At 42.9% G+C, this 127,565-nt stretch overlaps 4 protein-coding genes across 20 annotated transcripts; 3 read left to right on the top strand and 1 right to left on the bottom strand.

Annotated features, from left to right (window-relative positions):
• The first annotated feature begins 16,166 nt into the window (after positions 1-16,166).
• On the top strand, positions 16,167-42,655 carry LOC107220389. Of its 7 annotated transcripts, none has more exons than XM_015658961.2 (5): positions 16,167-16,522; positions 30,185-30,285; positions 30,439-30,576; positions 32,171-32,367; positions 37,727-42,655. In XM_015658961.2, the coding sequence occupies exons 3-5, from the start codon at positions 30,486-30,488 to the stop codon at positions 38,279-38,281; spliced, it is 843 nt and encodes a 280-aa protein (XP_015514447.2). In that variant the 5' UTR covers positions 16,167-16,522; positions 30,185-30,285; positions 30,439-30,485; the 3' UTR covers positions 38,282-42,655. The 7 variants fall into 7 exon arrangements, with proteins under 7 accessions (XP_015514447.2, XP_046587272.1, XP_046587269.1 ...); XM_046731316.1 differs by having other exon boundaries at positions 32,177-32,367; XM_046731313.1 differs by having other exon boundaries at positions 16,167-16,518.
• Positions 42,656-48,965: 6,310 nt separating this feature from the next.
• Positions 48,966-66,189, top strand: LOC107220387 (facilitated trehalose transporter Tret1-2 homolog). Of its 6 annotated transcripts, XM_046730896.1 has the most exons (12): positions 49,427-49,462; positions 52,931-53,129; positions 57,330-57,490; positions 57,959-58,124; positions 60,292-60,427; positions 63,634-63,842; positions 64,047-64,316; positions 64,454-64,676; positions 64,828-65,030; positions 65,291-65,470; positions 65,714-65,848; positions 65,983-66,189. In XM_046730896.1, the coding sequence occupies exons 3-12, from the start codon at positions 57,441-57,443 to the stop codon at positions 66,058-66,060; spliced, it is 1,650 nt and encodes a 549-aa protein (XP_046586852.1). In that variant the 5' UTR covers positions 49,427-49,462; positions 52,931-53,129; positions 57,330-57,440; the 3' UTR covers positions 66,061-66,189. The 6 variants fall into 6 exon arrangements, with proteins under 6 accessions (XP_046586854.1, XP_046586851.1, XP_046586852.1 ...); XM_046730895.1 differs by lacking the exon at positions 52,931-53,129 and having other exon boundaries at positions 48,967-49,462; XM_046730897.1 differs by lacking the exons at positions 49,427-49,462; positions 52,931-53,129 and adding an exon at positions 56,716-56,844.
• Positions 51,574-70,486, bottom strand: LOC107220388 (UDP-GlcNAc:betaGal beta-1,3-N-acetylglucosaminyltransferase-like protein 1). Of its 5 annotated transcripts, none has more exons than XR_006902746.1 (10): positions 70,273-70,486; positions 69,828-70,050; positions 68,394-68,458; positions 68,178-68,243; positions 67,926-68,089; positions 67,622-67,774; positions 67,387-67,543; positions 67,037-67,186; positions 66,776-66,947; positions 51,574-51,591 (listed from the first exon to the last, which is right to left on the bottom strand). XR_006902746.1 is itself a non-coding variant. In XM_046730901.1 (9 exons), the coding sequence occupies exons 1-9, from the start codon at positions 70,309-70,311 to the stop codon at positions 66,867-66,869; spliced, it is 1,098 nt and encodes a 365-aa protein (XP_046586857.1). In that variant the 5' UTR covers positions 70,312-70,486; the 3' UTR covers positions 66,302-66,866. The 5 variants fall into 5 exon arrangements, 2 of the variants coding, with proteins under 2 accessions (XP_046586857.1, XP_015514446.1); XR_006902744.1 differs by lacking the exon at positions 51,574-51,591 and adding an exon at positions 66,302-66,711; XR_006902745.1 differs by lacking the exon at positions 51,574-51,591 and adding an exon at positions 66,302-66,722.
• A 213-nt stretch (positions 70,487-70,699) lies between these two features.
• Positions 70,700-117,542, top strand: LOC107220394 (somatostatin receptor type 2). 2 transcript variants are annotated; one of them, XM_046730900.1, is made up of 2 exons: positions 70,700-70,810; positions 114,040-117,542. In XM_046730900.1, exon 2 carries the CDS (start codon positions 114,284-114,286, stop codon positions 115,610-115,612), a length of 1,329 nt encoding a protein of 442 aa, XP_046586856.1. In that variant the 5' UTR covers positions 70,700-70,810; positions 114,040-114,283; the 3' UTR covers positions 115,613-117,542. The 2 variants fall into 2 exon arrangements, with proteins under 2 accessions (XP_046586856.1, XP_015514451.1); XM_015658965.2 differs by lacking the exon at positions 70,700-70,810 and adding an exon at positions 86,857-87,130.
• The last annotated feature ends 10,023 nt before the right edge of the window (positions 117,543-127,565 follow it).

The following is a 127,565-nucleotide window of genomic DNA, read 5'->3' on the forward strand; positions in this document are numbered from 1 at the left end:
GAAACTGTACCATCGAGGAAAATTTCTACACAGCATGCTTGAGCATTCTCGCGTTTTGTTATAATCGAGAAATACGGTTCTGGGTAGAAAATTAAAATTGACGTTTACAGCCGTAACCAAAAAATTAACTGCGACACGTCGCTCTTATCTTTCGATACATCGTCACTAACTGTTAATATTTCTCGATTTCTGAAAACTCTACATCGTGGCCATTCTACTCTCCGACGCCCACACTGTAAACAATTCGTTCGACGATCAGGTAAACGTGAGCGAGTATGAAGGGTAATAAGATATTGATAATTAGTAAAACCCGTTCCTGCAACGGGGCCCCGCCTACTCGCGGCTCCTTCGCGTCTTCCTTTTCTTCGCCTCCTCTCCTCCCTCCTCCTCTTCCACGACTCGATCTCGGCGCAGCGCTGGCCCTCGCGACGACGCTCCTCTTTTGTTTCGGATCGAGAAGAGATTTCGATCGTCGGTTGCAGTCGTATAACGACCGGCTAACGCAGCGTCCCGCCTCCTGCAAACGCCATAGAACCCCGCGATCATCGAGGGGCCCAGGATCCATCAGTTTATCCTGTCCCGCCGGACGCCTGTAAGGATCAAGTCTCGATCCTTCTCCTTCTTCTTCGTCTCCTTCCTTTTCTGGTTAAATTAATTTGTGGCGATTAATTTTTAATTAAATCCCTGCCAAGGGGCCTCGGCCGGTTTTCTCGGTAGGCGAGAAACCGCACGGCGAGCATTCGTATTGTACGACGTACAAGGTATAACCGGCTGCATATTATACGCAGCGTACGAGACGCGCGGTCGCGGCTCTCGCTCGAAAATTGTTTCGGCTCCGAAATAGGTGGGTAGGGTAAATAAATAACGGACGAACGGCCGAACCGGCAGATCGAACGGCGGCCGCTCGCGCCTCGCTCATTCTTCCTTTTAATTACAGAAACGGAACACTCGTAAATCTATCTTCTCGACGCCAGTTCTCGCCTCGGTTCTCGCATATACCGCGAGCTAGGTGGACCCCGGTTATTGGGAGGCGAGATAAATTACTGCAGATAAAGTGCAATCTTGGAAATAGCACCGCCATCCGACGCCTCCGGGCCCGGTTAACCCAAGACAAACAGCTTGACGGCGCGACTTGCTGACCAACGAGACGCGCAAGCTGAAAAGAACCGAGAAACGGGCTTCAGAGATCGATGGAAATTGAATCTCTCCGTGTCGGTAAGTCGTATCCGTTGTACCGGGATGGTCCTTACTTGAGGTGCTGACGAATTTTTGCTGCCCGACCCTCCGAATCAACGTCAAATAATTCAAAAACGATTGCCGAATTTTTTTTTGAATTTTTCCCTTAACTCTAAGATGATTCGCATTGCGATTGAAGTTTCTTATGGAAGTAATATGGGTAAAAAAAAATTTCTCGGTATATATTTTACTGTAAAAGTAATAATGTTTTATATAATGTTAAATAAGGACCACCCTGCCATTGTACGTATGACTTTTTGTCAATTTCTGGTGTCGCAGAAGCTGAAATGAGTTTAGCAGAGCCTGAAACCGGGTTAATATTGTTCTCAATTTTTGACCCAGCAAATTTAAATAAAAAATGACAATGCAGCGATTTATGGAGTAACGATAGTCCAGCGAAATTTGGTTTGTCCTTATTTCTTGGGCCCCCACAAACTGAGAAATAATCGTGCTACCTTTTTTTCCGCGACTCCTTCGCCGTACAATTTTATACACTCGAACCCCGCGCGAAAAGCGCATCGCTGTTCTTCGGCCGTGCGCGTTTAGAGGATCCCCGGAATCGAGTCGAGGGCTCGAGGCACGAAGACTCGAAGTTAGGGCCCGGTCGGCGGCCTTCATAAAATCGTCGTAAACCCTAAACGACTGTAAAGTTGACGCCCTAGAGTGAGACTGCATCGTTGTTTAGCTCTCGCACGCCGAGAATTGCGCGGTTGTGCACCGGCCTGCGCTAAATCAAACCGAAGCCACGCCTTCGGCCTCGCCGTGTGGTTCCTGCCGACTTAAAACTCTAGCTTGCAACTCTCGACGCAAAACGCTTCGCCGCCTTTTATTCGAGGAGAAAATACCTTGCTCAGGAATCATCTGATCAAAAATCGGAAACGATGTTTTTCGGTAAATTTTGGCATCATATTCAGACGAAGACGACTTCAAAATAGCATAAATTGAAAAGGACATTTTGAAAAGTCTCTAAATACTACTTTTTCCTAACGACAAATAATTATTAAAAAACGGAAAATGGTTTCCTTCGTTTCTTTTTTTTTTTTTTTCTCAATTTTAGATGCAGACACTTACAGACTTTTTTAATTATCCTCTTCAATTACCCGCAACTTTTGTAATGTCCACGATCCAACGTTGAAACCAACGATAAGATTTGACTGTACAGAATTATGAATTGTTAACAATATCCGATATCAGTAACAGTCGAAAAATTCTTGAATTTATATTTTCTACGATATTATGAAAATGTTCCAAATTCTTGCAGGGATAGACTCTCAGGCTCGTCGCGTACCATCCCAGCTGGATTTTCACAGATAATCCAAGGAGTTACGGGTGGCTGAATATGGGACACGACTGCGAAGACGCGGGGAGGTCGATCTCGTAAATAATAAATTTGATCGGCGCCCTTTCATCCTGCGGCGGGAAGGATGGGGGGTGGAGGTTGACGGGACCAGATGGAACGGGACGAGCACAATCTTACGTATCAATTAGTCCCGTGTTCCCGAGCTGCAAGGATAGAGAAGTTGCCCCCCGGTAAGCCTCCGCTGGCAGCCCCCCGCAGGCCTTTGACCGAGGGCCGCTCTCGAGGTGTGAGAACTTGTGCCGACCGGACCGTGTAACCGGCGAACGACTGGTGGTCCGGACGTCTTCATCCCCGGGACTTCGTGATCGAAGAGCTCGAGGTGACGCGCGTTTCTATTTCTCGCTCTTTTCGTCGCCGGAAAGTTTTTAATCGGGGGAATGGTCCCCTTAAATTGGGTCAGAGAGTGAGCAGGGATCACTCGTTTTAGCGAAAATATGGTGCACGTATCGGTTGGTTTATGGTTTGACGTATCCCCCCCACCCCAAACATGAAGAAAATCCCCGTTATGACAGTTTTGGAATCACTAATATCTCGACGTTGAATCAAGGTTCGGAACACATTTTACTTTCAGTGTACCAAAAAGTTATGGTCGGTATCAAAACCTGTGTCACCGTTTGGGGTATGTGGTGAAAATCACAAGTGTTTTCAAGAATAATATTTTCTACGCGTCATTCGATACTGCTTCCTCGGAGCGGAAATGAGTTTTTTATCCTTTTTTTGCAGATCGTATGAAACGAAGAACACTTGCAATCGTCAGTCCCAAGAACGAAAGCCAGTCGCGATTGGACAAAATGTTGAGTCAGTCCAGTCCTGCAGCGATTAATCGTTGAAGGTAGACGAATCGCGAGGCGCAGCCCCGGGGGCAAGTTGGAAAGGGTTGGATGGAGTCGAGGCGCGGTAGACAAGTTAATAGCGCGCAAAGTCAAGTCTGACCCTTTATGCCACTTGACAAGTGCCGCACCAGCACCACCAGCAGCAGCAGCAGCAGCAGCAGCGGTACACTTACACATGTAAACTCTGGGACTCGGGGACTTGAGAGAGCTTCGGGCGAGTTGGTGAGATTGTGGCGACGATTACGCTTCTGACGGCTCATTATGCTAATTATGCTAATTACGGTGAACAACGAGCGTTGTGCACACCGCGATCACTCTACTCGCAGTGCACGAGTTTATTGCATGCGACCAATCGACGATGTTCCGTTGGGTTTGCGTGGCGCTGATGGCTAGATTCCGATTGAATGTACCTTATATACAACTGGATCGGAACTTTGAAGAGTTTTTGGCAAGTGAGAAGGGTTTCGGAATCTTAGGAAGATTAATTTAAAGGGTCGCGAACGATGCTGGAAGCCGTCATGCTTCTCTCGTCAACGATGACCACAGATTTCTACTCAAATTGCCATCTTTCGGCACGCAGTCCGTGCAGTGTAAGAATATTTAAGAATATGAACGCGGAATCGGCAATCAAACGCAGACACCCGGTTTCTCCACACTTTACGTAATTCGCCGTAATGCAACTTGGCAAAAGAATATAAAAAGCTCGAACCATTTATTCGAATTCCGAAAAACCCTCTGATGTGAATTCACACGGTAGAATTTTTATCTCGAACAAATTGACAAGTGCGGTATTTTAAAGTCTTAGAGAAGATCCAGCTGCGATCAATCCTCGAATTGACGAATGATACATCATACACCGATCATCGGATTCTCTTCTCTCTTCGCCGAGATTTCTCCACTTCTAAACTCGAAATCGTTACGGTTACGAATGATACCTTATCAGCCCGCATGCCTTACAGTCGGTAACGAACCCTTGGCCGTTCCTCTCTCAGTCCGGCGTGCGTGCGTGCAATTTGATGAAACAACCGGGATAGATTCCAATCAGTTTCTTCGTACGGTATATAATGGTACGTAATAGTAGAGCCAAATAGATTAGAAGCTGGCCGTTCGCTGGGTGTTACAACGAGCGACCCCCTGCCGGCAGCGCCGGGTTTTGGTGGGTGTTAAGTAATATATTATCCCGCAAACACCTGGCCCCCAGACCTCAGCGGGTGCGGGCCTCCCGAGAACATAAAGAGATGTATTCTTTATTCTTTCACCGAAGAATGATGATGACTTGTTAACACCCCACCCTTCGAACCGGAGTGAAAAAAATACCCACACCCACGGAGAGATGGAAATAAAAAACACAGGGCCCAATCTAGCAAAATTGAGATTCCGTCAAAGATGCACGTGCCACGATTTCCAGTATTAAAAAATCTGTAAAAAACAGCACAAAACCGAACAAATTTATACGAATCGATCATTTTTTCATATTTTTGTGGTCGTTTTGTCCTAATATCGACTGCCGTCAAACGTACGCTGAGAGATATTTTCAATTCCGGTTGCCGCTGAGTCCTTAAATATTTTCATTTTTTACCACGATCGAAAAATATACTTCTAGGTACAAAATGAAAATTAGTTTTCTAGCTGTTACCGGAAACTCTGGTATCCGTTACTATTCTTTCTCATTAGTACGACTGTTGCTATATTTTCTTGCAACCGTTGCGAAAATTTAATGCCTGTCTAAGAATAAATTGACGTCAAAGCTTCGTTTAGCTAAAAAAGTAGAGTAAACCTCAGGAACTGATTTTGCGTTGCAGTTACCAAAAAAGGATCGATAATATCGCAAAATGGTCAGGCGTACCTCGTTTTTCGTAATTCCAACAATATTCAAACAGTTCTGTTTTACTGAATTTTTCTAGTTACCGTAACAAATGAAATTTTTCACAGCGTATGTTACATCGATCACGGCGCAGGTTAGAGTTAATTGAAACATCTCTCTCCTTGCCCCCTCACTCCTCGCACTCCGAAGCGTAAAGAGACGAATCGTATCCCCCGCTAGTCGCGGTTGCGGAGCTTTTCGGAGCGGGTAACGAATTCGGATGGGCCCGTTCACACCTTCGCTGATGAGGTTGAACATAATTTCCTCCGGCGAGCCCGGATCGGACCCATCGCTCGGGCCGCGCCTTTGGCGCAGGGCTTTCTGGCAGCTAAACGCCGCCGAGGAAGGCGTCGGTCAATAGTTTACCCGTCGTCCGGGGCTCCGGCAGCGCCGCTTGACGTCTTAATGCACGTCTAGAATAATCTCACCGCCAATTTATTACACTACACCCTTTCTCGTTTTTTCCTCTCTTCCGCGCCGCTCCAACTCGCCCCTGCCGATCAACCCTCTTCCCTTCGTTATGCATGCACCCGTTATTTATTTATCTTTCAAAAGTTATTCGTTCTTTCTCCCATTTTCTCTCTTCCTCTTCGTCTTCATCTTCACTTCTTTCTACTTCAGATGCCGCCACGTGCGTAGCTCCCTCGCTCACACCTAATAGAATACCTACGTAATTTGAATTTTTGAATTATTGAACATACCGAAGCCTCATTTTCACTGCATAGCCAGCCGCAACTGCTCGATAAATTTGTTAAGTTTATGGGATTTTCAAATTGCCGTTTCGGCCCACGATATCTCCTCGATGCACACAATATAACAACCCACGTATACTTGTACTCTGCCTATCCGCATCCGCGGTATGGGACTTTGAACAGTTCGAGATACTCCAGGTAAATTCTTCTTTTACTATTTCTCCTTCGCCTGTATCTATTTATGTCTATCTGTCCTACCTACGGAGGTATATTACACCCTCTGAATCTCCATTGTAAACTCGAAGCCGGCCGCGGACGTCGAGAGAATCCGAAATCGTCTCCCCTTTTCAGGACGAAGAATTACCGGGTCAAGAACGGTCGATTTGAAAACAAACGCTGACGCTTTCAAAATTTATAGCGCAGCATGTAGTAACATTGTAAAACGCGTCTGTTTGCAGGTCGACCGATTCACTTCTCGTTTTATTTCGTCACACTCATTTTTTCAATCCTTCTATCCCGACGAAATTCCCGAGGCGAGAAACCTTCTCGGTTTAATTCCTCCAAACTGCGCAAAGAAAGTTATTTGAAAATCCGAACAAGTTTTATCGTCGATCGACGTCACGTGACCCGAAATGCCGATCAGTTTGTCCACCTCCGCGGGGTTTCGCGCCCCCTTGAAATAAAAAGATGCGCCCCACGTGCCGCCGCGCTATAAGCAATTAGCGAGTCGATCGAGCCGCTAATCTCGAAACAAGTCCAAGGAAATTGAGACGTCAAACCGCGGGCCGCGAACGATTCGCGGCTACCAGTGTCCGCGGTTCGATCGCGGAATTTCGTCGAACGAAGATGGCGAGGCGACTCGCAGGTGTGAAGATAATTAAAAAACGTCCAGCGATGATTCCGTGAGTTTGTGGCGTGCGGCGAACGACGCCCGTTTCCGAGGTGAGGTTACTCGTGTCGGCGTACACGAAAAGTGCCATCATTCAAAGAGTTAACGACACGAAGCCCTCCCGGACCCTAAGTATTTCTTAATCCAGAGATGGTTATTTATTGACTTAAGAAGGCTCCGGTCCCTTGTAGGTACTTTTCTTCTATATGTATACTACCGAGAGGAAGAAGTTCGTTCGGCTGACCGCATACCTGCAGCCCTGGACGCGGGGACCCCTGAAGATCACGGTGTTATTAAATTATTATACCACGGCAAGATTTACCGCTTCTTTCGGCACTCGAGTATCATCTGGCGGATTAATTCGTTTCCCTTCCTATACCTCGGCTCACTTACTTCCCTCATTGTTCCCGACTCTCCCACATGCCAGGCCGGCATAAAGGACGATAATTACCTCTTAATCTTCCTTATTTTTCTCTCAACGTATTTTTTATTTTTATTTTTTTTTTCTTCTGTTTTCTTTCGCTCTCTGCAAGTTGCATGTTTAGAATTCCACAATGCTTTATACGGCTGCGGTCCGGCTCACCGGCGCCATGTGCCTCATAATTGTGACATTTTTCGTCCAACAATTTTTATGCTCGTTTGTCTGTTTCTTAACTGTATGAATTATAGGTGTACCTCTGACTATTCGTTGTCTGATTTAGGATCGAGCTGGATATCGAATGTTGACAACATTCGATATCTGAGCTGATTATATATTATAAACTATGATCGTGAAAATTTTCGCTCTAAATAATTAAACTCGAAACATATTTTTACTTATCTTCTGAATTTCTTATTTTTCGAGTCGCTTTAAAGTCGAGAATTTCATCTTTCGGAACTTTAGATTCGTCCGAACAGTTAACCCTGACGATATCAACAATGTGGAATATCCGTCTTGAAAAAATCGTTAATCTTTCCCTCGAATCAGAATGGAGGACATATTATTCGGAAGAGTGAAAACCAGTGGTAACAGAGAATCGTAAAAATTCGAGATTTTCAGCGTCAGGATCATCGGCGATATTCGCTGTCAAAATAATCTCGTTTCGGGGTTCGGGATTCCGAGTACGGGGGAGAAGCTAGGCCGAGACAAGCTGCTCGTAAATACAGCGATTAACGTTCGTATTTATTAAATCCGAAGGACGGCTGTCTCCGTCGAGGTGCGCGAGGAGTTATACGCCGCGTTCTTATTCTTTTCGTCTTATTTCGGCCCTGCTCCTTTACGATCCTCGGATGCTAATTTCACGCGAGTCTTCGGCGCGTCTCGGTCCGACTTCGGGGCTTCACGAGGACCAAACTCGGCATATTCCCAGTGCGAACGAAGGCTGGCCCGTCCGTTCCTTCGTCGAGTCTCGACCGGCTGCGGTGGGCCTTGGACCATGCAGGCCATAGGGAACGACCGACGCTGATGACGAGATGATCACTTAATTTGGCCAACAGCTGCCGCTTTCTCGGCCCCATCCTTCTCTCACTTATTACACTTCTTCTCCGAGCCCCTCTCCCTCTCCCTTTCCCCCTCCCTCTCGTTATTCTTGTTCACCTTTTTCCCTCGCTGCAAGCGGCAGTTCGTTCTCCTGCATGCTGGCATGCATGGCGGCGCGGCTCCTTCTTCTTCTTCTTCTTCTTCTTCTCCTTCTTCTGATCGTTCTATTTTTTCTCTTTCATCTTCTTCATCATTTCGCAAATTGAAGACCTTTAAATCGGACCTGATCTTTGCATACAATAGCCTTCAATCGTGCGAAGATATAAAGAAAGCTCGAGAGCCGAACGAGACGGAGAGGCAAGGGCCATTCGAAACTGCAATGCTATTCAATTATTGTTCCCTGGGTATAATACTGCTCGAGCACGCAACGCATTCACGCCCAAGTACCCGCGGCATACCTTATACTTCGAGTATAACCTGTGCCCGATGCCCCCCCCCCCCCCCTCCCTTCCCCCGGGGATGCTCATGGCCAAAGGAATTCGGGCTTTCGTCCTTCCTTCGCGTCGCGTTACATATTTATATATATACGTACGTACGCGTAGAGAAAGAAAGAGAGAGAGAGACTCGAACTCCCCTTCGCGTAATTTCACCGTCAAAAGTTACACAGAGGTTGCAAAGTCGCGGTTCGCGGTATCCATGGAAACGCTGCCTGTACGACTAAATCCAGCAGCCATCCCCTTCCTTCGCCTTCTATTTCGACGCCGCCGCGCGGGGGTCGCGAAGGGTGCGTCAAGGGGTGCCGGGCGTTAAGCCCTCAGATTTTCACGGGGCTTCGCGGTTGGTCGGTTCATTGTTTCAACGCCACTTCTCGAACAAACGTGAATGCATTACCATTCGGAACCCCGAGTCACCCCGTGGACGCACCTCGGGTATCGGATTCCATTCGAATGCCAAATCAACACCGTCGCCGAACGGTGCGTCGACGATGCGACCGTACGATGAGAGTTACGTTTCCACTTACGTGCGTTATACGTATACGGTACGTATATTCGAGTGTACAGACTCGGAGAGACATCAATTTCGATTCACCGGGTTGATCGAAGGCGCGGGGAAATCGAGTCGAGGAAAAATCGCCCCCCACTTATGATCTCGAGTTCGCGGATGGCGGAGGGTGGGTTTTTCTGGAAGATCGCGATAGCCGGGGACCGCCTTTGAAAGAGTGAACAAAGTGGACCCTCGCGGCTCGCTTGATCGTCTTATTTTTTGTCCGAATCCATTCGAAGCCCCCGCTTACCTTTATACACGGTTTAGTTTGTCACCCTCGCGGCAGGCACTAACACAGACCGGTCGGTTCGTCCTTGCGTCGGGGGCGATCGGACAGGCGGGACACGGGAACGGGAACGGGAACGAGGAGCGATATCCCTGCACCTTTACTTCCAACCACCGAAGTGTCGCCCGGTGGTAGGGGGCGAATTTGTCAACCAATTCCCAGGGATCAGTGTACAAACCCCGATCGAACGACTTTCAAATCGAATTAGGTCTTTTTGTTACCATTCGCGAACCCGAAATAAACTCACCGCGTGAGATTCGATCCCTCCGAGTTATCGTACCGGCGCTGAGTCAGTTCTTCCGCAAGTTTTGCATCGTGCCGCGATGTCTGGGGAATAAATTAATTACCAGGCTACAATTGCGTGTCTTTATTTTGTATTAAATTATGATATTATTATTGTGACAACTATCGTTACACGGATTATTATTTCACGTAAGGGTAAAGAAAGTAAATTATATAATACAACAAGATATGACTGCAACGATGCAAGAGCTTCGTGATAAGCGGTTTATTGGCGGGGTTAACGAACAAGCTACGGAACGATAAAAAAAATAAAGTGCATAAAAAAATATAACCAGTGGAAGGAAAAAATACGGGGTGAAACGAGAACGTCGGAGATATTTGGTGGAAATTGGTGAAAATGCTTGTCTGTGTGCGCGCGTGTGTGTTTTGCCGGGCGAGATAGAAACATCAGCCCGAATGCCCGAGGGTAGCTCTGGTGGAGGCGCGCAGTCCTGCCAAATGAAATTATCCCTGAAACCCGAAATGATCTCCCCGGTTAATTCGAGGCCCGAGCGGCCGGGCGGCTGCAGGGTTTGCTGTTTGTTACGTTGGTATCACTGGAACGCTCGCCCCGGGCTGACCATAATTTAATACCTACCGCTAATATGTTTTCCCTCTGATAAGAGGAGCTCGAGCCGCGAGCACACTCAAACATAACGGGTTGAACAAGCTTTAATTTACTTCTGGCAGGAACGCCCGATCCTGCTGCCTCCACACTCCCTGACTCGATTCACCGACGCGTCCAAATTATTGCAACATCCTTGTCAGTGTCCTCCGGTGGGAAAAACTATACCCCGAATACGAACATCGTCCCGACGGAATTACACGGAAGTCGAGTCGGGCGGAGCATTCCGTAAATGAGATAAACCGAACGTCGTACGGTATTCTTGATTCCGTTGTCGAAAATTCCAGCTTTTTCAGCTTTACGATGCTCATTAATCGTGGAGTAAAAAACGTTCGAAACTTGCCGCGGAGTTCAGAGAATGAAGCGTGTTTGAATTTTCGATAATTTTTGGATAATAACGAAAAGTCATTTTCATCCCTTCGCGTCTTCTTCCCTACATCCGTCCTTGTTTTGACTTGGCAAACCAGGACGAACTCGTTTCTCTTCCCTCGCGGTTTTTGAGCAGTCGGAGGGCGGGAGGGAGACGAGAAGCGGAGGAGGAGACGACGAGAGGCTGGAGAGGTAGAGGCGGAGGTGGAGGCCTTTCGTCCTCCGCTCCACGAGGACGCTTGATCCCAGCCATCTATCATCATGGAGGCTAGTTAGGCGATTCTATCTCCCGTCTTTTTCACCCGCTCGCCTCGCGCTCTTCTTTTGTTACCTTGTTTAATAACTTGTGATGAATGTACTCCATCCACCGTCCTCCCTCCTAGCACCCTTGCGGCACGACGACGAGCAAGACGAGGACGAGGCTTCCAGCGAACCGGCGGCGCCTCCGGCAGCAGCCGGAATGTCTCCGTGTAAATTATTACGTATTTCTTTTATTTATAAAGAGAAGGAAGGTCGAAGAGAGGGGGGAAATTATCACCGCATCACCCCTCACCTCGTGTCTTACTCGGAGAGTAAAAAACACCTTCGTGTCTTCTCTTGTAATTAGATTTCACCTCACAAATGCGGCAGTTCTTCAAGTTGTATACTGAATGATTGTTCGTACTCACGAAATGACAACTCCGAGCGCATAAGTACTTCGGCCACTTTCTTTGGTCATCTATTATTGCACGATGGCATAAACAGAGATTCACTTTAGACAACCGCTTTTATATACCTGACCAGTTAACTGGATTCAAATCCTAGCTTTGATACTGAAATAATGCAACTTTCTCGACGCACGTATAGTCGATCGGTATTTTCGGTTGAAACAACACGGTCAAAGGCCACAGTCACAAAATTAGACATTCTAATCTCCGAGTGTTGAGCTATCGTGATTCAATATTATCCGAACCCAAAATTTTAATAGTGCAGAAAATCACTAAGCTACTTATTTTTGAGGAACGTTGAATCTTGTCAAACTTATCTGCACTCGTGACTCGGCTGTCTTCGCCAGATACAGACAACAGCCTCCTTTAGCGAGCCGTAAAAAACAAATCAGGATCGAAAATTTGATTAATTCGATTTCCGATGCGGACATGCTTTAAATTGCATTGACCAGCCTGCAGAAATGTCAAATTACAGTTTCTGAGGAATCTTCTACGAGTGAAAATGAAATTGACAATGAAAAGAAATGGCCAAAATATAACTGAATAGCCGGTACGTAATCCGAGATTCGAGGATGTCTGACCGCTGCAGCGAGTCCTGCAATCTGGACGCGGATAAACGCGACAGGGTAATTATAACTCGTTAATTCGAGCTTTTCATCTCGTCACCGCGTGTCGGGTATTTTTACTGAAACTTTTTTAGCGCAATCCCCGTCGGCTTTATAAAGGTAGCGAGGAGGGAGCCATGCTCGCTCGGGACGCTCTGTCTCCCTCTAATCCAATTAAAAACCCGCGAAGAAGATCGCGCGAAACAGCCGCGCATCGACCGCGGCGGGAAACCCGTCACGCCGACAAATTTTAATTGATCCTATACGCGAAGCGCGACAGTCGAACTCCTATCAACGTAAGGTCATGCCTCGGTGCTTCGCCGCCAAAGCCAATTCGACGCGTTACGTGGACGTAACGGTTTGTTTTGCCGGTTAAAAAATCATTTGGCGATTCGGGATTTCAGTACAATGCACCTGAATTGCGATAAGCGTAGGCCGTTCAATTTTCAATTTGTGAAAATTTTTTTTCTTACAACCAATGCCGAAACGTAAACAAGAACCTCTTTGATGCAACGCGAGTTAAGTTTTCATTTAATTTGAGCCGTGAATATAAAAAATGAATTTCAATTATCTACAAATTCAATCTATTTTTTTTCGTTTCAAAGGGAAACTTTGCAGTGCGTCGTAACGAATTGATGAAAAATTCATTCGCCACGCGATCGGTCGAATCGTTTGAATTGTTTTTAAGGGCGTGGCTTGATCGATCCGGTTCCATCTCCATCGGAATAACGTTGAATTTCGATTAGAATTAAAAGACCACGCGATGAACAGGAGGGATCAAAATAGTCGCCGCCCGCGAATGCAAGGTTCAATATTCAAAACACGGGGAATTAATTATGTATTCAATAAATTTTAACCACATTAAAATGAATTCAAATTGCCGATCAATATTAAACGACGTTGACTAATTGGCTCGGCAATTACGTGACGTTGATTAAACATTAGAGACTCAATTAATTCTGCACACCGTAAGCCTCACTCATCGCCATCTACACAACGCGGACGAAAGACGCTTCGCTTCGCTCTGCTTTCTGCTTTCTTGGCGATATGCCCTCATTTTTCTGCAGCCAGTCTCGCTGCCGGCTCTAAAAAAGTTTCACATCTATGGTAGATCACCGATCTGTGTTATTTATTAACGCAAGAAACAATCGGGAAAAAATTTAAAACGTCACGCCCGCGAATACCGATCATCGAGAACCTACGACTAATCGACTTTTGGTTCAGAACTCTGGATATCACAGAGGCTGGTAGACTCAACAGGCTAGCTACGGAAGCGCCCTGCAGTCCTACCGTCCGTCGGTATCGCTTGGATAAGAAATCATGACCGCAGCTTGAGCTTTTGCTGAGGCAGAGGCAGCGATTTTACCGTGCATTGTTACTAGTCGTCACTTCGAAGCGGTCAACTTGCGGAGCGCAACTTTTGTCGACCGGAATAAGTTTCCAACGGAATTTACGTCGTCAAGTTACCAGACTAAGGAATTTAATTTTAAGAAAGTTAATCTGTCAGCTGCAAGCTTTATTCTTCTCCATATTAGGGTAATATATTATTCATGTATTATTTTTTATTGCTAACAGCATATATAAAAATAACTATCGTTGGTGCGAAATACCAACGAATGCAAATAAATCGATTATCAACCGTGTTGGCGATTGCAGAAGATCCATTTGTAGACCAAATTAGACCGACTGCCGCTTTGCAGCTTGCGACGAAGAGCTTGCGGCTAGAATAGTTCGTGCAACGGTCACGCGAATCGAGTGATGGTATGTGCGAGCTTCCGAAAACAGTGGCGCTGTCTTACAGTGCATCCAATTGTGAATTCGGATGAACGGAAGTGCGTTATTTGTACAACTAGTTGCATAGAATACGGCGTAACACAAAGTTGGTTTGTTCTGAACCGAAAATGACTTCTAATTTTAGCAGAAATGGATTTCTGTAAGTCATAAGAACAGAGAAACGGTCATCATCGAATACGGCATCCAAAATTAACGTAAAATTCAATATATTGTGTCGGAAAAACAAAAAAAGGATTTTCCAAGTAAATTCCGACCATGGACCGTTAGATGGCGGTATCAATACGATTCTCATATTTTACGGCAGTGATCTTGTAACGGTAAAAGAAAATTGGAATATTTAAACTATTTTCAGCTGATGAAAAAATCGGGCAAAAATTTTCAGGCAACCGGCTTTTCACAATATATCTACGTGCGGCAGGTTTAAAGTCGCGAAGAAGCCTGTAGTTCTGAGGGAAAAGAAATAAGGTAGGTACGTTATATGATAATTTCACGATGCGGTACGCAGTGGGCAAAGCGTATAATAACTTAATTTTCCTTTATGCAGTACAGACGCATTAGCATGGTAACGATCCGTAGAGAGGATAGTTATTCCGCTCTCGCAACTTTAACGACGGAACCATCACGGGAACACGGTGCGGTATATATAGTAATCACAAAGTAATTAGACGGCGAAATTTCGATCTCGTTAATCCCGAATCGTGTAGGAATTAGATCTATGGATCGCAGTGAAACATTTGCATGGAGCCATTATCTCTCTTTACTGCAAATTAAATGACGCAGCTTGCACGTCGCGCATTGGTTGCACCGCAGTGATAAAGTTTTCGCTATTATGCATAATTCTGCTTGCGCGCTTCATTGTCTATGACTATAGTTATGACGCCATCGTTGATCTATCCAGAACAAGGCGCTGAGGTCTTCCGCAAATTGCGGACCGTCGAATTTGCCGAGACTGAGATCATCTGCCGACAGAGGCGTATTATAGATTTACCGGAAGTGTCGTCGAGGTTTTCCCTTTCAGCTTGATCGCCCTCGATTAACCGACGCGACGGTTTTCTTCGGCTGACTTTACCCACCGCGAACAGATGCTGCGCAAAGAAATCTCGCACAAAAAACAAAACTGCGATCCTTTTGCAAATGATGAGGATCGAGGGAGAAAATCTGTCTCATGATTTTTTGTTCAAATCGCATTAATTTCCCGTCATCTGTCACTGAAGGAAACAAACCAAGGCTCGTAAATAATATCAGAAAATACTGCAGCGATCTTTGAGGACGTTTTTATACGCACATACAGACATGAAAGCAATGCTCGAGTCTGCGATGAATTATAGACGTCAGAACTACGAATCGAACCGATCTATCTTAGAACCAAGAAATCCTCTTTTCCCAGCTGTTTAGGCATGTAAAGAAGAGGGTTCGTACATGGACTACTTTTCTTATTCCAAAAAGCGGTAGAAAACAGGAATAGAAGAGGTAGTCCATCGATATTTAATATTCAAAAGGGACTATTAGATGACGTAGAATTTGAAATTTCCTGATCTTTCCAGCCACCCTGAAAATTTTCCATCGATTCCCAACTCGTGTGAATTATTTAAGAATCGTTCAATGCCGACTTTCCGAGTATCTTTTTCCCGAATCAGCACAATCCCTGAAAACGTCACGACATCTGACAATTCTATGATTCGCAGTTTAAAAGACAAGGAACGTAAGGGAACCACCCGCTCTTCTCGAGTGACTTCGAGAGCTCGGAAAGGATAATAAATGACGGCGGTTCGATCACAGTGTCGACAGAACCAACGGTGGGCGACGGTATCGCACCATGTACCAAAAGGCGATAGATGGACGTCTGGCCGCAGACAGGGTCTATTCATCTGCCTCGCAGTCTCAATCTGGAATTGTTCGCGAGGGTGGAAAGTCCAGAGTCATACATACATACACGCCTCGAAGTGCAAAAGAAAGAACTTTCTTTCCCCCCTTTCGTCTTCGTCCTTGTCCATTACCAAGCCAGCGTTCCGTCTCAGTCTCACCCTCGATGCGACATGCGCGCCGCTGCCATCCGGCTGAATGTAAACCCATCGCCGTTCGGGGCGGGATCCGAACCTTCCCCAGCAGTCACGTGGAGGTCTTCAGTTCGCGCGGACCGCTGACGGAAATTCGAAATCCGAGTAGTAGGCGCGATTTTACGAGCGAAACGCGCGGCCTTGAACCGGTCCCTGAAGCTCTAGGCCAATTTTATCGCGTGCCGATCTGGGGACCGATCGAATTTTACAAGTTTTATTACTCCCAAGTGCAGCGGACTCGGCGCCGATTTTTGCCGTGCGCGCGAATCGTCTGAACGTTGAACGTCTTGCAGCGGTTATTTCTGAACATCGGACTTCTCTCTGTGCAAGGCTGTTAAACTTCGTCCGATGTTCGCCTGCCTTCGTTAGTCAACTTCCAACTCCGATTGGACCGAAGGGCTTCCGGTGACTGGAGAGTCGGTAAATTACATCTTGACAAAAGTCTTTTTACCTTCGCGTTCTTTCCCTTCCGTCATACATTTTTGTGTTTTTATTTTTTGTACGATGTACGCGGTTGGAGAATTAATACCGAATCATTTCCTTGCGAATTTTGTAATGCTTCCGCTTCGGAATGTCGTGGTGTTTGATAGAGAGATAATAATCCGGGGTCGTTTAATTGCGGCGTGGAAATAAATTGCTCGTTAAGTATGTATAAATATTAAACATTTGTTCATTTATTTTCCTTTTTACTTCTCCCTCTCTGCAATCAAAAATTAATACCGATTGATGGCGGGATGAATAAAACCTCGGATCGCAATAATTTCGCGCGCGTATCGCAAATCGGCGATTCGCTACACGATCGGTGAAGAGAATCGTCAAACGGTTATCGCCACTCGTTTTGTGGCTACATTTGTCACTGTGTATGGGTTACCCCTTTCATTTTTCATAGCCGGTTGATATCCTCCGCCGGCGAACGTTAAAACGGTTAACGTTCAGTCGTGAAACGGGATTCGGTACATTTCTGTAGTTACAACATATCGAATCTTTGAATGCGGTATCGTTTCTCATTTTATTGCACCATCAGATCTCGCAAAAAAATACAGAGGCACGAAATATAACCCTAGCGTCGGGTTTTGCCAATTCCGAAATTATCTCACCGAGATTATTTTAATTTCGCACCGTCGAGTCAATCCGATAAGGAGAGATGCAAACGACCCAGTCAGAGTTTACGCAACCCTGATTTGATTCACCCTTGTAAATGTACACAAATCCAGTCTAGATTATCTTTCGAATACCGTCGAGACGCAGCCCCCTTTAGTTCACAACTAACAGAGTTATTTAGTCGGTGGGACGTATTTCTGAAAGGTCTGCTCGAATTCTCGGCCTAAGGTAAACTCGATTGCGTGAATGGAGATTCGGCGCACCGATATAAACCCGCCACCCGAAAATCCAGATGCCGCTGGAGTTTGACGGTCGAAGTTTCCAAATTTATAATATCATCCGTAACCCGTCCATCGACATTTTCTGCAGGGTGAAATTTTTCGCTCTTGTGCAGAGCAGCGGATATTAAATTCGGCTAGATTCGATTGCTGCGCATTTAATACCGCTACATTAAATGCGGATCACGATACGTTCGGCTGCTTTACGGTATACGTAGAACATATGTCGCAAGGTCGGCTTAATCTCGATAATTGCGAGTCTGCCTGCCGGCTGCTTGCAGCTCTTGAACAGCGGCCAATAAGTCAAGCGTATTTCTGTACAAAGTGCCGATAAATACATGGCCGATTAATCATCAAGTGCACGCGAAATTTGGCGAATTAATTTTTCAACAACCCTAATTCACGAGCCGCTAAAACGAGCGGGCGTTTTGCATGCTCTTCTAAGTATTCGCTTCCTCGCGCGTTTTTCTTGGAGATTTCACGTAAGTTTCTGGCAAAGGCGGTGAAAAATTAGGTAGTTATCGTCGGTGAATTAGCAAGTCGACGAATTTAAATTTCTCTCAATTCGTCATCAATTGAGGCCCGCCGAACAAACGCGTACACCTAAATACGTGTCACGTGATCGTTAAGCCCGAGGAAGTCAAACACGAGCGTGGCTCTCGTTTTCTAAATATTTTCACAAGGTACATAATCGAGCTTCGTGCAACGGTGGTGAAAAAGCTTTTCCACCGAACAACAGACCGTCTGTTTCGATTCGACTCTCTTTAGTTTAAACCACCGCGGTACCTTAAAACTCGCGCATTTATGCCGCGCTCCTCGTTCGTTCCGAAACGCTCTCGTCTTGCCAGCGACTTTACCCACTATCTGGTGTATGTAGTACGGTCTATTCTCGGCCATGTAATTCTTGAACATCGTTCAAAAAACGACCTACTATTCGGATACGTACCGGCGTAGACGTCAAGGTTTTTATACCACGCGTTGATTATTCACACGTCACGTCTGACCCGATCAAACTTTTAAACGTTTTAAAGTGCCGCCTGTGCCAATCCAAGATAAATAAAAACTAGACTTTCTTCTACTTTTCTTTCAGCGCGTTTCAATGTCTTCGCTGTTCAATTTTTATTTCACTGTCAAAATGATCCCCATCTTTCCGAAGCTTGCACCGTTCGGTTCCATTTTTCCAATCAACTCGTCGTGTCTTATACAAGAATTTATCAGCTACCAAATATATTAGCGAGCAAAAACATTTCGTCGAAAGCTCAAGTTCGTGAATTATGTTTATCCGTTTTCGAACGTGCAGATTTGACACTGTGATCTCTCATATTCATTCTCTCAAATATGTTTTAGCAATATAGAAGACCATGTTCGGAATTCATTAATTTTAAAACAAGCTACGCACAAAATAAAATTGTTTCAACTTTACAACGTACGGCGATCAAAAATGGCGACAGAAATGTGATTTTGAATTAAAAAAATGATAACTGTTTTAGAAAAAAATGAATAAAATGCTCGTAACAAGAATTTGTGGTGACAAATGAAACATTGATCGCTATATTTGTTACTCTGCTCATTTTGACGCGTATGATTCTGTAGTGTGGAAAAATCCAGAAGCTTCGATATCGATCCACCAATAATTTCCAGTTCAGTGAATATCATCAATTAGATTGATTATATTCTCACTAAAATGGACAAAAGTGAACGGTAAAATTTGGGTTCGTCAAGTTCCCTAGCCAAACGAGCGCTTTGGATAAACACTGTGGCACACCGATGCGGAAGGCGGCCTGAATCTGACAGGTCCGAGATATCGCAGACGCATTACAAGATTCTCATGGCAAATATACACCGAGATTGATTATCGAGACTTTCCTACATGCAGAAAGTAGACGGCGTAAATAGCGACAAGTAAACACAATACAGCTTTTCGGATGATTAAATTCTTTCCCCAAGGGAGATCGGTCTTCGGGGAGCGAATTTGTATCGCGTCGCAATCTTCGCGTCCGCGTCGCCAGAGAGAATCTCGCCTCCCGGACCCGGTTCAAATTATATTTCAGTTAATCAACTCGGGCCGCCATTGTTGATCCTGTATTGTTTCGGCGGAATCTTTAGGCCTGTTATTACATCCGACAGTCGCCGCGAATCCCGCGACTCGTAGGTTTAGATTGTACACGGGATAGCGGTTTGTTGCTTTTTCTCTCTCTCCCTTTTCGTTTTATTCTCACCTGAGCTGGGTCGAGATGCGGCTGCAGGGTAATCGAGGGTGAAAATGCTTAATTGTGGAGTTTCTTATCAAAATTACCCGCCTCTGCTCTCTACTTAACTCGACTCACTGGGGAGTAGATAGAGCTTTCTTTAACCTGGCTAACCAAGTCGAATATTCGAGACAGCAAACCAAATTAGTTCTCGCAAGTTCGGCAATAGCCATCATTGTTGTAGCTAATTTTCTCCGCGTATTTTTGTTCGTGCAATTGCAAAGGGATGCGAGAGACCGGCTATGGTAGATTATCGGGGTTCGTACGTTTTTTGGAACCTGATATTCCCCGAGTTTTCCACGTATTCCAGCCTGGAAATAGGATTTTTCCACTAACCTTTCAAGAAATATGACGCAGATTAATGACAAGTCTTTTTTACATATTAAAACTGATGCCTTTAATATTACCTAGTAACTATATTTTACCGTCTGACTATCAACTTACAAACACTAGCCTGGGATTTTCCGTAAGATAAAAACGAAAGAAGATTTCGTATTAAGTAATATACACGCCGTGCAATTTTTTTTTTTTCTCAAGATCAATAGTACTTTGTATAAGAACGAGTTTATTTCTTCGACTTGGACTCAAAATTCCAGTCTTATTTTTTAAATTCCCCGAGTTTTCCCGGTTTTTCAGGTTTTCCCTGCGCGTACGAACTATGATTATACTTAACGCTCTTCCGGTGTAACCAAATTTCCGTTTCAAAAGCCCATCTCAGACTTCCATGTTCAGAAAAAAGAACCGGATTCTCGTGTGTTTGATAAGCGCGTGTTTGGCGAAGCAAAAAATCCACGAGAATGAGAACAACCAGCGGACTGATATTACATCCGACGTACTGTGAAGCAAGGGATAAGGGTTCTACCCTTTTAACTTTAAGGATGTATTCCACTAGTCAGGCCGAACATGGGCCGAGTGGTCGATGCGAAATACTAGCTTATGCATTATGCTACATCCACTGATCGATATTCTATCGATTGGCTAAAAATAATGAACGCTAAACTTTGCCGGGACTTGATTCAGCCCGTACCGTCGTGTACTTATATCGGGCGAAGAACACACATTAGATTTCTCTGCTCCTTAATTTGTAGTATCGGGGCAGTGCATAATTTAACAGACGTGGTGCCATCTCGGCGCGGCCTCAAAACCGCAGACTGAAAATGAAAATTGAGAGAGAAAAATCAAATTCTCAGAAGTCCCGCGTGTATAAGAATATACATATACATGTAACACAACTTGCAGGCCGCAGCTCGCCGAGCTTTTTAGGAAGATCACGGAATGTAACAAAGGGTCACGTGTGAGATTTACAAAAAGTCAAACAAAGGAAAAAAAGAATCACCTATCCATCTCGCTCCTTTCATGCATTATATATATACTTCACACGCGATCTATCCGTTGATCAAAAATCGAGATAAAAGAAAGCGGAGATCATTTTTCAAGGGTGATTCAGCGGGCGTATTCAACGTCCATCGATCTTTTCCCTCGGGGAAAAATCGCGCCGTGAATGAGGAAAGGTTCTCCAGACCGTATGTGGGTGTCTGTGCGTGTATGCGGGAAGCCGAGGATCGAGGAATGGCCGGAATCCGCATTGCGAAGTGCAGTTTTTCCCTGAGAAAAGCGTTGCCGGCGTGGAAATTGAAGGCCGACCCGAAGCTTATCTCGGTACGTGTAATAAATGAGATACCTCGTCACCCTCTGGCCCTCGCCAACTCTATACTTTCACGAGCCGAGGGCGAGGAGTGCCAAGTTTCTCGAGTGGAAAAAAGAAAACAGGATTTTTTTTCCCGCGAAGAGGATCCCTGACGATGGCGGGCGGGTCACGCTTAAAAAAGCCGAAACCTCTCGGCGACGCTGCTTGCCTACACGCGAAAGCCTTCGGTGGTCCGGGACTTCCGGTTAATCGAGACATCTGCCACGCCCTTGAAACCTGCCGGGGTGTTGATCCGATTAAAGGTTTGATAGGATTAGACGCGGCGATCAGGAAAGCGCGAGGGTGAAATCTGTGTTTTGGGAAACTGTACCGCAGAACGGAATTACAACGGGAAGGAAGCTGCTCCGATCTAACAATGCAGGGGGAGAAAGGGTTCGACGTAGTTCGTGATCGAAAAGTCTGACCCGGATGTTTTGACCCTGATGGAGAATTTCAGTAAAAACATTTTTCCGGATTTTCGCACACGCTTTGTTCATCCAACTCCTGCAACGAGTTGTCGTATAATTCTTGCATGAATCGCAACGTCTACGTACGCAAAATGAAAAACGAAACGAATTCAACGCTCCTATTTTTTTCCCCCGTGTATCATATACGCGCGTTCTGGACGAATAGAGGAGAATAATGAGGTGGTAGATTCGGTCTGTCAAAATAAATGAAACAGATTTGAAAAGAATAATAAACTAGAAGGCCGGGATTATTTTCTCATTTTATACTCTTTCTTCACTGTATCAACGCGCGATGTTTTATTGCTAAATCGGCTGTGTTATTTCCGAAAATACAATCCACGGCGAAGTTCTCCGTTCGCACAACGCAAATTCAATCTTAATTTAATTTTTCGCTCGATCGAGCCTCAGGCACGCCTCGCGCTTGACCGAAAGGGAATTTTCGATTCCGTCGCGCCGAGGTCAAAGGTAAAGCCGGTGTAGGGCGTACAGTTGAACATAAAATACGAATCGGAAGTCGATGAGGCCGAACGATGAGTTTCCACCAGTTTCGCGTGCTTTCGCAGCAGCAACGAGAGTCGATAAAGCGAAATAAAAAGCGCCCGATGGCCCATCACGCAGCAGCGAAACCGTCGAAAAGCATCGTCCGTCGGTCCGAAAGCGCCAAGGAATCCCTCGGTGGATTTTATAGATACCGAGCAAACGCGAGATTCGGGGCGAGCAGAATAATGCGTCGTTCCGCAGAAACATGCGTACCCATACATACCAAAATTCGGTTTGCGGAGAACCGCGATGTGTCTGCAAACAGAGCAGAGTTTGCTCTTTAACCGCGTGCAAGTGCAGCAGCTTGCAAGTTCACCCTGCCGAGAGTGAGTGCATTCCACGCGTCGCGGCGTCGGACAACGCCGCAGTCAACGCAGAGTGGAAAATGAAGGACAGAGCTAAGCCTAGACTGATCAATTTGCCATTCCCTATTCCTCGCCCGTGGTTCCGCTGACATAATCCACCTGGGATATTCTCCACTTTCGATTGCATGCTGCCTGAATTCCCGCCTGAATGTACACACGTATATGTATAGGTATGTACTGAAATACCATCGGGAAATAATCGAATTCCGCGGTTGGTTGGTCGAGGTCACCGACACACTTGCGTTTCCGTTGGGTTATTCGACGCGAATGAACAGGGTGAGAGGTATGAAAATATCTGACGTGTCAAATAATTTGTGTACCGCCGATAGCGAAACGGAGCAGTTGTCGGTAAAAAGAGTGAAAAGCTTTACCGAAATTCTATGTAACGAGGTCGGTATTTTCAAAAAGTTTCATCGTCGTTTAAAGCAATTTTGGAGACGCTGATATTTCGGTTTGTATCACTCGCCACCGTACTTCTAATTCAAGCAATAGACTACGGGGTCTCCGAAGAGTGAGACCCGATCTCCTTGTTTAAACGTTGAATTTTTAACATGCCACAAGAGCCCTTAATCGTACAGCCAAACCCTGCATTCGGCATAAAGAGAATATCTTCGGGTGAATAAACCGTGTAATTATGGTATAGAACGTAAATTGTATTGTAGTCCAATTTCCATTTATAGCGAGAACTGAAATTTCTTGTTTAAGAAATTTAGTGTTCGATTATGGATGTAACACCATTGGCACAAAGACCGTTATTGCCATTGGTGGTTATATTTGCGATTAAAGTAGTCATTGCCGGTTCGTCGAGGTGCCAATGACCCTTTTTCCGCCAACGGCCATCGATCACCGTGGATTTCGTCCCGCGAAAACAAAGGATAAATCCCTGACAGATACGTCTTGAATAAACCGTGCTGATTCGTGGTCCCTGATCGTGCGGAGAACGACATTACACCCAATCATCGACCGAACCAACCGCTGAGCCAGCCAAGATTCGGATCTTCGGATAAGGCAGATCCGCTGACACGTTTCGCGCGGGGTATAATACTTGGTGTATAAAAAGTCTTCTTTACTGGATCGTAAACCGACTTACATATAAGAGCTGTATGCAAAGTTATCGTACATAATAAATATGCGCTTGGTACTTTGTCCAATATCAGCTGCGTATTCGGGCAAAGTTTTGCGCGTACCGTTATAATACTAATTCGTTATCATCTCGCCGGGAAATTTTACCTCCACGTCTCGCAGGTGCTAAATAATGGAAATGAATGATGACCGAATGGCGCTTTGGCCAGATATTATTTTTCCCTTCAATATTTCCCTGAGTATTAACTCGAGGTATATCTGGAAAGTTTTGACAATATCAAAGTTTCCTCGCCCAAAATGTTCAGCAATAATTGTTGCGCATATATATGGGAAAATCCAGGCGAACCCAACCAATCGAAGTGAAAAACAAAAGTTGAAGAATTTTTAGGGAATTTTCAAACAGTTTGAAAAATGTTTTGGGTGATGAAAAAAGAAACGACAAGTTCTAAAAAGAATAGAAAAATATTCCCGGTCTGCAAATGTTCGGGATGAAAAATATAGTTTTTGAGAATATAAAAAATGGTCGTTTTCAAAATAGCTTTAAATATTTATAAACAATTGACCGGTTGAACAAAAAATCTGAAACTATTCAGGATACTGTGTCAGAGTTGAGACAATCGCGCAAACATTTTTGAACAAAATCAAAAATAGCGAGGGTCAGACGTTGGTCGAGTTTGCATGGAATTCCCCATATGTGCCCGATATGAAATTCGAATGAATGCGTGCCAGCAGCAGCCGGTCCAAGGAAAGCTCACGAAATACGAGAATTGTGTCCATCTTCTGATTGTTTTCGGACAGAATCACTCAAGATAATATCTATCTTTTCTTTCTTGCCTCTATTATCGTCACTTTTCTTCTCCTTATTTGTACCCATTAGCGACATTCGGTGATTAGTGAACTAAGCATACATGTTATTGCCGAGGATGTTGAACAGACACGAAAGTGGGAGGCCAACGCGTTGCATAAGCTCGTGTAACGTAACCGCGGGCTTATAACAGTCGGAGAAGATTATACCGTACATGCAACGGCAGTAAATTCGCGTCATACACGAGACACAACGTTGCTACATATGAAATCCACGTATAACTGAATCCGCGTAACCGCGCGACGCGGGATGAATGTCGACCGAAAGAAACGGAAACACCGAATAAAAACCGAGGGTGTATCCGCAGCTGGGTTTTGCGACTAAAATTTACCCAGAGCAAATATGCACGTACTCACGTAATTCCCCAAGAATTTATCACGCGCAGCTTTCGCAAGTCGAATAAAAACCCCATACATCACCACCGTCCGTATTTAATAAAAAAAATATAAAGACTCGCAGTTTTGTTTCAACGGAATCTACTCACGCCGCACGTTTTATTTTTCTATCGATCATCGAGTTCCCCAGAATGAAATTGAACCACAAGGGCCACTCGACGTTACGACCTCGCGGAATTTCATCGGGCTTAGTAAAGCTACCGCCACAAAATTAGCCAAGCTCGGGTTTAGCCGAGAATTTCCGGACCTTCCGGAGGACCTTCCCTACGTCATTTGGGGAACAGCGGTGGTTGTTTACATCCCCGTGATGTGTCCGGGGCTGCAAGACACTCCGTTACCCTCGATCGCTGTTTGGAATCCCGAGTGCCAGGCGCACGATGTGCGTTCAGTTATTTAGAGAGCGGAACCGCAATGATCGCCGGAGGGTGAAAAGCGGTCGGTGCGGGCTCACTTGTGGAAATGACAGTACAAGGGAGCTTCGCAGATCGTCCGTCCCAGATTTAATCAGGATTTTTTTCCATTCAAATAATCAGAATCGGTGACGATTCGACGAGTAGATTCAACTTTCCAATCAATCACGATAACTCGATTTAATCGTAAGTCGCAAAAGAAAGTCAAGAACTTGACTAGTTTATTTGAATTAGAAGAAAGATTCAGTCTTCTTCCTCGGAACGAAGGGTATAATTTACGATGAATTTTCAACTCCCGAATTATTTCTATCCGTTTATCCGTTTTGGAGACAAATTAATAAAAAAAAAAAAATCATAAATATTATAGAGCTTATGGCTTGGAAAGGTCTTTGTTCAAAACTAGGTGAGAAGGGTTCGAAAGTGATTCATGAGCCGTGAATCTTACCCAGCGAATTAACATCGTATGAGAAGAGTGGAGGATGTGGAGCGAGGATCGTGCAGTCTGTAGGAAAACTGTCGAACTTTTGGGGTGAGAAAACTGCTTCGACGCAAGTTTCACCAAGTTAAACAATCCCGACGATTCGATTCGCGTTTCGTGCGTGATTTCATCTCACAATCAGTCGGATATAAAAGCAAAGGTGATGGAGAGATCGCGTTGATGAGGTTAAGGCTAGGAATAATTGGTTTTCCTTTTCTATCCCCGCTAAATTAGTACCAACGTAAGCCGTCTTACGGCGCGGTTCGTTGCCAAGAAGTTAAGCAGAACGTAAGGGCAGCTGCTTCTTATTGTGATTCCCTGGTGAAGGCTTGCGCAATATCACGAGTACCTTGGGAACCTACAAGGAAGGGTGCGCCCTAAGGGGCTAATTATTTGCGAATCAGCCCAATTATATTAATGGCTCGTGTTACAGTCGGGGCCCTTTTACGCCAGCTGAAATAAGCCTCGGGCAATTCCGAGGTGAGTGGCATCAAATTTACCTCGATCAGCATTTCTCGGTTCATTGGAAAGCGATATTACTGAAGAGGCAACGGAACGATCCAGCTGTCGGAAGTCGAGCTCGTGCCGCGTTATTTAATCAACGCCGTTAGTTCCGCCCTTCTATTCTTGTCGTACGAATAATAACGTTCCTCCGAAAAGTTCAGGAACAAGACACATTCATTCCTTAAACTCCACGCTCACGAAACTCCTCGTCCGTTGTTACGACGCCTGTTCTTTCGTGCCGTCCCTTCGCACGCTGTTGCAAACGCATTTCGAATTCGGCTCAGAAACCCAGCTCGTTTCAAAGGCTTTGCGTTGTCGCCCTGGTCGCGCAGGCGTGGAATGATCTCATTGCAACCAGGCTTGCCGGTGATCATGATACACAGCGAATGGGATTATGCAGGGTCGCGTTTAATCCGGTATGAAATTGGCCCAGAATGGACAACCCAGTTTTGAAATCGCGCTGCGCTGCTGACATCAAGTTGTTGGGAAGAAACAAGATACGTGTGGGTGTTGATTAATTTTTTACCGTTTCTGCCAAACGAGAAATCGTCTTCCAAGAATTTTCGTCCCGTATCTTATAACGACACGCGGTTCATCTTACCGGAATGACGAAAATCTGTCTGGCCGAGGAACGTTGCGAGAAGAATTTTCGGTGTAAAAGAAAATAATACTGCTGAGTTGGTATGGCGAAAAAATTGATCAAGTTTTTTCGCTGCAGTGCTGAAAAAAGAATTTGATGTCGGTACAAAGTTGGTTCACTGTAGGTAGGTATACTTATGTTATAATATTCAGTGCGGGATTCAAGAGCAGAATACTTTTTCTCCATTTCGGTTTTACATGTCTGCGATTGAAATTGAAAAATTTCTAAACAAAGATTAAAGCCGACACACGGTACGTATAAACCTTGTGAAATATTTCATACTGTAATAAAAGATTGAACGGAGACGGTTCGATCATCTTTGACACATTAAAGCACCGAAAGAATGCCCGAATTTCTACTTCCACGCCTGATTATGTCCTCGAAACGCTTAGTACAGTATTTTAGTCTAAATTGCAAAAATATCTAATATATCTTTAAAGTCTAATAGCATCGAATATTTCCTTTGAGTCGACATGCACGCACTTAGACAGCGCTCAAGACGAAACATGTAAACTTGATTGCGTTTTTCTAGTTATTAAGTACTTGAAACTAAATTTTAAGCTTGTAAGCTTTCTCGTCGTTAAAAGTAGTTAAGCTTATAAGAGTGTATCTGGTGGAAATTTTTATCTTCAGAATATGACGCACTGAACTGTGATTAGGACGTATCGATTCTTCGTATGCATTCTTGAGTGTATACGTTGTCATCTAACAACCAGATAATGTGCTTTCACGATATTATACTTTGGTTCAATCGGTTCATAGAAGGCATTTTTTTCGGTTACGATTGCCATAATTCTTCCAACGAAAATATATCTGTCAGTATATATAACAACGACTTCGGATTTTAGCCGCGCGAAATCCGACGTGAAATTCCCTTCAAACCATCACACGCCGGAAAAATACCCTCAAAGGGATTTTCCCCATTAAACTATCTTTGATGTTCTAACCCTTCGGACTCGAGATCACGCAACAACATGCAATTGCCCACATCTCCTCGTGTGTTGGAGGATTATAACGATCATCTGCGGGGGAAATCCTGAGTGGGTATAATTCACGAGAAGATTCGTCCGTCGTCCAGATCGTCTGGGATATGTTATGCCTACATTACATCTATACACGCATGTGAAATATTCGTCATCGCAACGAATCGCGGAGCTTTTTCGGCACAGAACGAACGCTTACGTGCCGCGAGGTAAGAGGTCCTTTCCCGGGTTTACTTATCGTTATATCTTTCGTTGTATTTTTACAGGATATACATCCCATCCTGTATTCCTCGTCTCCGACGCTGAGCGAGCTATTCTTCATGTAAATCGCGTCGTCTGATCCTTCCTCGAAAATTTTACCCTCACGCGAAACGCGCGTTATAATGTATACATAAACACTTTACCTTGAGTTAGGTTGCGGTGGAACTTGGGCAACTCTGCCGGTAAATAAAACTTTTTTTTAGATTTTACTTAAATTTTTAAGACGGCCAGACTCTTCCGCCGATATAAAAGCTCCTTATCGTAACGTTTACCGTGACTAATTCTGGATTACATTACGGATACTCACCTCACCCCTTTAAACCTGCTTTCAGAGAGTGCAAACAGGACCCTCGGGTCGCGTTTACCCCGCATGGTTTACACTCGGCTACGTAACCATTTGTTAAACTTTTGTTTGAAAACACGAGGAAAATCCCCTCAAGCGAACGACGCAACGAAAGGCGCAATTTGCTTTCTGTAACGTATATACGTATGTACACATCGTGGACCAGCGCGCCAAATGAATTGAAAAACGGCGGGGTGTTGATCGTTAAAAAACATTATCACGTTCGTTTGGTGGTTTATACAAAGCGGGATATTCTTTGATGGAAATAAAATATTATACACAGGGAAGAAATATTATCGTCTTGTTTTAAGAAACATATATACTCGCTTCGAAAAGGTCCGCAAAACGTAAAGTAATTATTCGTAACTTTTCTTTATAAATTGAGGAAAAAGAACACGAGACATCGTGAAACGAATCTCGGCGAATTCAGAGACATCCAATTAGGTCTCAGTCAAATAAAATAAAAAAAAAAAAAAAGGGCTCAACTAACTCCGCAGATCCGGCTCCAGGGTAAAAAAAATTCTCAAACCTGCTTAAGGAAAGGTCAGCGTCGTTTTTCGTAGTCTGCGGGCATTGAGTGGCTTCGATTTTCGGTTAAAAATTGAAAGTCGTCTAAGCCGACGTAGAATAGCGTCTCTGTAAGTTCACGAGGAAATTGAGTAGTTTATCGATAAACGGATGACTCGAGGGTGACTCTGACAGGTTAAAAGCCAGCATCTTAAAATCGTTTGCGGCTTACGATTGTTTTTTTTTTTTCATTTTTTTGCAGAAGGGTTTTTCGACATTCGTCGAGAGAACACCTCAAGCAAAAGGAGTGGGACGCCTGACTCGGCAGCCTCGTCGTTTTCAGATCGCTTTTTCACCCGCGGACGCTTCTCGGTCCAAGTATAAACATAAATGAGAAGAAGGCGACGCCGCAATTAGCGACGAGCTTTTAAGACCCCCTGAGTAATTTGACCCGTCACCGGTTGATCTACGCGAGTCAGAGGGTTGAAAAATGTCGGCAATTTGTTTGAACCCCTCGCGATCCGAGTTCGGGGGTCGGCTTCTTACTCCTCTACATAAAAAATTCCTCTCCAGGTTCGTACGTGCAGCGCATAATTACGAATTGCTTTATCAGAGTCGAGATAGCCGGGACAATATCAACGGTTGAACGGCTTTCGAACAACAGATGGCCAGAGCTAGTTCAACAGGGAGACTCGACTATGTTTGATTACCGCTTTGTAATTGTTGTATGAATTTCGGATTAACGCAGGGCTGATATTAGTCGGATTACGAGCACCTGCTGCCGCCTAAATTCCGTTTCACCATCTCGCCGCAGCCCCCGTCTTAAATTCGAATAATATTTCACCCACGTCGACTCCGTTTCACCCGCACTCACCCAATTTCTAATTTTCTAATTAGCCTGAACGTAGCCCGTTTCCTTTTCGCAGACTCTAAACCGCGGCCACCTGCCTCATCGTGGACGGCTCTAGCCTCTCGACGAACCGTCGACATGACCCGGGATTTCAGAGAGACGACAAGGTGACTGACGGTGAGTCCGCGTGCATCGCCACGCCATTGGGTTTACTAGCTTAATAATTCCGCGTCGTATTCGAGGGAAAGTATTCATCGACATTGGAATGATACAACATCGCGACGTAGGTTGGTTAAAGCGTCGCATTTTCTTTACCCTATTTTCTCAAAGATGACGTGACGAAAATCGAAGTGGAACTGGAAGAGGCCCCGTTCGATATGGACGGTCGAGTTCCGCCGATTATCATGGGCCCAATTCCGGACCCAGGCGCGAGCCCAACGCCGGAAGTGAACGCGACCTACCCTGGGGGTGAGTTACTCCTTTTATAGCGAAAATATCGAGGGGAGGTTCTGCGGATCGATTCGACCACTTTCAGTGAAGTCACCGCCATTAACACATTTTCGCGTACGTATAACGAAGGTGTGAATCGAATTGACACCTGCCGTTTGTAAATCGGTTGTTTTCATTCTACCTTTGTGCTGAAGAATTCAAAAGGGTATGTATTACAATTTATTGTAACGAATAATGAATAAAATTAAAACCGAGTACTGAAATTTACGCCGGCGTTTCTCTCGAATTGGAATATTGTTGGTTAATTTTACGCACGTGCAGCGATTATTGTTTTCTGAACGTGCAACGTCTCGGCAACTTTCAGCCTGTTTAAAACAGTCGTTTCAAGTCAACGCTAAATGAACCGAGTATTAATTTCTCCTCCGTTATTCATTCAATTTTTTCTTGAACAACTTACGTTTTACACAGTTAGACTTCAGCCTGCATCTCTAAAACGCGACCCGCTACAGACTTTGAGCCCGATTTAATTTTAACCCGTTAATATGATGCACCGTGCCTTGTCAACGATAACTCATAAATCGATTATCGCTTGGCATATCTGCGATAATTTTTTACCCCGCATCAATATTTAGTACCTCATGTAACGGCTGCGCGACGGATAAAACGTCGATATTAGAATTTACGATACGGTGCGAGGCGATAAGCTGTCGTACTTTCACTAATTCAAATTGGAAAGAGGGGATATCAATTCCTTCTCGCGATCGCAATGCGCGCAAGATTCAATCATTCGTTGAAACGGTCGTTAATATTTTTAATGGGAAAAAAGTTTTCGGTAGAAAAAAATCTGTGCCGTTAACGCTGCTGGTACTTGATTGCTTATTTCACACTCTTTTACCTTTATTCTTTCGTCCGTTAAATAAACCGTTGCAGACCGCCGTAAAAAGCCAAAATCAAATTCTGTAACTTTATTTTCTCGCGTAAAAATTCAATTTTCCCAGGTGTTGAACAAATTCGCAAATGTCACTTCTCTGTACGGCTTGATTATTTCAACGAACAGAGAAAAAGTGTGTTTGTTCGATACAGGTGAGCTTCGTAAGTTAAGGACTGTTTCCAGTTGCTTATATCGTCGACTACTCGGTAAACAAAAAGGAAATTCACGAATGTAATTGAAAAATGTACGTCAAGTGATTTCGATCGAATATTCTCGTCGTAAACAACTTTTCGAAGTTTGATTACAGCTGCTTGATTGACTGACATACTCGGAGATAGCGTAAATGTACGATTGTTCTGAAAGAGAAGAACTATCCAAACTGATCAAATGGCCAAGTTAGTATAATACAATTGACCTTCCTCTGGGATACACAAACACGTTTACCTAATTACCGACATTTGCCCGCGAAAAAAAGGAGGAAAAAAAGTAATATATCGATTTAACGACAAACATCGCGGCGACGAGTCCGAGCGAATCGAAGTCTATCGCAAATGAACAGCCGTCGTACACGTGTAGCTTCGACCGCTTCGGGGGTGGGGGGTGAAATTGGGGCGAAACCACGAGGAAAGGCTTGACGAATGAACGGCAAGCGGCAGATTCTACGGATTTTGAATTTCTAAGGTACAGTCGAGCCGGGAGGAGTCGTCGTGAGGGCCGAGGAAGCTCTTATCGTGATACTGGTGCTGGTGCTCTGGGTGGCGGCGATCGCGCTCTTCTTCAACAGATGGGGAAAGATCCGAATGCTGGAACCGTATCAGCCCAAGTTCCAGCAGCAGCACAGACAAAGCTGTGCGATGATCGATCCAAACCCGGTCCAGGTAATAAGAATGATAAGAAGAAATAGATTTTCGATTAGATCCGTTATTATTTTTCCCCGATTAATCGAGTATAACTGATTAACTTTTAAACTCGATTATTTTTCCTCACAATCGGTTTTTGTTTCTTACTCCGATGAACGACGCAATGCAATATCAATTTATGTGATCAGAGTATCAATTATTATCATTGTCTTATTTGCTGAGTACCTATTTGATACGATAAGTGAAAGATGAGTGAATATTTTCACATGAAATTGAAAAATATTTTGAATCAAGCTATAAATCATACAAAAACTTTTCCGCTAATAAGTCTGCATACCGATATTTACATAATTTTGCTTTCGTACGCATCGTTTAAAAAAAATACGAAATAATCGATTAATCGATTCATTTTTACCCATTCAATCGAGTCGTGTTCGATTATTTTTAGCTTAGTGGCCATCGCTACCAGGTAAGTCAGCCGCGTGCAACCGGTTGTTTAAATTTTTACCCGACAGGATTTTAGTTGCCAATTGAAAACGTCCCCGCGGATTGCGATTGTATTACAAAAGACGTCTCGCCGAGGCGAATTTCCGCGAGCCGCATTATCGAGTTGAGGGGAATTCAATTTCCGAATAAACGAACGACAAAGAAGCTCGCTCGAACGTTCTGTTCACCGATTTATAATCTACGGTTCGCGTCAGGAATCGGATCGATAATCCTGTTGCCCTTTTTACTATTCCTCTCCTCACGTTATACCTTGTATATGCGTATTACATTACATCCGTTTCAATCGCTCGATATAAAGCCACGAATCGGTTTCCCAAGACGACATTAACTCGGGTACGAGAAAAAAAAATAAATAAATAAATGAACACGTCGTTTTTATCGCGCGTCGACGATGTCGCGCAGGAGTTGATAGAAATGTAAATTTTTTCATTACCAAGCGATTAAAGCGGACCGATATACGTACACGCACAGCGTAATGTATTCCGAATTTTGGACTACCGGTGTAATTGCATTTTTAGTATTAAAAGTCTGCGACTCCGAAGAAATGTGATTTTCATGCAAATTTTCTGTCGGATCACATCTTTCGGATAGACTAATCGCGGATGGCGGAACGAACGGTCGGAACGATTATCCTCCGAAAAGGCTCGACCGTTTCTTATTATTGCGCCACTTTATCACATGGTCGATAAGTCGAAGTGTTGGAATTTCGAGGGGCAGATGACCCGCGCGTAAAGCGTTGCCTGTTGGGTATTTTTCATCAAATCCTTCAATCCGGGCTTCCGGCAGGGGTGAAAAAAAAAAACGCAGAGGATTCAGGCCTCGATTCTCTGCCGCGATTCATTTATCGTAAAATAAATCCCGACCTTCGCGGTGACCGCCTCATTACTTTCACGTCGACATCGTTTCCCCTTCCATTTCCTCCCCGTATATACGTTATTGCTTCACTCGCTGGTAAAATCGACGACGTGATATGAAATATTCACACACCTATCTGGCAATCCGTCGCGACCGCTTAAATTTCCCTGCGCTTCCGTGCCTCTCAAAAACGATTCCAATTCTTCTGTCCGGCTTCGAAATCCGCGGATTACACTGTCACGTGAAAAAAGGTGCAATTACAAAATCCATTTGTTCAACGTGCGGCTATCGTCCGGGATATCAAGGAGCAAACGACAAATGGAATACGTGACAAGGGTTGACTCTCGACCCTGGCGAGTTAATCTTCGCAAATTAGATCCGGTGGAATGTGGGGGTGGCAAAGTGGATTGAAATTCGTACCTTTCGAATATCACACCGTATTATTTTCCCTCTTTTCAATCCTCGGCGGGATTACTTTTACCGTTTCGACCTGGCCACCGTAATGCGATTAACGAAGTGAAAAAAAAAAAATAAAAAAACAAAAAAAAAAAAAAACAAATTTGTAAATCGATGGATGTTGTGAAAATTCCGCGGAGCTGCGAGTTTGAAGACTTTTTTTTATCGTGCATTTCGCTCACTGATGATAAACGTTATTCTGTGAGTAATTCCCGTCTATTTTTGGAATCGGTTTTCATCGGCGAGAAGGGTAATCGCGTATTGCGAATCAGTTCACGTGTCAGGCTCTGATCTGCAGTCGTCTGCGTCTGAATAATATAGCATATTATATTCTGGGAATATGGAGTGAGCAAAGTAATAGGGATCCACCTTTTTTCATGGGATTCAATGTTCCAGAACAGCAGACGATTCTTCTTGCGCAAGGTAATATCGCTGCCTATAAAATTGCGGCAAAAAATTCAGGCGTAAGTTTTTCAACGACGCAACGTCGCCCTCGAAACAAATTTCTTAAACCGCGAATCACGCTTGGATAAAACTGGAGGATGAAAGCATAGACAGCAGGGAAAAAGTCGAAAGACAATATCGGGTATTCAAATTCCGTGCCAGATCCGCAGTGCCAGTGCAGTAATCCACCCCTTTCCTTATCGTTATACACGCGTGCATGCAGACGTTACGCGAATCTCTGTGCGAACCGGATTTCCTAGCGAGGTTATAAATCGCGGAGAGTCGAAAAATGAACAAGTGGAATTCTGCCAAATTCAGCCGCGATACGCGTATATCACTGCAGTGATGATTATTCGTTTGCATTAAACGGAGGGAAATTTTACAGTAAGACAAATTTTCAGGGGAACATTCGGCGCGTGGTTATGGCGTTGATAATAAATGGGAGTTTCGTGTCGTACAATTATTCAAAATGCCGACAACTCGGGTAGTACCGTTTTCAATTTCGTCTTGCGGAAGGGAAATTCGTTCAAACAATCATATGGATTTACGTCGAGCGGAATTCAAGACCCGATTTCAGTCTAATGGAGTTATTTTGAAAAATTCATCCCCTCGACAGTCTCTGAATTCGGAATTATTTAACATCCGGTGTATGTAGAACGTACCTACATGTGTACGATATATTCGGAAACATACGAGAAAAACTGAAAAATTTGTAACACATTTTATCGGAATGGAACTGATGTGAATTCAAAGAGTTCGGAGCCTTCGGGCCAACTCGATTGACTGTGAAAAGTTTCTAAAAAACGAGAAGAACGGCTTGGAACTTTTACTGCCGTCGGGATTACACGAAACCGCAAATTTCATGGAACGTGTCACGCTGTAGGCTGTGTTGGCAATTCATCAACACCAAGATTACGTTACAAGAGTGTAGTTATAATGTTCTCAAAAATTTAATCTCACTAACAAGACTCCATTAGTCAGAAATTTGAACCTACCATCTGTCGCTTTCCTATTTTGCACCCCCTAACTTAACCGAGATAGTTCCAAGGTCCCTGTTAGACACAACTTTGAACCGGCTCAATTTGTTCAAGTAATTCGCAAAACAAAAACAATATTTTATTTTATCAAATGACAAAAATCCGCTGTACTTTTCAACTTCCTATTTCTCTCCTCGTAGAAAAAAAAAAAAAAAACAATAAACATTAAATTCTGAAGAAACCCCCCCGTGCGGATGATTGAAACGCATTATTGACAATAAATTTTTCCAACGACCAGTAGTTTCCGATATACTACGGAGGTATATAAAAGGTACACTATACACGATATTGATTCGTGCCATAAAAACGATTCTACGATTAACAAGAAAAAAGTATACCTAGGAGAAGAAAATAGTAGCACCACGTCGGACATGGAATGGCTAGGAATCGGCGGGTGTAAAATTTCACGTCGAAAATTGCTAGGGTCCGGTGAAAATAAACTACATCCGCTCCTCGAAAGGCTCGAGTCACGTCGCATCAAGGCAAGGCCGATAAACTGGCCACCACATTTCCCCGAGCGACGAAAATCCGTCGCATAAGGTACGAGGGTAGCCAGGGGGTGGATCTCACTTGTCATCCCCAGCCCAGCGCCTCGGGACCCGAAGGACAACGGTTCGTTTCCCCTAAATCAGGCCGAGTAACGCGCTGCGAATCTGCAGGACGCGGCTTTCCGAAGCGATCATTTGCGGCAGATAGGAGCCGGTTTGCCTCGGATAAGCGGGAATCGGGCAAGGCTATCTCTGCGGGGGCGCATATTGCACGGTTTGGCAAGAAAGGGATTCGACGGGTGGATGGAATCACCTTCGGGCGAGGACCGCTTGACCTTCCCCAACTCTGCGGAGGGCGAGAAATAGTATATTGTTTAACGAGGAGGCAAACTCCTCGGTCTTTTCGGGTGGAGCGTAAGTTTCCGATATTCGTTTTCGACTTCACCTACGACTCGTATTTCAAATATACGCGAGGTGAAAAGACCGTTGCCTCCTTGTTGCGCACGATTCATTCTTTATACAGCAAGAGTATGATACGCGTTTTTTCCCCGTAGCACGGAATTGAGGTTAGGGTCGCGTAGCGTCAAATTTGATCGCGACAGCGCATGCGCGCAACGCTCCTAGGAGTTAAAAGTGGCCTTTTCCGTACTCCGCGCACGCGCGTTTGCAGACTCACTCGACCGACATAGAAACGGGTAATTTGTGTACGGAAAACAAGCAGGGAAAAATGTGTAAGACATACTCGCGTTATGAAAAGGGAATATTAGTGATGAAAAGTGCACGGCGAATGATCGTTGTATCTACCTTTAATTGCCGCAATATCGATAACGAAAATGCATGTTGATGTAGTATTGCGCTAATTGGGATTGATCAAATTTTGCTCCTCCTTTGATTTCTCTAGGTGACGAGCAATCTTATGATCTTCAAATTATACAGATGGTTTTACGACTTTCGCTTTCTGTTTCATTATTAACAATAATTAAGTGGGCGGGCTGGTCAAGAATCGATATTTTTATCTATTCAATCACGAGATAGTCGTGCATTGGGTATTTATTAAATCGTTGTGGAAGATCTTTTTTTTTAATACAAACAAGAAAGAATCAAGAAAATCTAGTAGATTGGTTCGATTTCACTCTACGCGAGCTGAATCATTTGAGAAAAATGTGTTTCAAAAATTCGCCGAACCGCTGAACTTCTTTTTCATCGCGTTTACTTTGTTAAATATATTCAATTTTGCAACATTGCAACGATATTGGATTATGATCAAAGGATGCCAATATTTAGTCGGCTGTAAAGAAAAATGAAAAAAAAAATACCTGTTTCAGACTTTGTAAAAAACAGTTTAGAGATAAAATGAATCGTTTTGTTTTTTTAAAAAGATCTTCGTACCCGTCGAATGCGCTGATTTGAGGAACGCTCGAAGCACGAATTGACGAAAAGTATCGATTTTTGGCAAACAAACCCCTCGACATTCACGAATTTCTTGTTCTGGCACTCGAGGAGGGTGAAGAGTGGTAAAAACCGCCTTGCCCAAGGTTCAATCTCGAGACGTGGGATACCTACAGGTGTGTTTGTGTGTGGCTGTTTCAGCACCGGGCGTGCTCCAAGTTCAACATCCATTGTCTGGAGCACCCGATCGTCTACCCCACGGGTTGCGGATCGAGTCTGTCGAGGCCGCGGCAGAACAGCGTCTTCGTGGGTTCCAGCATGTCGCTTTTGCCGCCGCAGAACGCGCCGCGGCGCGCGAAGAGCGCCTTTGACATTCAGACGCTGATAATGGCGGAGTGCGGGCCGCAAAACGCCGCGGGTGAATTCGGCGAGGCGCCAAAGCGCGCGGGGAGGGAATCGGCGAAAAATTTTTGCGAATCCCTGAGGCTTCCGGACCTTCCGCGCTCCTTGAACCCCGCGCTCCAACGGCAGCGAGGGATGAGCATCTGCCACTTCGACCGCACCGACGTACTCGCGAGGCCTCTGATACGCGAGAGGGGGATGAGCATCTGCCATTTCGACAGGGGCGAGAGTTTCGGCAAACCGGCTGCCGTGCAACGCGAGAGGGGGATGTCGATATGCCAATTCGACAAGCAAATGCCGTCGTGCAGCAAAACGCCGGACGCTGTTCACGCCTACAGAGCAACCTGCGTTTAATTACGCTTGTACGGATACGTGATCGGTATTCCGCGACGGAAATTAGCCGGAAGAATTTCCGCACCACCGACGCCGTCGATGATACGGATCGGTTCATCCTTGGCGGACATTTGCAGAATGCAAATTTATTACTTTCGGTTCGATTCTTTCATTTTCTGGTTTCGATATGATTTTACGGAAAAGTTGTAGGTACCCGTTGTTATATCCGGAGGAGACAAATCCGCGGTGGAATTACTAATTGAAATGAATTACGGTGGGATCGTTGAGACAAAGGAATATATTCTTTTCTCTTTTGAATCAGATTGATTAATCGAACGCCGGATGTGGATGCGAAAACAGGGCCAAGTTCTCTTCGAAGTTAAGTTTTTCATTCGACAGTGAATTCCCGCAGTTCAGAATATAAATAATTCCGACGTCATGGGTAAGCTTGTGTGAATATAGGTGGGGGGCGACAAAATCCTTACACTCCAATCTCTGAAAGGTGTGAAATGAAATCCGTGATAAAAAATAGCTCTCATAATACCGTACTGTCAGTTTGTGGAAACTCAATTTCGCGTGTTATACGAAACAGCAACGACGATGCGGATGATCGTCTCAGGGTAGAAATTTAATCTCAGGGAAAAGGTATAAGTTCACCTTGTTTAAAGTAATTCTATTCCGGAGACTCGTTTTCGGTTTCTGAAGGTAGAAAATGAACGTAAAGTATGAAACAACGTAAATGAAAGTCGATTTACGGTTAGGGTAAGAAATTTGTTTCCGCATCCCGCGGGTGATCGATTATAATTATTCGTCGATCAATGAAAATGATCGTGTCTATAAAAGTGTGAGAAACTGTAGGGAACAAAAGCAAGAAGAATACACGGACGAAGAGAATAGCGCAAAATAAGCCTTTTATACACGCTAAAACTTCAAAATTATAAAATATAAAATCTATACATGTTACTATTTATAATAATATAATACAAAAATACTAACTGAATCCTATATAACGACTAAACTTTGTATACAGAATTTTTTAATAGCAGTATTTTTCCTACATTCCGGGTTGTTGAAATAAGAGAAAGGAAAAGAAAAAAAAAACTGAGCAAATTGGAAGAACCAAGCATCGTACCGTCAATTCTCCTTTCCTATAATATACGAGCAGTGTTGGAGCTCGGTATAAGAAATAAATATAACCTATACATCGGGTAAGCCGTCTAGGCTCTGAAAATTTATGAACTCAGATCGAATATACAAAAAAGAAGAAGAAGAAGAAACAGAAATAAGCATGGAATAAGGTTATAATTGAGAAACGCAACCTGACATTAAAAACGCAGAATACATACCTACATATATTGATAATGATGTGTTAGAATAATCTATAATAACGTGAATATATTTTTTCAATAAAATAGCCTATCAAGAAATATAATAGACGCAGACGAGCGTGATCGGTTTGACAAATAAATTAGACTGCGGTTTATTACGATATTACAATGGTGGTTAGATCCGCAAGCTACCTTCACACCGTCGTCAAGCATCTTATCTCAGGTTGCAGGCAGCGTGGTGAAAATTATAACCCGCAGAGCTGTAACTTTGAAGCAAGTAAAGGTTGTTTTCGCCGGGCGAAGGTAGGCAAATATTTCGCGAGCCAAAATGTGTATAGGCACACAACACACACACAGACACACACACACACACACTCCGTAGCCCTGAAGCCGACTCATACCATCGACGAAGCAATCGGTGCGCAATTGCCCTTCGTCTTCAGACGCCAGATTATTACAGGCGTACGCCCCACGCGTCATTAGCACGTCGTTGGAAATCCTTGGGTCGACGGCTTTGAAATGTAGGGGTGAATTAGCGTTCGATATACAAAGAAATATCCATTATCTACCACTACCGCAACCGCAACTACGATGTAATATAAAAGAAATTTTAACGCACTTATTAATACTAGATAGTCGTTATATTGTTAGGTACGATGACGTCCATCCAGCCACAAAAAAATGTGGCGCACAGAAACTGTTATTTTTACAAAAAACAAAGAGCGAACCTAAAAATACGAATTAGAAGAAGAGGAAACTGAACGAGTGCGAAAGCTTTAAGACTATCCATTCGGACGTCTGGACCTCGTTTTCTCCTTTTCTCCTTTTCTCTGCATGTTTCTCTTTTTCTCTCTCACTCACTCTCTCTCTCTTTCTTCTGTATATCTTTATATCATCGTAATTAAGCTCTTCTCTTTCTCTCTTTCTCCCTCTCTCCGCCCCGCCCCTGATCGGTGTGTCTTTGAATTAGAGGATTCCACCCCCATTCCGTTTATAATTATCGCACTTTATATCCACGAGTTCGCTTAAAGTCTTTTCTTCGGTCTTCGAACGCGAGTGAGATAATATTTTTGTATGAGAAATTGATTACGATATAATATTTCTATGCAAACCCACCGACAGCTGCATTCTCTACGAATCCCGTGCCAAATGGAGTAGGTATTAAATCGATAGCATTGGTCGTCGTAAAAGTCGCAGTAAATATTGTACTTCCAAACATCTGGAATTATATCGAAATCTGGGAATTCAGCGGTCGCTTCTACAATTTTTAACCCACGTTTCTACGGTGGGCCGAAGGATGCGTATTTTCAACATATTTACGCAACCGCCACCGCGTAACGCTTTATAATTTTTTTTCCCCCCTTTTTTTCGAATGCCTGCGTATAAACAATTTATACAACAGTGAATCAGTCTTTCCAATTTCGCTGAGCGAATCGAACGCCTTTAATATAATTGGTACTATAGATAAAATGAACGAATAAAAATGAAATCAAACATATACCGACGAACGAAACTTCACAAAATGCTAAAAATTTATTCACCTTTTGTGGGTTTAATTAAAAGCATAAATTTTCGGGCGTATCAACGAGACTCGCTTCGGTTTTATGCAATGATGAACGTTATATCGTTTTCTAATGAAGATACGTGAGGTCTTCAAACTGTGGGTTTCTAGTAAACATCGCGTGTTGAATGAGATATGTGTAGTATGCATTGTTTAAGTCAATAAATGAGACCAACAACCTTAGACTGTGTAAATCTGTAGTATATATTATAATTATAGTTTATCAGTAGGTATAGAATAATAGAATATAACATATTATTATAATAGCATAAGCATATATCGACGCTAAAATGCTAATCTTGGGACCTTTGATCAAATTCATAGTATGTAAGTTGAATAACGTGTACAGCGAATGAAAAAAAAAAACATCCGATCGTCCATACGCTATACACGTGCAATTAGATCGTTACAACTATCTCTATTGATTATTTACATACGTCTGTATTCATGAGCGGATAAAAAATCTTCAAAGCAAATTACAAGACTGTCAGTATTGCTGTGAAAACTGCCGAGACGAGAAAGCTGAAGGGACAGGAGTTAAGGGGGTGCCCTGGTCGATTTCGACGCTTACGTATATATCTCCAAATACCGAAGTCCATGTATCTCAAACGCGATAAATCGCTCAACAGCCAATTCTAAAAGTAATTGTGAACAAATAAATTCAGATACATTTTCATTTGATGCAGAAATCATGAAATGACAGTTTGAGATACGCGAACGTAGAAATCGACCAAGGCACTCTCTTAAAAAAGAACATACGACTCCGACATTGAGCATCGATGAGAAATGCAACAAAAAAAGTTTGGTCGTTAAAAAGTATTACTTGTATCGTTCTGCATGAATGTCATCGAAGAGATTTATTTTCAAGTACAAATCATGTCTGTTTCGCGATTAACGTTGTTACGTTTGAGGTGATCAATTTTTTTTACCAGCGCGAGTGGTTTGGAAAATATTGGATATTTCATTCCATCCGACGCATTGCATGCTAGTAACGCATATAACTGACTCTGGTTTACTATTGAATTGTTTACTGATATATACTTGCGCGTATCGGACGTGGTATTGAAAACATTCGCAATGATTGATCGTCGACATTTTCGTTGCGTATTCTCGGAAAATAATAATAATAATAATAATAATGATAATGATAATGATAACGATAACGACAACGGTAACACGGCAACGTGAACAACACGTACCGTTACCGAAAGAATTCTACATTCATTATTTGTCACGCATGTGTATAAGTTACATCATGTATTTGTGCATTATACACATAATGTATTATAAAATATCATGAATCAAAAATGGTTGTAAAAGTTTAACGAGGTCTGCAAAAGTGAAAAGATATATAATAATAATATTATTAAACAATGTTGTCGATGTATAGAACGGAATAAAATCAAGAGTATATATAACGGTGTCTACGTGTGAAGGAAAAATACAAAGTAAAGTAAGTGACCGAATATCTTGAGCCAAGTAAATAATGTAAATTTGGCAATTTAATGCAAAGAAAAGTTAATAGCTCAAAAGTAGAGACTGTATTATTAGACGCGAGGAGTATGGATGAGGGTGGCAGGGGGATGAAAATAAATAAAATACGGTCCAATACTATATCGCTACTCGTAATTTTTCGACGGTTTCCTCAATTATATTCCCGTCATCAGGTATCATCCACGATCTCTGGAGCCTGCATCAGACTGTATAAATTTTAGTTTCCAAGCGTTCTTTTCGACGTGAAAATTTTCAAATACGACGAGGAACAAGCCTGCCCGTGATAAATTTCAATATCGATATCGATTTACATCATATCTTTCAGCAACAACGGGTTTTACATCGTGCGAGGTACACAATGCGGGTAAAAAAAGTCGAGGGTGAGGAAAGCTGCTCGCGTTCATTGTACACCTCTCCCAGGTGAAGTGCCAAAGGATGTAACAGAAGAGGGGTTTTGTTCTTTGGCACGTTGAAAAAGCTCCGGAGGATCGCGTCGATTATTTGTGCGTGAACTTTCACCCCTTGTTGCGTAATTCACCGATAGGTACAACATGGGACGAGGGATGGATCGAGAACCCTCCGCGTGACGGACTTGGATGGATTATAGAATTTTCGCTACCTGCCGATGCCGCGTAGCTCGGGAATTATATTCACGGGTTATGAATTTCGTATTATATTTTCATTTTTCGACTACGCGACCCCGTCTTAAAGCGGTGCAACTTTAATGAAAGCCGGCGAGTTATCAGGGCGGAAAGACGCGGCCAGCGTACCGAGCGAGAACATCAGCGGAAATTCAGAAGACTGCTAATTCTCTGCTGGAAAGATGGGAGAAGAAGAGATAGACTAGAAAAGGAAGACCGAGAAACTATTCCGATCCTGTGCTTCGCGTACGAACCCACGTACGTATACACCTACTCCCTGCAAAGCACGTGCGGCTGAAATGTTGTTCGGATTTACTACTGACCCGAAGATTAACCCCGCGGCACAATTAAATTCTCCTCAATCAAACTCAACGCGAGTAGCGGAGGAAAGGCCGCGCCCTTCTGCGAGGTTGCGAGCGACTCGTATTTTTTGAGTGCCACAACCGCGTAAAGGCCTAAACTGTAATAGGTGAGACTCTGTTTTCACGGAACGAAAAAATCGCTGTATCAAACGTATCTTCTACATACTTCATTGCTGGAACGCTAAGAGAACATATTTTGTAAAATTCAGATCTCGATCAAGTCCGGGATACATTTTTCATCCATTTCATTCGCAGCTTTATTTTACTGCTGCGGTTATGGTTGGGTACCTTTCACGATTGCTTGCCGTGGAAATTTGGTTAAATATTCCGGAATTTGGTTGTGCATATGGCGCGTTCCGTGACATCTCGACCAAGGTTCTACCTCGATATCTCAGATTGACTTAATAATTTTTTTAAACGTAGAATCTTGATCGAGTGGTGACGGAATGTCCCATACATAACCACAATATTGAATATTGAATCAATCACACAGTTTCATTTTTACACTCTTTCTAATTCCGATGAGTGATCCAAACAAATATGTGCTGATACCGCGATCTCGAATATAAGTTAGCGATTGACGCTTACAGAGTTTTGACACGCGGCTGATAAGATCGATGTCACAGGATCGACGCGTTTTCGTTGAATCGCGGTTACAGAAATATAAGGAAGCGGTAAATATTCAGCGAATGCATTGGCAGCTAGAGGGTGGTTACGAGTTGGTATAACCGATGTACAGTAAAGTTCTGGTTTCTAGGAGAATACGAATTGCGTCTGAAGGATCTGCTTCCTCTGTGTTTCGCATTAACTTGCCGAGTGTTTGCAATATTTACTGGAGCGACAAGACGGTGTGCATACAGGCATCGGTGTACCTTGCGCATGTAGACGCATACAGGAAACAGCCACAGATCAATCTTATACGTGTGAATACGTTTTCCCAACTGCCACTGATCATCGCCGTTCGTCGTCTCGGGCTGCAGAAAGAAGGCGTCGCAAAGCGAAGTGAAATAACTGCTTTTCACCCCAAGAGACAAATGCCGAGAGACGGTGTTACGTGCCGGGGTCGAGGGCTGGAGGCTCAAGTAGCGAGAAATAGGCTATCTCCCCTCCGATTTGATTATCCTTCCCCGGTTTCTTTTTCTGGATATAAAACTCGCCACCCCCCTTCAGGCTCCGTGGGGATGAAAAGAGAAAGGAGTTTCAAAGGGTGATAAAGAAAAGAAAAACAACGAACGAAGGAACGAGAAGCAAGAATGGAAAGAAAAAAAAAAAAAGGAAAAGAAAACGTCGTCGCTCTACCAAAAAAGCCAGTAACTCGTTCCACTCACGATCATTTTTTCGTGCCGATTTTTTCTACGGAATGAAAAAAGTTATCCACCCCTCCCTGTTCCTTCCCTCGTCACACGTGCGAATCGCAACTCTTCGCCGTATATGGTTTGAGCAGGCTGCAGAGAGAGAATTATCCGCTTCTGCGGGGGTCCGAAAGAGGCAAGAAAAAATGAAGAAGCAAGTAAGTAAAACCCCACGTCGAAAAGCAGGGGTAATAACAAATTGGTCCCTGGCAAGGTCGTTACTGCAGTGGGAAATTAACGGCCCATTCAGGTTTAGGAACTGGAACCGCGTCGTCGTAAACCGCGCACAGCCGTGATACTCGGCACTTCGAACCGGTATAGCGGCAGGCAGCGGTTAATAATACTTGAATAAAGCTCAACCCCCGGTTACATTGCCGGAGAAATTAAGCTCAACGAAGTCTCGAGTTCGAGTCTAAGTCGAACATCCCAACGTCGTCCTCGCAATGAAAGCCCATTCGCGATTGTCGATTGGATCTCAAAACCGAACGGCCAACTTTTTGAATGGCATAAACATTCTCAAAGGTTGGAAACTTCGAAACCGTTGTAATTCTCGAATGACGTGACTGGAATTGATCAAAATTACAAGGGAATTATAAATTTCCAAATTATGTACTTCGAATGACGTTTTCCTTCCGGGCCTATAGAGAAGTGAATTATTGGTGAATAGCTGCGGTTGGACTGCACGAATAGTGTAGTTTTCTCACCTGTTTGTAAAAGGATGCCGCAGTATGGTGTTGGGAATGCGTTGAGTAAATTACGGCCAAGTTTCGCCGTGGAAAGGTGCCTGGAAAACTGTAACGGGGTGATCTAGGACCGAATCGGTTTAGTTGGTTAGCTCGGAGAAAGAGCAGAGCCCGAAAACAGAAATAAAAGAGGAAAGAAAATATAACAAAGGTCGAAGAATGGGAGCATGGAGAGAACGTAGTTCGATAGGCGGGGGAAAAGAGGAAAGTGAGAACTGTCGAATGGGCTGACCCTTTACGGGAGGCAGTCCTGAGGGATACAACGACGGATAAGCGAATCCGGTGCAGCAGTCGGGAAAATAGAGAAACCATTCCGGCGGCGTCAGTCGTGGATTTTCTCTGTATCGAATTACCTTTATACCTCTCAATTCTTCATCTCCGTGCGCTGCGACGCTCGCTTGCAGCATTTTGCCCCGTCCTATCTTCAATCGACGACGTCGATTCGTTTGCAGATTGTCGTGAGTCGTTGAAGTCATCTCGAGGGTGTAACTCAACCCTGGAATCGAGTGTTTGCGTTGCCTGATTGATCGGACGTGCGGCAATTGCTATGCCGGTTGGTGTTCCGAACCGCAGATAAAATCGAGAGGGAAATGGGCAACCGCTTCCTAGTGAGCAATGGACGACTGGATCAAGGATCGCGGTGTAAATCCAAAGCCAAGCGTAACGCGCAGTTCCTACGTACTACAACGTACGACGTACATATTGCGCCGAGGGATCGATACCGGTCTGGGTTTTCCAATTCCGGACACGGAGATCATCGGACACCGCTAAAGTCTCCCATAAATCTGAACCCCAACGACAAAGGTCTGCAGCTCACGTGACTCCGCTAGTGTGATTGCTTTTTTCCCTTCTCGCGATAATGTCGCCCTTCACCTCTTCAAATATTTCGATATAATCCTTGACTCGAGATTCTCGTTTCTGAAGGTGGATGGAATTTGGAAATTCAAAGGCATAAAGACTATTCTCGTTGGAACTTAAACGTCGAATGAAAAGCCTCTGCAAATTTTCAATGAAGGGAGGACAGATCTTAGCTTACTGTTAGTTTTTTTTTAGGTTAGGAGAAGTTGAGAGGATCGGAACAAGCTGGTGTTTGTAATTTACACAGTTAAATATCTGCGGTGAAATTGAATATCCTGTTCTTTATTTTGGCTTAGCCATTCGAAGTTGACGGTAACGTCTGCATCGCGAAGCATCAGACAAGCGAGATACGCCATATATTGTAACTGCTCGCGACTGCACCCAACATCGTTGCTGTGGATATAAAATAACCGAAGCGAACGACGGTGCAGATAGAAACCAACGAGAAAATCTCGTTCGACAAACAACAATATGCATCGGTGCACGAGAACGTACATTTATGTTGGTGTGTTTGCGTGGCATAAAGCCCCGGAGCGTAGGCAGGTAGAGGTACAGGTACCAGGTACACCTTCGTTCGCCTATAAATAACGTGCATTTGGCATTCCATTCCCTGTGCAATGTGATTATTGACGATCAGTGGAACTCGAATGTATACGCCGAGAATGCGGATGGAGAGATGGATGAGTCCTGATATGTGGCAAATGAGGTGGGAAAACGAATTGAAGAGAGTATTTCACCTGAGTATATTCGGAAGTTGAGCAAACTGTGTCGGCGATTCAAAGTTGAGTCCTTCTCTGGCCTCGGCGACTGATCGGAGATGCTCGTTTCGGTGCTTTGCAAAATTGGTATGAAAAATAGGGGTTGAAAAAGGTGGGAGAGAACCGCAAGAATTTGCGTGCACATCACGTACGTGCCTTCGTGATAACGACACGGGGTATTATCGAGAGTGGAATCCAGCCAAACTTTTTAAATATTCAAACCACGGTGAGTAGGCAAGATAATATCCGAGTTGAAAAATAAATTGACTCACGCCATATTTTCCCCAGAAAGCTTGACACGCTTAACGAGTGTTGGAAAGATTTTCATACCTGTAGGTAAAATGGAGAAAATTATGAAACGGTCGTTACGTTACTCGGTCGGATACAGAGGCGAAAAAACAAAACGTCTGCTCGATTAACGATTAGCGTACGCAATTACGAATCAACCAAGATGGTCACAAATTTTTGGGAGCAAATTTCATGACATTTCCAGATTTTTCAAAACCTGAAACCTCGTTTTCTCTGAGTCATTTTCCACCTCTGGCGTGTTACTAAAACCTTAATCGTTCAGCTTATTAACTCTATATTCGGTTCAAATTCAATTCGAATAAAAGAAAAATATAATGTACAACAACGTCAGTTCAGTCCAATTTGTTTTGTCGATGAAAAAAAGTAAACTTGTTACCTCAAAAAATCATTTCTAATTCCCATGATAGAAGACTAATATTATCAGTTTTTTTCGTGACTAAATTAAGAATTCCCTGACAATTTCAGGTTTTCCGAATTTTTCAGGTATGTGGCCACCCCGTCAACGTTCCCGGAATCGTCGTCACGGCGATTCCGCTGATCAATCATTTTAAAAAAGTTGCGGTGCAATCTTATCTGGAAAGGTGCAGAGCAATTCGATATCTTGTTTCTAGGACAAATAAATCTACGATGCTGCGGCTGCTGAGCTGCACGGCAAAATGGATGAACCGAGTAGGGATAAAAACACGTCCGGCAAAGATTGCTTCTTAGTAAAAACGCGAACGTCACTAACGCGGCAAATGGGGACAGCGGGAGTTCTTTTCTCGTCTCGATAATTGCTGGCACATCTGCAGGCGTTGAATCACCTGGAATTGGACCAGTGTCGAACTACTGGAGCGGGCTTGAAGTTCCGAAAGCGACAAATTTCGAATTATTTGTGGGCGAAACTTAAAGTAAAGAAATTAAACTTTGACCAAACATTGAAGTTTCTCATGGTCCGAAACCCGACGGTCAAAGTTTCGAAAGTGCAAAGTTCCGAAAGGTCATAACTCCGACAAGTCAAAGTTCCGAAAGTGCGAGAATGAGAAGATTTAAATCGAAGATTTTCAGTACTGTGAATTGCTGGTTCGGTGAAATTTCAACACTTCGATCTCTCTTTGTTTTGGATTTTCGATATTTTTACGTTCGGTATCCTGGTCATTCTGACTTCCGGTGTTTCTGATTTTTTACACCCAATCGTTGAGCGAACTACGCTGTGTGAGTATATTTTAATTTCCGGAATTTCACTCTATCGAAACTTTATTTTTCAGAATTTCGCTCTATCGTAACTTGAATTTTCGGAATTTTCTAAACCACGTTGTCTTATAAAAGTTTAATCTCTTTACTTGAAGTTTCGCCATCAAATAATTCGGAATTAGGCGCTTCCGGAACTTTTGAAATCCGGAACTTCAACCCCGCCACGAACTATTGTCGTCAACATCCGAGAAGCATCAACCGTCGTGCAGGCCAATAAATTGACTTGCGATAAGCTCTCCACTCCTCTCGAGTGCGCGTTATACATTTTGCATCACAGCTGCAAGCAGCGGGTCGATAAATTTTGAAATCGGATTACCCGAAGCCCAGAACCTCTCCCGGGCATCGAAAGTGATTTATCGATATCTCGGCAAACCTTCTGGAATATCTTCGACACGTTTCGTTGGTAAATACCGTGACTCATGCGGTTTTAAGTGGAGTTTTCTCAACTGTTGCGGGCGTGAGGAACGAGGAACGAAACGGAAACGCTGAACCTTCAGCTTTAGTGCCGGAAAACTTCGGATGGTTGAAAACGTCATGAATTCAATGGTTCGAACGCGAGAAGGGTAAGGTTTACATAAATCACCTTTACTAAACTTCGAAACTGGCGTTTTGGCTGCCACTAAGCGGGCTTTCTCTCTTTATTTCTTTCTTTCTTTCTTTGCAACTTTCCGATATCAGTAACGATCTTGAACTCATTTTGAAGAAACATTAAAAGCTCTCAGTACACATAACGTTCATGTCATTCTGTTCACCTGTTGACGTTGGCTCAATCGATATTCGAATGCGAAAATTGATTCTCTTCCACAGTCCGGAGTCTTTTCTTTTCTCTCTTTATCGAGGCAGAAAAATTCATCTGATTGAAAAATTCGTCAAGAATTCCAAAGGGTTCATCAGTATTTATAGCTTCGTTTTACCTGCAAGCTATAAAGGCTACACCTGCATTGTGCGATATCGCGTCATGCAAGATCAGTGGAAAGTGATGTGGTAAACGGCGGTGGTTTTAATCAGGCGGATTTCAGGGGGTTTAAGCATGACCAATACACGTCAGGTCTGAATATGTGTTTCTATTTTCTCTCGTGAATATCGACATGCGTCAGCAACGGCTCAATAGTGCATTGTGACAAAGCTTACCGCGCGATTCCGGCCAATCCTACGATATTACTTTAGCGCACGTGACGTATGCAAGTGACGTGAACTACGACGAGTTACTGTAATTTCGTACTTTATACCTGGTACGTCATTCTCATGCGAACCTTGTTAGTGTTACGAAACAAATGAGGAGGTAGGGTATTAATTAAGAGCATTGTGATGTCAAATGAATAGCCAGCTTGGGCGGAAAACGGAGGTTTACGGAACGCTACGTAAACACTTTCCCTTTGAAGGTGCGGATACTGTTATGCAACGAAATTTCCCATTCTGTAGTCAGTTCACGAATGAAAATATTTATCCAACGGCGAATATTTGTTTTCCCAACGAGGTCGTCATTCAGCCATCGATAGTTTCAAGCGTAACAGCTGCAGGAGAAAAGAAACTTCGGAATGAAAGAAAGAAGGGAAGAAAAAGGGAAATTGTTTGTCTATCGAGCTGATGTAATTTGAAAGAATTCAGTGCAACGAGTTTCTTCTATCATATCAGCAGGTGTGAAAAGCCTACGTGTTCGTAGAAGCATAAATAATTTTGATGCGTGAAACGATCAGTTCAAAGAAATAAATTTCGCGAATATTAGAAAGAGCACCGTTAACTCTTTACTACATAGCAATAAAGCTTCGTTGAAGGTGCTGGACTGTGACCGTAATCAGTTTGAATACTTATCGAGTTATATTGAAACGAGCGTAGGTCGCTTCCACAGTGCTAATTACATTCTACCGCAAGCTCAGTTACGAAGCTACTACATTATTTCTGCCTCAGTGGGCCCGACAATGTTCTTCGGTACGTCTTGCCCGGAATCGTCCAGCGTCTTCGTAAATCAATATAGAACGGAGAACAATGTGATTTGAATTTCAGATCCAGATCATATTTCACGCTGCTGCACCAAAGCCCGGATAATAAAATCCCCGGCGGAAACTTTGCCGAGTGGGTAAATTTTTACGTTTGTATTTTTTCGCGCGATTGTTTGACGGCGACAATGAACCGGCGTTGTTTCATAGCTGGAAATGTTTTTTTATTTCCTCCTCCTTCCCTCTTTCACCTTCACAGCCTTTATAGCAGCCGTTTGCATCTCTACGTATCCTCCGCACGCGAAGGATCGGCAGGAAAAGTTAAAATGGGAGATCAAGAGCAGTGCACTTTGCACTCAAGTTGGATCTGCGCATTTCCTGCGTCTAATAAAACCTTATTCTCGACCTAGGACAAACGTAATCCAGGATGCACGGCGGTGCATTGTCGACCGTGGCAGTTGAGATGACACCCTTTCCAGCAACGGCTGTAAAACTCCTCCGCCGAACTATGTAGGTGTACATATAGAGCTTTCTCTGAAAGTCCTGGAGGGTTAACGACCAGACAATGGTAGACATTGCTTCTTCTCTACTCGCTCCTGAGCTTCTCGTTTTATCTTATTTCCTTTTTTCTGTGTGTTTCTTTTTCTTCCTCCCTCTTTCTTTCAATCATCGTTACGGAGCTGTTAGTGGTGAGAATCTACCCGCGGAGAATCACTGAAGATAAGCACGTTGCCTTTCGCTCGGCTACTTTGAAGCTGTAAAAAACAATCCGAGATAACTTTCAAGATTACTTTATTTTCCAGATTTGCTAATCGCGACAAGGATTAGTTGCTAGTTCGCACCGGTATGCTTTGAGGAACTTGATACGCGCCTATTGTCACAAGCTCGAAATAATAACTAGGTCTACTCGGGAACTAGTACAGTGGATTCCTTCAAGCCCGTGCGAAGCCTGCAAGCGAAATATATATCTCCGTAGAATACGGCATGAATATACTGTCTGTAACACGCTTTTCCAGCTAAAGAGATAGAGTCTTAAATCCATTCCTCGAGGCATAGAGGCACGCGTACTTCAAGCGTTGAATTTTTGACGAAGCCTCAGTCAGACACTGTGTTTAACAGACGGAGAACCGCATGAGCCGGGTCTAACAAACTTTGAGGAACGAAGAGATCTCTTTCCACGTACTCTTGAACCTTGCACAGGTAGGTACGTGTATTTACATCCATATACCGCGGAGATAAGCTTTAGATTGTTTTTAAGTCTTCTCTTCAGAGTGAACAGAAGATTCGGGATGAGAGTTTTGCAGAATTTCAACATCGTCGTAACAGAGCAGAGAATTGGACCAGTCCGACTTAATTAAGTAATATAAATGCAGGGTTGATTTTTCACCTCTTGAAACAATAAGTCGAATTAAAAGTAGTTTCGAAAACTCGCTGCTTGTAATTTTCGCATAAAGGGAAAATTGGGCCTGCCGCTTTATTTTCAGAAGCGGTGTGAGTTACCCTTGTATTTTCTCTATTCCGGGATTTTGAAACAGAACCACTGTACGGAGTAAAGAAATTCCGACTTTACAGTTCTGAATATGAATCATCTCATTTTTCCATTCTCTGTCCGCACAACCTTCTGCGTATATATTTGCATCCGGCGACCTTGAGCATAAAAGGATTTCATTTTATCTGCTATGCAACGAGGTGGAACTAAAGCGGATTTCGCACGTTTCTGCCGTCGATGTTTGCGAAACTAACGTAATGCTCGTTCGAGTTTTCAGGCAAACTGACTCTTGGGTGTCTGGCAGGTATAACTGAAATTGAACTTGAAACCTGATCAGGATTATCTCAACTGCCATTCCATTCCAAATCGCAGGTACAGTTCGAAGTTCGATGCGTAATTTCCGCAAATGTTCGCTCATGAATATGCGGATCGTGGTTAATCGGGTTACACGTCAATGATCGAGGCATTCGTCAGATTAATTTGTATCATTGAACATAAGTGTCTTGCGAATGCCGAATGAGAAGACCTGTGATTGACGATTCAACGAGTTTGTTCGTGAGATCGTTCGAGGTAGATTGACTGATTGACGCCTCTTCGTCTTTTAGATTTCTGGCGGAATCTGTCGGAGGTATAAAGTGATTGACGGGTGGATGGAGGAGGATGGGAATTCCCTTGATGTGAAAGCCGCATTCTTCTTCTCCGATGTCACTCGTCTAACGTTTCCAATCAAGACATATCCCTCGGAGTTGTCCTGGCTCTATTCTCGCCTCGCAGTCACGCCCGGACCGAAAGTACCTAACAACTGTAAGTATCCCGACGCCATTGGAACTACTCGGAGCCGGAGAATCGACTGACGAAGTGTTTGCACAAGGGTAGTAATCACCCCGTTGATGGCACGACCACATGCTACTTCTGCAGAAAATAGATTTCAATATTTCACGAGGCACACGTATCGCCGGTAGTTGCATATCGATCGAAAACAGGAGTTATAACACCTGTCTATAGACAGCCGATTGTACGTCTCGACTGTCTCGAATTACCCCGAGTAATGCATAGGTGGTGTACCTTGCGTACCCTTCCATACCCTTGCGTATCTTGACTGTGATTAGCAAGAATTCATAAGCAGCCGTTCTTTACAGGGTCGTAAACCTGCATCGATATGCGAGTAAGTAATAAACTCGTCTAGACCGACGAGATTCTAATTTAGCTTCGAGGAGTCGTAATATTATAAAATCCGTTGGTTTTCACCCCAGTGAATTCGCGGCGCTACGATGAAGCAAAGAATATTTGCGGCTTTTTAATGTGTTTGCGATTCAGAGAAAAGGCGAAACGGAGAAAACGACATCGGATAAATGAAATCGAAACGATTCCCTTTCTCACTTTCACAGATTTCATTCGCCGCCTGCCAAAAAAAAAACCAGGAGAGCGATAAATCAGTGGCAGATACGTATAATCGCCGTATAAATTGGAGATAAACAGAGTTACGATTTATCTGGACGGTTTCTGGACGCAGGGAGATTATCGAGGTGCACAATGGACGTTCGGGAGCATTAATCGTTCGGAAGATTTGAATCTCGGTATTATAAATCGTGAAAATTGAACTTGTACGGTTACGGAGAAAAATGAGGGTGTGGCAGAGAGCGGACGGATGGTGAAAGGACCTCCTATCGAAGTTTCACGTCGGAGTGGAAACGACGTAAAATTCCATCGTTTGGTCGTCTCCACTTTTTACGACGAGATATTTTGAATGCGGGACGAAGTATCCAGCACCGTCATACATTACAGGCACGATTTATCGGGTCACGACCATTTCGCATGACAAATGTCTCCACTCATCGTCAGCCATCGGCTAGTGGTGAGTGGAGTGAAAATGGAACGTGGAAAGAACTCGCAAGGGAAGTATACCAGGTCGGTCACTCTGATTTGATTTGTTTCGTAATATCTTACAGTAGACTAAAAGCCAAGCGACACGTACTTTTTTTATCGGACAAAAAATACTTCCAGGGGGTGAAAACGAAAGGATGAGCACCTTCTTGATGCGCGTCACGAATGAAACATTTCAGCGTTGATGTCGTTCAAATACATCCAGCGCATCAAGAAATCACCCCGTTTAGGTGCCCATTTTTGGGGGTCGTTTTCACCCCTCTAAATCGTTTATTAGCAGATAAAGAAATATACGTGTCCCTTAGTTTTTAGTCTACTGTAACGTATCACAAAAGAAATCGACTTGGGACACCTTCCTTATCAGATACAAATCAAGGATGTTCCTTCTGTATTGCAAGTGCAATAAAGTGCAGCTGCTACACTTTTGACAACTTTTCAGTCTTTCCTCAACTCGCATATATCGTGAAATCTTCAATCATCGTACGCAGCAAGACTCCAATGTAATTGTCAGAGCCGAAGCAGAAATTTGATAATCAACGCTTACAGGTCCTACATCGTCCAAGACAATGGAAATCTCACCACAGATAGGGGAACAGATAGGAATCGCTGACATGCCTTTGTGCTGGTATAATGTAGTCACAGCAGGGCACAACGACGCCAATTAAATTCTTCCTTAACTCGCGCTAATCTCAGATGTACCAAGACAATGAATTCTCCCCACCTCTGGATCGGAAACAAACGTGAAGCGATCGGTTTCCAGTTCAGTCCGAGTCCATTCAGGCCTTTATCCCTCATGACAAGCTTCATTGTACAATCGGTGTCGGTCTTGAAAGCCCGCTTCAGCCGATCGTGTTGCAATTTTTCATTGGAAAATCGACTCGTCCCATCAGAGGAAGTGAGATACACGTGATTCGCTGAGTGAATTCCATCGTTCTCCATCCGACGCAGATCCGAACCAAACCGAGAAATTGAAACTGACAACGTCCTCGAACGTTCTCTGGTTTTTTTTTTTCTGTTGTTACGTAACGTAAGAGGCGTGCGAGAGGGTGAAGATTGCGTGTTTATTCAACTCGAAGTCCCCGCGGTTGTTATTCCCAGTGTATCGACGAAAGCTCGGGTTGCAGCGCAGTCTGTCCTGGCAACCGCACTCCAGCGAGCTGCAAAGTAAAGGACCAAGTTTGCTCTTCGAAAGTCGACGAATTGTAAGGATTGATACGGGTCGGTAACATGCACTTGTCACCCATTCGCCATGCAGACGTGAACAATAAGTGCATGAATCGTTATTTACCGACTCGGAGAGTGCGTCGTCACTTGCTGATCCAGACGGGGTAATTCAACTTGCGCAATGAGGAATGAATAAAAGCAATTTTCCCACGAATGAGTTTCAGCGATTATCCAACGCGGAATTTCCACTCCAGTCCACTTGTTAGGTACCTTAGCTTTCGTACCGTTTCAATACGCGCAGTTCGTCCATGAGAAATGTAGGAAGAGATCGATCTGAGGGTCCGTCAAGTTGACCACCAGCCTTGTCAGTTGCGGTTATCAAGATAATGGGTCAAGGTCTGCGAGCCTCGCTTGCCTACATGTCTATTCCGCGCCCCTGTAATCGGAGATTAACTTGTTTCAATTCTCGCCGCGACGGCGCGTGTACTTAGGGACCGATCGACGCCCGATGGATGCTGCTAGGATTCGTAAACGGTCGGCCCAAAAGGGATGTGAAAAAAGAAAACGAGGGAAAACTCGGCGATAATATACACGGAGATTAAGCCTCGGCTCTTCGTCTTCGAGACCTTTCGAAATCCGAGTGCCAAAAATTAGGCAGCAAAGTTTAATGGACTTCCGAGCAGGATACGGTGGTTACGGATAAATGATGTAAATTTCAAGCTCGTTGACAAAGTTTAATTTATAATCGATTTCTCGTTCTCTCGCGCTGTGTAATCCCGCGTTTCCGCTTCACCTAGTTCTACATTCGGCTGAAGAAGTTATAAGATCACGCGGTAACCTGGTCACTGTAAAGACCGTAATCACTTGTCTGATTCAATTCGCTACATTGCACCAATTGTCCAAATCATTACCTTTCGCCTGGCTAATGCTAATTTACAAATCAAATCACGTTCTGGCATATAGAAAAAGAAGAGAAAATTAACACGCTGTTGCGAAACGACAGAGGGTGCTCTAAACTTAACCTAGTAACAAACTAGGACACGAATCTTGCGCTCCAATTTTTGCGATATTCGAAAATCGTTCCCAGTTTAGATTCGCAAGCTGAACTTTCACACTTTCGGCTCCAACTTCACATTTTTTTCAAGAAAATTGGTCTTCCGTTCAAATTTCATTCATTCAAGTTTATGGCGGTAATAAGCTGCTCGTAATTCCGATTGGCCGAGTAGGTAAGAGTTCGAAATCACGAAACACTTGTGACGTAGATCGCACGTTGGGCCGAGCGAGGCGCGCGCGCGTGTTTATTCGGCATGTGTGGGGCTAACTGGTCTACAATAATTGTATGATTGTGGAGACTATATTAAGCTTAACTAAGTCACTATTTATATGAGTGCGGACCCGGCAAATCTCTTACTCATCGCCAGACGGCGGATAAGCCCACGTTGCGAAACGTCGAGTCTTTCTATATAGAATTGTAAGTAACGAGAAAAGGAACAACAAAACGCACCGTTTACAGTTTGCTCCTTTCATTTCGTTGTTGCGTTCTTTCACTCGGTTTTCAATTTCTCGACGGATCGGCGAACGATCACTGATCACCGATCTGCCCTTACATCGAGATCGTTGCGATTGAAATGCATTAAAATTTGAACCCGATGTGAAACGAAAAGATTAAAAAAAAAAAATAAAAATACTCATGATTCAAGAAGCTCGTATATTTTCAACGAAAATCGCTGCGTAATTTCAACACAAGAAACTTAATCTTCCAAACGTGGGTTATCGAAGAACATATTTTAGGGGAATTTTTTCTGACCTGTTGATTCTAAGCACCCACGAAAACTTCGCTACGCAAAAAATAAGTATAATACGTGGGTATTTCTGATCAAATGGAAAGTCTGGTGGGAATTGGTAGAGGCATGTGCAGGGACAGTGACTGAAATTAAAATATTATTCACCGTACAGTGATAAAATCAAACCATTTGCACGATTGGAGCAGAGGGAAAAAGGAAGAATAACAAACACTCGAACAATAGTGCAAATCATAGTGCCGCCACGGTGTGTTTTGCGGTATAAATGGCACTGGTTAAACCGATTTTGCCAGGCAGGATGGAGAAAGGACTGGGGTGAGTTGATAAGGTTCTTTCAAACGTAATTTGTGCATTCAGTGTGCTAGCGGCAAATTTATTCGCATGTAATTTCATTCGTTCGTTTGAGTAGTTTTACTATGAAAGGCTGTGAATCGTTTGCTTAATTCCGAAAATTATGTTTAATCATTCGCTCATTAAAATTTGCAAAGAATGGAGGAACGCGTATATTTGGAAATAAAAGTACAATCCAAAAGACACTTTGTTCTAATTCAATGTACAAAGTCAGCAATCAACTGCTCGTGAACGTAAATTATTAAAAGAGATGAGACGGCAGAAACTGTTTTTAATGCATGATAATCGAGTTAAACTATCGACCGATTGCATTTTTGATAATATTATACATAATTGCAGACAGCGTCAGAATCGCATGTGTGGAATAGAATTTTTGTGACAAAGTATCAAAGTGTGATTTTTAAATTTTTCCTCTCAATTCTTCAATTTTAGACACCACGCACAATTGCTCCTGAATTCCGGCCACCCGAAGGTTCTTGGATCAATCACGAAGAAAGGTGGAGAGAAAGTGTTTCCAGGAAGAAAACACGGAGCACACATCAGCGTCGTAGGAACGAAACATCAGTATTCCTCCAATCCCAGAGGGGTCTTCGCTCAGGTAGCTTTACGATTTTTTTTCACTGCCTTTTCTCACTCGACTGTTGTTCAGGCTATTCGCGTTTTCACGCTACTCGCAATTTTTCGCACGGAAAAGTGAGGCAAATGGTTCACTAGAAACGTTACTCGTTTTACGAGACTTTTCGCCTCAGGACGGTTATATTGCCGGTGGAAAATAGCTATGATATTATTGCTGCATGTATTCTACAATCTAAACGACAGGTGGGTATAAAGAGTTGACGGAAACTAGTTTCGCGGTTGAGAATACTTTGCTGAAAAAAAAAACTGCCAACAGTGAATACTGGTAAGACCACATGCCAAAGCTTTTTTACAATAAGTTCAAAACATTTCGCTGCCTTGTTTGTGGTAAAAGTATGAAGATCAGAGTCTAAATAAAGATCAAAATATCAGAGATAAATTCATTGATATCGTGATAAAAATGATTCAATTATTTCTATTGTAAATTTCACTATAATATTGTAGTTTAAGGTTCGCGAAAACTTTCTTTTTTTTTTTAGTACCAGTGAAGAACAGAATTTGAAAAGTCATTAGTACAATCGCACCTAAATATTAATTGTGGCATTGAAGAAGTCCAATTACGTTTCAATCAATATCTGTATTCTATGGGATAGCAAATTACGAATTGAAAATAAACATGGTAATTGATTACGATTACTGTAAACACGTTTATGTAGTTTGCTGGTAAAATGTATATTTTTCCCTCGGAAAGAAAAAATCGTGTGTATTTGAACGGCTACAATACACAGCGAACATCGAGCTTCGAACAATGAACACATCTAAATACAATTTCTACCCAAGTAGAAACGGAGTGGGTATAATAACTTCGCCGTGCTAAATTTCTAGACGAGATTGCAATTTCTCAGAAAGTTCTTCTGCGTTAGGACCGCTTGAAGCTATTTAGGAAAATCCTGGAGAATATATTTGAGATCTCTGAAAATCCCAGCACTCCGGGCAAGAGCAATGGTACTCAATAAGTGCTTCCACTTCGGGCGCTTGAACGTGAATGACGTTAAGCTGGTTTTAAAAAATTCACCATTATGATGCCCCCGAAAGTCCAGGATGAAGCTTTCCAAAGAGCTTGTAAATCCGAGATATACAAGACTGCACATCGGTCGGCATCAATTCATCTTAAAGTACAGTTTCAATTAGAGCTTTACCGACTAAGCGGCGACGAATCTTTCCCACATTAATCAGGAACAACTGCTGGTGGAATTGAGCACGTAGCCAACGCGAACAAATTTCAACCGTATATATTACTCGATTTAGTTAATCCAACTTATTCATACCCTCTCACAGCCAAAGAGCCAAGTGCTTGACTAATGAAGCGCAGATCTGATTTGAAGACTGAAAAAACTTGATAAGCATAATGGAACGTGAATTTGATGACTTGACGTCTATCCAAGTTATGAGGAAATTCGTTAAATGATGAATTCACTGAAATTCAAGGTGCTTTAAACAAATTTTTACGACTTCATTCACAACTTTAACAGCAGTGATAAATCAGCTCTCATATGTTAATTAAATTCTTCAAAACTGGAGCACGTTGCAACTTTATTACTTGGCCCAAAGCGTTTTCGCTCCCTTCGCCACTGAAGCGTCAAAGACGGTTTATGAAGACAAGGGACGCTGCTCAATCCGGTTAGAGTGGAGTGTATCGTTAAGGTCGTTAGAGTTTATGGTATCATCTAATCTAGCCCCGGAGATTCATTTCACCTTATCCCAACCACGAACTGAGTGAGAAATTTTCTTCAAAACTTGATCCGTTACACTCAAGGTTTACCGAGTCACTCAGCGTGCTCCGAAACGAGGCGTCAAACGCGCTCCGACACTTCGCCAGGAAATATAATCACACACTCTTGCATGAAGCGCGGTGGTTGACAATTATAGGTTATACGGTGAGGGGTGGCTAGAATATGCTCTCAGTATAATTTGAATCTCGTTACCATGTTTGCCAATTTTCCCCAGCTGTCCGTAAGCCGTAATTTTGGCAAGCTTCACTCGACGAGAGCTTTTCCCGCACATGCATGACGCACACGTTACTTACGACACTCCCTCAAATTATCATCACCGTCATCTTCGTAGTCCGATCATCGCCCAGGTGTACTACCCACTTTCATTGAAGTACAAATATTTGCATGTTTTTTCAGTGCCTCGTTACCGGAGCCGTCCTATTACTCGCGGCCGGATGTGGCATGCCCATAGGATACAGCGCCATACTTCTTCCAAAACTTGCCCAAACGAACGGATCGTTGCAAGTGGACGAGGACCTAGGGTCGTGGATCGGTAAGTCTTGAATGTTGCTGGATCTGTTATTCATGAACGTGGTTAAAATTTACAAGGGCAGCTAAGGAGGGGATCGGGAGGTTTTCGATCGCGTTGGGGGTTGACAAATGGTTGGTAATTAACCGACGCGTGGAAAGCATAGGAAGGCGAGGACTTTCGCCGTAGTAAAAATGGCCGGACCGCATTACTCGGAGATTAGTGAGTAAGGATGTTATTTATTAGATTGCCAGAACCCTCTACTCGATGGTAAAATGACCGTTTAAAGTGGCAAAGAAATTCGCAACTGCCCCACGCGTTGTGTGCGGACAGCGAACTTACTGACCCAGATATGTTTTTTTCATTGGATAATATTGTCTCCAGCGACGATATTATAGTAATTCATCTTCCCCCGCAACGCGGCTGTACCGCCTGTCGGTAGGTACTAACAAAGAGGTTAACGATTCACGAACGGCACTATAAAACCCATTTGACAGCTGCTCGAAACTAGATATCTCCATACCGCACACGCCGACAAAGGAGTTTCGCGAAAAGCATCATTTCCCAGACTCTTCCCCAGGATGCCTGCATCAGCAGCTTCCGGAGTTCCGGGGGTGGGACTCCCGACGGCGGCGGGGATAACGAAGGGTCGAAAAAACTGGAAATCATCGACATTATAACCCCGGGGACAACGTGCGACAGGCAATTGACGTCGGACCGAGTCGTTGACACAGATACACGAATTCATTGAATAATTTCGTCTGGTCCTTTTGGGGAACGTGAAACGTCTGTACAATCGTCGGTACTGATTTAAAATGCATTTATTTTCACCACCACGTTGTCAACTCGGTGTCGCTGCCACCGGGGGGTTAATGTTTCGTTGTTTTCGTGCCGAATGGCTGCAAGCTCGGGTCATCCGACAATGAGCGGCACGGCACGTCTCACTCGGTGTACCGAGGGTTCGGTGAATTCGTAGCCAAGGGGCGAAACATCGAATGGAACTTGAAGCTCCGCGGTAAAAACCGATGAACGAGAGGCGTTCGAACCGACGAGGAAAGACGCGATAACGAACCAATCAAGCGTCTCGCCTTCCTTCGTAGAATGGGGTTGTTTTTCAAATTTTCACGACTTTCAGCCATCATTATCCCCGAAACTGGGAACAATTTATGGACTTCTGTCCAGGTGTCTTGTGTCACGTTTGTCAAACGGAAATACGTCGCGGATGATGGTTGGACTGGAAGGAGGTGGGATATATAATTTTCAGTTTCAGTCGTGAAATCGGCACGGCAATGATCGTTAGGGTTCCAGAATTACATCGGCGTAAATTTCGGCAGTGCGATTCGGGTACGAAAGTGAGTTAGAAAATTGACGAGCAGAGAATGTTCGGGGTGTGAAAGAAGGCAAGTACCGTACATTGTGGAAGGATCTGGAACGAAGGATCAACGGAAATTGCGGTTGCGTGCGTGTAGAGACGTTGCCAAAACCGGATACCCTGACCTACTGATCAAGCCTGATTTTTGCAAAGACAATTTAGCTATTAGTGTTAAGGGCGTTTTATTTCGTTCTTTCTATATGGCAGTGACAATTTGTCATGCCGTTAGAATTGATTTACTCAAACGGATATATTAACCAGCCTGCACCACCCGTACGCGAACCGTACAACGCGTAGGAAGGAAGTGATATGTGTGTCAAGGTCAACGCATAATGCTTGACCTTCAAAACACTGTAACCACTTCTGCTTTTGCTCGGTATGCAATAATAGATTAATCCCAATTCCCACCACGACGTACCTTTTATTATTATTATAATACCGGGCGCAGTTGATGATTGTCCAGCTGAATGCAGTCACCGGCTCCGGATCCCTATACCCGTTGCACTTGATCTTTGATCGTGATCGTTTTTACCTTGTCCCTAAGCCGCGGACCCCGCTCTAGGTCAACACTAGCGCAATTCACGCTGTACGCGTTCACGGGCTTCATTCATTGCTACTGCAAGTATGTAGGTACATACCATAGATTGATCATACTGTTGCAAACAACTGTTGATCGTGGACAATCGTGCCTTTTATAAACGATGATTCGATAAACGGGAACTTCGTCAGTGAAACGCTTCGAACCACACCTCAAATGCGGTTACAGTCATTTTCACTCAACTTCTTTGCGTTTCTATAACAATTATCCATCTACAGATCGTCCTGCATCCCGATGGGACTCAAGCTCCGTTGTATAGTGTACATAAAAAAGTTTTATTTCCAACGCGATAATCGCTTGTCATTTAACAAGGAGACTCCTCCCTCACAGTCGTTGCAGCGACACGCCGAGTCGAAGGCGTGAAATGGGTACTGGCAGGAAAGTTCATTACAGTCGTTTGAAATTTTTATCAAGCAGCGGGTAATTGAAAAAGTTATTAAAAGCTTTTGAGTTTCAATCGATGAATTCCCGAGTAATCAAGTTACTCTGCTCCGTCACGTCGTTCACTCTACGCCACCTTACTTATTCTACAGTCGGCGCCGAATAGGCTGCCTCCTTATTTTTATTTCCCTTTTTCATCCTTTTATATCCTTACTTCTTCGTCACTGTCTCTCAGGGAGTATACAGGCTCTGGACCAAACTAGATTCTATCCAGGTCGCCACCAGACCCATTCAATCCTTTCCCGCTCTATTACGCATTTCCACCGCAGGGTGTTCTACTTGGATTCTTAATCGAGGACAAAAAAAACATCCTCAACAGTTCGAGCGATGATAACTTATAGATACAGTTCTTCGATACACACTCAATTTTTCGGACAGGTCGAGTGTTTCGAGCTTCACGATGTCAGTTCATGTTTTTGTTCCTGAGTTTAGATTATATTTTTCCGTCCTAAATTTCTCTGCAATGTAAGGTCAACGTGTAGTATTATCACAGAAAAAGCAACGCCACATTGCTTCTGTCAAGAAGATACGAAATTTTAGCTTATTGCAGTGAAAAAGATGAAATCGCGAAGATGAAAATTAAAAATAAAAATGCGGTTAGCAAAACATGACTTTTTATTTCAATATCCTGGCATTCAAACGTTGAATATCGATGAAAAGGTGGATAATTTTTCATTTAAATTTCAACCAAATTAGTCTTCACGACATCCTTCTTACTATAAGACGACAGATCAATGACACCAGACCCTTTTGTGAAATCCTTTTACGTTTCCCAACGCAGTTGTCTTGGGTTTCTAGAATGTTTGCTTATTTTTTCAGCCTCGGTACACAGTCTGGCGGCGCCGTTTGGCTCGCTGTTATCGGGTCCCCTGATGGACGCGATTGGCAGAAGGGGAGCGTTGCAAATATCTGCAATTCCGCTAGCCGTAGGTTGGATCGTTATGGGTTTGGCGCAGACCATAACGTGCATTATAGCCGGTAGAATAATGTCAGGATTCGCGGTTGGCCTCGTCGTTGTGCCCGGTCAGGTGAGTTGAGCATAATCACTCGCGTCCTCGCGAAGTTGACATTATCATTTTCCACGCGCAAAAGCCTCTTCCAAAAGCCAAAAGCCCTTCCGGCGTAAGCTTTGCTGCTTTTCTCCGCGCGACGAATAAAGCAACAGCGGTTGTAGGAGGAGTGTTTGGTTCAAAGGTGAGAGAGAGAACGAAAAAAAAGCTTCATTCCGACAGGTTCTCCTCGGCGAAATAGCGGATCCTGGCCTTCGCGGCATCCTGGTCGGCGCACCCTTCGCCACCTATAGCTTTGGGATTCTGCTGGTATACGCCCTCGGCGCAAGCTTCGCATGGAGAACGGTCGCCTTCTGCGGAATGATTCTCCCCGGTCTGGCCCTCGTCGCTCTTTGCCTCAGCCCTGAAAGCCCCGTGTGGCTCGTCAGGCGACGGAAAACCGAGGCCGCCAGAAAAGCTCTCTCGTGGTTTCGCGGGGCGGATATGATGCAGGTAAGCCAGCAGCGATCACTGTCGTAGTCCAAATTTTATCGGATTAAGTAAGATTTCGCAAAAACTTTAAGGATACCAATCGGTACATTCGTAACAAATAAGCCCGTAGTCTATAAAAGCTCTCCACTGTTTCTCAGGTGAAAACGGAAATGGCCCAACTTGAGTCAAGAGCCAGAGAAGACATCGCTCGAATATCATCAACGGCCACTTTGCGTCAGCAGGCGTCCTCGGCGTTGTCGAATATCTTGAGTCCCGGAGTCATCAAGCCTCTGGCGATAATAAACGTGTTCAATTTTCTTCAGATGTTGTCCGGAACGTACGTCTTCGTCTTTTACGCCGTTGAATTCATCAGGGAAATGGGTAAAACGAATCAAGCTTCACATCGAAAACATTCTCGCTTCCTTTCAACCAATTTTCCTCCCCACTCAGTAACTACTTCCCGGATGACAGCAGACGATGAATTCCCGGGTTTGCTTACTAACGGACAAACTTTTTCCCAATAATTGCGCAGAGGGCGACGGAGTGGATCACTATCTTGTGGCAGTGATCACGGCCGCTGTGAGGTTCGTCTTTTGCCTCGTCTCCTGCGTCCTGCTGCTCACCACGGGCCGAAGAGTTTTGGGAATCATTTCGGCGCTCGGAACAGCCGTTACGTCATTGGTCCTGGCAGGATACCTGCTGGCCAGAAAAGGGCAGCCGACGACCGACGCGGACGTGAGTAATTTACGCTTTACTCTCGTAGACTGAAAAATTCTAGTTGTAGAAGCTATGCATATTCTTGGACCGTGTTCAATTTTTACCGAAACTCTAAGTTTATAAAAATCTAGCATGTAATATCACGTGTCACTATTATTTTCGATTATGGTCATTTCAATTTGTCTTTTGCTTTTTTCAAACTATTGATGCAAAAATAAATCGATGCTAACGAACGGAATTTCTCTCGGTGCAGTAATAGGCATTTTTCGAATTCGCAGATGTACGTAGTCGGCACCTGCATAATCGCTTACGTCAGCGCGAACACGGTGGGCCTTTTAACGTTGCCGGGCCTTATGGTAGGTGAGCTCTTGCCCCAACACGCTCGAGGAATAGGCGGCGGTTGCACGTTCTTCCTGTTCAACTTGACTCTCTTCGGAGTGACAAAGGTCTTCCCAGGGGTGAGTGGAAATTTCCTAATTAGTCTAGAGAAACGGCAAAAGTCACGAACAAACGTGATACCACTGGTGCAGAGCTGGGTAGGTTTGAACAGTGGCTTTGTTTACCACCCCGGGGGAATTCTCGGCTCTGAACCGCGGTCAAACATTGCGCTTGTGTACGTCACCCGATGAATCTTCTTCTTTAAAATCAACCCTTTTCAACAGTTCCTCCTCTTCGAGCTCTTATTCATTTCGACGATTTAGGTCAAAGGCGCGATCGGTATGACGGGAATTTTCACGGTATTTGGCGCCTCGGCACTTTTGGAAGCTGTATTCGTCTACGTTGCGTTGCCGGAAGCGAAGGGGAGAACGCTTCAAGAGATAGAAGACTACTTCCAGGTAAGTTTTTCCGCTGTTGTGTAATTTTTTTTTTTTTCTTTCTTTTTTTACTTCCTTTTACCGCACCCAACTTCGAAATATATCACGTAACTTTGTATTTAGTTTCATCGTGTGTTTGGTTTATCCTGTTTCAGGAGGGAAATGTTCTCTGGGTTACGAGGAAGAAACAGCCAAAGATAAACTCGGCGACTACCCCTTTGGTCAATGTTTAACGCGTTCACGTGTTATAGATTTAGTTTAGGCGGGGCCTGAGTATTAAATTGTTATATAATAGACATATTGTAAATAGAGGTGAAAATTTTTGCTGTGGGAACGTTTGGCCAAATAATTTATAGAAAAAAAAATAAGAGTTGAAGAGTGGGAACAAGGATAAGAGTGAAAAAGACGGAGATGAAAATGCTGTAATATACGTTAGATAATTCGTTATTATTTTTTATGTACCTTGATATATACATTATGTTTTTTACTGTTTTCATAACACGACAGCGACGGATGAATAAACGCGCATATAAATATTGAAAAATACATCTTCAAATTCCTTTTCCACTTCGACGGTAAAACCTGTTCTTCACATCAATGTTTCGTTTAGTGCTTAGAAGTCGTAAATAAAAATATATATATATATATATAGAAAATATACCGACCGTTGGACATTCCTAGAATTATACAGACCCAGGTTATTAGATCCGGATAAAATAAACCTAGCTGGTTGGAATCCAACAACCTCGACTTAGCTTACCGACCAGAAGAATCACCGCAGTGAAACTTTTTACCACAGTAAAGGAGGAAAACCGGTCGAGGGTAAGGAGATTGTCGGCTGCTGGTGTCTGCAGCGCCCTTTTTCCCCGAATCCCGTGGTAACTCTGACGAAACTCTTTTTCAATATAAGGTCTGTAAGGATAATAAACAAGCGTATTGTTAACTTACCCAATTATTGCAGTTTGGAGATTCGTCGGGTTCTGACTCATGATTGTTCTTCGTTTTCGTTTCTGAAGCCATCGGCCCTAATGCAGAGGTGTCAGCTAAACAGGACGTAATCTTTTCCTTCCTTCAGGTTCAAGGATTCTAAATTCCGTTCAAACTCGCCGTTCGTCATGTCCTGAAAAACGTGCCGATGTATCGCAAGATTCCTATAAATACAAGCTTCTCTTCGCTACGAATAATCTCGTCGCGTAAGTACTTACGTACCATTTTCACGCAAATGATAAACGGAGGCTTGGCTTTTGTAAAGTGAATTATCGGAATTGGTCGTCCTATTTTCTTTCGGACTGGTTCATACGATACGTAATTCTGTCCGATCTTATGCTTGTCCACGTCACAAAAGGCCACAACTTTGTCCTGAAGAATGAAAATTCAGGAATAAGAATGACAGAGTTTTGAAAACGGGATTATTAAAAATTATTCAGTAAGTCGAACAATTATCGGACTGAAAGGAAAAGGAGATTTGACCAAATCAGCGAAAGAGTGTCTTCAATTACTAATCACTCCTTACCATGAACTACTTCGACTATCAAAAATCGTAATAACTGCAGACTTACCCGAAACTGAGGACACAGGCTGCGTAATAATCGCCTGCCTTGTTTGCCGCCGTTCCATATCGTCAATTTATCCCACAGAGGAAGAACGAGTCTTTCCAAACGCGCAACTCTTAGATCCCATATTGTTTGCCTGTTGATAAGAATCCTGATTACCTCTCTGACAACAGAAATCGTTGATTCTGGAGTATTAGCAAATTCGACATATGTAAACTGTGCGCGCAGTACACTCGCTTACTCGCAAATCGAGAAAGTCTCTGCTTGAGGATGATACACATATATTAAAACCGTATCATCTACCCTCAGAACTCTGCCACCGAGGTCCAGGTGCGAATAAAAGAATATCAAATCCTCTGGACAACCGCGACCAGCCTCGCAGAAGCCACCGACCCTGAAACAAGTGAAAAAAAACATGCAATTTATCCTGGGGAGAAAAGATTCAAACAGCTGTAGCGGTGAGTTGTGAATAAGTGTGAAAAGGACAGAGATCTCGTCTTGCACATAGTTCTTTTCTCGTAAATTAACCCAGTTCTTGCGCTGACCTTTGAAACACGGATCTGTGGCAAAACCACGTTGGCATAACGATCGTGGGTCCGTGAGAAGTGTAGATTTGTTCCTCAAGTTTTTCACTCGCGATTGTATTCGCCCATCGTGAAAATCTGGCGGTTGCATTTTCCGGCTTTCTTCTAAACAGTCCTCCAACAATCTGTGTAACATTTGGGAAATAAGTATTTACTTGGAATCTTCATCGGTACGTGTGGCAGTGAAAAAATAATATGCCAAATTTTACCTACTGCATTTTCGTTCTCTTTTGCAACAGCGTACTGGGCCTGAATCCTACACGGCAGCATAATGTCATCCTGCAGATTTTCCATCAGTTGATAGTAGCAAGGAGAAAAATATATAATTAGAATTGTGAGAATTTCTAACGATGTTATTTCGAAAAGGTAATTGCATTTTATTCTTAATAATTTCAAGCCTGGTTCTGTAGAAGATTAACGCATGCTTACCACATCTTGGAAACACAGAAATTCCCCAGTAGAATTTTCAACCGCTCTGTTTTTAGCATAACCAACTGTAAGAAGTTACGCGTATAAATAAAAGATCAATCAGATTGTGGTATAAACAAATTGATCTGATTTTGTTTCACAACTTTTTGAATAAGTTTGATAAAAACGCGCATGAAACAATAATGTTTGAAGTGAAAACATAAGTTTTGAAGTTTTTAATGCTATTACTCAAACAAATAACTCACTGATTATTTTCGTTTGCAGCATCCTACTGCAGATATTATACTGGGTCAAATAATCACAGATTGTATGAAACTGCATGCATTATATTTCATAATACCAAATCATTTGCATACTGGGGTAATTGCACTTATTTCTTTCTCGGTCAAAACATGCCTTCGGGCCTCAAAGCCTGCAATACTGATTATTCTAGGAGACCTAACTACTATGATCAAGTGACAACTTGAATTTCAATGGAAATAGTATGTGCTAATTTTAGTTGAAAGTAGAACATTGCAAAACTTTACTAGCAAATTCAGTTCCTTTTAATCTGAAATTTAAGATAGAAATTTGAACCTTTAGCATAAGCGGAAATAATTATTATTAGAAACTTTTGCAACTGGAGCATCGAACAGCTGTAATGTTATTTACTTTGAGTGATATTCAACACTAAGAACTTTGAATAATCCCTACTAAACTGCAATTTTCTTTCTCTTGAATAGTAACTGCAAGCATTGTATATAGTCAGGCATATGTTTGCACTGTTTCAGATCAAAGGCTCTGCCAAAGGCTTGCACAAAGAACAATCTGTCAGCAGCTGCAGCAGTTTCGTGAAATTGTTTCAACGCCGTCAAACTTTTCACTTTTATATGTTATTAATAATCAGGATAGAGGCGAAAGATATGTGTTTATCATATGTCATTCAGAAATAACTTGTTAAGCATCCCAAGACCAAAACAGTAGCTAAAAATTTTCCTTTGAATTCCAGGCCAAAGATGCTGCAATAATTCTTGTGCAATTACAAACTGTGTGGGAAATTTTAAATCGTTGGTACGTAAAACTATAACTCTTTCAATAAATTTTAATTGCGACTACCAAAAGTTCACTTCATAACATCCGATGATTCATTACGCATAAATCATATGATCTTTCACAAAGATATCCTTTAGAAATATGGATTAAATTATTGTTACTAGTCGAATAGTTTGCCTAACTCTATTGCTATTGTGGCATAAGTCAAAATAATGCAGATGTTTAGATTCTCTGAGGTACAAAGAGAATTGCGAAAGACTGTTTTTCATCTGCGAAATGTACACACAGTGAGCTATTGATTGTTTTCTCAATTCCGATAAATGTTTTGACGTTTCTAAATTCCACTCTCCTTACCAGCGAAAAAAGAATACGGACATTGCCTTCAAAAATAAAAATTCTCACCCCCTCCAGACTCTTGGTTTTGATTCCTGAATATCTTGACAGGAATGGACAGTGCTTCCAGTCTCAACTTCCACGTACAGAGTAATTCCGGGGTTCGGTCGGTGCTGGCATCGTCACAAACGGAAACCTCAACTTTTACGAAGCTCAACGCTGTCTGGTTTAAAACAGATTGAAGGCAGGTGTCGATCCAGTTTTCTCCATTGCGAATGGGAATGATGATGGACTGAAAATATGGACAGAACGTTAGAAGATGATTGAAAAGAACATACGGAAGAATGAGAAAGACGTTAGCCCGATAATTAGCATGGCGAGAAACTGGAAAGCATGCAAATTAACCAGAGGCGTAACGTCTTCCTAGTTTGAATAAAACGAAGCATTACGCGGGTTAAAATAGGTTAGAGAATTGAGGTCGATTCTGTTATTGATGATAAAAACATTTACGCACCACTAAGGGGTCGGCGGTATCTGCGTTCATCGTGAGCATCGCCTAGCCGCGCTTATACACTGCAAAAAACCATTTTATTGCCCGGTTTTAGTTCAAACCAACAGCACATGGTTTGTTTTTATGACAGCAAGCGGCAGCTGGCCGTTGAAAGCAAAGCAGAATGCCTGCAGAGCGGACGAAACAAACGACAGTCGGCAGTCGCAGAGATGATGGCGCAGTTGTCGGAAAAGCTACGTCGATTCACGGAAGACCGAGTGGCGGGAAAATTTGAACGCCACGGAACGTGTTCGCTTGGAAAAGAAGAAAGATCTCTGTTTAGTTGGATCGTTTTTTGTCTGGTTTTTGGTTGAATAAGCTAAGTGTTTCGACAAATTAACCACGTGTGTTGAAACTTGTCAAATTCAGCGACGGAAGCACAGCTACATCGTCGAAATATCCGATCATTTTAGACGTGACGTCATAATGGAGTGATGTGAAGTGCTCCGTGAGTGTTTCAGCCGATCAAATATTCGGGATTCACGGAACATTACGTCACATGGTAAGCATAAATTTGAGTATTTTTTCACGCTCATAAAGTGTATAGATTTCTGCGCATTCCCATTGCAAACTATCGCGGATTTCCAGATCAACAACAAATTTTAGACTACAGAAAATATTTTTAATCAACTTCGTACCTCAATTCTTTAAAATTTCTTCAAAATCTCTGTAGAAATCGATGATATCGCATGAATGGTATTGTAAAAAACGTTGTTTGTGCTACACAACTAGGAGCAATTTCTACGTTATTTTATAACCAAACAAACGTAGTCTTGTTATGGTCTGTTTTCTTATCAATCGTTTCCCCCACACCAGAGTCCACACGATATCCGTCCTGTTATTTATTTACCCAGCCGTGAGTTTTTATTGATCATGAGATGAAGCGTGCAATGTCAGTTTCCGTTGAAGTCTAAGAAAAAAGATGTGGAAATCTAAGCACTAGGGTGGTCCTTGTTTAGGGTGCTGACGAATTTTTACCGCCCCATCACAGAAATCAATTGCAAATCATTTAAAAAGAGTTACCAAATTTTTTCACTTTCTTACAGCAAGTCTGAGATAGCCCGCATTGTGATCGAAGTTTCTTATGGAAGTGAGGTGAGAAAAAACTTTATTTCGCACTATATATTTTATCGTGAAAGTAATAATGTCCCAAAAAATCTATAACTGCGAGGTTTTAGTCGGCATTAGTAATACTATATGAAAAAAACAATACACATCATCGTTCGAGGCAATCTAGACGAATTGCACTTCCTCTAAATAAAAAATAAGTCAGGTTTCGAGGTAGTGCAATTCGTCTAGATTGCCTGGTACGATGATGTGTATTTTTTCCCAGATAGTAGCACTAATTCTCACCAAAACCTCACGGTTACAGATTATCGGGAACATTATTATTGAACTGTTGCAATAAAATATATACTGAGAAAAAAGTTTTACTCGTGTTAATTTCCATAAGAAACTTCGATCACAATGCGGACTATCTTAAAGTCGATGTAAAAATCTGAAAAAATTAGGCGACTGTTTTCGAATTATTTGAAGTTGATTTGGGAGATGGTCTGGCAAAAATTCGTCAACACCCTGAATAAGGACCACCCTACTGAGCACATGTGTAACTTATATCAATAGAATTTTATTGAGCACACCTTTAAGCGAATACCGCTGTGTGCATACGATATTGGGTATGATCGATACCGCTGACACATGGGCATTATTAAATTCCAACGACTCGGCACTTTCTTTCGTGTGTCGTGAGAGCAAAAAGGGAACCTTCGACGAAAAGGTAAAGAAACAGAAAAGCTCTGCTTTCTCCGCAGGATATGGGAGCCGGGTGTAATTAGGTCCCTCAAACAGTTTTTTTGCGTCTTGTGGAACGCCGTCTCGTCTCTGCAATTCGCGAAATTCACTCGGTCTTCAAAGTTGGGTAAACTAATGATGTTTTGTAGTTCTCGAATGAGTTTTAATCATTTTCACCAGAATTCCATTGCTACAGTGCGTGAGAGACTCCATCACTGTTAAAAATTTATGTATGGAACTTTCTACGCCGTACCTATTGGAAGTTTTATTCGGATACGGAACAGCGAATTCACCATAGATTTACTGTTTATTCAATTTACAAACGTAACAAATTTACCACACAATTTAGTCCTACGAATTTTAGTAAATTAAAAATTTTCATTGCATATTTAAGACAATTACATAGTAATATATTTCGCTGCACCGAATTTGTAAATTTGCAGCCTGATTTTGTAAATTGACAACTCTTTTGGGCGGTAAATGTGTGGTAAATTCACAATCATTTTCAACATTGTACCTACACTGTCAGGGAGCGTACGAAGCAGCTAATTCAGTCATGTACAAGTGAATTTGTATGCATGTGTAGGATGTGTCACGAGTGTATTTTTTTTAAACAAAAGTATAAGAGTCGGTGGCGGGAAATGACAGCTCGCTACTCGAGTCCTGCTCTTCTGTGTTGTTTGATGTGCACTCTTTTCGGCTCATGATATCAAAGTGGGACCGACACATTGCACGTGATGGGCGAAACGTATAAGCTTGCAAGAGCGACTCTTGAAATGAAAAATTCAAGAGGCTCTACATTTCGCACCGTGTTACATTTCGCAGGTTTTTTTTAAATAAATACCGAGCATAAAGTACAACAGGCGGACCGTTACATTGTTTAAATTTTCCGTAAAATCACGTCACATTTAAGAATAGAAAGCTTTGATACCATAGGCACTATAACAGTATAGATAGCGAGCCGAATACAATAGACCGACGCGTGGCGCCGAAGGCTCGAGACTCGCGATCAACGTCGGATTTAAAACAATTCAAGTTTAGAAAAAATACGAATATATATATACAATCCGAGCAGGGATTCTTCCAAAGTATACATCAGGTATAATATAACGTAAGCGGTGACGCTGGTAATATTGCTTGTCTTTTGGGTTATTGAACAAGACGTACGCCGAGCCAAATCGTAACAGACTGCAGCAGATTCTCGTCCGGGAAATTGCGTTCGTTCGACGAAAGTCTGGCTGGTATCCAAAAACGTAAAGAGCATGTACCGCGTCGTGTGGCAGAAGTATCCATGGATTAAGGGTATACCGTCAGTATCGAACCATTCCAACCCCTGAACCCATCAATCCACACACACACCGAAACGCACATTGGCGATGTGACGCGGAACGCGCGATACGCGCATTTCGTACATCGGTATGTAACTCGTACGACCCATTCCAGACGTCATTTTCCAGAGAGGAAACCCGGCCAGTAATACGATGTACGCTGGCAGTGTGCGCATTGAATTGCGAGTTATGGAACAGAAAGGAGCACATAAAGGACGTCGCGAAATACCCGCGCGGTAGAGCGAGCGGTGAATTTATGTAAAAGAAATTAGCCCCCCTCTCAGCGCTTGTTTCGCCCCTCGTGCTTCCTTCCCGCGCCTAAAGTTCATGGAACTTTGCTTTATCATTGTTTCGGCGAAGTGTTCCTGACGCCCAGAGTCCGTTCAAAGTTAAGGAAACGACTTTTTCGTCGCCCCGGTGACAGGAAGTGGGAAAGTTCTCTGTATAGGTATACGTATATGACGTAAGCGAACAGCCGGATGTATTCGACAAGGGCTTTTATACAGGCGCGTCCCGATATTCGCCTGCAGACGTAGATAATGGACGGAAAGCGTATAATCGTAAAGGCATATCGGCAGAAGTTGGCCCTGATCGTGAGTGTGATCTATCTCGCCGACCGAGACGGATATTTTTATAGAAGATCAACGATCACCTGCCATTATCGCCCACTTCGATTGTAATAGGTACGACGACGACTTGAAGGAGGGGAAAAAGTTAACTTTTTTTCAATTTAGTATCGCGTGTCCGGCACTCCGGCACGACGTCTGTTCGGGCATAAATAACCAGATCCATTGCTAGCGTGTAACGCCTGCCCGATAAAAGATTAGGCCTCGCGTGAACCAGATACGTTTTTTATCGTTTCTTCTCCTTTTTATTTACACCCAGCTGAAACTTCTGCGGAAAATAATCACAGGTACGGGTCAGTGGCAAATTGTTTTACACCTTTTTGACATCAATTCTCTGCACGAAGTTGCTTGCCGTCTACTGCAAACACACGCATACTGTTATATCATTTATTATACCAGGTGCTGATCGACATTTAGAAACTTGAAGGAGGTTGGTTCACCAGAAATCGTAGAGTTTTAGGTATAATTATCTTTCACATTATTATATTCCTAATCTGCTAAAGGATCTCTTCAAACAAAAACAGAAAATGCTGAATTTATGAATCGCTTCGAAAGTGTTGAAACTCTAGTATCTATATTTCATCGATTTCACTCACCAATGGCTCGATTCATTCAGAAGACTATTTCCCACAAAATTTACTAGCACACGATTTATAATTTTTTTTATTTTCTTAGCATCGTTAAACATTTCAATTTACAACATTGCCCCGATATTGATTGTGATTAATCAATTGCAGTATACAATTTATACTATACAAAAGAAAAAAAAAAATCTGTTTCAGTGACTTTGTACAAAATGTTCTTCCAAAGAGAAGAGAAATTGTAGAATGAAATCGGATAAACTTATTACATTATTGATTCCCCTTTCGAATTTTCCGATTGAACATGATTTCACTCAATTAATTTAGATATCAGGACTTGTCACAAGTACCGTTAATCGTTCCGAAGTTTAACTCTGCACCTTCGGATCACTGACCTGTTTTGCACTCGACATTTTTTTGGATCCTGGTCAAGTAGACTTCGTGGCAACGTTACAGAAGTTTCGAAGAACTGACTGGTCTATTTTGAAAGAAAATGAGATAAATATAACCCATTGAGTGCAGACCAGGTATAAGACGTTTAGAAATGTATTCAAGAAGTACGGGAACTTATTTTAAGAAGCCAAAAGTAGAAAACACTGGGTGAAGAATGTGAGAATAGAAAATTCGAGAAATCGCTATAACGAAGCGTCATCCACATCCAATATTCAAATTTGAAACCTGAGAGGTCAAAGTATCCTGCACGCATCACCGATTTCGATTTCGCGCAATAAGCGTGTTATTTTCACTTCTTTTTTTTTATGTATAAAAATACTTGGGCCATCTGGAGAAATGTTTAAAGCTCAACGAGGAATTTATTCATACATAATATGATATATCCAGAGTAGAATAAACGCATCGTAAGTGAAAAAATAAATGAGAAACAAAAAATGTATTTATAAATTTATACATCGCCTAGTATTTCTAGGAAATAAAATCAGAGGCACTTAAGTCGCACTCTCCGCACTGTATGAATCATTCGAAAGTTAAAAGCTGGATCCCCGCCTTCCACTATACATAGATACGAAGTAGATGTATTTACGAAAGTTGGAAGCGGCCACAGACGCTTTATCGGCATCTGTATATCCGCAGAGACGCGAACAAGCTACGATTGTGAAGTGGAAGCTTGAATGCTGGCAATAGACTCGAGGATCCTCTCTCAAATAAGCCGCTTCTGTCCGTAAAGCAGCGAAACTTGCCTTGCCGCAAGCTCCGCTTTGTACATGCATAAGAAATCGAGGGTACGATAGAAAGCTAGAAGCAAGCTGGTGTTGAAAAAGGAACGTAACGCTACAGGGGGAGAAAAATCTTTTCAACATATAATACCGAAACAGAAGTAAAAGCTGCCTTCAGCGCGGTTCGCCGCGTAATAAAAATAAAAAAGCTCGGGAACCGCGCTCGCGAAACACTTGTGTTTATGATAAAATAATTACGTACAAGGCATTCTTCGCTACGATAATATTCAGACGTCTAGCTGCATCGGGAGCCGTCTTAACTCTTTGAACTTGAGAGAGGTGGAGCGAAATATCCTCGGCATGATTACCTAGGCTGTTAATATCCGGCTTTAGCCCCCCTCTGAAAATGTCAGAATACCCACACACGTCGAGCAGGAAGCGGCGAGTGAGTCCGCAAAGTACGTTAATTAAGTCGGCGCCTAGGTATCGATTAATTTGCGGTTTACCGAAACCTTATCTTCCTCGGCCTCCCCGCCGATATCTTTCACCGTTCGCCTGTCTCCAATTCCCTTTCACCCTCTCTCGGTTCCGTCGAAGGTGCCTTAAGTCGCGTGATTACGGCCCGGGAAACGGCTCGCTAAAATACACCGCATACTCTATTTCGCGCACGGTTCCCGTTCGACCAATATTCCCTTTCCCGGTCCCAGCGGTAATTTCGCATTCTCCGGTTACGCCGTGAACGATTATTACAAATCTTGCTCGCTCCTTGAACCGCGGATACAAATTCAACCGTTCAAAATGAAGGGAAATTGGCAAAAGAGAAGGTACATTGATTTGGGAGAAAAGAATTTCTATTGCTCCTGTAAAGCATTCGCCAGCCTTGACTATGCGATAGTGCAAATTATACATCCCTCGTGAACGTGTTATTTCAAAAAAAAAAAAGGAGTAAAAAAGAAAAAAGAAAATCCAACAGCCAAACGATATCGGCAAAACGTCATTTCGGATGTAGGTATATTTATAATTTTATGGAACTCGTTAAGTTTAAGCGATATTTTCCAGACATTGGTCGAAAAAAAATTGCCGGTCTCGTCGCGTTTTAACTACTATGTATAATTGTACGTACTTACGCTACCGAAGCATTTATTTGCAAACCGCGAATTTTTGATGGGAAAAAAAATTATACCAACATTTTCGAAACGTTTCGCCGAAGCACTTTGATTTTCTCCATCTCATATTATTACGAATCATTTCCGTGATGCAATCCATTTCGAAAGGAATCGAGGTCGACGGTGCAAACCGGCATCACGTATTATACATTAAGAGTTGAAGAAGGCGTAATAATGATTTGTAAATATTTGGAGCCGGCGGATAGACATCCATTAGATATTTTTTCACCCGTACAGAATATGCGAGGCCGAAGATATTCGGAGAACGTTAGACATCCATTAGGCGTCCAGGACACGTCAAGGATCCGTTGATATCCGTCACGGAGGCATCGAATTCCCTCGGGATTTCCGCGTACATGCATTCGCGGATCGTGTGTTCGTAATACCCGGATATATGCGAAACATTCGGAGCGTAATTCTCCTTCAGCGGTTGTGCGGGGAAGGTATTTGCGTATGGGTACAGTGTTCGGGTGTACGACGTAAGCGAACTTACGACGTCGAACACATGTTCATATCCGTGGAAGCACTGCATAGCCGCAGTCAAGCAGTTCGTAATTGATTCGAAACACGGTTGAAAGTTTTCCCATACCTTTTATGGGAAGCGAAAGCCATCGGCGCGGTCTGCAGCGCCAATATCGAATGTATAACGTATCACTGTGGGAGTTATAAATAAACTGGAAGAAATGCTTGTTCCGCTGTGCGGTCTTTGAATTCGCATATTGCTTCGCCTCCCGGAATTGTTCAGGGTTCATTCCTTTCACCTTTTTCGCTATTCTTTTTCCCCCCGACATTTCTCTCTCATCTTATGCTAGGAAGCCGTACAAGAAAACTATAACACACTGACGTACATATAGCGTAAAAAGGGCGTGCATGGTTCCGCAACCTTTGAACCCGGAAAAACAATTTCTGGCGGATTTCAACGTGCAAAGCTCGAATCTCGAGTAACATCGAATCGTCAGGCGATAGCATAATAATTCAAAAAATTCTTCTGACCCTCCGTTTCTCTCTTGTGTATCGTACTTGGAAATACAGACAAACTAAACAACAATTTGCCAATTAAATGACAAACTTGATTAAGCCCAGACACTGTACAACTGATATTTCACATCGGTCTGCCAGTGCAGTGAATGAAAAAAGGAAAGAAAAAAGAAGGGAAAAAAAAGAATGAGGTCGCTCGGTGATTGCTCAATCGTTTCTGATAAAGATTGGAACAGATATAAGATGCGCGTCTCGCCTTTGCGTGCCGCACTCTGAACATACATATCCAGCGCTTTCGCTCCTAGTCAGGTACAACGGTAAAGCGAATTTAATCAGGAAAGACTTTTGATCTTGTCCTTTAATCAATTTGTCGGCGATGGTAGAGACGGATGCGGTAAATCTTTAACTGGACAGCAATCTCGAGGTAGTCTCGGGGTAGTTTTCGCGTCTCTTATACACCCCAAGAAAGAGTTATGTATGCGGGGCAGTCCGTACCATTTCGACCAGGGTCTGACCCTTGACCTCTCGGATTTGGCCCGCGATTTTTTATACAATAGTTCAAAGGCACTCTGTTTTTTTAGATTTTTTCTACGCGGTTTTGACTTTCTACAATATTTCAAAAGCATGCGATTGATCGACGCAATTGGAAAATGTGAAAAAATTCTGAAAATTTGTGTGTCAGATATGAAAATTTTCAAGCTCCGAGCCGGAATGCTGACAGTTTTTTTCCTTCTCATTGTTTTTAACCTATTACCGAATAAAAAAGGTAAAAAAATTTGAAGCGGCAGTCATTCTACCGTGGATAGTCGCCGAAACATTTTCATATGTCACGTCGGATTTTTCAAAAATATTTAATATTTTTGGCAAGAGATTCTTTTTCTTCCTTATTTAGCTAGTAAAAAAAATTGCACATGGTAAAATGGTTCTGAAAAATTAGAAAAAATTTTTTTAAATCCGATGTGACGTATAAAAATGTTTGAGCAGTCATCAACAGTAAAATAACTCTCACTTCTAATTTTTTCTCCAGAAATGGCTTGAAAACAGTGAGATGGAAAAATCTCCCCACTCCAGATCCAAGCTTAAACATTGTGTGACATCTGACACGCGATCTTTCAGATTTTTAAATTGTGTCCATCAATAACGTGGTTTCCAAAAATTGTAGAAAATTAAAACCGTGTCGAAAAAATTTAAAAATAAAAACAGAGTGCCTCTCAAAGTGAGAACAATTATACAAAAAATCACGGGCCAAATCCGAGGGGTCAAGGGTCAAACCCTGGTCGAAACGGTTTGGACTGCCCCACGTGTATCAGGGTGCGAGTATGTTGAGCGAATAGGGTGGAACTCGCTCGCCGGGAATTGGCGCGAGCTTTCGGAGCTTGCAGCTTGGTTATGCTTACATCGCTTATCCTCGGGATTTTGATCTCGATCTATCAGCATCGATGCGGTAATAATTTTTTAACCGCTAGTCTAAATTGTACAGACAGTTTTTTTCCCGCAAGTTCAGCAAAAAATTTCCGTCATCCTCCTCAGCAGGTTTGAAACTCTCAGGGATAAATTAATCAGAGTCAAAGTATGTCGGGCAGCTGCGTGGGCGAGTCGAGTCATCCCTTCGATGAGAAGCAAAATCTTCGTCGCTGTTTCTACTCGAAAATCGTTTTCCAGGCTCGAATTTCTTGCTGCAGACTCGACGTATAACGCTTCCTCCCGTCGCGTCGTCCAGCTTCGGGTAACAAAGGGAGTCCTCCTTCGTCCTATCTTGTCCAAAGGTCAAGTGATCCGTACATGGCGCGCTCCTGTGTTTTTAAAGCCTGTTTACGATCGCGAGAGACAGAATCCCCCCGGAACAGGCGTTGAGGAAACTCTGAAAGCAAACGCTAATATCATATCTGGTCTGGGAAAAGAGAACGAATTTTGTTAAATGAATTTGAGTAGAAAATCCCAAACAGCAGATCGGTTTGTTCGAAGGGTTTCGTTTTTTGGGGTACAGAATGTGGAACAACAGCGCCTAGTTCGAAAAACAAATAATTGTTAGAGAGTTGATATTTTTTAAACACTTATTTGACCAAAGAAAAAATACTATTTTTGGCCACGATCGTCAAAGCATTTAAAAAAATGATGGTTCGTTTGAATAATTCGATAAGGTTTGTTTCAAAGCACGGACCATGCCTTAAATTGCGTGTTAGTAAATCTTCGAGAATACCGCATTGCTCGAGCCTTTCGTATCGACAGCTAAAACGCACAATTTTCTCAAACATCTTGAGAATCTCCTCCGTATCACAGTCGAACGAAAGGTGTTAAAGTAACGAGTAAAACGGCGATGCCTTGAACCGGCTGGGTTTAATAAAATAATTAGTTCCTTCTCGTTCCCGGAAGAACGAGCTAAAAGCCTTTCATCCTGCAAGGCGTGTAGCTCGGTGCACAAGCATCCGCGACGCTGCAGCGGATAAAAAGCGGCAGCTTTGCCCGTTGGGTATAAAGTATGCGCATGTACCTACGTAAATACGTACATACATGCATACGTAAATAACGTAGAGACGTTGCGTCCGCAGCAGGCGAGCCGGGAAACTAGCCAGCGGACAACGGGCGAGCGGACGATAGTAATATACCTTTGATGTCGTCTCGTTTTGGAAGTGTTGAAAAATGGCTCGGGGGTTCCAGCGCAGGATCGCGTGTCTGTAAGGCACTCGTGCGTGTGTGTACAGGATGAAACGGTACGGGGGTAAAAACGCTTCGGGTCTGCAGGGTGAGAAAGGGGTGTAGGGGGTACAGAAATATACGCGTAGCTGTAGATCCCACTCCGAGGGACCAGCTCCCTTAACGATAAATTAATGTGCCTCAGCCTTAATGTCAAGGCTGACTGATCGTCCGCTTCGCCGGGTAAATTCAGTCGCGCAATTTTTAATTAGCACCTCCATTCCACCCCCGCGGCATCAAAGGGACAAAAACTAATCTCACTGTCTCTCTGATTTAACGCTCACCGGTTCCGTTGCAGTTGACTCGCCTACTCGGGGCTGATAAACCTCCGCACGATGTTTCCGCACGCGGTTTACCTTCCGGAGCATCGCTGCCCTCGAATAAAGGACTAATTTCCTCTTCTCAGGAGGCAAAAACAAAAAAAAAAAAAAAACACGGACGGAGTTGGAGTCAAGCTAGCCAATTGAGAATTGTGCAATCTCTTTTACTGCCGCGATGATCGTGATACGCGGAACGTTGGATGGTGGCCAATTTTTCTCTAATAATGAACGTTGTTCAATGTATAACGATAATTTTGTTGGCAAGAAGATAGATACTTTGAGAAAGAAGATTCAGAACGAGCTGATCTCCGATCTGGACAATATTGTGTACGAACTGGATTTTTCTGGAAAGTCAATTAATCTTTTATCCACGTATCGCGATTACGGTGTGCTAATATAAATTACCGTTTCTTATCCCAGAACCATGAATTAATTTATTCCTCGAAAAGTCGAATAAAATATACGCAATCCTAGGGGCGTGATGAACTCGTACATAAACTTCTCGAAATATAACTGGTATAATAATCAGGACAGTTGCAAACTCGTGTAAGCTTTATACCCGGGGGATAATTTTTTTGTTCTTATTTTCATCATTCTCAAAGCTGCTGTGAGTGGGAGGGAGGGGGATGATTGCCGAGAGAGAGAGAGAGAGAGAGAGAGAGAGAGAGCTGGAAGGCATAATGCAAAATTCAGGCAACTTGAGCTGGAGCAAAGAAAGAAAGAGAATAGAATTCAAAGAGAAAAGTTGAACGAAGCGGGACGATTTATAAGAGTGAATAAGTGATGAATAAAGTATAAGAAGTTGCAGGAGTGCTGCAGGGTGTAATACACAAATACATAGAAAAGCAACCCGACTTACAGGGTGGCATGAACACCGCGGAGTGAAGTGAAGTGAGGCGATACAGTCTTCTTACCGCGATACGTTTTATTTGTAAGAGAACGTCAAGTATGCATGTGTAGGTAGGAGAAAACTGCCCCGTATAAAAAGCCCGGTAAACTGCAAAAGCTCGTTCCGTTAATGAACCTGTGAATACACGTACACCCGAATACAGACCTCTGCAGCTTCTTAACCCCCGAACGAATATAAAACATGCAATATAAATTCCAGACCGGACAGCTCTAGCTCGCGTGGATTGCACGCGGGTGGATAAGCGGCGGGATTCCATGGGGAGGAGGAAAAGTATAAGAGAAACAGCTGGGAGAAAACGCGGTACGTACGGAGAAAAATAAACGCATCGCAGCGAACGGCGAAGATGTGTATCGTTCGGGGTGGCCACACATCTTGAAAACCTGGAATTGTCAGGGGATTTTTAATTTGGTAATGGAAAACACTGAAATAACAGTCTTCTGTCATGGGAATTAGATATGATTTTTTGAGGTAACAAGGTTACTTTTTTTCGTCGAGAAAACAAACTCGCTTCAACTCATCTTTTTTACATTATATTTTTTATAGATTCGAATTGAATTCGAACGGAACATAGAGTTAATGATCCGAAAGATTTAAGTTTCAGAAATTTTTCCAGAACTAGGAAAATGTCATGGAACTTTTTTCCCAAAGATCTGCCGCCACCCTGTCGTTGTATCCAATACGGCAAAAGAATAGAACAGCAACGCGGTAGCAAAAGGGAAAAAGCAAATAGTCGCATAATATGCATAAAATTTCGACTCCTTGACCTCCTTCCGCGTGGTTTGGCTACAGGAAAAGTTTCAACGTCCTTGTTTCGCGCCAAGCCGCGCGAAGGACGAGGAAAGTAGGTAGCGCACCTTGTGCATTAATGGGAAAAAGGGTGAGCGAGCTTTTGTTACCACGTGTTTAACCTCGGCGCGCGTACCATACAGCAGGGTGAAAGAGGGAACGGACCTGGGGGCAATTTAAGGGCACCCGGGAAATACGCCACTCTTGCGGGTTAATTTAGGGGTGTGTTGTGTGTGCCTGTGTTGCTATCGAGCGGTCACACTCGGTTGGCTCCCACTACGGCGGATCTCGGGGCTCCAGGCTTATAATGTCACCTATCACAATTAGTTTCACAGGTTTATTGTTAGATCCACGGGGGATTGAAAAGACCGCCTTCGATTTTCGCCAGGGTTTTTATTCCGTTTTTTCAAGAGAAAAAATCCAGCCGTGCAGGCTGATCCACGGTCCTTGAGTATTTTCATTTTTTACCCTAGACGTAAAATACACTTACAATTAGTTGTTCCGAGTACCAAATGGAAGTTGGCTTTGTAACCGTGGCCGTAAAATTTGTGAGTATGCGTTATTTCATTTCCTACCAACTCCTTCTTATCGCGGTCAGGAGTTCTGTATTTTCTTGAAAATATTGCGATAATTTCATGCTGTTGGTACAATGAAACGATCTTTAGGCTGTTTTTTTAACTCGAAAAATTTAGTCGATCGTAAAAACAGACGTAATGTTGCAGTAATCAGAAAATTTAGTATGGGCCACTGTAACCACACTTAATGGTTGCTTATGGCATGTTTTCACGTAATTCTAACAATGTTTAAACCGTTTTTTTCTTTTTAAAGAATATCAATTTTATCAGCATTTTCTAAGTAATCAAAAAAATGAATATTATTTTCAGTGCGTTAAGGAAAATGAACCAAACTTCTTTTAGTCGCATATTGGTCAATAAATACGGTATTCAGAAGTCACTCGAGATATTGTTGAAGTAAAAAAAAAACATATTCAGGTTTCTTGCATCTAAGATTTTCTTAACACAATTTTACATATTGGATTCTTAGGTACTCGCAGATTTGTTATCGGAATTTAAAATTCGTCAAAGGATCCTGGACTCCAAATTTTTCTCATTTAGTATTATTGTTAATTTCCGCTCTTGTGATATACTTTTAAATATCCATGACGACTTCTTTTTTCCCTAAAGTTTTGATTAAAAATCCTTCATCGTCTCCACGATTGAATAAGAAATGAAAATCATCATTCCGCCACAAGCGTCATCCCACCGATCGGCATCCATTTTTCAGTTATCCTTAAATTGTTACAAAATAAAAAAAATACGGGATTTCACTCGAAGAGGCATCTTCGGTGACGTGAAAATCACACGTAACACCAGTTTCAAATTCGGATGAAATTTTCTCCCTCCCTCGACGGCAAATAGACACAGTTATTCAAGAATGTCGGAAAAGGTATTCCGCTCGAGTCGAAACGGTATATTTCCCGTCAAACTATCGGAGGTTCGAGGACCCCTCGATCACAGCGGGGGTGGAAAAGGGCGGGCGAGCTTCCAGCATCCCTTAAGCCGCGTCGCGACTCGGCACGCCGCGCGTGCCGGGAAGATCCGAAGCCGGGTCGGGCCTCCTCGGCGATGACCTGCCCGATCGAAATTCGAACCGGCGGGGCGCCCACCACGTGGTTTTAGCTGCTATCGTCGGCTGCACCGCGAACAATTCAACTATTCACGCACCCCAAGTTCAGGGTCGTCGCACGCAAGCTTTCGCTCTCTCTCTCTCTCTGCCCTTCGTCGTGTCTGCATGACGTGATTTCACTACAGCCTCACCGGCGAGGCAGAAAATAGTCAGTAATTTGACAGAATTAGCTGAAATTTCATAAACACAGTTGAAAAATGTCGGAGTACATGTACTTGTTAAATTTTTAAAGGCTATGGAAACCTACAGAATATACATATATATATATATAATATATGTATGGTATTACTTTTCTGGAAGCCGAAATTCGACCTTAACGATATATGTTAAGTGTTCGTCGTTGAATAAGTCAATTCACTACGAGCAATGTGGAAAAGGGAAGAATTTTGATTTATGCATGACTTGCATCGGTGCAACGGACCAAAGTTCTCAGCGTACCAAAGGCGTTCTGAACTTTGAATAAGGAAAGAGTTGAGGGTTCTCTCCCTTTTTTGTAACATATCACCACGCGTGTTTAACCCCTAACATTTTACACGGTGAAATTTCCCATATTTCATGCCGCACGTACATAGTCGACGGTGTAAAGAGAATTTTTTTTTTTTCGCAATTTTCGAAAAAAAAGGGTGTAAATCGATTTAGCCTTGTTTTCGCCTCTATTTCCATCTGCAGGTAATGAAAAGCACGAGTTCTGACTATAAGAGTCCGCAGTCCTCGCGGAGATTCCGATATACATAAATCATACTTTATGAAAGCGTTGAAAAATTGTGAGGCATGCTTTTCCACTCTCGTCATTACAGAGTAACAATATTTACCGACAGAAATTTCTTTTTCCTGTCCCCATTAGGGTCGAAGAGACGCGGCCGAAAGGGACCCATCCCAACGAGAAAAGTTGAAAATCTAATTCGGTGACTCGTTACTTATAAATATGCAGGTGTAATATATATGTACACCGACCCATCAAAATTAAGGATCCTGAAGGTACGCGAAACTCGGTAAAACCCATTCAAACCATTTTCAAACGCCGTGCGGCGGAGAAATAAATAAATATCAGAAATGAAATGTTTTTAAAATCACGTACTCGCATGGATTTCTTTCCCCGTTGTTTTTGCATCGTCGTGATGAAGCGCAAGGTGAGCAAAAAACTGCAAGTATATATCCGTTGTACTGTAATATCGCAGGAAAGGAAACATCCGAATGTCGTGCCAGGATCCGCCGACACGAGTCTTGCTTACTTACATCCGTTGTGAGGGCCGGAAACTGGTCGTCTTATCTTCCGATCGGGCAAAAACCGGCTCAATCGAGTTGGAAAACTTGACGAAAATCGCGATTCCGTTTCGTCTGCTTCCAAAAATCACGTAATGCGAATTCTACTTTTTCATCGATTCGTTCCTCCGCTGTCTAGTTCGAATGAAAAAGTAGAATGGCCGCAGTAGCGAATTTTAAAAACTCAAGAATATAATTCATCGTAGAATATCAAAACGCACAAACTCGTACATCGTACAGAAAACTCAAAATACAAAGATGTAGAACATGGGAAAACTTCTGACGATTCTATACCTCGACTTCCCTTATTCTGACCCCTCTACATTTCGAATTTTCTGCAATATAACTTCAAGCCCTTCTGTATTTTGAAATCCTACGTGGCCATTCTACTATCTGACCCCCAACCGACTCGTTCGATTCTATCATCCCCCTCCCGCCGGTTTCAAATAACGGTATGAGAATTACATTTGCTTCTGCGTTTTCGATAATCAATACTACGCTTTTTATTTCCATGTACCGTATCATTTTTCTTTTTCACTAGAGAATGGATACTTGTTCTCATTCCCGTATATACAAATATATATCAGGGTAGTAAATAAATAGTGGTAGTATCAGCAGCGATAGTGGTAGTGGTAAAGGCAGCGGTAGTAACAGTAGGAGTACTATAGTACCCACAGAGCAGAGCGTTATTAGCCACGAGGTGGCAAACCGAGCAGGAGAGCCACGAAACGCCAAAGTATCTTTTTTGCAGGGTACAGCGTATTATATTAGTATACACGTTAGATTCGCCTAACTTGGATGAAGGACTAGGCGGGGAGGGAGTAAGGTAGAACCCGCGAAAGTCAAGAGGTGAATATATTGATTTGGACTAAAATTAGGTGTAAACGGGGGTTGAACACCGGCTTTTTGAACTCGAAGACCAAAGTCGGGGGTTCGCGATGTAGAATAATCACATGGGGGGGGGGGGGGGGGGTTCCTTACCGGCACGGCACGGGATCGCGTATAAATATACCGAAAACCTCCTCCTCCCCCCCCCCCATCCCTCCTCCTCCTCCTCCTCCTCCTCCTCCACTTCTACCGCCTATACGCCGAGGCGTAATTGTCATAGAGATTCGGATTATTCAATGCAGATGCTGGCAGGCCGTCTCTACTGCTCAGTTTTCAATCTGCGCATGCGTCGCGACGCCCCGTTGCAAATATGTGGCGTCGTGACGCTCACAGACGCCCAGTAACTCCCGCATCCCAGCACGGTGTACGGTGCCGGCGCACGTATAATATCTCCTCTCGCCTTGCCTTGCCTTGTCTTGCCTTGCCTTGCCTTGCCCCGTTGCGTTGTCTCGGGTCTTGGAGGCCGCCGTTTTGCCGTAACGTCGCGTCGACGGCGCCCTTAACGTCATTTCTCCGTAACCGCATCCAACACTCTCGAGTCACGTTACGTTATATCCTTCGCAACGTACGACGTTCGACGTTTGTTATGTTTTTACCGCCGACGGAGGATCCGCTGGATGTCATTGTTAACAGGTAACGACAATTATTTTGTTCATTCAAACAACACGCTTTTGTAGTACCGTTCCACGGTATTATCCGTCGTCGTTTGCAAGGTGTATTCGTAACTCGTTATCAACGCTTGTTTCATTTCTCACCCAAGTCAACCACGCATTTTTATTCAGTCTCAATGCGATCTCAATTTCTTCGTCGCTCGTTCGATGTGTCGTGTGAAATTCAACCCTTAATACTCACCCTTACCGACGGCACCGTAACTCTACCTTCGGTATAATCAGCCGCGTTTCCTCGAATTCTGTTACAAGCTACCCTTGCCGGTTGCGTTGAGAAACAAAAAGAATAATTAAAAAAAAAAAAAACCAACACGTTACCTACGTTGTATATACGCGTCTATAATATATATGTACGTACATATATATATATATGTATAAATATACGCACATGTGTGCGTATGTGCGTGTATCATCGTGTATTCAGTGCGCGATGGTCGACCGAGTTTCATTATCCCTTTTTGACGATATAACCCGTAACGCGATCTGGCCGGATTACGTGAGTTGGTAGAAAGAGAATTCGACCGGAAATATACAGTTTGCTTTCATTTCCGCATCTTCTCGGTACAAGGTACACTGTACATAAAATCGTGTGTTTACGCTACATCGTATAAACCGCGCAGTGTACGCAATCTCTCTTCATAATAGGGGACCGTCTCTCTCTCTCCCTCTCTGTATATATATATATATATATATATATATGAATTCAAACATATTTCATAGCAAGAATAAATTTGCATGATCTTATAATATAAAGAGGGGGGTCGGTTGCTTTTTGGCTGTCAAATGGCAGGGTGATTGATTGCCGTTGGCTCTCGGCTTCCCGTCGTGCAGAAACAGAGGCCGTCGTCGCCAAGAGTCGACGTAGCGATTGTCCGAGAGAAAACTTGCACGTGCGACGTCTTAACGATCTCGCTAATTATTCACAGGACATAAACGACCGGCGACGATCCCTTCCGTTTCTCGTAGTCCGAGGCAATTTTGGGGCGATGGGAGGGGGATGGGAGGGTGGGGATGGGGGGGGGGGGGGGGGTGGCGAACGAGGCCGGGGGCTGATCAACCCTTGACGAGGAATCACGGGATTTCAGGGCGAATCGGTTGCCACCTGGAGCGGCGTCGCGGCTTTCGGGGATGAAAGGAAAAGGACGAGCCGGGGGTGGCGAAAGGGGGACGGTCCGCCGGCTCGGGAACAGCTGTTTGCCCCGCTAATATGATTCAGAGCACGTTCTGGCTTTGGGGTCAGGCCAAGCGACTCCCGGCACTTTGCAAATGAGATAAACTTTAAGACGTCGACGCCGATTTCTCCCCCCCCATCCGCCCCTGCATCTCCCCGGTCTCACCACAACGGCGAATGATCCGATCATCCTTCGGTTTTTTGTCCCGGGGTTTATTTTTCCCCGTCGCGGCTCTTCTTCTTCCTCTCTCTCTCTCTCTCTTTCTCTGTCGCGTTGCTCTCCAACGCCCGGCGAGATTTTATTGATGCGATTCCGTTTGATTGAATGTCGGCGAACGAAGGAACGAAGGAAAGGACGAACGAACGAACCTCGCGAGCTTCGAGCCGGATCCCCGCCCTGTTCTCGTCGGCCACGGCAGCTGCCGCACCCTCGCCGCTTTGACATGCGCCATGACCTGCATACCCATGGTTACACTTCGCGCCCCCGTCTCGTCATCCCCTCCGTCTCGAACAGGTACGCCGTGTGCCATGCGACGCTGGCCACGCCGCCCCGTGCGAGCCGCAGACGTGTGATTACACCCTTAGAGCCGGCCCCGATTTTCCTTTACATTCTTCTAGGGGTGCAAATTGCGTCCTTCCCATTAACGCCTTTCAACACCCCGCGTTACATGCCCCGTGGGTTTTACCGTAAAACAAATATGACATGTTGCGCGTTGAAATGCAAGCGCAACTTTTCCCTTTGTTCCAGACAGCGGGCGTCGATGTGTCGCGAGACTGAACTCGATAGGCGAGATTAAAACACAGCCACCCTGGGAGAGGATGATTTATACCCAGTTTTTTTCTCTCATTCAGTTTCCCGATGATCGTTGAATACTCCAGAGAAATATTGCCGATAGCTTTCGTTTCATTTTTTGCTTATATTTTTTTCTTTTTTCTTTCCAACTCTTTTGCGATTCGCGGTGATTAATTAACGTTGTTGAATAACGAAATTACGCTGTACGGAAACAAGCGGTGATTCATATTGTTACGTATTCAAATTTTCACCCACCCGCGTATTGGTTAACCTGTTCAACTCGTTTAGCCGCTTCAATTTGTGATTGATCCAATTTGATGCAGCGTATTTTGGACAGCTTTGCGTTTTATATACGGTCATCTGGATACTGCAGCGAAACGTTCGGTACAAATTGACTATTTTCTGGACCGTGTACAGTCGCTGTATAAAGCAAAGCGAGTAAATATGTTTCATTTCGTGAAATTACATTCCAATCGTACGATTCGATTGAGAATAATTTGACAGACTGAACGAGGAAAATAATGAGGGAAAAGAAATTTCGTACGTGTATGCAATTATATTACAGAAATCGGTGGATGGGCAGCTGCAGATGAATAGAATATTTATCGTATTGGTCCCTTCGATCAGGGGATTAAATGAAATCGATTTGGGATTCATTGGGGGAAATAAATTTGTATCAAGCTTGATTGGCGGGCGAGTTGATTCGAGTCGAGTATTTGTAACAAAATGGAGCAACTTCTCGCGCCTCAAGATTCCTTCGTTTCTTTCATCTCCTCTTCCTTCCTTTTGGATCCGGTGTGTTGATCTTAGCTTTAACTCTCATACGTTACGCCCTGGAGATATCCAATTAACGATTCTTTGAAACCCGTGTAATTAAATTCAACGTCCCAGTCCTTATTTCTCTGACTGACCTTAAACTTTGATAGTTTTCTTGGGTGAAAACCTGCGAAGCGTACGGCTATACATACATATCTATGAAAACTGACCAACTTTGGAGTGAAAATTGGAAAACCTGTATTACGTTTTGAGAATTCACGCGAACCAGCCGCGAAGAAGATACCGAGAATAATACGCTTCGTAGCTTCTTGCAAATGCTCGATAGGTCCTATAAAATTCCTCCCCCATCCTCGCGAGCTCTCCGATACAAAATGGATCCTTCACTTTACACTCGCGTATCGCGGTAACGAAATATTCAAAAATTTCGCTCCACCCGCGGGGGCCGCCATTCGCGTGACGCACGTGCAAAGAGCAAAGGGATAGAAACGCAGAGACGCGGGATTTTATTCCTAACGAGGTCTCTAACCCACGCGATTTTCGTCGCAGGAAAAAGAGGCTCGTGTTCGATAGTCGATGTCGTTCTGGTCTCGACGTACCGACGTTTCCGTAAAAGAAATAGAAAAAAAAAAAAAAAAATAAGAGGAGAAAAAAGAAGCCGAGGATGAAACGAACGTAAGAATAAGAATACAAGTATATAACGGGTAAAGGTTATTCAATTTAATACGTAGTACCAACGTTACGCAATAACAACGATGTACAATTATCGTTTATCCGTATCGCGTTTTTAGGGTTTGAAAGGTTTTATTATTCGATTTTCCTCCCTTACGTAACGCCGCCTTCGTTCCGCGACTAATTTCCCTCCCTTTTACGCGTTTGCCAAACCGTGACGTTTCTCATTTTCCTCGCGGTAAGTAGTTTGACTTTGGCCAATTTCACTCGGCGTTTAGTCCGCACCTTCCGCCCCTGTGTAAACCGGAATTCGTTTCCACGTCGCGTCCGTCCGCCTTTTCGCTAACAAGACAATTAGTGATGTCTGAGCTTCGATGTGCAGGTCTCTGTCCTTTGCGATGCGTCTAATAATCACGTTTCGTTTAACTCTCTCAATTTCTTTGCCAACTGCTGCTTCTCGCTCATAAAGGAACCATTCATCTCCCCCGGGATCTTAAACGAACGCCTCATATATATTTTTCATCGTGGAAGAACGTCGCTTTGATAAAAATTGCGAACTTCTTCTTCGGCACGAAAGCACTCTTCGTCGTTCTTTTATTCGTTTCGTCAGAATTTTGCTGGATCGAATTGCGAGCATAGTTTTCACGGAGCCAGTCGTCAACTTCGTCACTTTCGATTCACGCGAAATTTTCGTATCCGTTCAAGCTGTGCCATTTACCGTAACATTCGTCCCCAAGGAACGCAAACTTTTTTCAAGTCTCAGCCAGTCTCGCAATCTGTACTCCATTCTAGCCAAGATCGGTTGCAAGAATTTGGGAAAAAGAGCATCTTTCGGTATTTGTTTCTCCCTTTTCATCCCCATCCGTCAAAGTATCCGACGTCGTTTCGCGGGAACAGCGAACGCGTAGCCTGCAGGACTCGTCAAGTAGGAGCTGAAGGACGTCGTACGTGTCAGCCGAACTGGGAGCTGATCAAATCGATATACCTCCTCGTAATAAAGGAGACGGCTTATGGAACTAGAATAGAGTCCTACGTGGGCGGAGAGCGAAATGAATAGCTAATAGGCAAGCATCACGCGAAAACAAACGGCTCACGTCGGCTATGAAACTTCACGGTTAGCCGCGATGCCGGGAGAAAAATAATCCAGCTTTTCATACCACTTCGGTATTAGTTCATCTTCGCGATCGATACTTTCTGCCCTGTCTTATTCTGATCCAGGATTATCACTCGCCGTGTGTTTGAGGACGAACCGGCCCGACTATCCGAATGAAAATTTAGAAAAACAGAACAAATCGTTTTATAAAACTCCAGAAACGTTATTTGGTACTGTGAAACAACATTCTTACCGGACGATAGAAATAAATCCGAGCAAATTCTAATAACGCAAATTATTAAGAAGTATGAAATTAGAACGTTCAGCATCACGAAACTCTGAAGTTCTTGATCCGATTCTAATATTCAATCTTGAGATCTTTACGGCAAACAAAATGAATTTAGAAGCATTATAATCGAATAAGAAACACCAGGGTTCGTCGATTTGGAACGTTCTAATTATACAAAATTTCCTCAAAGTTGTTGGTATCTTAGCTCGTGTTATTCGAACATGATCAGATTTATATTCATCACATGGTACAGGGTACCACCTATCTTTATCACACGTAAGCAGCATTTCGTTCGTATCAACTATCATCGGCGCGATTAATGACGTAGCTGTAAATCTTTGAAACCGTGTTTTTTTTCTCTTTCAACTTTCAATTCATCAGACAATTCACTCGATTTATCCGTAAAGGGCTTCGGAAAATCGTGTGCAGCTTACAGTGCAGAATTGCATTTCGCTAATCGTGGCGTATTTGCAACCACGTTTGCTAGTAATATTTGTCAATGTTTTTTTTTTTTTTCTCACCGTTTTTCGAACCAGCTTTTCAACTGCAGGTTTCCTTTTTTCCAATCACGACGAGGTCGCGCTTTGACCAGCTGCACTCAACCGTTACATCTTTTGTACACACAAACGATAGGCGATTGACGTACGTTATTATGCGGCACATAATGCCCAACGACCACGGCTATCGGTGAAATATTTAACGGACCGTTAAAACGGCAGTCAGCTTTGATGTTAAAAATAGTTTGATCCGTGTGCAATCAACCATTGATATTATCGGTATTTCTTTCTTTGTTTTAGGCGATATCTATTCTCTGGATTCTCTCATTCCCTCCGTTAATCTCAACAATCGCCTGTGCCTAAACAGCAATTATAGAATATACGTAATCTTTCGAAAAGACTTCTCGAAGAGAAATCTTTGCTAATCGGAAGTTGAAAACCAAGCCTTGGCGATTTTTCGTGACAATTGGATAGATTCATTCCCAAATACTTTATAGAAATCGTAAAATGAACAGACCAGGAGTTTAAGATAGATGAAAATCCACGCAATCCGGAACTCGGGAGGTATACGAATTTGCGCTTAAGCCCGTAAATAAATATCGGTGAAATATATTCAGAATTTGAAACAGAGAATTTGTTTTCCATAACAATATTGACCACGGATACGACTTCCGGACGTGTCTCGTCCCCTGAATGACAATCGGGGCGTTCGCGTGGGGCGATTTTGATCCGTATCTGCGACGAAAGAGCGACTCGGCGGGTATAACGCGAGTCCTCGTCGGCTTCCTCGACGTCGGGACGACGGCGTCGCGTCGCTCCGAGTATTGGCATGCATCCCCATGCCCGGTGTATATCGTTCCGGGATATAACCTTATGGGTTATAATAGTCCGGATCGAGCCGTGCGTCGTCCCAGCTCGCTGGATCGCCTATATATAACTACGTGTATCGGCGATCGTAACCGTTCCCCGTACGTGAGCGAAACTTCCGGTCTTACCTACGTCGCGTCGCCTCGCGTCGGCAGGCAGACGGGGTTGCAGCCCGAAAACGAGCTTTAATAAATTGGGGTAAGGCGACCGGGATATTCAATCCGGAACGGAGGCTGTTACGCGGCGTGTAGGCACCTGCTGTGATTTCGTGACGTGGCGATTTTTTCGTCTCCGTCACGAGCCGCCTTCGGATTACTTCCTTCGATTTATTTCATTATTCGGAAAGTCAGGCCGAGGAAAACGCAGAGCCGAAGCAGGATTCGCGCCTCTGTTCGGAGGGATCTTCAATGCAGCTTTGCTTCGCTTGTCGCTGATTCGCTCCCTCTTTTCATCGGCGAGACAGTTTGCCCCGCTTCCACGTGCCGCTTTCAGAACCACGATATTCACCCTTCAGATCGTACGAGCACTCGCTTAGCGTGATTGCGGTTAATCCTGTACGTATTACGAAACCGCAATGCTTAGATGCTGTTCAGGGTTAATTTAGACGCGCTACTGGAACCGGATCAACCGCGTTCAGGATTGCGGCATACTGTGACCAGAACTCGCGGAATCTATGTATACGTATATGTGTACCTACATCTCATGGCCAGAAATTACGGAACAAGTTGGATATACGTGACGTAAGCTTTTCAAATTACTACAAGTCTGAAATCAGGTTTCAAAAATTTAAGACGGTGAAAATTTGAAATTTGATCAAATCTGATCAAAAAACTCTCTGCAATGGTTTTCCGGGTCGCTGATTACACGTTTCAAATCAAATTTCAAAAATTCAAGGCATTAGATCCGATACGTTGAACCAAAATTTCAAATTCCATCGAATACGGTTAGAAAATTCAATGCAGTTGTTTTCGGAGTCGCTGATTGGATTCGCCGTACTAAATTTTCAAAATCTGATTTCAAATTCGTAATCAACGATCCCAAAAACCCCGGGACAGAGATTTTTCGCCGAATTCGATCGAATTTCGGTCGATATTGGATCCGCCATCTTGAATTTTAAAAATCCGATTGAAATTTGAAATTTGCAATCAACGACCCCAAAAACTTATAATTTATGTAAAACATTTACACGTGTAGAGGGGGTAACTTTCTCGGAAATGAATTATTACTTCAATTTTCACGATTTTTTTCAATCAATTTGTTTCTAACAATATTAATTTACATCATATCGCAACTATCGCTTTCGAGTATTGAAAATCTATTAGTATACTATCGGAAATAGCAAAAACCCGCACACAAGTATCTTGAAAAGTTCTGTAAATGTACAAAAAATGAATGTAAAATAGGTGATAATAAGAATACTTAAAAATTTCGTTTCAAAGGATTAAGCTTCGTAAATTGATAAATGTATATACATGCATCACGGAATTGCGTTAACGGAAATTAGATCGAAAAATTGAGGTACTTATACACCGTTTCATGTCAGTTCCAATCAGCCACTCTTTACGAGAACGTAATAACGATTCGGGTTTTTCTAGTTTTTATTCCCTTTCTCCCTTTGATCCGAATAATTATCTCGCCTTTCTACCCACTACTGCGAACGGATATAATTATTGCTGTATAAATTGTGTATAGCAGCTCGAGTTCAGCGGTAAAAAGTGTAAATCTCATTTTTCTACGTAGCTCTCGATTTTTCTTATACCTATTAATCAGCGAATTATTTGAAACCTCTGGAGTCAAGGGATCTGAATTTATCGCCCCGGGATAATAACTCACGATCAGTGAAACTTGCTAAATTGATCGCCCCACCGATACACGGTACATATAATGTATAATTGTTTACAATACGATGTCTGATCATATTTATTGGCACCCGTGTTGATTCACCGGATACACGCACGGCAGACATCATTGTTACACTATCGACGTCATACGGTGATAACATTTACATACAGCGCCAGAGGTGAACGAGTTTTTTTTTTTTTTTTGATAAAGAGGAGAAAATTCCTCTGCCAATTTTCTATTTACGCATTATTATCCGTAACACGCGGTTTTGAAATTTTATTGTTTTCCTCGTATCTTCCGCTTTTTGCGCTCACGTTTTTTTCCCCAGTCACAGTTTTACGTTATTCATCACTTTCCTGGCTTGCATGTATATGTTTTTGAACGTAATACATTTCCGAACACTTTTCTCAATCCCAATAATAATATATTAGCATCCATCTTCGATCTGCCTCCGGTTGCCGCCTCGAGTGTGTAGAAATTCGTCTTGCCGTCCGAAGCTCGCGTTTAAAATTCTCAAAGGTTGACGCCCGACTGGAAAAAAACGTTGAAGGATCGAGAGGAGAGTCGACGAAGAGACGCGCGTGTATTTTTCATAGATATTTCTCGCTTGAGAGGGAATTTGAAATTGACTGCGTAGTACGTGAAGAGCCATTCGTACATTTATCTGAACGAAAATATGCACAAGTGCACGTTCCTATTCGTATTTTTGGATAAAAGCAAAAACGGATGAAAAATATCAATGGCAAAATGCGTTCACGTCCTGTAATGAAAGAAATATCAAATTTCATCACCCGGGGTTAGAATTCTTTCGATTAGCAAGTAAACGATTATTTCGGTCGGTAGAATTAATCCAACCGATACAGGATTGACATTGGATTGTTAATTTTTCTAAAAAATCGAAATATATGGAAAAAATTTCGCGTCCTCTCTCAAGGCGCAAAATCGTGACGATGAGATTCAGGTGAAAAATGTTACTCCCTGTCTAAGGAATCGAGTCCTTGGCTGAAATTTACAAGGTCACTCAGGGAAACGCGTGTCCCTCGTTAATTGAAGAAAAATTTCTCGCGAAATTCCCGATATTCCGATCACCAATCGCCGCATACTTACATCGTTTTCTTTTCTTCTTTATTTTGTACAAGGTACGTCATTCCTGCACCCACTTGATTTCAATCGTTACGTCGTATAATATACAGCGAACCGGGTATGGAAAAAACGAAAGCGGAGGAAAAACGGTAAAGAATGAAGGAGGAGCTTGGGAGGAGCAAAAAGGCTGCCTCTCGATGCGAAAGAAACGACATTGCGGAATGACTTTACTATGAACATAGCGGATGGGTACTTTATATAAACCCATGTGGCATTCGCTCTCGCGGATTTCCCTCGACTCAATAAAGATTTACGCGTTTCTACGGATATTTGACTTTTCGAGACGCTTCGATTCTCCTTCAAGCATATATATATATATATATATATATATATATATATATATATATATATATACATATATATATATACATGTACATACACACCTACGTAGTACGTATACCATACACTGCACATAATACGCCTCTTTAGATAGGCTTCGTCGTTTATCCAGCTAGTTTTCCAACGTCTTCCGTTTTTCCCGTCCAGCTGCAGCTTCGCGGCCGCTGATCTTACGCCGAGACTTTTTTATCTCACCTCGCTCGAGAGGCTAGGAATAATTCCCGAATAAATATACGGTCGCGGGGTATTTTTTTACCTGATTATAATAGCCTCGCTTGATTCAAGAAGAAGTCGCCGCTTCGCTGATATCCGAAACACGTATAATTACACTGTCGGAAAATTCACGGTGTCAATAGAAGTCTGCAACTATTAGTGTAAAATTTAAACATAATCGGTGTGAAACGTTCGATTCTTGACACCGAGTGGTCTTAAAATCAACACCGAAATCGAGTGGACTTCTGTAGAACATTTTCGGTATTACATTTAACACCGCACACCCGGATTCATGGGTAATATAATTCCTGACGAATCTGAGGTGGCTGATCGTTAATGTTCTGCGTATAATTACTTTTCATACCGATACATCATGTTGCGGGAAAAGTGTTCGCGAAAAAAGGAACAAAAATTTTTATATAAAAATGAATAAAAACCATTACGACGATCGTGGGCGTGTATCGTTAAACGGAATTGAAGAAATTTTCCCTCAGACATCTCGGTTAATCGGCCGCAAGGCTTGGCGTGAAAACTAAGAGGCTGCAGCCGGCGGGGAATAGGAAAAGCGGGAGGGGGACGAAGGAAAACGTCGACTCGCTGAAAGTCGGTGGCGATAATAAAATTAGGAACTAAGATCGAATTATGAAACTCCACTTTGCACCGCAATTTCCCATCGTCTCATCGGTATCGTTAAAACTCGGACGCCGCGATGAGAATTCTTATAAACATCGCGTGTCGCTGTTTCCTAAACTTTTATACTAACATTATTAATAATCGATTAGCCTGCAGGTAATCGAGGAAATTTTGCGTGAGGAGTATTATAAACTATCGGAGGATTGACGTGCGCGTTATCTTGACTGTGCAGCTCCCGTCTAAGGTTAGAAGAATATAATCGTCGTCGCTTTATTTCTTCATCGTGTATGTGGAAACGAAAAACGATATTATTAAACTTGGAAATGTTGTCGCGGTTTTCTTTGAGTAATCAGTGCGATTCGTGCAATGTATGCAAAGATACAACCTCCATTTGCAATTTGTCTTCCCTAATCTGTGTCGTAATTTTTGATTAGCGAGATTTGCACAGCACGAGAAGTGAAATTTAAGACTTACAGCCAAGCCTCGGTTATTTCTCCGCGGTTTTAATGCAGACACGATGTATATTGTACATGTATATACATAATACACTCTTAAGTCATGAAACAGAGTGATTCAAGCCGCGGAGTGAAAACGCTACTGTGAATCTTGAAATAGAGCATTTCAGACGAGATCTTTTGATCTCACTCTAATTTAATACAAACTTGTGTCACACTCGAGCCAGCAAGCCTCTTTATTACTCCTCACCGCATTCAGCACGTAGAGATTTTATTTCGGTCTTTTCCTGCTTAATTCGGAATCCCGCCGGGACCTTGCGGCACTCGAAATATGCTTTACAACAAAATAAAAAAAAAGAAAAGAAAAATAACGAGTTATATGTTCCACAAGGAGAAATTTTTCTCTTGTTTTCTCTCGCTCTCATTCATATTGTGGTAAAAACTACGAACACCTGGAAACAAATTGCCGTTTGTCTTCACACATTTTTTACGTGCAGTAATTGTACAATGTATAATCACGAGCTTATTCCCGGATCGATTACGCCACGGAGGAATTAAACCCGTCGTCTCAACGACAGCAATGATCACGACCCCTCGTATTTTATGCATGCATAATTATACAATACACAAGAAACCCCGACGGCATTACCGCGGGAGGCAAAAAAACAGCTCGTAAATCTGGTAGAAATTAAACTGGTTAATTCGTGTATTTCATTTTTCTCAACACTCGGGTTATAATATGATCTACGTGACAAACGGATTTTATTATTACTCTTATTGCGTCCTTGTCCAAGACGAGTCGAGCTTCGTACATCCCTGATCGTGGTCCCTGTTCGCAGTTGAACGTGCGGGAATAATTTCACATCGAATTCGATACACTGAGAATAATTAATTTTTTACAGTAACTAGCAAAATTCAGTGAAACAGGTATCGTTAAAAAAACTGTTTGAATATTGTTGGAATTGCGAAAAACGAGGTACGCCTGACCATTTACGCTATTGTAGATCGTTTTTTGGTAATCGCAACGCAAAGTCAGTTTGTGAGTTTGTCAGTTTGTCTCTACTTTTTTTAGTTAAACAAGGCTTTGACGTCAATTTATTGTCGCACAAGCGTTAAATTTTCGCAACGGTTACAAGAAAATATAGTAACAGTGATGATAATGAGAAGGATTAGTAACGGATACTAGACTTTCCGGTAACAGCTACAAAATTAATTTTCATTTTCTACCTAGAACTATATTTTTCGATTGTGGTAAAAACTGAAAAAAGTTAAGGACCGAGAAGTAAACGTAACTAAAAATTTCTCTCAGCTTACGAATAATCGCCAAGATCCTCGTCCTCTTCCCGTCAAAATTATTTAAATAGAAATATATCGACTCTGCTCTATTTTTTCAACTTGCGCACAACTCGGACGATTATATGTTTATTAATACATACGTATATCTTACGGTGCGAGATTCCGAAAATCCATATTCTCAGTGAAAATTTCCCGAATACGGATCTCTGTTGTTCCATAAGTCCAAAAACCTGTCCTCTTTTTCAACTAACAATAATACGGGCACGGAAGCATGGGAAAAAAAAGATCGCGGACTGTGAAACAAACAAGAATAAGCGAAATGAAAATGACGAAAGGGCAGAAGAGGGACATATTGTGGCTGCGCAAAGACGGGGAAAATGAGGAAAGGGGGGGTGATAGTGGCGCAATATAATAGTTTATACCTGTAACCTGTATCGTCTTGGCCGATATTGCGTGGGTTAGTGCCTGCCCGGTTCTGCAGTATTAAACCTAAACCGAGGTGTGCTCTGGGGTGTTTCAGCCCAGCCACAGGCCGAGCATCATCGCGGCACCGTAAGCACACAGCTCCGAGTAATATCGGTATAACTATACGGGTACGCCCCAACCCTTTTTACCCCGTCGAGCCCTCTTGGTCTCTCTGATTACCGATTGCCGTTCGGACGAATGGACGCCTCCGTCACTCCGTGAATGACGTACGTACGTGCGGAATGGACGCGCTGTTGATTCGTATGAATGAGAAAGTGTTGAAACGTAAAGCACGCAAAAACCGGAGGGAAAAAGAAATTCGGTACGAAAAAAAGCTTCGAAAGCTGTGACTGTGAGGTATTTCGAACTGAATTTCATTCGAAATAATATGCACTTTGTATACATGGAATAACGTTATTTTAAAACACGAATTTCTGATGAAACATATCGATTTTATTATTAATTATAATATTTTGAATATCATCGCGTAATGCTTTGTATTTATATTTTTTTTTTTTTTTGTTTTTCCGATACCCGCTCAACGATAATGCGTGTATACGCATGACGATTTTACACAGTCAAGAGATAAATTCCCTTCAACTTTCTTCATGAGACCGGTTTTGGGATAAACAAAAAACTGTAGACGAATAATGACGCGAGTTTTTTCTCTGTGTTTTTTTTTTTTGATGCAAGTTACCAACAACTGAACTTTCTCTATTACAATTCTTCTTCTTTTTCCTCCAATACCGTAACCGACGAAGAAAAGTATTCGTCATAAAATATGAATTTCAGCCTGACTTTTCAACCCCTGGTTCTACGTAATTCGTATTTGTTTTGCGAATTTATTAACCCCGCTATACACCCGGTAGATGTTCGAGTCCCGTCTAGTCTAGTCTAGTCTGGACTGGTCTAGTCGAAGGGCGGCTCACCCTTCTCAACGAGGATTCCTAGAATCGCGGCTCTGTGCCCGACGATAAGTCGTCCTGCAGCGGCAGTTCCGTTCTAGTGTCCGACGGGCGTGTTTCCGGACTTTGAAGTATTATTGACAAAGGCCCTCGACAAAGTTTCACTACCGTGCCCCGGGCGAATTTCTTCCCGGGATCACGACTGCGTACCTGGCCGCCTGCGGACCGGAAGTCCGGTCGGTGTTGTAGGGCCGTAGAGTTAGGTGCAGCGGCTATTTCTTAATCAAATCCTAGGCCCTTTGACCGGTCGGAAGCGACGCCTCGGGCCGAGATTCACAATGTCGGGGTATTTATCCTTCGCCGGAAGTCACTCGGTCGCCTCACGTTTCTGTAAGTGAATATACTTAGGCCTTGGTCCGCACCTTTCGCCCGAGAATTCCCGTTGAAAACTCTTCAGAACCAGACGCCTTCCCAAAAGTCACTCACGTCGAACCCGATCCGGAAAACCCTCGCTTTTTTCAATACGCCAACTTTCAGCCTTACAAAAGGTAATTGAAATTTTAATTGGGTTTTTTATACAGCCTTGTGAAAAAGTCATTCGAGTGCAAGCTTTCTCTCGGAGAGTTTTACTTTTATACGGTGAAAAATTTCTGCCCACTTTTTTTTTCACGCTGCTTAGTTCAACGTCTGTATTGTCGATGAGACAAGAAGATGGAACCTTATCAAAGTATCGCAAGTTCCTCTCTCACGTATGATTCGTTAGAGAAATTGCAACAGTTGTACCTATTTTTGTTAAGTCACAATTATGCCTAAGGAAGGCAAGATATTTTTCAAATTAAAAAAACTTCTCTTATCATCGAGGACACTCGAATTCGGCAAAAGTCCAGCTTTGCTCCGGTCAGAGACGATAAATTTCACGAAACAACTGCGATATCTCATTTCATTCATGCTGCGAGTGGAATTTCATAGACTGGAAGATAAGGAAAATGATTCTTCAGCTTCTGGAACAACTGTCGTACTCAAGAACCGTGGTCGCACTGGCTGTACGTCTTTCATCTGTTTCTGATCACGTTTCGCGGATATCTTGAGCCGGATGCAGCTGCGGAGGTTCGCGAACTGGTTATAAATCCGTTGATCTCGAGCCTTTCCCCCTCACTTCTTCCGGCCAAAGTGGAAACGCAAGGCGTAAGCACCTGCTACAGGAGTCAGTAAATATTTGCCAAGTGTTCCCATCATTTGACACTTAAACCTGTTGAAATTTCACCCTCGATTCACGTACAGTTTTCCCAACAAGTCAGATACTGAAATCTAAATACTGGCGAATTCTTTTCCCAAGAGTCGGAGATACCGATATTCGAATTGATACACTCGAGAATCGACTTGGTACTTTAAGCAAACATTTGGGTACTCTGGAGCTGAGAAACGACAATTCGTTGATTTTAGGAAATTAAAAATAGATTCCCCGAAGCCTGAACCTTTACCAGCGTTACTGCCTCTCCTCTTCGGTCGAAGAATTCGAGCTTCCGCCGAAAATAATTACATAACGTGACTGAATTGTGACGTTCTCCGTGTTTAGTGGGTTGAGAATGAGGACCCAGAAAGCAGACCCTCCATTTCTGGATTTGCAAAGGATGAAACGCTTGGTGCAAATATTTCACCGAATCGCCGTGGCATGGTAAACACTTACACTTACATACGGAAACACACGTGCTGAAGTGCAGAGAAAAAAATAAAAAAAAACTTTCAAGAGTTATTTCGTACAGTCGTGAGCTTAATGTCTTCCTGTTGAGTGCCGCAAGAGGACGGAAGAGAGCGAAGGGAGGGAAAGTGGATCGTTGAAAAGGCGTAAAGCGCGTCGTCGTCAAGTTGTTGAGTAAACGCGTAAACATTCGTCCGTTCCGTCCTCTCGCGATTGCATAAGCACGATCTAGTCGCACGATGGCGATTAGCCGATGCGTAATGACGATTGTCGAACGGCCGTGTGCGCATCCTTCGAAAAACATACGAAGGGATGCCGACGGGTGGTTGGACGACTCCTTCGCTAATTGCGAATTGACGGAAGTACGTCATTCTAATGGGTCAATTACAGGAATTTAGTGGCTGACCAAAGTGGATAACTTTTCCTAGACATTCCCGGAAACTTTTAGGTTTCCCAACATTCTGCACTCCAACCGTCGCGTCGCCATCGTTTCAGATTTATCTGTATCGTTTCAAACTTTCGCTACCTGGAACAAATGATTGCGGGTAGATGGAACAAAATCTTTCTCGCTTTCTTGGATTCGGAAATCTGGCCTGCACGGCGGATAATGATATCAAACGTTCTCCCGGTTGGCGAAAGCTTGTCAAAAGACGAAAGATGCAGATATTTCTAAAACCTTTTCACGGGGTTCTGAATATTGAAAATCGATTTTGAATTGGCTTAGAATCCTGTCCAGAAAACAGACCGAAAGTGTATGAAAATTTCAAATCAATGCTAAAATTAACTCGTGTGGAAATTATCGACGTCTTTGCAAAGTTTATATCAGGTGGTAATTTTAAAAACGTGGATCAATTGGCGATGGTTTAAAAAGTTACCGACACGCGATGTTTCCTCAAAATCTTGTCGTCAAAATCGTTTTTGTGGGGATGGAGAATTATTCGTGCTTCTAAAAAATATGCTCCTTCTGAACTAAGAGGGTGGTTCGTTTTTTTTTTTTTTCCAAGTTATGCTTAAAAATTCAAACTGTGATGGATGTTTGTAAGAAGCGGACGGAAGTTGGACGATTCTTTTCACCGCGTAAGAAATTCTTTTCTAATTTACGTCCAAAAATTTAATGCCAAGCGTTATATTTCTCTTCTTGGCATGAAATAATACATCTTCGAAAATGTGGGGAGTGTCTATAAATCCTATACATATACTGTACATTCGTTTTACGTACACGATGAAAGAAACGCGCACACCACGAGCGATCCATTTAATCATTTTCTGCCTCCGTGAATCCGAGTTGTTTTGTGGCCCGATCGTTTTCGCGAACTTCCCTCTTTGTTGTGCAGGCCCTGCGCACGCGGTGAAATATATTAACCCCGCAGAAAAACGGTGGGCATGACACATAAATATCAGCTGCAGGTTGGGGGGGGGGGGAGGCTGCGAAGAAGCGTGAAGAAACGTGGAGTAAAAGCAGAAGTTTCAGAGATTAGGGAGAACAGTCGAAGCTATGCGTCGATGTTTCCTTCTCCCGGGTCAAAAGGGGGCTTAAAAATAGAACGCTGATATTTAACGCCGTTCGATTTGCGCTTATTTGTATTTTTTTCACTCAGTTTACTCGCAAAATAACGTCAAGTGTCTCGCGTTGCTGGCAATTAGCGAGCCTCTGAAACACGTTACGATAAGAGCTGTAAAAATTGAAGATAATTAATGGAACGTCAAGCGCCTCCGACTCGACGATCCATTCCCAGAGTTGCGTTATTCTAGGCCAAATTTAAAATGCGATCCAGCTTATTTTCAACAGGATTCGGTGTATAATTGAACTTGTCAATCGCAGAAATACACAGTTCCTGTCCGACTGTCTGTGACTCGGATGATATTCGCCGAATAAAACCGATCGTCGTCATTACGACGTCGTCAGGAATCCCATTTATCGCTGTTTAGTAGCTGATTTGAGATGAAATTTACTTCGAGTGCCAAAGAATCTCGGAGCTGGGAAAGTTGGGTCAAGATGTCAACGAAATGTTTTCCCATTTACCGAAGAACCGCGAGAGCTGTATATTGATTCCCAAGATAAACGCAATAACGTGACAATAGAATTTATACGAGGTAGGCGGTTGTATAATAATAACCTGAGAGTCTCCGACACATTCGACGAACTTTATCCGCGTGCCCGGCAAGATCAACCTACAAACAATGCCGAGATTACTTTCTGCAAAATGTAGAAAAAACTTGTAACTTCGACGCGTGTATTTCGTTGAGATGAAAAATGTATTCGAGTCAAATAAAATTCATTCGCCGATACAGGCGAATTGCTGAGAATTTTATTACCTCCGCTGTTTTATTAATCTTTTTTTTTTTCATTTTTCTCGGACGGGATCCCCGCCCGAAAAACAATCCGCAGAGTTAAATAAAGGCATTTCATCTTTGAACGAACTTTCATTCACTGATATTAATTTAACCATTCTGTACAAGGAACAACTTCCGTGACATACTCGGTAAAGATAATATTTGAGATCAAACAACTCGTTCCAAAATTGAGAAAAAATTACTATCAAGGATTTAGAAAGTACACAGAATCTGTTCGAGTCTTACGGTGTGAAAGTAGCCGTGAGAGGTGGGAATAAATTTAACGAAATACGCGTATATGGGCAGAATGTTTATTTTTAAATTCGAATATCCACCGAGCGTCGGAGTCAGCGGGGATCCAATCGGATTGGACAGTTGTCGCGACTCGGGGTCGGAAATCGGTTTTGATAAATTCGCGAAACGCGAGTATATATCACGTCACCTCGGAATTCAGGGAAGAATTTCATCCGGGATTTCTGTCCGGCGGGTGGGCCGCGTGTCTGACGAAAACCCGACGCTACTACTGCGCCCCTCGACACGATCCACACACGTTGCCACGTGCTGATCATCGTCACCTGCCAGAGACTCGCCGGGGTCACCGGGTTCAATTCAATGCATTTGATATTATTGGTGCACCGAATTTAGGTGGGCAGAGAGCCGGGCATTCGCGTCAATCGAGCGAAGCATACTCGTCCCGACATTTCTGGGCTTCGCAGATAGCCCGCCTGTCCGCGAAATTTTCACCAAAGCGACGCGTCGCGTTTTCGGAAAAAAATCGGGGCTCTCGCACTTTGTCAATGTTTTGACATTTGTTGCTTTTCCTTGCTTTCTTTCAACTTTTTCTAATTCGATCATCGCAAGCAACTTGTTTACATTAGGGATAAATTTTGAATGCTTATCGTTAACGTACGAGTTACACTAAATTCACTCGGAGTTACCGGAATCATTTTTCATACGAAACTAAAAAGCTTTGCTTCAGTTTTGCGACAAGTATTACCTACTACAACAATCCCAATGAGTCTGTTTGGAACTGTGAAGTGTGATTCGATACGGTAAAATCATTTCGTAATGATTGAAAAATAGGTTTCATTTCTTCAATTATTGTACACACAAGCTAGTAGGTATAATTCAATTGAATTCTTTTCCGATTTCAGAGCAATTATTTAATTGAATTTGTTAATTACCTTGAAACATTCATATCCTCGTGGAGAAAACTTCCATTGGATTCTGCGATATTTCGCACAAAGCTTTGAAAGTTTCACCGACTATCCGGCATGCGTGTGTGGGTAGTAATTAGATAATGCATAGCTCGTGTTTATCCATAGATAGTCGGTGAAAATTTTCATTACATTTATATGCCTGAATGCGAATGGTTGAAGGTAGAGTTCTCCCCTTCTCTCTTTTTCCCTATCTCTCTCTCTCTTCGACGAGAAAGTCGTAACGCGTGTCTGCAAGCTCGAACGGTCTTATATACGCTCGTTTCAGTTTAGTATCACAGCTCAGCCAATTGCCTTGAGTTTTACAATTGGTTTCACTTTACTAAGCGATGGGCGAAAACTGATTTCCGATAGTTTTAGGTCAAGTGCTCTCCTCGTTACACCTTACACATCGCCTCGGTCCTCCTCCTCTTCCGCCGCCGTCGCCGCCGCGCGTCATTCGCACCCCATTGATCCGATTCCCCGCCTCTTCGTGATTTTCCTCGGGTTTTTTCACCATCGCGCGAGTGAATTTATTTTTCTCCTTTGGAAGCGACGCGCTGTGGCTGCGTGTCAAAAGCTTTGTTCCTCTCGTGGGTTGTACGTTACCTAGATCGTGCAGGCAAACGACGCGTGTAACCTCCACGTTGGCAGATTCGGACGAGCCAAGCCCCGAATTCTCGTTAGAAACCCCGGGGGCTCCGGGGGCTCCGGGGTGAGCCTGCGTACACAACAATATAATAATTAATTTCGAATACCCGCGTGTCCCACATCCAGAGACCCGCCGCTCTCTCTCTCTCTCTCTCTCTCTCTCTCTCTGACATTATACCTCATCCTCAGCTCACGTAAGAATACGCCCCATATCCTCCGCATTGTAAACTGGGCGCACACGTCCGTCCGTCACACGCATCCACCATCACACGCGCACGTCGTCGAATGGTGAAACAATTTACTGACATTGGCAAAGAATCGATCATTCCGTCACTTTCAGGAATGCCTGCACCTCTCGCGACTCCGGTAACACAAAGGAACGGTTCGTTTTAATTACCTGCATAAATCGGTAAACGACAGACGCTCCGGCGGCAGTATCGTCAATTAATTAAAACCGTCGACGCGGACGTCCCGTAAAAGAGGACGATAGAAATTTCGTCGTATTTGAAAAAGAAATGTAAAAAAGACCCAGAAAATCGAACGAAAAAGAGGAAAAAAAGACACTCCGCTTAAAATTCGATAAAGTAAGTGTAATAGCTCGCGTACGCGTATAGTTGTTACGTACGCAACGAAATGACAGAACCGAAAAAGAAGAATCGCAACACGGCGAAACAGTGGTTTATTTTTAAATAATTTTTTTTGTCCCTGTATATATGTATATGTATATTTCTCCCCTCTTTTTAATAACGGTTTAAATTCGAGCGCGAAAAAAGGGAGCGGTGCATGGTGGTGAAAAGAAAGGCAAGGAAGCGTAATGTCATAGAAAAAGATAAGAGAGTACCCAGTTTAGATGGGTGAATAAGAGGGGGAAGAAAAATGGAAAAAACGTGAGAGAGGAAAGTTGCAAAATCTTTTTCTTTTCTTCGTTTTCTTTTTTTATTTACTTATTTATTTTTTTTTATTTGCGATATTTTACACAAGGCTCAGGTGTATATTACAGGGGCGCATATAATCCCTTTTTTACGAGCACCATAATTTAAATTAGATTTACATATTTGTATTCTGCGCGAGACGATCGTCAATGGCACCAAAATCGATCCCCATATTCTACGAAAAGTCTGGATGTATGCGCGCGTGCAGAAAGTGACAGCGGAAACGTTTCAGCCATAAAAAGAACATTACTTTTCGCGAATGGAGGAAAAATTGGGATATATTTTTCTCGGTCACGAATTTTTTTCGACGTTCCTCTTTTTCACCTGTGAAATCGATTACTCTGTCATTTTCTTTATTCTTTTTTTATTTTTTTTATTTTTTTTTTTTTATCATCGTTTCGCCCCTCCGTTGCTCCACTTTTTCCACAACCATCCTCTCGTAGCTTGTTGATTTTTATTTGAAAAGTCGCGTTATCGCGAAGCGACGCACGGTCACAGCGCGTGTGACTGCGTTCCATCAATATTTAACGCGCGATGTGACAAACATGTTTTAATTGATTTAGATAAGGCTCTGTGTTGGCCCATTTGCCCGTACAACTCAAGAGCACTCGAGTCAACTCGAGTCTCGTTCGCTCATCCTGACTGCGTTACGAGTTTTACAATAACGACCAGGTGCGCATGGCTCCCCCTGCCAAAAGCACTGAAAACAAACAATCAGCCGGGAATCGGGCGAATCGCTGGATTATCGAGAAGCGTATTTTCCGACAGGCGAAACGTCGCCGTAATTATTACAAACGCACGAATCGAGTCCAACTCCACTGACTTTTCACTAATTCGCCGATAGCGCATATTTTTGTCGTCCGTTGCCCCGGCTTTCGGACGAAGCTTGCGGGGAAAAATGTGAGAATTACATTCAAAAGGCGGGATTGAGATGATATTGAAAAATTGGAAACAGTTCCGAGGCGGTCAGGGTCAGGCGTTAATCGAGTTGTGGCTGCACGGAGTTGGATATAAAGCAGTTTTTTCACTCTCCGAGTGCGATCAGCTGCCGCGTGATACTTAACCCTGCTAATTCTGGCCCAACGTCGTTTCGAAATGTTTGTTTTTTTCCATTTCATCGGCAGTCATCTTTCGTTTACAGAAGCAAACCGTGCCGGTACAAAGAGAGGAAAATATGATTCTCGTTTATTACGAATATACATTTACGTGATGAATCGGTGAAGCCTCGAAAGGCACGGTGCGAGTATATCTATGGATACCGTTGGGAGAAGGCTTGCCCCGAGTGAATTGAGTTCCAGGCGCTGGGATCGCGGAGGCGGCTACTTTCGCTAATTAAATCCACGCTTTTCCGAATTCCTTGAACAATCACTCGCCATCGATAATCTTGCAGCGAATTAATCGAGCTCCAATCGAGGGAAACGGTTACATTCTTGTTTTAATTTTTGGCAAATTTTATCAGAAGCACAGCACGGAGAAAGAATAATAATTTTCTTTTGTATGGAAAATTGCAGGATAAATTAGGGGCAATAAAGGTAGGTGGTTAGGTGCGGGGGTAAACCAGGGTTGTAATAAATTGTGCAGATCCACGTACATATACAACAGAAACGTAAAAAATACAGTCGAATGCCCGGAATGATATTAATTCTTGGTAATAGCCACGCACCCTGTAGCGCCATACGAATGAAATTCAAGTATAAATATAAACAAATTGTGAGTTTAATTTGACACGTGTTATTCGCGAAATTTATATCTCGCGCGTCCAACCGAATTTCGCATGCTCTACATTTTTCGTCATCAACTCCTTTATTCTCACAGTCAGTCTTATTATTTTCCTTTTATCCGAATCGCGAATTTCGGTCAAGGGATCTAAAAATAATGATGAACAAATACGCGGATAATTTGACGATGCCGTATTGAGTAAGATCAAGATTTCAGAGGATGAAACGTGTATAAGAAGAAAAATAAACTAGGTCGCGCTTAAACTTTAAAAGATAAGATAAATAATTTTTATTTCCTGCCTTGTCCAGCCTCCCCTCGGCTCGATGTTTCACGGTGGCAACAACAAAACAACAAAGAACAATGTGAAAAGATTTGCAAACTCCCGTTTACGGCAAACCTCAGAAGCCGCGAGCGTTGCGGTGTTAGTTTTGGGGCAGAATTACCCCTCCGGTGTCCGGGTGTGGTTATAACGTACATAATATACAGGGTACGGCGGTTTAAACCGGGACATCTGAATACTGCAGAGGCTCGTCGAGCTATGAATATCGATCAAGCCTCGGGGGCGATACGCGTGTTCTACGAAGAGAAACAATTTGACGTGTGGCAGGAGATCCTCCCATCATCGCCGAGTCCGTGTCAAAGTCAAGCGACGCTGCGGGCGACGCCGCGACGCCCGCCTTCGAGTTGAAAATTCAAAAACGAAAGTGCAGATCGCGCCGAGACGCGGTCCCGATGCGCGAATACGAGGCGTCGTCGTTTTCGATCCGAGATACGCCGAGGCCGATGTCGGCTCGTTTATCATACGGCGAATCGGGCTAGTTTGAATTGTTAATTATGAAAAATACGCCGCAGACGAAGCTCGGCCGTAACTCGAGCCGAGCCCCTGCTAATTCGTATTTAAGCTATTCATAAACCCGGCGTGATCTAGGGCGTCTAGTAGTACACGCACGTAGTTGTCAGACCGAAATTTACGACCCTGGCCCATAAAGCGGATCCCTACCTTCCTCTGGGGATCAGCTTTGTAACGCTCAAGGCGGAACTCGGTCCTCGCCGTAAACCAAACTGCAGTCCGATCCCCTGCGAGCCTTACTTACTTACTTAACCCTTTCGCAGACTTTTATTCCGCTGCCGAACTCGAATTACCTGCCAATTTTTCCACGTTTTCCCGATTTCGACGCGACTCGAATACCCACCGAGCGGTGAGTATCCTACGTGTATTGATCTGTAAGTAACGATTGTACTCTCGTGGCAGGAAAATTAATCGAGACAGTGAAAATCGCACCCAACGCACCACGCCGCAGCTCCCGTTCTTCGTCCTTCGACTTGCAAATCTAGTAGCTACGGTAGCTAGTTAGCGCTGGCAGAAACACACGTCCATTAATCACTACGTCGCGTCGGCTTGTTACGTATACCTGTATATGTATACCTATGTATATCTATACATATATACTAGAACGGAATTCCGTATAAATCGTGAAATTCGAAAGACACAAGGTGGGTGTGGATTCTACGCGAATACGTTTAAGGGATGACGAAATACTGCCCTGGTAACGATCGCTATTTTGGTTCACCTGCTCGTCTGGTGGGTTGCACAGGTGCAGCATGCTTCAAAGAATTTCTGAGTAATCAGCCTGCGATGTTTTTGCGGATCGGTTACGACAGACGGTGAAAATATTTTTTCCAATTCCTTTCACATTTTATCTTCTAATCGCTTATCGATGATGTACGATAACACAGGTCTGCAACGAAATCCTTCATCAAATAAAATATTATAGATATGAAGATTTTAACGTCCCGAATCTATATCTGCCTTCCATTTTTTAATGTCACGTACACATGTATATATACACATATTTCGTGATATGATTGTTCTTTTATTGTTCAAAATTCGGAACTTGTTGTGTTTTGTTTTTGCGTTTACACCACTTTAATCTATGCAAATAGTATCTGCACGCATAAAACAAGTTCGAACTTATAGAAAAGGAAATAAAGATGTTGCCTACCGTTCTCGTTGTGAAATAAATTTCGCGCGGTGCGAAAAGAAAGAAAACTACAAAATAACTAGAATTATACTAGCAGATAGATTTTCTGACGATTTTAATGTTTGAGATTTTTAACTTCATAACTTTTTTTATAAACATCGTTACTTTCATTAGTGTTTGATCATAATTTGTTACCAAAAATAGCGTTGTATTAAATCCAAAAACATTACATGAAAAGTAAACGTGGTACATATTTTTTATTACTATATTTCGATTCAAGATCATCAAAGCTATTATAATTACAGACAATGATAAGAATGAGAAAAGAAAGCTTTTTTTGCCGTCCAGTGTAATTTTCCTTTACGGTAATTATTCAACAGTCTTTCAAAAAACTCTCTTAATTCCCGAAGGATCACCCTCGGATGCCTTTTCGGTTAGCGTTGCGAAAATAATGCCCCAGGAATAACTGATTCTTCAGCATCCCGGCCGGCGGTTGTGTTTTTGCTTCATTATCGCGGGATTTGATTACTTTGTTTACCATCGTTTACCATAACCCGTGTAGCCTCGGGCCTGTGAATCTATTCCTGGCCTCATGCATCCCGAGCGTTCAGAATCGCCATAACTTCTGATCGACCAGAGATATCGCTTCGATTGAACCGACTGCGCAAGGTCAGAAAAGCACCACTTCGAGAGAAACGGGGGTAATTTTAGCAAGGCGGGACGATTTCAAGGGAAGCCGAGGATTCCTAGTCGCCCCGTTTATAATCACCCGAGGATCTTATACCGCGGGGTGAAAACCTACCCGATGAAAATGATCGATGATAAATTACAGAACGTAAATGGGATTATGACTGATTGTTTCTGTTTGTCAACAATTCCGGAGCGCGGATAATATCAGCCAGTTTCGATAAAAGCGTACGAGACGGAGAAAACAATGGAATTTTAAAGACGAAGAGGGATCGGTAAAAGGAAGAGGACGAAAAGAGGGGGGTGGGGGGGGGGGGGAGGGGGGAAGTAACGGTAGAAAAAAGAAATTGCTCTGTCTCTCTGGGATTTTACGAGCTTTGAGCGTAATTTTTACGAAGATTCACGTTGACGTGGATAAACCAAAGATCTTTATTGCCTCCCGGGTCACTGGAATAATACAAACCTATAACGGGCGGCGTATTCCCTCCCCCCCCCCCCCCCACTCCTGTCGCCCCTTTCATTGCGTTCGCATTTAAACATGCGAAAACAAAATTCAAACCCCAACTCCGGGGAGAAAAATTAAATTTTAAATCCTACTTGGCAATTAAATTTCGTGTACTACGCAGTTGGGAAAACGGAAAATTGATCGTCCGAACGGCAGCAATTGTTGTTTTACACGAAATTCAACGAGCGTGAGATATCTCGTCTGTAACACCCGAGCGAACGAACGAACGAACGAACGTACGAAGAGAATGGTAAATCATTCCGGATAGGTATGATAATAATAATGATAATGATACAAACGATTCTATAACGCGTTTTATAAATCAAATCGCGCGTACGTGTATGTCTATAGCTACCAATACGATCTATCGGTGATTTACGTACGTTTGAAACAATCCAGAGGCGGTTAGCGACAAATGAGATCTTGCGGGATTAGGAAAATCGGGTTAGGGACACCTGGACCGCAGTTCGAGACGCGAATAAGGCGGGGTAATCGCGTTGCGAGAATTATGGAAGTCGTGGGTTTGAAATCCCGCGTTGCAGCGATTATATTATATCGATATTAAACGACCGCGAAAAGTCGTTTCGAACTTACGAAAAAGCGCCTTCCGCGATACCTCTTGTCCAGGCATTCTTTAACGCTGAATGTTTTAGGTTCGAACGATTTAAACAATCACCGATGTTTACGGGAAATAATTTATTATACGCACTTCGTCATCCACCGAGGCGTGTTTGGTTATTCGCGCGAAACAGCCCGGCCTGATTTATCATTTGACGGTGCGAAACATGTATTTATAACCCCTCCAACATGTACGTCACAGTAACGCCACTCCTCCGCCCCCATCGACTCCCATAATTAAACGTCTAATTCCGATACCCACTTTGCACCCTCTGCAAGGCTTTGTCATCCGGCATATCGGGTATAAGGCCGCATGCCGACGCGGCATTCCCACCATCCGAACTCTACGTAAGCTCATCTCGACTGATAAACGTTGATGATGATAACTCGGCAGAGCGGAGAATATAACGACGATCCGCGATCGCGTATTCGCCTAAATATTTAGCCAATCTGTCTGTATTTCAACCGAGAACTATAATCAAAACTGATGTTATGATACGCGGCTTTGCAAATAGAACCATTCCACCTCGATGAGCTACAAACAGTTATTCTCGGCACTTTAAAAGTATAATGTAGTTGGGTTATATACAATGATAAAACACTATTCAGTCGTTTCAGCCATTGTGATATTCGAGTTCATAATATGTCCGGCTTCGTGCTGATTTCGCAACCGAGAATCGTCGAATGGAATTCATTTATTCGCCTACCTTAATCACCCCGCGTTTGTTCCAATTACCAAGGTCAAATTGAACGGTGATGAAAACTTTTGATCTCAGGCACCGTTTTCAATTCGGTGCAGGTACATAGTAATCGTTTCGAGATAAAAGGTGACACTGGAGGCAACCGGTTGCCGGATCCTCCGTTTAAGTAATCCGATTTGTCGTTGAGGTGTGAAATGCATTCGAGTCTAAGCTTCGAATCGTTACTCGGTCCTGTCGTACAGTAATTTCCCAATTATACGCCTGGACTGATCATGATCCCGATAAACCCGTCCGAAGAGACATGCCACGGCTGTCGATCGGTGAGGATTGTGCGAGGAATTTGGCATGTGCCAAAAATGGTCGAATTTGTTGTGCGTAACGGAAAACGATGCTCTGATTCCAGGTCCCCGATGATCGCGAGGCTGCGGAACCGTTCGAACTAGAAACGCCGGCCGACTTGTGGTGAAAAAACTTTCCCGATACCGAGATTCGATGAGCATCCAGTGCACCTGCTGGATGGGAGGCGGCCGGTCCTCCGACCTCTCGGAGTTCCGCAACGGAGACTCGATCCATTGACATGGTACCGCGGACTTGACGTTGCCGATAGTCAGTGAGTGGATCCGCAGCGATTAGCGGTCGCGCCCAGGATGGCCGGCAGCGAGGCTCTGAACTCGGAGATAATCCTCAACTACACCGAGTCGTTGTTCGATAATCTGAGCGCGTTCAACGCCAGCCAGAATGACACGATGGAGCCGAACTGCGACGCCGATTTGCCGATAGTGTCGCTCGTCACGCAGATCCTCTACGCGACCGTCTGCGTGGTCGGGCTCCTCGGCAACACTCTCGTGATATACGTGGTGCTCAGATTCTCGAAGATGCAAACGGTGACGAACATGTACATAGTGAACCTCGCCATAGCCGACGAGTGTTTCCTCATCGGCATACCGTTCCTGGTCACGACGATGAGCCTCCAGTCTTGGACGTTCGGCAAGATAATGTGCAAGGCCTACATGATCACCACGAGCATAAACCAGTTCACCAGCAGTATATTTCTCTTCATAATGAGCGCCGACAGGTACATCGCCGTATGCCACCCGATATCCTCGCCGAAGGTTCGCACGCCCTTCATATCGAGGGTGGTATCGCTCACAGCCTGGGGGACCAGCGCCCTCTTCATGATCCCCGTGTTCCTCTACGCCAACACGATGGAGACGGCGGAGGGTGTGATAAGCTGCAACATCCTCTGGCCGGACAACGCCAACCAGGGCGGACAGACGACCTTCACCCTGTACACGTTCATACTCGGCTTCGCCATACCCCTGATCCTGATTCTCATTTTCTACTTCCTCGTAATAAGGAAGCTGCGAACGGTCGGACCGAAGAACAAGTCCAAGGAGAAGAAGCGCTCCCACAGGAAGGTGACGAAGCTCGTCCTGACCGTAATCACCGTCTACGTGCTCTGCTGGCTACCCTACTGGCTGACGCAGGTCGCCCTGATCTACACACCCCCGAAACAGTGCCAGTCGCGTGTCATAATCACGACCTTCCTCCTCGCCGGGTTCCTCAGCTATTCGAACAGCGCGATGAACCCGATCCTCTACGCCTTCCTGAGCGACAACTTCAAGAAGAGCTTCCTGAAGGCCTGCACCTGCGCCGCCGGCAAGGACGTCAACGCCACCCTCCACATCGAGAACAGCGTGTTCCCGAGGAAGAACAAAGCCAACGCCGACAGGCTTCAGCCTAACAAAGCGACTTCGGGTCACTCGCGGGGCGACCTCGAGGACGAGGAGGGGGAACGAGGGTTGCTCATCAGCAAGGCCGAGCACTCGACTACCGCCGTCACCATGACTTCTCGGTCCAACATAACCGTCACCAGCGAGTCGAGGGACCACGCGCAGAACAAGGACTCCTCGAAGGACTCGGCCAGGGAGGCCGTTAAGAACGGAACCCAGCTCACCCTCCTCACCCAAGTCTGAGATGCCCGGATTTTCGACTCGTTGTTGTCGTTGTTGTTGTTGTTGTTGTTACACCGTCTCTCATATCATCGTTATTCTTATCCCCCTAACCCCCGATCGAACAATTCTCCTCGCGAGGGTGAAAGTCCGCGTATTTAAAGTTTGTGCCGAAGGATAAGCAATACGCGTGTGCCGGACGATTTTTCATCATGCCGCGGATCGTCTGCGTTATATACTCGTATACACTATACCCAAGTAAATTCGTGTCATTCGGTTATATTTCTTATTTTCTCCCTCACTCGAAGTTTCTTTTTCTTTCTCCAGTCGCGAAACAATTATTCCGAACCAAAGATAATATATATATATATATATATACGTTACACACGTTACACAAGCGACCACTTACTTCGTACACCTACGCGATGCGTACGCGTATTCAATATTATACGTACATGCTAAATTTAGTATCTATAATTGTCAATCGATGTTTTATTCCCGTTGTCGTTGTTAACCTCAATCCAAAGGTCTGCGTAAGACGTATCGACGCCAAAATATTTACGTCTCGCGAATTACGTGCGTAATCAGCAAGTTTCGTTGTACCGAAATCGGTGCACGTGTGCATGTGTAATACTTTATACACGATACGCCAGAGAAGACAGTGCAGTGCGTTATTGTCGGGTGAAATACGAATAATATATCAGCTCCTTTGTCGCCCAGCTGCTGCAGGGAGAGGGAGGTTCCTCGATCCGGCCAAGCGACGTTCTAATATCTAATTAGTCAATCATGTAATTGATGTGAGTGGAAATATCAAACGACGTTGTGTGTAAATACGTATAATGAATGTTTGTAAATTTTTTGAATTTATTTAAAAAAAAGAAAAAAAAACATGTAATTTTTCTTTTTCTTCCACTTCTTTTGTACAATATATTCAATTCAATTATCGTGTAATCTAGATATATTGAAATCAAACATTTCAAACACTAGTTCGTCCGTGTCTGCGGGTGTTTACGCGTATAACGCGTGCTGTGCGTTGGGTTAAAATTTCGAAGAAAGGAAACAAAGGAGCAAATACCATGTTTTAGATTTGTTAGCCAGGGGATGAAAAGTCCTCCCCCCCCCCCCCGCACCGATGCATGGAAAAACGACCTGCATCGTTTCATTCGGCACACAATATCGATCCAGCGATTATACATACACGTATGTACGTATCTACCCTGTACATATGTGCGTACCTATGAGCCAATCCACGGAAAATACAATCGGCTAACAAACCAAACGAAATCAAACCGCTCCTGCAGGCATCATCCAACGTTTGGCTGTGCAGACTGCCCGATGCGTATGGAAATTTTGCATACGTTATCGAATCGTTTATACGTGTGTGTACAGAGTGGCGGGTATCAGCGGATGACAGTCCTCGACACCGAACGTCATTAGTAATCACTCGCTATTATTCAACGCGTTTGGAATTTCACCATTCAATACACGTTGTACGCACAAAATTTCTGACGATGAGAAAATTTTCGTGAAATTTACAACCTCTCGCCAGCTCACCTTCACCTTCGAGCCAATAACTCGACATCCGACGCTATGACACGAGAATTTTATCTTTTCATTTTTACATATATATATATATATGTATACATATATATGTACTTCGTTTGTCATTAGTGAGGTGTTTATTTTTTTTTCTTCTTATCTTTTGTCATAATTTCACACACCACGAACCATGCGATCCCAACAAAGAGTCTAGATATCTCAAAGTGAGCCGGCGATTTGAATATTTGCTATATAAGATTCGATTCGAGACCAGCATCAGTTTTATTCGATGCCTGCATACCAATATAATAATTATATAAGATTTATAACAATATGACTCATTTTTCTCATTGACATGGTAATATTATACATATACATGTGTTATATGTGTAAATAATTTTATGTATATTACGGTAATGAAATTATACATACAATATAAATATGCATGTAATATAATATACAATTATTATTAGTATTATTATAATAATAATAATTATTATTATTACTATTATTGTTGTAATAATGTTTACAATTAGATGTGATGTCAGTATTTGTATACATGTACACTTGATAACATTATAAAATAGGTAGCGGGTTGTGCCGGACCTCGTTATATTATAATATATTTTCCACTTTAAGATGAAAGAAGATAAGTGAGTCAAATTAATGTTTAATGAATTTCGAAAATATTTGAAAACAGGATTTAAAAGAAATCATATCGGTATAGTTAGGTATACTAATCGCCAAGGAACTGTTAATGATTTCGTTTTAACTTGCGTCCCTGTTTTATATAGCGATATCAAGGGATAAAACACACAGACGACGCGATCTCACATCGCAATTAAACGAGATGAGGGTGTGATTATCATTTGGGTAAACTCGATTTTTAGTTTCAATCGAAACTCGTCCCAAGTTATTTGAAATTATGCGGAAATCGTTGTAAGATTATAATTTTTCCAGTACAAAGAAGAAAAAAAAAGAAAAAAAAAAAATTAATAAATGATACGACTCGCCGCAATATATTTCGGGTCTGCGAACCTTCTTCGTGAGAAACCTTAGATCGTCTCCGAAGAGGAAATATGTAATGATTGAAAAAAAATCGATTTCATATACGGATCTCTTTATTCAATTTTCCCAAGCAATTTTTCTACCTTTAATACTGAGGCTAGTTACATATAAACTAATACGAAACGTTCCTTGGTGCGCGAGGCTCGCTATATGCATGTGCGTAATAATATGTTACGAATAACGTAAAAGTGTTTCGTCGGCGAATTGAACAAGCCGCCGAAAACCTCGCGTATGGGAATAAATTATATACGTTATATATATATATATAGATGATATACCTATACATTATATACATACATACATAAATACATATACACGTATATATATTATATATTTATTCGAAGTTCAACGATGCCAATTTCGTTGCCTGCGGTATATAAGGTGATTCGGCGTCTCGCGCAGGTGTTTATTTATCGCAGATATCCTTTCATTCCCGACCCTGCAACAAGGTCGGATTATCTGTAACGAGGCGGCGGTGCCCCAGAATTTTGTGATAAAGGAACCGCGTCTCCTTTATCGTGTCCCGGTACCCCTGCACCGGTGGTTATTAGGCGATCGTGGTTTATCTCGCGTTTTCTCTGTCAACGTGTAAATCGATATTAGCCCGGGACTCGGTCCCTCTCCTTCTCCTTCTTTTCTTCTTCGGACGCCTTTTTCCACCGCCACCTTTCTCTCGGGCTCCTTTCCCACCTAGTTGCATAGAAATTCGGCGTAAAAAGAAAAAGAGGAAAAGGAGAAAAAGGAGGGGAAAAAAAATTTGGAGCACGTGGGTCTCTTGCTCCGCTTTGTTAACCCGAAGCACGCGGTGCGTGGAGTGTCCCCGACATGAGAGCCCCATTGTTTTCACCAAACTATTATTCTCACCCACTCGATTGTCGCGACGCGCGATCTTCAAACCAGATTCCTCCCGGCATCTTGGCCCGTGGCTAAAAGCAAAACCGAGGTAAAGTCCGTGGCCGTCCCAATTTTCCGAGGGCTGGTGGCGGAAGATAATTATAGAATGGCCGGAGGATAGAGTCTTCAAACATCTCGATAGTCAAACTTGTCATATTTCCAAACTCAGGGAGAGCCTAAACATCGAGAAGTCAAAATGTCTAATTGTAAAAATGTGGAATCGGCATCCGAGCAAAAGTTGAATAGTACAGAAATTCTAACGATTCCGAAATATCTTCACGTTACTGATTAAACACGCGACAAGTCAAAATACAAAAGGATCAGAATGAAGGTGCAAATTTATGAAAAATGTGGAAAGTACGACGATTGGCCATTTTTTTTATATATATTTTCGACGTTGTACATTCGATTTCTCCGTTCTTAAATTTTCTTTTTTTCTTCAAATTTGGCATTCAACGAACCAGATTCTCGCGTCTTTAAAAATTCAATACCACGACCCTTGAATCGTCCGGCCATTCCAACGTTTGACCTCCACCCTTTCCGAGGGTTTCCGTTACATGACGATTTATTCCGCCCGTTGTATAATACATTCGCGTTTGGTGAGGCTGTGTAGAAACGGTGTCTGGTTATATTCTACGTCGCGTTTAGACGCGGGATGATTGGTTGTAATTGAGAGTAATTAGTGGAACGGACAGGTTTCAGGCGAAGCTTGACGTCCGTCGTTAATGAAACGAAATAAAAACACGGCAGGCTTCCCTTGATATTGCGGCGTCGGAATGGGGGAGGTTAGAAATTAATATCAATTTACAATGAAACCCATAAAGGTTGCCTCGGAGACAAAGCGCGATCGCGCGATGTTAACGGCAACCATGTATAATATTATATACAACAATAACCGGGGAACAACAAAAGGAACGCGATCATCCCGCGGGTGAAAAATGGGACGGGAAATAATATGGCGCGGTTGTACGCATTAAAAATTCATACGAATACCTGCCGCAGCTTGGAGCTTTTGCCGATTCGAAATAAATTTAATTTGCTTATTTTTCAAATTTTTACTTTCACGTCTCACCATATTATATATATATACACATCGTATAAATGGATGGAATAAAATCGTACCGTTGTGTCTTGCCTCTGTCCAAACGCCATGAATTACCCGTCAGATTATCCGTTAATTATTTACATATAATACAAGTATCATTGGCGGATGAAAATTACCGCAAACGAAGAAACGGAAGTGAAATCGAAAGACGATTGAACGGAACGAAACCGTTTTTCAATTTCGCTTCTACGCATTCTGCCTCCGTATTTTTCTATATATATAAATAAAAATAAAAATAAAAAAACAAGTTTTTAACACTGCGCAGCTGCAGCTGCAGTTGACAGCTGTACAATGTAAAATGTGACCAAGAAGTGAATTTAGGGTGAACAAATTTTTCGATAAAAATGATACGTAGAATTATACGCCCTGCATATTGGAACGGATGTGCAGAAGACAAAAACCACACCCCACAGATCTGAGAAGACGTGACTCGATCTTCAATCCCCTGCAACAAGACTCGTGGAAGAAAAAATTTAATGAAATAAATTCAAAAAACAATACGGTGGTAGATAAATAAGAGCAGGTATTAGATAGAGTAAAAATAAGCATTGACTTGAAAAAAATTGGTATTTTTAAGAATGTTCGAAGCGCAAACTATTAAATGAATTACGGTTATAACTAAATGTATGTATATATATATATATATATAATCTTGATAGGCGAGTCCTTGTTCGCCTGTGAGTGTGTATGTGTGTTAATATCCGAACAATCTAGCGTCACTCAAGTCTGCCGTTTGCACCCCGACCGACTAGCACCAAGTGTCTGATAAAGTGATAACGATGTCGAATTGGTGTTTTGCGCAACTCGCGCCACTCGCGGTGAAATAATTAAGAAAGTACGACTGCTCTGACACGTTTTCACGGATTACACTCTTGAATACCGTGTCTGCCTACGTCACAAGGCGACAAATGCACGCAGGTGCAAGGATATGTTGCATTTGTCAATTAGGCGAAGAAGGGAGGCGAGGAAACCTCGCGGTAATCAGATGTACCCTGTTAATGTCGGAGTGATTTTAGGGTAGGTATTACGTGTAATACATTGACCATTATTATTGTAAACATAAGGTGTTTGGACGGATTGTGACAAAAGATCAAAAACGTCGCCCTTACCTACTCGCGTACACGTACATAAATACGTACGTAAATACGTGCATACATACACGGAATTAAATAATAAATGATAAAAAAAAAAAAAAGAATGTTAATTAAAATGCTGTGACTGTATGGCAGATGTGTAAGTTACCTATATATAGATGTGATTTAAATATGATATGAAAAACTCGTTAGAAAATTGTAACGTACTTACACCTATTATACAATACAGATCAATAATAATTGACTTGAAGATGTCGATTGTAATATTATACATACATTGTGTAAACACAATATTTATTACGAAATCTATATCTAGTATACATATATACATATATTCTGTATAATGTTACACGTATCGTAGGAGAAAAAAAATAAATAAAAAAATTAATGTAGAAAGAAGAAAAGTAAAAGAAAAACACGACGCGTCAAAATGCGCACGAATCGATGAATCGCACGACACTGTGACATGTAAGCTCTTCTCATAATTTTGTCGATGTAATATAATTTTATACTCAGAGTTGCACCTTGACGCCGTCCTCTGCGTTTCCCTGCAATGCAATTTCCAGCGTGCCTCGGACCGGGTAGGAAAATAAGAATAAAAAAAAAAAAAATTAAAACAACAACCTCACGAAGAACGAATCTCTCATTTTTTAAATTGAAGTACAATGATAAGAAATGGAGAAGAAGGAGGGGGAAAAGAAATTCACCGGGGAAAAATGAGCGCGAGGGGCTGCAATTCTGATATTTAATACACATATTTTTGTCATTGTTTCTTACACGATATATAAAAAATCTTAAAAAATCACGGAGAGGCGTTAATATATTTGAAATAAAACTCGTACCCAATATACTTTCAATACTCTCCGTACCATGCAGTACGCTTATTCCCTCTTATCGCGTTATCCGATATCCTTAATTCGCGCATTCGACTCGTTGTCAGGTTTCGCGAACTTTTTCGCATTATGCACAGGTCGAACAATTTTGTACCCAAATTTCCCTCTAATTGTAGACGCGGTATTACCGACGGGAACGAAATTCCGACGAAGAGAACTCGCGGGAAAACACGTTGGATATTCGATTGCATTGTGACTCACGGCTGTATAAACGAACTACGTGTATCACCTTACGTTGGTAAAGTAGGAAAAAACTGGCGCGCTTAAACGCGATAATATGTACTTCTCTGCCCTCTCTATTTTCATCTCTCGACCATTTTCTAACTTTGTTTCTTTTCTTATTACGTATTTGTTTATTTTCTTTCTTGTTTTTTTTTTATTTTTTTTTATTTTCTGTTTCTATTCGTTTTATTTTGGTTTACAACGATCACGCGAAATCACTCCTGCGGAACATTTTTATAGACAAGTATTTCTAGTGTAACGAAGTGAAGGAAAGAAAACGAAATTAGATTAAAAAAAAAAAAAAAAAACAACAACAAAAACTAGTCAAAAAACCAGCAAACACATATTAGATATATACATACCTATATATGATAATAATAAATAAATGATGAGATAATTATGTAAAGTTATAATTTTCTATGTATATTTAAATGTCACGCTAAATCTACATTACAAGTATCTATTATTAGGAGATATGGTTAATAAATTGATATTTAATATGGCGTACACGGACTTCACCTCTGCCCATCGTATAATCATACACAATACGTATGGATAATATAAGGTTATAAATAATACATGCAACACAAAATACTTGGTGAAATTCACAACAATTACATACCAAAACATATATATATATATATATCAGTCTGAAGGCGTTTTGAAATAATATATGATGTATCATATACGTGCGTAATATTTTCTATGTGTACAATGAATAAATAATAATTGAACAATTTCAAAGCCGGTCTACGATATGTACTATGTATGTATGTATACCATGATGTGTATATCGTTTGAGGTTCGCGGTATCGTTAAAAAAACTGATTGAATATTGGTAGAATTGCGAAAACGAGGTACGGTTAACCATTTTGCGCTATCGTCGATCCTTTTTTGGTTATTGCAACGCAAAATCAGTTTGTGAGGTTTGCTCTACTTTTTTAGCTAAACAAGGCTTTAACGTCGATTTATCGTTGCACGAGCGTTAAATTTTCGCGACGGTCGCAAGAAAATCTAGCAACAGCGATCGTAATGAGAAAGAATAGTAACGGATACTAGACTTTCCGGTAACGGGTAAAAAATTAATTTTCATTTTCTACCTGGAACTGTATTTTTCGATTGTGGTCAAAAATGAAAATAGTCAAGAACCGAGCGGTAACAGGAAATAAAAATTTCTCTCAGTGTAGATTCTAATCCTTGGATTTATCCGACGCAGGGTGAACGGCACCCTAGCGATAAATCATCGTCCAGGCTAAGTTGCGATTCGTCTACGAACGTCTGATACTGTTAACATTGTCACGAGGTCTGTAACGGTTTCGTTAGTGCCAAGTGGCCATGTTAATATTTTAATAATCGAAGAGAGAATAACTGGAAATTTACACCACAAGTGAAGATGAAACTTATTTTAGCAAAAGGAATACCAGGCACATTTTACCGAGTGTCACAATTTTCTTTATTTTGATCATGTTTCACGATCCAAAAAGAGGATCTCTTAATAATGCCGGATACGTATCTTTAAATAGTCGTTCACTCATCCATTCGTACATACACGTTAAAATACGCCAACAGGCTCCCAAGTTGATTACGTCGCTCGTGTTGTTTTACATAAATGGTATGAAATAGGTGACTCGAAAAAACTACTAGGTGGAAACTCTGTTGAAGTGATTCTAAATTAAACAAAAGGTGCGAAGCGAAATTTACAGAAGTTTCCATTATATCAAAATGAAATGTCAAGTTATTTTACAACGGTTTACTTAACTTCAAAACGCTGATAATCATTACGAACGGTGACACAGTACGACTACCGTTCGTAAGAGGCAGATGGAGATCCTCGATGATTGGCCACAGGCTTCGTAGATGTTGTATGAAGATTTGTTTCCTAGTTAAGTAATTCGTGGTCACATAGACAACGATAATTTAACCTTAGTACGTTAATTGAATTTGGAAAATTTAAACAAGGCACATTGCCACGAGGTATTTATCGATGCCGACTCACCGCCTAGGCGTCTTCTGGGGGAGTCCTATCCGGGGACCTCTGGAAATTGGTCAAGTCTCTCTCGTGATTGTCATATTTGTTTGGCTTGGCCTTTATTCTGTCAGGTGTCGCCATTTACTTGTCACAGGTCAGGGAAAAACGTGCTAATTACGTAAGTTACACCGCACGAAGTTCTCCAGCACGTACATTACTCGGTGTTACAAGGGGCGAAATGGCAAGGTAACGATAAGCCGGGTGACCCGCAACCTTTCTCCTCCGGAAAGTTCGCGAAACACGCGTGATGTTCGTCTGGATGTTTATGTACGTGTACACCTTTATACATAAATATAAAGTATATTACACGTTCGAGTTAAAGCGACATCTTAATTAGCAGGTGTATAACTCCGGGCTTCTGCACACCGCGAATTTGCCCGAATTTTGCACAGGCATTCTCCTATCAATCTGCCCGAGTGAAACTGTCGAGAGTGATCGAGATAACGAGCGGTGACAACCGTGAATTCCGAGAGCCCCATTTACGTTTGTAGCTTTGTACGATGACGAAAAGCCTCGCGGTGCGGTTATTAACTCGCACGAAATGATCCCGGAAGCCCCGATTTCAAAATAGCTGTTACAAACGGGCTAAATGCCCCGCCTTCGCGACCTTTTTCATGTAAAATATAATAAATAATAATCCGTATGAAACACAATGCCGAGTACCTTATAGACGGTAATTATAAACTAAGCCACGCGATCGTTGATCGCATTATTTACATAATTGCCACCTTATGGATTACCTCATATTTCTATGGGTGCAGCGTGGCAACGATTTGCGTTATTCGAATCGACGAGATTGTCGATATTGATTCTGCACGTTACGAGTAGCTTTATTGTCTTAACTTTCGTGAATTCCGGGTAAAATCAGCCGATTAAAAAGTACTTGCAAAATTCCGTAGGTGAAAAAATTTTGACTCAGATCCGCGCAGGCGCCAAATCGCCGTAAGTTTTTCGTCTCAATTCATAAAACTCTCAACTACGTAAGGTATTTTACAAGCTAACGGTTACTTGTTTATTTTTCCTGTTTAACGTCAGCTAGCACTTTTTCAACATTGTTTTCGTCCGGTACGAAAGATGCAGGATGGATGGATCGATTTATCAAGATAACGACGTATTTTGACCCAAGCTTGAGTTTTAACAACAAACTGGATTTATCGTCAATGTATACCAGGTTATATATTTCTATAAGGATGTAGCCGCAACGTGATCTATTTTTATGAAAACGTAATCTCGCTACGAGGGAAAAAATTTAATACATGTATATACGTATACACATGTATACATATACCGACCAAGAGGTACGTACAAAAGAGATGAACGAGTTATTTGGGCCACGGGCAATTGACGAGCAGTTAAAGCATGGATAACATCCGATACGCGTAATAATTATTCGTCGTTTTCTTACACGAGCAGCTTGAGCTGTGAATGTGATGCGCAAGCAATCGCAGCATGTAGTGTAACAGGATTTTTTTATTACTCCCCGAAGGTGGATAATCGGCGTGTGGTGTGGTCCCATTTACGGAGCAATCACGAGGTGGTTAGGAACACCGGCGAATCCGCAAGCGAGGCTTTGAATGGCAAGTAACTACGGTAACACACACTCGACTCGGACACGAATACAAGCTGCGAGTCTCGCGATTGCCCTTCCATCTTCTCACCTCCTCGTTTCCTCTATACGCGCCTATAATCAACTACATTCGTGTAAAAGTGAAAGTCATGAAAATTGCGCAAGTGCAAAGGCAAAACGCTACGTATAGTAGATGTGGCATAACCGTTATCAACCGACGGTAAAACGCGGTTCAGGCCTCAGGTTTAGAAACCGCACGATCAGCTCCGATTCCTACGATTCAAGAATCGCATTTCTCCAATTTCTTCTTCGATTGGATTACGAAGACAAGATACGACGAGTACCCGTAACCGTATCAGTTTGTGAATATTTGTATATCGAATCGAATCCGAGAAGTTATCGTCATCGTCGTAAAAAAGAAAATAGATTTTGGTTCGTTCGACGTGATAGAGAAAACAGCAAAAAACGATAAGGGTGTATTCCATTGATGATTTGGGACGCGCGTAACAGTTGCAATGTTGAAGACACGTAAGGAACGAAATTGGCTCGATTCGGCTAACCGAGTCCTCTCTCTTATCCTTAAAATAAAACCTCGGAGTCTATATTCCTGCGTCGCTTTCATGTACGAATAATCGGATATTCGGGTCCGTGGATGTATAAGCTTATTATCGTAGGATTAGGGGGATGAAATCGTTTACGGAGAGACGCGACGGAGGCGTCCGATTTAACCTCGGTGAATGATCGGGAATCGCATCTACGATACATTTCGCAAGCATGTTACAGCCTCTGTATGTTAATGTACACACGCAGGAATATAGGAAGCGGATTTCTCATGAATGAAAGACTATCGAAGTCCGGTTTGCACGATACTGCCCGAGGGGCATAGGAAAGGCAAAATTTCAGAGGCTTCGAGCAACGGCGAAATCAAGCGTCGCTCTTCTCAGGAAGAATATATACCTACCTATCCGCGTTCTGAAAGCAGGTTTTCGACAATCACTCGAGTCGTGCGTCTATTGGTTTAACGTTCGATTTTACCTCGTCTTACATCGGCGCAAATTAGTATTTGAAAAAGCAGCGCGACGCCGTAGTGTCGTTTTAATTATTCGATAATAACAGAGCTCCAACGCACACTCGTCTAACAATACCGCTAGTAAAATAGCTTACACGTATAAGGTGCCAAACTTATCGCGACACATTCGACAATGGGTTGTAACACGCACGTGAAAAGTGATATAATATTCGTCGAAAAATTCAGAACATCGGAAGGAGAAATATGTGACGTACACATCTGTTGGTGTATGTGTAAAAGTAGAGGTTCGATAACCTGTCTCAAAAGAACTGCGGAGAAAAGTGTTTTGACACCTTTTTTCTTTGTACTTCGTTCGTACATTTTTTCCGTACGAATTATTTCGAAAGAACAAAAGCTCCGTCGACAGAAAAAAATTAAGCTACCATCGAACTCGGGAGTAAAACATTGAGCTTCGATCGGTCAAAACCGAAAAAACACATTTCGATAGGCTTAATTCCTATACGTAAAATAGACTATCGGCAACGTACGGATAACAA

This window comes from Neodiprion lecontei, chromosome 2, assembly GCF_021901455.1.
Source record: "Neodiprion lecontei isolate iyNeoLeco1 chromosome 2, iyNeoLeco1.1, whole genome shotgun sequence".
Taxonomy (NCBI): Eukaryota; Metazoa; Arthropoda; class Insecta; order Hymenoptera; family Diprionidae; genus Neodiprion; species Neodiprion lecontei.

Coding starts and splice junctions, on each gene's coding strand:
- LOC107220389 (XM_015658961.2), top strand. CDS start 30,486: ATGGACGGTCGAGTTCCGCCGATTATCATGGGCCCAATTCCGGACCCA. Junction 30,577..32,170: donor GAACGCGACCTACCCTGGGG/GTGAGTTACTCC, acceptor TGAATTTCTAAG/GTACAGTCGAGCCGGGAGGA. Junction 32,368..37,726: donor TCGATCCAAACCCGGTCCAG/GTAATAAGAATG, acceptor TGGCTGTTTCAG/CACCGGGCGTGCTCCAAGTT.
- LOC107220387 (XM_046730895.1), top strand. CDS start 57,441: ATGGCACTGGTTAAACCGATTTTGCCAGGCAGGATGGAGAAAGGACTG. Junction 58,125..60,291: donor CCAGAGGGGTCTTCGCTCAG/GTAGCTTTACGA, acceptor ATGTTTTTTCAG/TGCCTCGTTACCGGAGCCGT. Junction 60,428..63,633: donor GGACCTAGGGTCGTGGATCG/GTAAGTCTTGAA, acceptor TTATTTTTTCAG/CCTCGGTACACAGTCTGGCG.
- LOC107220388 (XM_046730901.1), bottom strand. CDS start 70,311: ATGCTCACGATGAACGCAGATACCGCCGACCCCTTAGTG. Junction 68,090..68,177: donor CAAAAGAGAACGAAAATGCA/GTAGGTAAAATT, acceptor AATGTTACACAG/ATTGTTGGAGGACTGTTTAG. Junction 67,187..67,386: donor GCCTGTGTCCTCAGTTTCGG/GTAAGTCTGCAG, acceptor TTCATTCTTCAG/GACAAAGTTGTGGCCTTTTG.
- LOC107220394 (XM_046730900.1), top strand. CDS start 114,284: ATGGCCGGCAGCGAGGCTCTGAACTCGGAGATAATCCTCAACTACACC.